The sequence below is a fragment of the Macrobrachium nipponense genome, chromosome 20 (assembly GCF_015104395.2).
Source record: "Macrobrachium nipponense isolate FS-2020 chromosome 20, ASM1510439v2, whole genome shotgun sequence".
NCBI lineage: Eukaryota > Metazoa > Arthropoda > Malacostraca > Decapoda > Palaemonidae > Macrobrachium > Macrobrachium nipponense.
Window position 1 is genome coordinate 63,691,096 of NC_061089.1, and position 144,179 is coordinate 63,835,274.

Here is a 144,179-nt window from a genome sequence, read left to right on the forward strand (position 1 = left end):
TTCCCGCCCGACTGGTATGCTAAAATGGACGAAATCCTCAATTAAGGGCTGACATCAAGGGTAGCAGCACGATTTGAAACTTACAGGTTACCCATAAGAAATAGTCCGCTTTCTATTATGCTCATTCATAGAAAACGATTAAATTCACCAGTATCGATGCTTTACTTACATATAACCATTATTATTATTATTATTATTATTATTATTATTATTATTATTATTATTATTATTATTATTATTATTATTATTATTATTATTATTATTATTATTATTATTATTGTTGTTGTTGTTGTTGTTGTTGTTGTTGTTATTGTTGTTGTTGTTGTTGTTGTTGGAAATTATGGAGGAGTCAAACTAAGACAGAGAGAAAGGATTAGATCAAACCTCTGGATCCTGGATCAAGCATAAACTAGGAGCTCCACTTGATGAGGAATATAGATTTAATTAAAGAAAAGAAAAATAGAATTTAACAAACTGGGTTTATGAAGCAACATAAAAGTCAACAGTGATTCTCGGCAGTTTTGTTTGAATTGTAGTTCCAGGAAACGATTGGTCCCCACCTCTTGCTTACCGCGAAAAAGGATCGTTAAATCTATCGGCAATAGTACTTCAGTCTCAAAGCCTGCAATCATCGACTGTTCCATAAAGAATCATGGAAAATAAGGTACAATGGAATACTGGAAGAGCTGGTGACTGGAATCCAGTGTTAAGGCATAGAATTACGAACATGTGCCTGATAATTTGTAAATCCTTCAGTTGACTCCCGAGCCCAAACATTTAGTGAATCAATTGTTGTTGAATTACTCACTGAAATAGACTAAAAAAAAATGCGGAGACATGATTATCACAAACCATGAATATCCTTCCACTGCGCTTTGTACAAAGTACTCATATTTAGACTTTGTTACTTTAGCCACGAGGATTTATGATAAACCACCCGGCCGATTTCGATAGCTATAATGTGTGGAAGCTTTGCCTATATTTTTATGTGTTACATAGTATGAAAAAAAATATTAGCATATTATTTTTATTCTAAAATTCTTTGGGTGCATTTAAAATCTTCAAATCTGGCAAGACGGGGAGAAAAGAAAAAGTAACTACCTATTATAGCAAACTAGCAAAAAACCTGATCCGTGTAATCAACGCAATATGACGCGTTTGCCCTACTTAACACTGATTGATTGATTCTATGGTACCCGGCGACGTAGTGTCCTTTCTGTCAAGTGGACTGCTATTAATAATGAAAGGTGTTCTGCAGATGTGGATGAAATATATAACAGGAGAACGAAAAACTACTAATAGCGTTTGGTCATTCCGGCTTTTCCCTGTTTAACACTGCCAGTCGCTTATTAACTAATATGGTTTCTTCATTTTTATAATAATATGATTGCTAACAGCAGAATTATTTACTAATCATTAACTAATATATTTATTGATACTGTTAAGATTCCCATGCTTCACCTTTGATTAGAGATATACTAGAAATCACTGAATGATCTGTCGTGCAATTCTGTTTTGCTCACCACTGTAAGATCTGCATAGAGAACATCTTTCTCTCTGTTATAATTGCATATCTGTGGAGTAAGGCTTGGCAATGCTGACAGGCAAGTAAAAATAAAGAGAGAGAGAGAGCGTTCGTAAATATTTATACGTTAAATGAGGCGTGAAAAATTTTCTAAGACCTTCAACAATAACTCAAGTGAAATGAAAGTCAAGTCTGTTTTGGTCTAAAGCCCCTTCCACACGAGGGGCAAATGCACGGCGGGCAGACACTGTTACCAATTTTGTGGGTGGATGGCGATCACGAGCGTGGTCCAAGTCATAGGTTCGCCTGCCTGTGCTTACTTTAGACTGTTTGATCTGGTAAATTCGAGTACCCATTGTGTGGAAGAGGCTTAAAGAGATTTGCTAAAGCATAGGAAACTGAAGAGAATTTGAAGGAAAGTAGAGGATCGCCTGTAATGTGCTAAGTTACTCAGATGACAGATCTGAGGTAGTTTGAGGGACTGGTGTCAAATATGACGAAAACTTTTGAAAGTCGATCTTAAACGCAAATAAAAATAAAATACATTTTTATCTCCAGATATTATTGATACACTCTTTACCTATTAAATGAGACTTAGTTTAGCTCTTTACTTACACATACTAAAATACCTTTTTTACTCATTTTTTTTTTCTTTTGTGTTGCATATTTTGCCTTCAGCAGTTAGCAGCATGATCTAGGTGGAAGTAGCGTCTTTCAATAAAATTTTCAGTTAGTTGAATGCGTTTTTGTAGTCCAAGTCAATATTTCAGCAACAGCTCCATGAGGAAAGGTTTATCAGTGAAAGTGGGATTTCTATCTATTTCCACTTATTCAGTGGATGATCTATTCATATGGCACAAGCCCACGGGGCAATGACTTGAAATTCAAGCTTCCAGAGAGTATGTTGGAACTATGAATGGAATTAGACAAAGCAAATTGGTCAACGTGTTACATATGAGTCATTTCTGTGTAAGAAGCGATAGCTAAAGGCTCTTATACACGATACTTGACCAAGCATTGTTTCGAAGCATGGTAACGAAGCTGTGCTTGGAAACTGCTTGTGTAGACAGAAACGCTGAACCACCTATTGACTTCCTGGGAGGCTACGAGTAAGCTGAAAATTTGCTTGCTTCGATACCATACCCCGACACTGATCGCCAAAACCACACTTGCCCATGTATCGTGTATAAGAACCCTAAGTTATCAAAATTTTCCGATTGTAATCATATAATTTAACAAGCAGTTAGTTATTTCATAAGGTAACCATTTTCTCTTATGACCTCCAGAAATTAATGTATGATAGACTGATGGGTTGATTTGAATTAGTCTGACGCACAACAGAAGATTTGCGATGCCTCAGATAAATATTTACCAAAAGTAATACTACAATGCTTCCTAAAAATAGGACATGAAACTGAAATTATTCTATTAATTTTTCTTCTTTTATTTTCTCCCTGAAACCGCCCTTGAAATATGATAAAAGCCATAAAAATGGGCAGTACCAGATACAGCGCAGGAGTAGTGGAATGGACGAAGGTAAAACTCCACAGCACAGACCAGAAAACAAGGAAACATATGACAATACACAAAGCACTACACCCAAGAGCAAAATTAGACTGACTATACATAACACGAAAGGAAGGAGGGAGAGGACTACTAGGCATAGAGCGTTGCGTCAACATCGAGAACAGAGCACAATTGAAAAGGTGAATTGAACAAGTTCCCGAAATCTTTCTGTACAGCTTTACCTTTAAATATATGTTCACATGTATAAGTGTGGATCTGCTTCTCTTTTTAAGACTCATGATACTATGAATATTTTTTTAACTAAACTAAAATAATAATAATAATAATAATAATAATAATAATAATAATAATAATAATAATAATAATAATAATAATAATAATAATAATAATAATAATAATTTTCAGGCCTGAAAATATATGGGGCAGAGGAAAACACCATCAGCTTCCTCAAAAATACAATGCGCAACTGGAATACAATACTTACAAGCTCTGGAATAAGATTAGCAGAGGTTAATATCAGGAGAGGGATCTTCCAGGGCGACTCACTGTCCCCACTACTCTTCGTAGTAGCCATGATTCCCATGACAAAAGTACTACAGAAGATGGATGCCGGGTACCAACTCAAGAAAAGAGGCAACAGAATCAACCATCTGATGTTCATGGACGACATCAAGCTGTATGGTAAGAGCATCAAGGAAATAGATACCCTAATCCAGACTGTAAGGATTGTATCTGGGGACATCAGGATGGAGTTTGGAATAGAAAAATGCGCCTTAGTCAACATTGAAAAGGCAAAGTAACGAGAACTGAAGGGATAAAGCTACCAGATGGGAGCAACATCAAACACATAGATGAGACAGGATACAAATACCTGGGAATAATGGAAGGAGGGATATAAAACACCAAGAGATGAAGGACACGATCAGGAAAGAATATATGCAGAGACTCAAGGCGATACTCAAGTCAAAACTCAACGCCGGAAATATGATAAAAGCCATAAACACATGGGCAGTGCCAGTAATCAGATACAGCGCAGGAATAGTGGAATGGACGAAGGCAGAACTCCGCAGCATAGATCAGAAAACCAGGAAACATATGACAATACACAAAGCACTACACCTAAGAGCAAATACGGACAGACTATACATAACACGAAAGGAAGGAGGGAGAGGACTACTAAGTATAGAGGACTGCGTCAACATTGAGAACAGAGCACTGGGCAATATCTGAAAACCAGTGAAGACGAGTGGCTAAAGAGTGCATGGGAAGAAGGACTAATAAAAGTAGACGAAGACCCAGAAATATACAGAGACAGGAGAAAGACAGACAGAACAGAGGACTGGCACAACAAACCAATGCACGGACAATACATGAGACAGACTAAAGAACTAGCCAGCGATGACAATTGGCAATGGCTACAGAGGGGAGAGCTAAAGAAGGAAACTGAAGGAATGATAACAGCGGCACAAGATCAGGCCCTAAGAACCAGATATGTTCAAAGAACGATAGACGGAAATAACATCTCTCCCATATGTAGGAAGTGCAATATGAAAAATGAAACCATAAACCACATAGCAAGTGAATGCTCGGCACTTGCACAGAACCAGTACAAAAAGAGGCATGATTCAGTGGCAAAAGCCCTCCACTGGAGCCTGTGCAAGAAACATCAGCTACCTTGCAGTAATAAGTGGTACGAGCACCAACCTGAGGGAGTGATAGAAAACGATCACGCAAAGATCCTCTGGGACTATGGTATCAGAACGGATAGGGTGATACGTGCACACAGACCAGACGTGACGTTGATTGACAAAGTCAAGAAGAAAGTATCACTCATTGGTGTCGCAATACCATGGGAAACCAGAGTTGAAGAGAAAGAGAGGGAAAAAATGGATAAGTATCAAGATCTGAAAATAGAAATAAGAAGGATATGGGATATGCCAGTGGAAATCTACCCATAATCATAGGAGCACTAGGCACGATCCCAAGATCCCTGAAAAGGAATCTAGAAAAACTAGAGGCTGAAGTAGCTCCAGGACACATGCAGAAGAGTGTGATCCTAGAAACGGCACACATAGTAAGAAAAGTGATGGACTCCTAAGGAGGCAGGATGCAACCCGGAACCCCACACTACAAATACCACCCAGTCGGATTGGAGGACTGTTATAGAGTAAAAAAAAAAATAATAATAATAATAATAATAATAATAGGAACTAAATTGACATGGTATGTCTATGATCCACAATTATATTTTGCTTTACTGATGTTACATGAGAATGAGGACACAGCAGCATTCCTTGTCAAACCTTCTTACAATTATTAATTAGGTTCTAAGTTCTCATGTCATGTATTGCTATTTAGATTCAAGGACACGACAAAAATATTAGCCAAGACCTTGGAATTTATCTAATCCCTCCCACTTATAGGATGGTTTGCCATTCTCTCTCTCTCTCTCTCCTCTCTCTCTCTCTCTCTCTCTCTCTCTCTATTAAAGACTAACATCACACAATATAGACATTCTAGCTACTTCGTCTAATTTTCAATTTTCTGTATACGGGAAGGAGTTAATGAGAATTTGCCTTCTCACCTGTTCAGTACCTGCGAACTAACAAAAAAGGGCATTGAATCCTACAGGACCACTTTCAGCTACAATAAAAAAAAGTTACAGACAGAACCTCTGTTGTTTTCAAGTGTTCGCCCTTCACTTAAATTCCCTTTTTGATGAGGTTCTTTGATAACCTTTAAGTAGAAATGGGTAGATTTTTGGTAGAGACGATATACATATTGAACAAAAATTCGAAAACAATAAGTACAACCATTAAACTTTAGTCTTTGTCAAGGTCACACGTTTTCTTCTCATGATACTTTAGTTTTATTATAAACAACATTAGTTTTTATTCTGGTTCACGAACAAAAACTCGAATGTCGTATGTTTATACTTCATTGTCGTGTTCGAGTTCTCTAGTGACTAAAAAAGGATGCATGTCCTATTAATTATGTTTTTAGGGATTTTAAAGTTCCCCATACTTACAATATTATATGCATACATTATTACATGCAAGCATATGTAAGCATGAATCTTCGTACATGGAGGGACAGTAGATGAACAATAAGGAAAACTTCAGTACGTGGAGAAACATGTTTTATTTGTATACAACGTATTCAGTTGTGAATTTGGTACAATACATAGCCTTACGATAATAAATGTATCGTCAAATATAGATCTCTAAATTTCACGAAATATTTAGGAAGTAGTAAAGCTTCATTAACTTCAAAGAGAGAGAGAGAGAGAGAGAGAGAGAGAGAGAGAGAGAGAGAGAGCTAAAATCTCAGAATCCCATATTTCACGGAGTTCGTAACCTTGATGGTTGCGACGCCAGATTTTAATTGCGTAATCTGTCAGATCCAAACTGCTCATTTTAATTGTTTAGACTACAAAAATCAGGCTTTATGTCATTTTGTTTTGTATCGAGTATATTTTAATTATTTAAGTGGCATATAGAGGTTTGCTCGTGGTTATTATACAGATGAAGTCATAAACCCTTCAGCTTCAGAGCCAGTACGAAAATGAAATTTTCTTTTCAAACATCTATGAATTTGTAGGATCTGTTGAGCAGTATAATTCTAATATAATATCTCTCTTATACTTTCTTAGATTTGATCTTGAGCACATGTACTGCATGAAATGTAAAGTATCATTTATTTTGTCGATCTGCGAAGGCATTTTATCAGTCACGCATTTTAATAAATTTTTAGCACCCAATGCATTGACTCACTAGGATGGTCGGCATGTGTTTGATCCCATGTTGAATTAAATAACATTAAAGGATTAACGTAATCCTTAAGAAATAGGGAAGGAAGGGGGTCCCAGAGAACATCTTTAAGGGAATCCTAAAGAAATTCTCTTAATTTGAGGGACAAGGGAAGAATGGGAAGTTGAAGCAGGTGACCCCCGCTGGGTTAGCAGGCTGGGCAGGTTGGGCGGGCACCCGGCAGGGATGGAATGGAAACGTGGGGCAGTCCGCTTGGGATACGCTGGCTGGTAGGGCTGGGTAGGCCCATGCCAATCCTACCAGAACCACCGCCAACACGAGATACGTGACCTGGTGATGGAAATTATAATGTGACAGAGATTGGGGAACTTTATTTGGAATCATTTCATTAGAATTAACATACTTACAACGGCAATAGATGTAGATATGCGGTAGACGATGCTGTCGCCTAGAATGCTTTGAAAATGAGAGGGAGTGGGGATGGAGATGAACAATGAAAGGTGCCGATATTCTATTAGATAGGCAATCTCTAATTAAATGCAACGATAGAATTATCAGTTACAGCTTAAAATAAATAAAAGGTAACAGTTCTGCAAATCCTTAAAGTAGCGGTAGCAGTGACAGAAAGAATCCAACTTACAATGGATCGCATGATTACCAGCCTCCTCGACCACCTCTGAGCCAAACTTGATCCGATTTCGGACTCGATGGCCCCTTTTATACGCCCGCCTATGCCATTGGCCATGGCCAGAATTAATATCCAAGTTAAACAAGTCCTCCTGAAGGTCGCACCAGTTGCCACAGTAAGAATTTAAGTTGTTTGTTCAAATGGTCTCCGCTTCCTTAATACGAAAATCCCAGAGTTGAATTAAGACAGAATGATTTTCAGAAAATCAAAAGGTCGAAGACAGAAAATTTTCAGAGATAGAAGGTAACTGAGCACTTAAGCCTGCTCTCCCGGATTTTACAATATGCAGCAATGACGTTCGCCCTAGCTGCATGTTTGTCCGTTTGCTAACAATAAGACCAACAAACAAAGATGATGGAGGTGAGAAAGAGCTCGATAGCAATTCGTTCCAACCAAGTCGTTGTAAATATCGTAAATACTATTGTAATGTTTTCTTTTTCCTCTAGTCGCTGAAACTTATTGTCGGCAACAAATTCCGTTTTACACATTTGGGGGATTATTGATACTACGTGTCTTAAAAATTTCAGCAAAATATCGCTGAGGCTGTGTTAATATATCTCATTTTTATCCGTATGGTTATTTGGTTCATAGTCATAACAATAAAATCAATGGTTGCAGGTCTACAATAATATAGCATGTGAGAGTTGAAGGTTTTTCATAAATATCAATACCTTTCGAACCTTTTGTTAGGTTCATCCTCAGTCAAACACAAGGTTCGAAAGCTATTAATATATAATATCAAAGACCATCAACTCTTACATTCTATATTATTGTGGAATTGCAACCATTATCATTAATTTCGACACGGAAAGCTGTGTCCAATAATATCAATAATAATAACGCATTTGTCCTCTATAAGCTTTTGCACATTTAATCTGAATTCTACCGGAAAATAATCTATCTTTTACGGAAAGAAGGGACCCCAAGAGCATTTTGGGAGTCCCAGACTCTTAACCCAATAGATCTGTATACAAGTTTTAGTTTACCTTGATCGAGACCTTGGAACAGAGGGTGAATAACGAGATGATAAAAGAAGGTCTGAGGCAAACTTGGCATAGGTGGAGACAGTAAATTTTGTCACCTTAGAGGCCATAATTCTATATGATTTACGTTTTAGAGATACTTCGTGCTCTTTTTAGTATGTCCTCAGTAGGGTCTCAAGGTTAAATTCATGCCTGGTGTCAAGATGCTATAGACCTCAAATTAAATTCAAGGACATGTAGAAGCTCCTTTAAAGGGTACTTGGAATTATATAGGAGTGATGAAATTGAAAAAAAAAAAAACCATAAGATTACTGAGTATAGCTTTTTTACTTTCAAGTATTTACATAATGTTGGACCCAGTCTGACCACCTTTACATCTTCTGAGAAAGGGCCACAGTTAGGGCTGAAAGAACTCGAGTTTTTAGTAAAATACTACGTAAATACTTGCAGGTAAACAAGTTATACTCAGTAATCTTGTGGGGTTTTTTTTCCATCTGCAGAAGAAAACTGGTAGACGTTTTTGTTTAGTTATGAAATTATTATAAGATTAACCTCCCGTTGGAACAACTTTGATTACTCTCTCTCTCTCTCTCTCTCTCTCTCTCTCTCTCTCTCTCTCTCTCTCTCTCTCAAACCTCAAATGCAATGTACTGAATTATCCTAACACCAGCAACATATATCTAGTTCCCGAATGTAGCAGAGTATTCGTTAACAATGGCATTTCTTAAATGTGTGTGTTTATATATATACATACATATATATATATATATATATATATATATATATATATATATATATATATATATATATATATCATATACATACATACGCACGCACACACACATATATATATATATGTGTGTGTGTGTGTGCGTATGTATGTATAGATATATTATATATTATATATATATATATATATATATATAAATATATAAATAAACACACACATTTAAGAAATGCCATTGTTAACGAATGCTCTGCTACATTCGGGAACTAGATATATGTTGCTGGTGTTAGGATAATTCAGTACATTACATTTGAGGTTTGAGAGAGAGAGAGAGAGAGGAGAGGAGAGAGGATTGATAGAGAGAGAGAGAGAGAGAGTAATCAAAGTTGCTCCAAAGGGAGGTAAATCTTATAATAGTAATCTTATAATATATATATATATATATATATATATATATATATATATATATATATATGAGTCATATCACATTACCGTGATTCATATACATACATCATTCTTATTGACTAAAAAATTCCCCTTCGGTTAACATATATGAAAATATATTAATTCCGAGGTAGAGAGAATTAGATATCAAGGGTATATTTGTAGCTTGATGTATATATATATATATATATATATATCTATATAATAGTAAATAAAATATGTATATATGTGTATATATATATAATATATATATATATATATATATATATTATATACTATATATATATTATTTATTTAGTATATATATAACGATGCATAAAACCTGTGGGGTCGCAGGCTAAATGGTAGATTATCGGGTCATTTATCTAAGCGGTTGAGAACCCTCTCAAAGATGATTCTTTGCATTCTCGTTGTGGTTTTAAGTTTGTTCTAAATTAACGTTTATTCATTTCTAAGTATCGGAAAGCTAGCTAAGGCTCTGACATTTTAATCCAGCATCATCTCCAAGAGCAGACCCATTGTGGAATTGCTTTGAAATTTAGCCAACATTAATATATATATGATCCACTTTCAACCCATACTCGGTTCAGGAAGTTAAATGATCAAAGGATACATTTATTTGTAGATTTCGCAATTCATCTACATTAATGACATCTTTGGACAATCGTTGCAGTTCCATGGGTGAGGAATTAATCGTCTAACATCCCAGTAAATGCAGTTCATTATAAAAACCTGTGAGGCATTGTAATGATGAACGCCTTGACCTTAAAGCAACACCAAATGCACTGCAAAAATTCTATCGGTGTTAAACCAGTTTTGATTATCTCTGGCAAGACGGAAGTACAAACGTTTGTACTTTCATTGTTAAGTAGTAGTAGTAGTGGTGGTAGTAGGGGTGGTGGTGGTATGAAATGCTAAGGAGAAAATATTGCACCTCACATCTGAGACTTTGCAGGATTTAACATCAACGGCCAATGAGAATTTTACGAAAACCTCGATCGATGCCCAAGCAAACTTTAATCCACAACAACCAAACACATTTGATTCAAATACAAAATACACATAAAAGGCAAAGTTGAGAAGGAAGCGACACCTACTAACAGGGTCGAGTTCTGCAGTTGCCTTGCATTGAGAATGAACAAAAACAGGCAATTGCCCTCAAGAATCGAGTAAACTATGCGTTACCTTTTTGCCAGAGCACTGCCAGACGCTCCCGTCATAATGCCTTTCTACTCATAAGATCAATGTCTTTTAAGATATCGCCCAAGATTGATTGAATTTCAATGGATTTAACGAAATGGGAAATGAAGTTCCCTGTCCTCATGAGGACTGGTGGAGATTTTGCAAATTGCTTCAATATTGATTATTGTGGTAATACCTATTCTTAAAGTTAATGAAGATTCATTTCCCTTGAAAAAGACAAGTGAATGTATAGAGTTTTAGTTGGTATCTATACAAGAATAAGCCTCCATTCACCAGTTTTGTCAAAGCGTAATTGCATCTAACGCATATCAAGCTTAGTCCACAGAAATAGCATATATGAATAGTAATAAGCACTTAATTATGGGGTGATTACTAATGGCTTGTCTCATGTTTCATAATCTGATCAAATAATTATAAATTTGGCCAAAAAAAAAATTCTCTCTCTCTCTCTCTCTCTCTCTCTCTGTGTGTGTGTGTGTGTGTGTGTGTGTGTGTGTGTGTGTCTAGTGATGATCTTTAAGTTATTCGGAAAAAGCGTGACTGATAACTTATAAATTATTAACTGAAAATTGAATCATTATCAGAAAGCTTCCAAAAAGTGGAGCAGAAACTCCTGTAATTATAAAGATAAAGAAATTGAGCATTTACAAGTGGTGGAATTTAATATTTATCACGATATGAATATGATATTATCTGTTTTAAAGTTCGAGGAATTGACGACCTTTGGCATTAACAATTCAGCCTCTAAATGGATTAGGAATTCCATCTCGAGTCCATAAGATATATCCGTATATCTTTTATTATTAGTTTTTCTTATTGGTTGTCATTACTATCAATACAAGTCATGCTTGCATGACTTAAATGCGAACATACATATAGCATTTAAGTAAACTTTAAGTATGTTAAAGCACGCGCATATGTAAATGAATATGTCAGTTGCTTTCTTGCTTCCACTTAGTAATTTAGACAAGAGCCGCCTTACGAATTTGATATATCTTTCTCCTCTCAGCGTTCGGCATTATCATCACGGAACTATATTCGAATGTAGATCATTAATTCAGTGTTTACTATTGGTATTTATGGCAACAGGCCAAAGATTATGGTCGTGTTTAACGATACAATATCTCATATAATTAGCGAACGTCAAACATCATTTTCGCACCTCACCGCTCCTGTCTCCCTCTACCCCAACCCATATCTTAACAAAATCAGAGTGAGAAGAAGAAGAAAAAAAATAAAGAATATAAGAAAAACTAGTCATGGCCACACCGCACCACACCGAGCCGTTGTAACGGTAAATGAAATATCTCCAGGGCTTCCATGCCCATGTAAGATCATGCTAATTAGATGATCCAATATTACGCCCGTTTCCCTTTCATATGGTGATGCGTAACATTTGTCACCTCAGAGAACTTGAGTATCGGCGTCTTTCCAGTTGTAGTCGACTGTATGATGCTCAATTTTCGTTAGTCGTTAATATTCTATTAGTTCTTTTTATTCATGAATGGACAGCAGCCGAAAACAGCAGCTGACGAATTACACTTACTACAACAATGATCTAGTGTTGAGCGCTGATTTCGTTACGTTTCTTATTCGTAAACCGTCTGCCTTTTATTTTATGTATCACTTAGGTATGTGCAAATAATCATGATTGTCATCACTGTTGGTGTTATTGTGTTTTTACTGAGCAAGAATAGCAAGTAAAGTTTTTTTTTTACTTACCCCTTCTGAATGTGTATATTTTGAATAACAATGACAACAACTATTATTATTATTATTATTATCATTCATTAGTATTATTCTTTTATGTATTTCAGTCATCCTATTTGGATGGATGGTTTTCATGGTGTGGGGTTCCCGGCTGCATCCTGCCTCCTTTGGAGCACATCACTTTTCTCACTAAGTGCGCTGTTTCTAGTAGCACACTCTTCTGCATGAGTCATGGAGCTACTTCAGCATCTAGTTTTTCCTGGATCCTTTTCAGGGATCTCGGGGTCGTGTCTAGTGTTCCTGTGATTATGGGTGCAAATTCTACTGGCATATTCCCAATATCCTTCTTCTTCTTCTTCTTCTTATTATTATTATTGTTATTATTAATTATTATTATTTTTCATTATTATTATTTATTATTAGTAGTAGTAGTAGTAATGTTGTTGTCGTTCTCGTTTTCATTATTTGTATACCAAGCATCCTCGGAATTAAATGGTACAAGTGTAAAGATAAAAAAAAAAAAAACAATAGAATAAGACTGACTGGACACGTTTTCTGAGAAGATAAGGACAAAAATGAGTATAAACAACCCACACACACTCTGACACCTGTTAAGTCACAGCAAAGGCCATTCCCAGGCTGAAACACACCAGTACACGCGAATCTTCCCGAGAATCTTCTACCCAGCTTGACCTAAAAAAAAAAGAAGCAAGAACGTTTTTTTCTGCCTGTGTATTTGTAAGAGCCGGTTCTGACAGTATATTTGTAATGACCACAATGAATCTTAAGTTCTCGATTTCTTCATATTCTTTATGATACCCTTGGCACTACACAACCTTGAATCCGAAAGTAGGATCGAATGAAGGAACTGTAGCACTCTCCATAATAATGAAGCTCTGTGGATCAAGAAGCATATAGTAACTGGTTACCGGCACTAAGAAAGATAAAGGAAGCTCGCCAGGGAAATGAGTATCGTTGAGAATGGCTTAAAAGAAATCAACCAGTTATGGAAAGGAACCGGAATTCTGCTGATATTCCTAATGATGAATAATTCTAACAACGGAAGAAAAGAAAATCTGGTCAGAATAACAACTGTGAATAATGTCTTTGCAATCAGGAGAGCATTACGCGACAGTATTTTTCAGGTGCTTGAGGGAAGCACGGGTTCTAGACGTTTGAGGGAAGTTGCCTTGGAGACAAGTAACGAGGAATTATCATCAGTAACTAGAATTCATCAGTGACGGTGTAATCAGCGCATGATAAAGAAACGTGACAATGTGCCAAGGTAACACTTTAGATTAAACCGGTCTTATGCCAGCACTTACCCTTGTCTGAAGGCGTTCGATGAGTTGTGTAAGATGTCGAAGGGAATATAAGGCAACTTTTAGCTTTCTTTTTGACAAGAAAAAGTAAGCTAGTACCACCGTGTTCCATTACACGCATAATATATTCCATGAACCAAACAAAAACTTCTTTCAGTTTTCTTCTGAAGATTGAAAAAGAAACCCACAAAATCACTGTGTAACATGTTTACTTCTAAGTATTTACATTTAATTTTACTTCACACTCGAGTACTTTCAGGCCGTATCTGTGGCCCATTTTCAAGAGATGTGTATGTTGTCAGCCTGGGTCAAGGTCCAGCAGTCTTCTGCCTTGACCCAGGCTGACAACCTGCACATCTCTTGAAAATGGGCCACAGATACGGCCTGAAAGTACTCGAGTGTGGAGTAAAATTAAATGTAAATACTTAGAAGTAAACACGTCACACAGTGATTTTGTGGGTTTCTTTTTCAATATATTCCATCTTAATGATCAAGAATCATGCTATCTAAAAGAAAATAATAATACTAAAGTGAAATATCAAAAGCATACAAAACACCAAATCAGACTGACGAAGGAACTGCGATTCCTCATACTTAATAAATTTGGAAGTTGAAATATTGGTTTTTCATCGTCTAAACTATGATACATAAAGTAACTATATAAAATTCCATATGTTCATTAGTTTGCCCATGTCTACATTAACGTTCATTGTTAACGGTACATTGGATCTAGGGCTCAAAATTAACCGGAAAATATAAAACCGGTTAATAATCGTCTGAAATTTTCATAACCGGTTATTAACCGATTGATAAAAAGCAAACCAAAACTGGTTAAAGGGCAAAGACAACGAAATAATATCCACCATGAAAAAATCCTAAACGAAAGAATAAACACATCTTTTGAGTCAATAATAACGAAAGAATGCATTATTTTCTTTTTCATTATTATTCTTTAATAATTATTATTTTCATCATTTTTCATAATCATTAGCATTAGCCAAAAATCTTACAAATAAAGCACGACTTGGAAGGACGTACTAAAACGTTAGTACTAATCAACTTGATGTCTGAAATGAACGATAACCGATTAACCGCTTAAAAAGGTCTAGTAATTGGTTGTGAAATTTGTTACCTATCAATAACCGGTTATTCTTGACCGATTTTGAACCCTAATTGGATCACGTTTGAAAGATCAAGGAAGACACAGGACTTGGCTGTTTGTTTCCTATACATATGGTGACCACAACGATAGGAAACATCTAGTCCGATGGAGTACATATACATCTAGAATTCAACATTTTTAGACAGCAGTAGGAAACAGAGAATGAAGGCTCCTGAAATTATTATAATTCCTGGTGATAGGAAAGAAAACTCTATTGAAAGTGAATCATCTCAACTTTATTAATATTCACTTACATTAACGTGGTTGTGAATAGTCATTATTCAGTACTTACCATACCAGCTAATTTACGGGCCTTTGTTTTTACTGTCAGCTGCTGAGACAAAATTCGTTTCACTGAGCAATTGTGATTAGGGGAGCTAATTAACGAACAAATGTCTATATCCATTTACTGCTATGTCACTAAGAACGTTTTTACTGACGCACCACTTTGACTTCAGCATTATGAATTTACCATTTCTGAAGAATTTGTCTTGCCTTTACTTAATGTATGCATAACAGTACTTTTCTAGTTTGTCCTTTATGTCATGTCATACTTTCATTCTGTCTTCAAACTATTCTTACAATAGGTAAAAAAATTTTCACCATCACAATAAGAAATTTAATCGTACATGATACACTTCGCAGTATCGGTCATAAACAAAGAAATATGTACAGAACTTCAGTAGCTACAATGTGATAATTAAATCTATGGTTATTCACCTGCTGTAATTTTCTATTTAGGTTAATGCCAGACATTTCATCACGATCATAATTGGATATTTACTGGAGTTGGGTAAAAAAAAATCGACCCTTAGTTATTATTGAAATTAATTCGAAATAATGTCAAAAAGTGGTTTTCTTTTTGTATGTACTCATCTTTGTTCAATTGATATAGCAGCGATACTTAACTTCTGAACCTTTTCTTCTTACGAAGTAAAACTTCTGATTTCATAACTCTCAATAACATTCAGAATTGCGTTTGTAAGCTAGAAAAATCTTTTAATTAGTGCATTTTATTTCATTTTGTTTTTTCAAAGATGAAAGATGTCCAAACTGCTTCAGTTCTGGTCGGAATACTCAGTTTATTATAAAATGGTTACACTTAGTAGCTTGTAGACAAACCACCGGCATAAATTTTCGTTTTTCTATTTACATGCATTAAAAACCCTACTACTTATGTAACAATCTCGTAAATGAAAACAACGTTAGGTAAAGACTTGTAAAAGCATGATGATGTTTCATTACGTATTTAAAGTTAATCATCACGTTTGACCTGCAAATGGTGCTATGAATATCTTCATGGCACTTGATGCGAGAAGGTCTCCGCAGCGCTGTCATGGGCCCAATTTTTCGCACACAGGTAAACTACCTTAATTGTGGTTCCGAATATCAACGTTTTGAACGTAAAGAACATCCTCTTTTTTCCTACTATTGCTCATTTGCCTATTTGTCGCCTCAATTTTCACATGGTTCCATTCAACAAGACACTTTTTTTTCACCACCATCTAATCTGGTTGAACTTCGATGTCATTTGCCATAGGAAGAAAGCAGCAATAATTGGTATCAACTAAATTACCAACTTACCTTATTTTCAAATCTCCTCCAGTTTAAGATCACAAAGCTTGTCCGCTCAGGAAACCAGCCACAGTAACATTTTATGATTTCTCCAAAATAATGAGAGTTATAGACAATATCAATATGATGAACGTCCAACGCAAGATAAATAAAAAAAACTGCAGCCTGTGTAATAGTGAAGCATTCATACGCAAGAGAAATGACAAAGTGTACAACCGGCGAATTACTGAAAAACTAAATATACTCACGTCAGTTGTTGGGAACACCTCCAGCTACTTCAGCCAACTGATGTGTAGTGATCTCAAGAGGGGATTTATGACTTATAGCCTCTGCGATGAGCCTTGAAAACCAGCACTAAACAGAGTTGCAGACAAGGTCATGTTGCCACACACCAATTTTGCCACATATTCTCACGCCTTGGCACGTGAACTCGGGCATGACAAGACTAATGGGTCCGAAGACTTTGACTTGTTAATGTGGTATAATTTAGCAAATGGGTGTTTGTTGATAAGCAGGCGTTACTGAGGAAACTGCCTGGAAGTTCTCTAGATATATATTGGATTCAGCACTCTCAAGGGAACTTCCGTGACCACTGGAATTGTAACGACAGTCACACATTTCATTGGTCCAAAAATTCTAAGATAAAAAGTCACAAGACCTCGCAATCATGTTACAGAAACTAGCAAGATACAGGTTTACTAATTTTCATATTCTATAAATATTAGTGATGCCAACAAGCGATCATATTTAAGGTCATCAACAAGTTGTCTTTTATACTTGTAAAAGTTCAATGAGTTTCAAGGGAGAAAAATTCAACATAGTAGATGGTTTACCTTCTTGCACATCTTAACACATTTTTAAGGGTTAAAAATAATCTAGGTTGATGGATGCTTTGCATTACAGGGGTTACAATTGGACTCTCGGGTGATGAAATAACATCTTGTTATGGTAACAATTAAAAAATATTTCTATTCACCAAAATAATATCTGATTCGTACAATAGGAAATTCAGTGTACTCTTATTGCCTATAGATCCTGTAAGTTTTGGATCTCTTAGAAATAAAAACTATTCCGTCTCTGATAGAAAGTCACATAAATCTTTAACAGCTTTTCTCTCTCTCTCACACACACAAACACACACGCATACACACACACATGATAAACACATAATTAAAGAAAGAGATAAACTACACGAGACTTCCCATTACAAACACAACAGCCCTGCTTCCCCGGGAGACCCAAAATTATAATTTCATAAACATATTAAGCAAGTTTTGTCATACTCCTCGTACTTCGCAATGCAGACTGGTAGATTGCCAGTAGTCTGTCCTTCAAACCTACAAAGAATCATTATTTTACGAAATATGGCAATGGTAATCATATTGAGTAATGGACAAAATATTCAGTAAAGACGACAAACAGACTTGTTGTCTACTGCAATTTCATTTGAGGGATCCACGGATTGCTCAATACGGTTAACATTTTTTTTATTTATTCTTTGCATAGTCTCTTGTAATTCATCCATTCTTCCAAGCCCATTCTTTGTGCATGAGTGATTTTCCCCTCCATAACAGCAGTTGTTCTGAGGTGTTGATGTCCTTCAGATCAGATGTCAAGTAGGTACATTCATACTTGAAACTCACGCTCATTACATATTCCGTTTGGTACTAAAGCAGTTTTACTTACCACGTCTTTCATGGCCTTACTTGGAATATGTTAATGTCTGAAATGATTCTATGGTGTGATAGTTCCACCCTCCCCAAAATGATAATGATATTTGGTAAATACATGTAACGGCAACGGTGTTAGTTACCAATACTATTTTCAATTACTGAAACCTCTCTCTCTCACGTATATATATATATATATATATATATATATATATGGTGTATGCATGTTTGTATGTATGTATGTACATATGTATGTATATACATGCGCATGCACACAAACACACACACACACACACATATATATATATATATATATATATATATATACTATATATAAATATATATATATATAACTATATATTACATGGATTTATAAACATGGAAAGGATAATCACGGATAAATGTGCTGACGCTGATCGTCACTGCGCAGCGCCATAGAAAAGGGTGGAGATAACGCTGAATGGAGCTATTAAAGCATAATCTTGGAGACGCTTTTTTCACTCTGTCGTCATTAATTTTCCACCGATTTTAATAAATATAGGCTCATTGAAAAGTTCTTGAAAATCCCTCTTAAATGCAAATAATTAAGCATGTAGAAAATACGACGCTGCAGTGCTTTAAGTAAAGATATTCAGATAGTATTTTACCTGGGTTCGCTTTTTTATTCTACGGTTCCAAATTTTTTAATATAAATTAAATATATTTATCATTGGTTAAAAGCTCATTTAATAGAAATAATCATGCATTCTATGTGCTGAACTGAGTGATTTCATGTCTTAACCATGGGGTTGTGTAATCAATTTTACCCTAAAGCTTGTTGAAACCCTTATATTTAATATCCTTCTTAGTATCAAAGTCTTTATACTCTACTTTGCTATTTAAGTATTATCTAAGTCTTATCACCTTGCTACTCTGTGTAACCTAGGGATTAACCTATCACCATGACACAATGGACTTAAATTGTAATTATATTGACCTATGCTTACTTATATCAGTCATTATTATAAAAAGAAACATACTTGTTGATGTAAGTAATTTATTTTTACAGATCACTTATTAATGTCAGATGTAACGAACCTAACTTCCTTCAGCAGGTTCTTAAATCAAGAAAAGGAAGGGACTGGAATGACTAGCAGAAATAGAGGCAACCCACGGAGGAGGGTGTTCAAAGAAACCGTACAAGTTACCTTAATACTAATTTATTTACAAAACGTAATTTACATTTATACAATTGAGTCAAGGTTTAGCAAATCGGCAATTAACATACATACAAAATTGAATGCAAATAATAAGCCAGTCAGATCAATTAATTCAAAATACAAGTGTAGCTAAATAGAGTTTTCTTTTTTGCTGGACTCTTCTGCTGCAAAATGCTTATTTCAGTTTTTTAACTATCAATATAGCCTGTATAATAATTTCAGGTAAATACAATATATTTAGTTGTTGTGTGCTTCTATGTATGTTTATTTAAAAAGGATTAATTACTTGGAAAAAGACATGATAATCTTTGCTTGTTTGCTTCATGGACTGATTTGTTGCCTAGATTATTATGATCAAATACCTTCAAATGATCAGGTAGCTGGAACAATGTTAGCACTGCACCCTCACGAAGTACTGAATGTTTCATGGTAGAGTTGGCCATTGACTTGGCAAAATGTACACTGCATACTCTAGTATGTTGACTTGAAAGTACTGTTCTCCTGCAGTCCCTAACCCACTGCTGGTAGAGCTTCTTTTGACTAGTTTTGTCAGGGAATCTAAAAAATGTCAATAACACAAATAAGTGTATGAACTTTTGAAGCTGGTAACTGTCTTAGCTAGTAATGATACGCAGGTGTCAGAGATAATCAACTAGGTATCCAATTTTAAGTGCAATCAACTGTATTACCAGCAATTCAGTAGCATGATCTGTGGTGACTGCAACTGTAGGTATGCTTACTGATTACAGCTGTAGGCATGACTTGTCACACAGTCTGTCACCTCAAGTCAGGATTTACTGTTAAGTGTAAAAGTACAACCGCCATTACAGCATGGCTCATGGGTGATATTGTGTTGTTTAGGCTACCTATGTTTACCATTGCCGATACTAGGCTACCTGTTTACCATTGGCGATACTGACTAAAAAGCATGTAAAAACTGAACTTACTTGTGAAAAGAGATGTCCCGTTGTTGACAGAATCTGTTTTTGTAGTTTGTGCAGTTAATGGCGAAGCAATGACTGCCTTTTTAGGTGTCATTACGTTTCTGCTTCACCTTCACTGGCGTCATAACGAAGCTCTCTCCACCCTTTGCAATGGCAGCATGCTTGCGCATCACAGTTCCGTGCATGTCCATTCAACGCTTATAGTTCCATGTACGTATATTTGACACACACACACACACACACACACACACACATATATATATATATATATAATATATATATATATATATATATATATATATATATATATATATAATATATATATATATTCATATATACATACATACATACATACACATTCATACACACACATATATATACATACATACTATTTGCTGTACCCATCCTTCAGACATGTTATCGAATGCACATTCACTTTTAATGAACTAGACGTACATTTTTCTCCAGCCAACGCTACTGCGTCACTGACCGGCTCAGTCAGGCACCGCCGGCCAACGGCAGGCGCATACATGTTGCGACAGGTTGCTCGGGAACCCCCCTTAAACGGCCCTCGATAAAACTCAGCCTGTAGTTAAACTCTGATATCGAAATTAAGTCTGCTAGTAGTCATTTATGTTAACTCATGGTACCAAATTTGAATGCAGCAGGCCCATCTTTGACCCTTTAGGCCTTAATTCCAAAGGGGGAGGAGCCTGCAAGTCCACTCCCTGCTATCAAGGTCAGGATAGGTATGCTACGACCCCCTTCTCCCTTGGTCGGTAAGTTAAAAGGGCGAAGGTCTCCTGCTCCTAATATTGTGGGAAACCATCGGGGCCCCATTCCCAGGGGGTTGTTGCCCCCTTACCACTGAGGATGCTTTATAGCCCCAGTATTGTGGGGAGCCGGTTTGTTCCTATAGAAACACTTCTACATAGATGTCAACTCTGAAAGTTGTAGAAAATGAGGGGGTATGAAAAAGAGGGAATATGACCACCTTAGAAACATCTCGCATCTCGAATTTTGACTAAAACCTTCCTTGGGGGGAGGGGAGTCTGTGGTCAAAATTTGGTAGCCCTAGTTGTCAACTCCGAAGGTTGTAAAAAATGAGGGGGTATGAAAGAGAGGGGTTATGATCCCCTTAGAAACGGCCCTCGTATTTCGAATTTTGACTAAAAACCTTCCTTGAGGGAAGGTGAGTCTATGGTAAAAATTTGGTAGCCCTAGCTTTCATTTTCATAGTAGGTAGTTCATACGTACACCAGCCGTTCCGTAGCGGACACAAAAAGCTCTTTATCTGCACACTGAGCAACTCCCTCCGTGCAGCAATCTCATACATATCGATATTTAGCGCCTTCGTTCTAACAAATCTTTACTAGGCAGCATAGCATCTTCGGTCTCCTTAGATTTCTGGAACCTTTCATTTAATTCAGCCTCGTCAGGAAACACCATAAAATTATGTGGTCCATCTTTGCACTTATGTTATCATACCATATAAAAGTTTTAACTCCGAAACATTCAAGTCCGTAATGCTGTGCATGCGCCAGCCAAATGCAAATTGGCTAATTCTTTGTCGCAAAGCAAAACAAATGTCACGTGACCGATTAATGGGCTGGTGAGTGAGCCATTCCTCGATGAGGTCCGTGTCTGGACACCAGAAAGAGAGCATGAATTAATCAAGTTATGAGGCAAAAAGCGAAACTAATGTTTTTGCACTAAGTAGCAACAAACTCAGATCTACATTCAATAAACCTTTCTGGAATGGATCTTGGCCGAGAACCCCACGGTTAAATGAATTTTTTTTTTTTTTTTTTTTTTTTTGCGTTATCCTAAACAAGAAGAGTCCTATAATTTTTCTATCAATTATAGGAGTTTTTCCGGTATAAATAACTCATCATGTAACAGTGCTAGTGATCGCTGGACTACCAATTAACAGGCATTAATGAATTATATGTTTTTTTACCTTTCCTGCTTTATCTGGTATTAAGCACGTTTTCCAGTTCATTACAAGTAACTATCTGGTTGCCTGATGAAGTACTATGCAATCACACACATACACGCACACACACATATATACATATATATATAATATATATATATATATATATATATATATATATATATATATATATATACATTCCACACACACACACACACACACACACACATATATATATATATATATATATATATATATATATATATATATATATATATATATTCATATATATATTCATATATATATATATATATATATATGTATATATATATGTATATATATATATATATATATATATATATATATCATACTATAATGGGCGTAATGTCTGTCTGTCTGTCTGTCATTCAATCACGGCCAAACGGCTGGTCAGATGGGCATGAAACTTGGCAGGGTTATGGTGGGAACCCCGAAGATGGTTTGTAATGGGGTTTCATCCAACCTACCCCCCTCCTTTGTAAGGGGTGGGGGTGAGAAGGGATTCCCTGAAATGGAGCTGTTTCTGGAAGTGAAACGAGGCTGGTTATTCCCGTAGACTTAGTTACTTTACGATTTTTCATACATAATTTCTGTACAACTTCCCCGGAGAAAGTCGCGAATATTTCAGCTCGGACACAATAGGAGATGAATATTATCATCAATATCCGCAAGATTTTTTGAATAACTTAAATCCATCAGGACTGCCAGTGCACAAAATAACGTTGAAGAAGTACTGCCCGGTAATGTTGCTTCGGAATTTCGATCCTACCAATGGACATAATAAAAAGGAAACTGACAAGTTCCTACTTTCTACTCTTTTTTGGAAGACACAGGATCATAAGAGCATTTATCAGTAGCCATAACGCACTGACATACAAGTTGCGTCTTTGCAGTAACATAATGAAAAGAAAGATACTTTATTATTAATATCACCGTGCAAAGTAATTGACAAAGAAACGGACCAATCAAGATCCCTGTTCCGTTAAATGAAAGTCACCGACAAGAGAGAGAGAGAGAGAGAGAGAGAGAGAGAGAGAGAGAAAATATCATTAAAAGTTGGGAAACAACAATGAATAAGAATTTCTCTGTGTTCAGTGATTGTCCCTTGAATTACATTACGAGAGAGAGAGAGAGAGAGAGAGAGAGAGAGAGAGACTATTCGTGTAATCGCCCTTATTTTAATATTGCTGAACAAATAGTACATATAAATTTTTCACTTCTGCACCCGTATTTTATCACCCATCGTAGATGGATAAGTTTGCTAGTATATATAATTTCAATTGAAGTCAATGGCATTGTTCACAGATGTTATCCTCTTATCTAGTCTTTGAATCGGTCTATACTTCTTTTGGTGTTCTGTCAAGCCTCTCAGGAATAATGAAAATTTATTTGAGATTCTTTACACTCACTTTTTCTTTTGTACTCAGCAGACCGATTCTCCACTTTTCAGCGGCATTATCAGGACTGGATTACAAACTGTCTTACAAGGTTTTTATTTCTGCATGTGGAAGTTTGGATTTTAAACTTGACATTATTAAGATGCTGAATTTATATTGGTCGATTGGTCTCTTCCTCTAGCTGGCGGTCCTGGGCAGCAGCATGGGCATTCCTGGTGCTCTGTAGGACGCTTCCTATACCGTAGCTTACAGCCAAGTGCGTTCTTCGGATTCTCACGGAGATCATGTGATTTCCTTGAGGAAGGGAGGATGAAGTCCGTGTTCTTCTGTATAACACAAGAGGCTGTTGATTTAGCCTCATATCTTCTGCTATTTGCAGTCTGTGGAACCAGGCTTCTCTTTGCACAATCTCTGCTTTCTGATACCTCTTATAGTGTCGGTTTACGGTCGAGGTCATCAACATAGTGTTGAGATATTGTCCCTTTGTATTACAAAGCTGCATATTACAGCCAGTATAAGGATGGTGTCAAGGCACACCTACGAATCCTGACGAGAGGATTTTCTTACATGTCTACTGCCGCCCGAACGTAGTCAGGACCCTTGGAATGCTAAATACCACGGTCCCCGCTGAGAAATGTGGGCGTCGACAATAAAGTATATAGTAAATTTAAATGGCAAGGCTTCAGCAATTACTCCATTTGTTTCACCACTACCACCCAGTCTGCATAGGTGATTGCAAACCTGCTGCAACCAAGAGGCAATTTTTCAACTCTTCACAGACTACCACAAGCGGAAACTAGAAGAATTATTGGAAAGCAAAGAGATCGCGCATAGAGAAGCCCAGTTCCACACCTTGCAAATAGCAGAAGCTGAGAGTATAAATTAAAAATGGCTTGCGTTAAATATACGGAGGAACACGACCTTCATCCTCACCTTCTTCAAGGAAATCACAAGACATCAATGAGACTCACCCGAAGGGAGACACGAGCGACAGAACACCCTTGGACATGACTACCGACAACGAAGCAAATCAAGACTGTCGGCCAGAGGCGGGAATCACGCCTTTGCCCACGCCCTTGGCTGCAAGCTGCGGCATATACATACATGCATACATACATACATACATGCATATACATATATATGTGCGTGTGGGTGTGTGTGTTTGTGCGTAAAAGTGCACGTATGCAAGTTAACAAAGGTTTACCCGAAATCCACTAAAATAATATTACTGGAGCATACAAACCTTAGTTTAAATGAAAATTGTGTAATTGTTACTTGGAATTATTTATATATATATATATATATATATATATATATATATATATATATGATATATATATATATATATATATATATATATATATATATATATATATATATATATAAAATAGTAATCAGACATAGAAGCAAATAAAAATAAAAATAAAAAAAGCCCATGAATAACATTCCAACGACAGCTTCACTTTCACAAGTCCTCTAATGTCAGAGTCGTCTAGGTCTCGGCATTTGACGTTGCCCAAGAGCCGCCGTCGTCATGGCTCCGTGATCACGGGGCATCCGAGATCATCCTCGGTGCCATCTTCTCCTATTTCGTCTATCTGTTATTCTTTTGAGCTCATCTGTTCCACTCTGGTGCGTTACTCGAGCGCGCGTCACGCTCAAATAGGTTCTTGCTCGTCTTTCGCTGTTTTTTTTTTCTTTCTTTTTTTCGGAAGTGGAGTTTATTGTTCGTAAGTTCGTCAATCCCTTCAGAAGGGTTAATGCCGTCAGTGCGCTTCACGCGGTGCACTTTTGGCCAAAGTACATACTTTGCTTTTGACATTACTTGAGGTTCTTTGCAGTGCAATTCCTTTCATTTATTTCACTGGCATCATCATCATCATGATCATCATCAGCCGTTGCTAGTCCACTGCAGGACAAAGGCCTCAGACTTGTCCTTCCACTCCCTTCTGTTAATGGTCTTTCTATGCCAGTCTATAGCCGCAAATTTTCTTAACTCGTTAATCCATCGTCTTCTCTTCCTTCCCCTGCTTCGTTTGCAATCCCTAGGGACCCATCCTGTTATTCTTTTTGTCCATCTATTATCTGACATTCTCATCATATGTCCTGCCCACTTCCATTTATTTTTCTTACTTGTTGTTAGAATATCCTCTACTTTAGTTTGCCCTCGTATCCATGTTGCTCTTTTACTGTACTTCCTTTCATATTCTCTCTCTTCCATCTTCTTTTCCCTCATCTCCCAATGATTCTTTCTTTGTGCAACTGCGACATTTTCCTCCTGTTGCACCTTGAAAACCTTTTTGCTCTCATTTTTCATAGAGCACTGAATAATTTTATAAGCTCCAGCGCTTGACTTTTGGTCTAAGCTTTTTATTCCATTTCACTGTTATTAAGTATCGCTTGTTTTATATTTTTTATTCGTATGTGCTTGTATGACTGTGTCTTCGGGTAGACAGAGAGATGTATAATTCATTCAAGAACGTAAGTAAACAAGCTGATGTTATTCACCACCAGTACATAATCAGTAGTGACTGATTCCAACAAATGTAAAAGCGATGTAATATTCGTATTGTCTCCTACATAACAGTTGTGAATTTTATATTTTGCCTATAAATAGTACTCATATTACTATCTAGTGCCCATCTACGTATAAATAAATGTTAATTAAATGAGCCATGGCCAACTGATATTGCAATGTAAATTTCGACTCTTTTTAATATATAGATTAGCAAAATATATGTCTGGAAAATGAGCGACACGTCATTTATCATTGATAAACAAAAACGGTCAATTATTTCCTATATGTGTAACTAATAAAACAACTCACTTTTATTTCATGACTGATTCAAAAAGCTAAATAAGAAGCAAATCACAACCTTCGTCTTGATAACATTAAAATGTTCACATTTTTTGTAATATTAACACAACACTAACTTTAATTTTTGTTTTTAGCTAGATACCAAAATAACCCATCTCGTACCCTTCTTTAAACGGGTTTACCCTTACATAACTGTGGATTATAGTATTCCTTCGTTAGCAAATCAGTATAAAAGTTGGCGTACTGATATCAGAAATATTCACTAAAGAATTCAAAACCGTATTGAACCGATAAAGTCACAAGTCACTAAATTATGAAGAAAATTGTCCTGTCAAAAAAAAAATTTTTTTCTCGTTTTTTATCTAATACACATTCAGTTCCGTGCCATTATACCCCCTGTTAGTGACCTACCAGAGACGATTCCCTACCAGATCCATTATTTATTACTTAGGTCAAAAGAATCACTGGAATTTAGTTCAGTTCGGGGGTCAAATTTGTCTGGTGTCTGGTGAAGGAAGGTGAGCATCGTTACCACAAATATCTATCTGTCTATATATATATATATTATATATATATATATATATATATATATATATATATATGCATTAAGCTACAAATGTCCTTTAATAGCTAATTCACATCTACCTCAGAATTAATATAGTTTTCATATAGGTTTTAACTGAAGGGGAATCTTTAGTTGATAATAATTTCGTCGGCTCCCCGGTGCCGACGAAATTATTATAAACTGAAAATTCCCCTTCAATTAACATATATGAGTATATATTAATTCTGAGGTAGAGCGAATTAGATATTAAAGGGCATTTGTAGCTTAATGCGTATATATAAAGCACGGTGATGTGGTCAGAGTCATATATATATATATATATATATATATATATATATATATATATATATATATATATATATATATTAACGGAAATTAAATTTCTTACATTTATTAGTATATGTATATATGTATTTATTGAAGTAAGGAGGACTTTTATCTATAACTATTAAAATAACTAGTTAAATACATTTGTATGCTTGGTACCATCTAAGTCCTGCTTGCTTATTACGAGCTAAGTAATTAGCTAACAACCCTTCTAATCACGCCATTTTTTCTTTACTTGGGAGGTTTGTGGATATACCCACTTCAGTCTTGCCCAGCAAACCATACCGTCAATAGCTTCACTGGCAGTATTTGGACACGAAGATTTTAGCAGCTAGATTTGTGCTACAAGATTATTATCTCTGCTGAATTTGTGCTGTGCTGCTATTTTATCGAACCATGGTTGAGTTACGTGATTTAAGCGTTTCCACATTTACGAAGTTATTCAACATGAACTAACTTCCTTTAATTTGGACTCTGGGCTTCCTTCGTATGAGACTTTAAACTTCGAGGGCATTCGACTCGTCTCGTCTCGTAGCTTGCATGGATAAAGGTGAGAACCAAGCATTGTTAGGGGTTTCTTGATGTCTAATGGTAATCATTATCCGTTGCCTTAAGCCTTCAAAGCACCAATATAATAATAAATTCCTTCCTCTCTGATATAGATATATATATTGTGTACTATTAAACTAATTTTGATATTAGCTCCTCATATTTATTTGTTATATTTGTACGGTACTTTCGCTTAGGTATATTTGGTGAAGCTAGGTCGTCCTGGGTTATCAGCCTACGTTCATCTTTCGTATTTATATTATTGGTAAGACTTTATATTAGATTTAATTCGAAGGATGAATGTTATAGTGAATGCATTCTATAAAATTATATTGTTAATATTTATAGCTTAATGATATTATTTTGATGTCGGAATGTATTTCATTTTCCAGGATATCATTTCTCCCTATGTTTAATTGAAGTGGCTTATTCCGATGGTAAATTCCCTTTTTCTTACATTGGCGAGCACTCCCAACATTATCGGTAATTGCTAATTAGGTTTATATAGATTATATATGCAATTTACGATTTATTGATATATACTTTTCTCAAATTAAATTTATATAATTTCCTTTCTTTTACCATATCTTTATATATTCCTTTTTGTTGTTTATACAAGTGAGGTTGGAAAAGCTGAAATTAGTTTGGAAATTACCCCTAGATATAACCTCCTTCAAGCAATCTGAATAGACAATTTACAGCATTTTTACTTCTCTTAAATGGGTATAATAAATTTGGTGAATTGTGTTGAAGAGTTTTCCTAACTACCATTGTAATCGTTCAAAGTTCAGCTTATATATATATATATATATATATATATATATATATATATATATATATATATATATATATATATAATATTAATTTTTCCAATTTAACTCACACAATCTACCGATACATAGTGAGCAGAATAGTATACTCAACGCAATTGTAAAATAACTTGGATGCAGAGTCTAATATCCTGTGTGGCTAGGAAAATATATATTTAATGAAATTACGAATACATTTTCGCAATAATGCACTTAGAAATAATAACCTAGAGACAAAAGAATAAAAGCTACTTCTTAAACTACATAAAGAAAAATAATAACAAAATAACATCTGCCTAAAATAGTTTTTTTTTTATTCCTTCAATGGCATTTAAACTCCCGCCAATCAACAGCCCCGTTACAGTGAACCGCATGCTTGATTTAAATGTCCTAATGGGGTTCAGAAGATTCAACTGTCCGCTGGCTCACGCAAATGAAGGTGGGGGTGAGGGGGATGATTTAAACCTCCTAGATTTAAACTTTACGTTCACCGGGAGGAATTTAAAGGTATTCATTCAAACTGAACTGAGCTTTTTTATTCAAAGGAGTTTAAAAGCTCTCCCCCTTTTTAAAACTAGAGGCGGTAGAGGGGAGGGGGAGAGATGAGTTTAGTGGGAGGGGAGGAGAGGGGGAGGGGGAGGGCAGGGGAGGGGAGAGGTAAGGGGAGGGGGATGGAAGCCCTAGAATCTTCCGGGGTTTCTACTGTGATTTCAAACACACAAACAAAACATAGTTTTAGTATTATATAGATACATACAGTCATAGATATATATATATATACATATATATATATATATATATATATATATATATATATATATATATATATAATGTATAATATATATATATATATATATATATATATATATATATATATATGTGTGTGTGTGTGTGTGTGTGTGTGTGTGTGTGTGTGTGTGTAAAGATGCTCCCCTCCCTTCACTAAATGAATTAGACTTGTTGGAGTTAATCATAAAGGTTATATATAAGAACATTAGCAATCAAAGCTTCTATATTAAACCTTTAGAAATTTCAATTTAGGAAGAAAGTATCAGAGGTGAAATAGAAAATAATAGCTGAAGAGGTCATGAAAAGGTAAAGTGAGAAAGAAATGATAACAGATAACAGGTGCCTTAAGCTTGTCAGACACAGAAACGACCCCGGAAGTGTCTGAGCAAATACTCGATACATTTCTTCTGGAAGAAGGTTTAAGAAGAGAGAGGTTGACCGATTTGAATTCCCCAACCTCAAGTACAGTGAAATCGATTGTATCAATAAATTGGATCACATTTAATTTAATTTGTCTCCTGCGATTAATTATTCGTATGTGAACGTTAACCAGTGCAAGGCTGCCCATGTTGAACAGAACTTAGATAATCTGTCCGGATAACTCCTTCAGTTTGAGACATTGAGTACATTCATATGCAGTCCAGTTAGTACGCCGTGCTCATTTATCATATTTTCATTTCTAAATCAATTATGGTTGAATAACGTATCAAGGTGAATGTACACAGAATCAAAATGGTAGCCCTTAGTAAGTTTATCGTATCAAACACTGTCTTTTGTATGAATTTCCTGTTATAAATTCTAAATTCCCGTCATGGGGAGGGAATAAATGCCTACTTATATAGGATATATATATATATATATATATATATATATATATCCTATATATATATATATATATTTATCCTATATATATGGATATATATATTATATAGTATATATATAGTATATATATTATATATAATATCATATATATATCCTATATAAGTAGGCATTTTATTCCCTATGACGGAATTTAGAATTTTATAACAGGAAATTCAATACAAAGACAGTGTTTGATACGATAAACTTACTAAGGGCTACCATTCTCCTTGATACGTTATTCAACCATAATTGATTTAGAAATGAAAATTATGATAAATGAGCACGGGGTACTAACTGGAGTGTATATGAATGTACTCAATGTACTCCCGTCATGGGGAATAAAAAATGCCTACTTATATAGGATATATATATATATATATATATATATATATATATATATATATATATATATATATATATATCCTATATAAGTAGGCATTTTATTCCCCATGACGGGAATTTAGAATTTATAACAGGAAATTCATACAAAAGACAGTGTTTGATACGATAAACTTACTAAGGGCTACCATTCTCCTTGATACGTTATTCAACCATAATTGATTTAGAAATGAAAATATGATAAATGAGCACGGGTACTAACTGGAGTGTATATGAATGTACTCAATGTCTCAAACTGAAGGAGTTATCCGGACAGATTACTAAGTTCTGTGCAATATGGGCAGCCAGGCGCTGCTTAACGTTCACATACGAATTACTAATCGCAGGAGACAAATGAAATTAAATGTGATCGAATTTAGTGATACAATCGATTTCACTGTACTTGAGGTTGGGGAACTCAAATCGGTCAACCTATATCTTCTTTTTAAACCTTATATATATATATATATATATATATAGATATATATATATATCTATATCTGTAACCAGGTGTATATTTATTATAATATCCACAATAACTTCTCGATTTCCTTTGCGTGTACATTTGTGTAACTCCAAAAACCTGCCCACTTTCATGTCATTCGCCTTTTTTGTTGACCACATCTAACAAAATGTCGTAGGCCAAGAACTCCAACTATGGCGACAGGAAGTCTTTTGGAGGAAGAAGGAAATTATCACATTCCAAAACTTTCATCTCATACCAGTCCACCTGCGGGCCATGTAACTGTGCGCTCACAGAATTCCGGATATGTCCTCGGCTGAATGCTTAAAAAATCTTAAAACTTCCTGAACCATTCTTGTTACAAGCTTGATTTTCAGTAACGCTAAAGTACCTCGTACACGGTAACCTCTGCTCATGCTTGCCTACTGAGGGTCCATTTAATTTTCTTCCCAGGTGTATTCAATTACATACCTACTTGGTATTCGGCAGAAATTTTTATCTGGGCAGAAAGTAAACCAGACTTCCATCTTCGTCATTCCACCAGTGTTAACACTCTAAGGGTTGAATTGCTGAATTAAAACTACAATTACAAAGCTGCTTTATATCTACAAATACAGTGTTATGCAAGCATGCACACAAGTTTGCTAAAACATGGAAACGTAGATCCAGTAGTCCTCTGTGACGTGCATCTGTATCAACATATATACCTACATGTGTATGACTTGAAATTAATATATACATGCATACATACATATATAAAATATATATATGTGTGTGTATATACAGAGAGAGAGAGAGAGAGAGAGAGAGAGAGAGAGAGAGAGAGAGAGAGAGAATACGAAAAGGTCACTAGACTAATTTGGCAGTTCTACTCCACGTCCACATCAGATTCAGATAACATGCAATAAAGTAAGACAAGTTTATTTACCTTGTCAAGTTTGCGAGCCAAAATAAATACCCAAAGTTTCATAATCTGTCCATCGTTCACCTCGTAAGTTTAAATAAGCCGGGTACAGTATGCCATATTCTTTGCAAAGAGAGAGAGAGAGAGAGAGAGAGAGAGATCGGCCCTATCTACTTCTCATATAACCAGATAATTGAATGAAGCATCCAAGAAGATTCTCAATTGAGCTACGCTTCATAAATGAAAATAGTTTAATACTTATAATTCTATGCTAATTTCGGTACTAAATGAATTAGAAGCGATGAACTCTTGAGAAAACTATGATTCTCTTTATATCACAAGTCGTAAACGAAAATAACTGGTTCTTTGTTTGCGATAGAGAAATTCTTTAACATTTATTGGATTGTTTGATAAAGGTAAGGAATTGTTCTTCTCTTAGTTCACTTAATTCATTCCAATTTAAAAGCATTCATGAATTAAAAACCAAGAGTAACGGTAAAAATGGTTTCCATATCTTAATCAATAATAAAAACAATTTTCTAAATATGTCTTAGTTACTCATACATCAACACTGTGAGGTGCAATTCTTATCAGGTACTATATTTTAAAGGTTGCATAACATACAGTAAAACACTGAATAAAGCCTTATATTGGTATTCGAGACTTGATCGTTAGAGTTGCTTTTACCTCTGATCTTCGTAAAACCTTATTCTTTTGTTTCTGATAAAATCTCCTGTACAAACCTTGTTACAGGCTTATTTGTTAGTAAGATCCAAATATATCGTAAATAGCATCATCTGAGCGTACCTGTCCACGGTGGGCTCGTTTCATTTTATTCTCAGACACATTCAATTACTTATTTACTTGGAATTCGGCAGAAATTTTGGTTCGAGTAGAAAATGAATTACCCCCTCATTTCGACATTCCAAAATTGTGAACGCTATGGGTAGAATTATTGCAAAGACAAAACCGTTTTTATATAAAAAAATCTATATTGTAACGGACTTGCCAACATGCACTCAGGTTTGCTTAAAGTGTAAACAAATATCAGTTAATTTTATGAGCTTATGTGCGTTCCAGAAAATGGTAAATCGATTATGTCCATCGGCTCTATAGTTAAAAAAAAAAAAAAAATGAAGCGCACCAAAAAAGGAACCCGTCAATGCCACTCAGATTCGCCGGCAGTCTTCTGAAAACTCCCCAGTGTCGTTTCTCATCCATACGTCCGCATGGGAATTCATCCAACGCCATCTTGAATTCAAGATGGCGTTGATTCATCCCGTAAGGTGCCTCATAGCCGTCATAGGAAGACCGTTTTTCATAGGACAAGAGACTACCTTAAGAGGACCACGCCCTAGATGGAAGGAACATCTCTCACCGAACAGACATCGAAGAAGACGGGGAAAAAAGTCTGATGGCTGGTCTCCTAAATGTCAAGGCTCATCCTAACACACTTCGCCCTCACCGTCTGTACCCTCCTTGTTTTTCGTTTGATACGATTCATGTAAGGGCGTGGCTACATCGCTTTGTGTAGTTGAACAATTCATAACATTAAACATACATACACACACACACACTGTACATATATGTACATATAAATAAATAAATATATATATATATATATGTGTGTATATATATTATATATATATTATATGCGTCCATGTATAGGCATACGTATATATGATTGTGTGTATGATTGTGTAAAACACATATAAGCTCGAGTGCAAAAACTCTATTAGTAGATTGTCTATTCATGAAACTCATAGTTTGCTAGGATGAATTCTTCAGTATTCACATTCATATTTACTTTTTCTAGAGACTTAACAGCTCCCATGTTCGTTATTGCTGTATTTCTTAACTTCTCATTCCTTACATTTGTAAATCATCATGTTTTTCTATTCATTTCCTGATTTGTGAATGGAAATGAGAAAAATTCCACATTTTACAATTAATTTAGGTAATAAATACTAAAAAACAAATAAAACAAGTTTATTCTAGTAATATTGTCAACATTGTAAACGCATTATTTACAAAATGCCAACTAGGCGATATCAGCTTAAACCTTGAACACCAGTACTCACAAACAAATTTTTATCAAATTTATTTTGTCACAAATGAAAACGTCTTGATATGTGTATAAATACTGTAATGGGCCTTTCTCACCAGAAATCCCACTGACGTTAAATAGATTGATTGTAGCTGGGTGAAGTTGGTTGGGGAATAACAGATGTCCGTTTTCCTTCTCGAGTCCCGCTAGAAGAAGAAAATTCCGTCTTGAAAGAGGTCTCGCTTTCCGAGCTGGTTGTCTTTGGAACAGTCTCTGGATGGAATACGTTTTCATTTTAAGGCTCTTAATCGCAGAATGGGTATTTGTCAGCACAGGCAGGGTCAACACCTGGTGGGAGTGGGTGGGCACTCTGAAATGGGAATTGTGGGCTGACGTGGGCGGGGAAAGCATGTGCTGCTTGGTTGGGAGCAAATGGGCTGACATGGGCAGCCAGCGTTGGGTGGTTAGGGCTGACGTGGGCGGGGAAGGCGTGGGCTGCCTGGTTAGGGGCGTGGGGGCTTACGTGGGCTGCTAAAGTTGGGTGGTTAGGGCTGACGTGGGCGGGGCCTGGATGCGCTGGACCAGGGTGTGCAGGACCAGGATGGGCTGGCCCTGGATGAGCCTGTGGGAAGGCCACTGCCGAAAGGGCCAGAGTGCTCAGTATTACCTGCGAAGAAAATTGAAAAATGTTAATTATTTATCTACAATTGCACCTACATACACATACACACATACATTATATATATATATATATATACACACACAATTCAAACATTCAAACTAGATAGCTCGCCGTCATAGACGAAGTCATCGCTAATTATAGGACCTAGATCTGCAAAGTTAACAGTTTGCGTAGAAGTACAGGGAACCAATAAGATGGTCTACAATCTTACCTGTCTGATCATCGTCAAAGATCTGATGCGGTCTTTTACTGCTTAGCCCTTATATACTTATACCACTGAATGAGGTTCAAGTTGCCAACGTTGACATTTTTACAACTCATTTTTCCATTTGTAAGAAGAAATCTCTACTCTAGCCTCTATTGCTCTTATGTCCACCAGGAACTGAATTCATCGTAACTTTAGATTGTACCTTTTTCTTCTTTTTTATTCATGTAACTTCCGACTGCGCCTGTCGTACTCCATAACGGATTTGATGACAAAGCACAATATATTACCGTTCTTGAACTAGATACAGTTGAAGACAAAGAGGTGTCGGGAAAAAATGAAGTAGTTTCTTATGGCCATTTCCCGTTAAGATCTACCGGGACAGGACGGTTCTTACGATCGGCTACAAGGTGAACGAATTATACACTGCCTTGAACCTCCGGGCTCAAATCTAGCGCTTCAGGAACACTTCTTGAGACATTTGAAAGCGAACCCATGAAGCTGCAAGTGTTCACTCTCAAGACAGTTTTCGATTTCATGTGCTTGAAACTACATTTTTCAAATGACTTGCTTACGCTGCCGTTGTGATTCAGACGAATTCGAGTTTTCATTCCCATTAGAGAATTTTCTATTGCATTTATGTATGTCATATTTCAACTACCTTATTTCAGTGGTCTGTGTTTCAAATGCTTCGTAATTTGATTCGTGTATCCGCGGTTTGAATGAAATGGGGTAGTTTTGTCATGACGCTCACATACTTTCCAGGGACAGCGCTGGAAGCTTCGTCATTTGCCGCCTCTGAAAAGATGGGCAAAAGATGGGCGCGACTTCTGAAATGGCAAAGGCCATATAATTCATCACCGTTGGTTCTTCATAAGGTAAAAAATTTTCCCGCTCTTAAGCCGTCACACTTGGCTGGCGATGTCTAGGGACGATCCCTAGACTAAAGACCAAAGGTTACACTTTAAAGATCAAGAGAAGAGAATCGCCTAAGGGCTGGTATAACCCGTTGCTGTGGATAATGAGAATAGGTGCTTTATGTAATCTTCAGTAGCTAACACACCAGGTTTTTCATTCATTGGCAGATCAAATAGCAGCCTGCTTACAAATACTCAAATTCTAGAGCATGCTATATAGTTTACAAAAATATATAAAATACAGTGGGGCAAAACAGTTTTTTTTTTTTTTATATTCTGTTACATATTTTGTGTGCTCCAGAAAATGATCAGCCATGTCAAGAAGAACGGACGTTTATATATATGTGTATATATATATATATATATATATATATATATATTATATATATATAGTATATATATATGTGTGTGTATATTTATATATATATATATATATATATATATATATATATATATATATATATATATGTATAGTATATATATTTATATCATACTTGTCGCTCAATAAGTAATCGATCCGCACACGCGCTTATACACACAATATCAGTATCCCTACTAGTGGTCATGCTGCTCGTCCCATCACTAATTTTACTCCTTTGGTACGCGACCATTCCTAGATCTTCCCAAGTGTTATAAAACAAGGCGTGATGCGACCTCCAGCTTACTCGGGACGCTTGCAAGTTTTCCCCCTCGCGCATAAGTTGTAATCATTATATTTCTATCTGAACGTGAAGTTGTCATCGTTATTGATACTTGTACTTAGTACTACTTATACTAACAACAAGAATCAAATAAAAAAAACACAAATTAATTACGTTCATAAGTTGAAACACAAAATAATCGAACAGAAACATAGTCTAAATTCAGTACACCAAATAAATCAAAGCGTGCTAAAAATCTACGGACAAGTAGAGCCTAACTTCACCAACGATAATTAAAATAGCTACGCTACATTTTGTTAGAAATCCTTTTCCTGAACTGCTTATCATGCACATTATTTATTTTTGACATTTTCATTCTTACAAATGAATCATACATATCCTATCCTAAAATTATGTATCTTCAACTCAATGCCAAACACCTTTTTCTGACCTTTTTATGCTCTGACATAGACCTTTCCTATCCTCCCAACAAGAACAACAATAATAACAAAGTAGTTTGTGGGTTTACTCCCTGAGTAAGCGAAAAACTAGTTATCCCTATCTTACGGTGCTGGATATTCGGTCCTTCTATCACAAAACATCTCCGCCCACCATTGCTCTCACTTTGGTCTCCCATTCTGGCAAAAGACAAAACCTACTCAAAATACGGATTCATCTCATCAGTAGTGTTAGCCTCTTTCCATTATTGTCTAAAGTCAACATATCCCTCTAACCCTTCTCACTTCATCAAACAGCCGAGGACACATAACACCGCAATACTACTTAGCTGCTTCACGACTTCACAGTCTAATACATGCTAAATATGGATAACAAAAACGTCTAAATATCCAACAAATTGCCACCTTTCCCATTACACAACCTCTGTAACTTCCATATCGCATCTCTCAGTTATTCCATAACCTTTTTTTCATATCTGATCTAGGTGCATAAAAAAAACTTCCTTTGATACCCTTCAAAATTTCAAGTTAAAGCCAGATTAAAAAGCCACGAACTAGAATGGGGCACTTGGTGTCTGAGCCCTTATAAGTCAGAAGACTTTTAGACTGACTCCAAATGAATGGCATTTGCTTCGAATCAAGGGCAAATTGACCGGAAAAATACCCACGAGCTCCCCAAGTCAGTCTGAACACGCTCCTCTTGTAATTTCAAATTATAGGCTTTGTTACAGTTACCTCCAGTTTAATCTATGTATGATATGCGCGTATCTATGCTCACATTCTCATAAGTTAATGCAAGGATACACTTAACAAACCCCCCCCCCTCTCTCCTCTCTCTCTGTCTCTCTCGTCTCTCTCCTCCTCGCGATCTCTATATTAGATCATATATAGATTATATATATATATAATATGTATCTATATATATATATATATATTATATGTATATATATATATATATATATATATATATATATATATATATATATATGTATAGAATTAATATAATATATATATAATTTTTATATATATATATAAATATTAGATATATTATTATAATATATATATACATACACATGAAGCATGGTACACACTATGCCATCATGTATCAGCTACGTGATGCAGTAGTGGTGTTGAAAAAAATTAATAGTGCCCAAACTGTACTGCAACACTGCTCACTTGTTCTCGCAGTTCAGCTTTCAACGGCAGGATGTCTGCCGATGATGTACCTTGCCAGGAGACTCTGCTGTGGGGTGTAGTTGCTCTGTGTGCTGCAAAAAAGGAACTTTTGAGGAAGAAACGTAGAACCTTGTGGTGTAAGCAATGGATGGATGTATGATATTTAGGGCCAAAGCCCAGGCACTGGGGCCAAGAAGGCCATTCAGCGCCGTAATGAAGGTTAAATAAGTTGAATTATGGTAAATGAATGAATGAATTAGTGAAAGAAATGATTCATAAAATTAGACGTGACTAATAAATAAATTAAAAATATGAATTTTAATGAATGGAGTAATATATATTAAAAATAGTTTAAGGTCTTTAAAAATCTGTATATGATTTATAAAAATTCATCTAAATATTATTAAAAATTTCTATACACTTTAAAAAGGAGATGAGAGCAGAAATGTCTGCTTCATCTCCCAAGATATTTGAGAGGGATTTACCCTGAAATATCTTTCCCTTTGGTTAAAATATCTGGGGCAAACCATCAGAATGTGCTCCACTATTTGTATCTCGTCACAGTAAGCACACAATGGTGGGCTGCTTGCTTCTAAAATAAACTGATGGGTTAAATAAGTATGCCCAATCCTTAACCTCGTTAAAATAACCTCTGCTCGTCTGTCAAGCTGGAATGACGAAGGCCACAGCTGTATATTTTTCCTAATACTTCTGTACTTACTGTTATTGGCAAGAATAGGAGAAGTCCACCTTTCTTGCCACTTACTTAATACGAAAGACCTAATAGGACCTTTTAGGTCTGTATGAGACACTTTCCTGAAGGTTGTTTCTGGCAGAGCGCTAGCAGCTTTTGCCTCCCTGTCTGCAGTCTCGTTTCCGTGAATCCCCACGTGAGAAGGGACCCAACAGAAAGAGACCGACTTATGCAGACAATATATACGAAAAAGTGACTCCTGAAGCTTTTGGATTAATGGATGAAAGCTATTAAATCTTTTGATAGCTTCTAAAGTGCTTTTAGAATCCGAGTATACGACAAAATTAGTGTCACTACTTTGAAGAACTAAGTCTAGGGCAGAGACTACGGCTGTTAATTCGGCAGTGAATATTGATGCAAAGTCAGGTAATTTAGCTGTATATGCTGTATCACCAAGGATAACAGCACACCCAACACCACTATCTGACTTTGATCCATCTGTATAAATCTTCACATAATTGGCATGGGTAACATCGTGCTCTAAGAATTTTCCCCTTATCTCTTCTTCAGTACAATCCTTCTTCTTAAATGATTTCTTGCATACTAATGCTTCAGGAATAAGCCATGGAGGATTTACAGGATGTTTTACTTCCAGGACTTTCTGGGATTTGAGATGGTTATCCCAAACATCCTCATTCAGTCGCATTTGGGATGGTTTAGAAGCTCTTGGTCCAGAGAAATTCCGCGAGTCTGTTTCCTTAAGTACTTCAAAGGAGGGATTTTTGGGAGCACTTTTCATTCTAGCCACGTATCGCAACCCTAGCTCTTGCCTTCTTAGATCTAGGGGAAGATAATCTGTCTACATATATGCTTTCAACAGGAGAAGTTCTAAAAGCCCCTGAGCATATTCTCAACCCCATGTTCTGTACAACATCCAATTCCTTTAGCTTGGTTTTACAAGCTGAGGGATAGATCTGACTGCCATAGTCTAGCTTGGAGCGACACAGCGAGTCATATAGCCTCAAAAGGGATTTTTTATCATTTTTTATCAGCCCCCCAACTAAAACCAGAAACAACCTTTAAAATATTCAAAGATTTTTTCACATTAATCTTTAGGGCATTTATGTGGCTGGCCCATGTTAGTTTGTGGTCAATAATCATCCCCAGAAATTTTACTTCACTTTCATAAGGAATGATATATCCTCTTAATTAAACTAAGTGTGGGAACTTCTTCCACACGCCGGCATCTGGTAAATCTTACGGCAACTGTTTTGGAAGAGGAGGATTTAAAACCATTCTCATCAGCCCACTTAGTAATTGCGTTAATAGACCTTTGCAGATGTTTACATACTGACAATGAATCATATCCTGTGCAGTATATTGCAAGGTCATCAACAAAAAGTGAGCATTTAACAGGAGACAAGATTTTTTCAACCACACTATTTATTGCCACTGAAAAGAGTGTTACACTTAAAACGCTTCCTTGGGGAACTCCTTCCTCCTGCACAAAAGGTTGGGAGAAAGAGTTTCCCACTTTTACCTTAAAAAATCTGTCCATTAAAAAGGAATATATAAATCTGATCATTCTTCCACATATGCCCATCTTGTGCAATTTTTTCATGATGCCAATTCTCCAGGCAGTGTCATATGCTTTTTCGAGGTCAAAAAATACTCCAATGGTCTGACATTGTTTGGCGAATCCTTGCTGGATTTGGTTGGTCAGCCTCAGCAACGGATCAAGGGTGGAGCGGTTTTCCTGAAACCAAATTGAAATGATGATATTAATCCTTTAGTTTCTAAGTGTCAAACTAGTCTAGTATTTATCATTTTCTCCATCAGCTTACACACACAGCTGGTTAGAGCTCTTGGTCTATAGCTAGTGGCTAGGGAACCATCTTTATTAGGCTTTTTTTTAATTGGAACAACTATGGATATTTTCCAGTCGTTGGGTAAAATTCCAGTTTCCCATATTTTTTTTATAATCATCAGTAAATATTTTTTGGCATCGTCTGGGAGGTGTTTAAGCATTTCATATATGATTGTATCCTCACCTGGAGTTGTGGATTCACTAGAGGAGAGCGCCTCCCGTAATTCTCTCAAGGAAAACCTGTAATTGTATGGTTCAGACTTTCCTGAATCGAATTCCAGAATCATTTCAGAATTCCTAATTTTTTTAAATTCTCGAGAATAATTCTTGGCGCTGGAAACTTCAGAAAAGTGTTTTCATAGCTCATTGGCAACTTCAGTGGGCTCTGTGATCAGGGTGTCATTTATTTTTAATGAGGGTAATGGGGACGCAACAAATTTCCCACTCAGTTTCCTTATTTTGCACCACACCACTTTCAGTGGAGTCTTTGAGTTTATTCCATTAATATAGTAGAGCCAACTTTCTCTTTTGGCTCTCTTATAAAAGCGGCGTTGCTTGGCTAAAGCACGTTTGTAGATTAATTTAGACTGAGGAGAACCACTAGTTTTGTAACGTCTGTAGCACTTCCTGGTAACTTTCCTCAGAATACCACAAGTCTTATTCCACCAGGGAACTGCAGGTCTACGAGGTTTGCCTTTTGTTTTGGGAATCGAGCCTTCAGCACTCTTCAGAGTAGATTCAATAAAGTAATCATAAGCATCTAGATGAGATTGAAATGACTCAAACTCCCTATCTAGTATGACGCCCTTACTGAATTTATCCCAATCTGCCTCCTTTACCTTCCACTTTGGTAAAACTTCAGATGGACCATTCACAGCATATTTTAAATGGATCGGGTAGTGATCGCTCCCATTTAAATTTTCGTTAACAGACCAACTAAAATTAAGGTGGATGCTTGTTGAAGAGATACTAAGGTCCAGGGCAGAGAAATGATGATCATGAATATTGTGGAAAGTCATTGACCCATTATTATATAGGATAACATCATTCCTATCAATAACGTCTTCAATTAATTTCCCTTTACTGTCTAGAAACCGACTTCCCCAAAGGGGGTTATGGGCATTAAAATCTCCTAGGAGAAGTAAAGGAGCTGGAAGTTGGTTAATTAAGGACTGAATATCTTCACTGTTTAAAACAAGATCTGGTGGGAGGTAAAAGGAGCAGACGGTTATCCTCTTTTCCAAGATGACTGAAATAGCAACAGCCTGTAGAGTTGTATTTAATTGTATTATGGAGTGCTGCAGAGCTTTATAAACAATAATTGCAGCACCTCCATGGGCCCGACCACCCCTTGGGGGAGAGGAGTTAAATATTGAATAATTTAGTCCAGGATTATAAGGAGAGTTGCCTAACATTGTCTCCTGCAGGCATATAATCCCTGGATTGAATTCATGAATTAAGACTTTAAGGTCTTCTGCACGGGCTCTGAGACCTTTACAGTTCCACTGAAGGATGTCAAACATGAATGTTAAGGTGGTAAAAAGTGCTACTTCCCACTCCTTTGAGGGGAAGTACTGTTCCTAGTGTGGAGAGGAAAGTTCTCCTTTATAAGTGACTGTTTCTTTAATCCCTTTTCATTTGAATTGGAATTTAGAGTTTTTGGCTGATCATATTTTTGGTATTGATTCTGATCAGAATTTCTACTGTGATTCTGCAAATCACACGGTTCATTTGTCTTAGGGCGACAAGACTGATCAGAACTCGTATGTTTTTTTGGGCTGAAACTGCTTTTGGAACCACCTTTCTAGGTGGAGAGATCTCTTCCAAAACACTGAACCCATTTGAGGTTTTTATTTTAAAGCCATCATTATTTGGGGATGTATTCCTTGTGCGCTTCTTGGTGGTTGTAATTATAGTTTTGCTTTCATTTTTGTTTGTGGCTGTGACAATTGATGGCTCTGAAGTAGCTCTATCTAATTGGGCTTGGTCCCTTGGTTTATTCTTGTTGGAAATGTTTTTGGAACCGCTTCCCGAATTGTTGATTGATTTTGGCTCCCTTTTTTGGGAGGAGAGCTTGCAACTATCACATTAGTGTAAGCAATGGCTTTCTCGGCGACCTCTGAAGGGAAGCTTCAGTGAAATATTTTTGGAGCTACAAGTCGAAAATCTAACAGACTGAAAATTACACAAGAATGCCAATCCTTGCATTTTATAAATTATTGGAAAAAAAATGAAACCATATATTTGTCAGCCGGATACCAGCTTTCGAGACAGCATATCACCAGGAGCTCGTTCTTGCAGCAGGAGGATCGCATGCAATTCTCCAATATTCAACCAGGATTTCAAAACAGAGCCTCGGTCTAATCATCCCCGAAACCTGTGAAGCCATCTATAATGTCCTTAGGGAGGACTATTTGAAAGTAAGGTTCAAACATAAGTACAAAGTACACAAATATTTTTTTATTACAGGAAACGCAGCTCATCAAAACACCATAACTTCGGAGTGTAAAGATCTTCCGTGCCAGCTCCAGACTTCTGTGATGCTTTGATTGCAGACATTTCCCTGCAGAATTGTGTCTTCAGGGTGTACAGCTTTTTAGTAATGTCTTCATTCTGCAATGTACAGTTAACAAAACTCGATAACTCTGATTTTATGGTTTCCAAGCTTGCACTCCTGATGTTTCTCATCTTGTAATGCTTGCATTTGATGTTCCAAACAGATGGATGTTCCTTCAGTAATTCAATAAAATGTAGTGTTAGTCCTTGTCCACTCAAGGGATTTGGCGGGTGGTGGTGAGCAGACGTCCTCCTTCTGAATGTTGGTGCATCACTGAACTGAGTAATGTAACGGCTCTGTCCCATCAAGACATTGGTGATGCGGCTTCGTGTTGAAAAAGTCGTTTTTCAATGCATCCATCTAACACTGCGAGCATCATGATGCATAGTGTGTACGGGGCTTAAGGGTGGGAGCTGGGACTCAGAGTACACAACATGAAGGAAGTACTAGGGAAAGGTATCTTCATCCCGTAACAGTTTATTTTATGCTAACAAACGTCGCATTTGCAAGACAAAATATAATTTGCAAACTTTAAAAGCTCAAATTAATTTATGATAATATGCAGTGGCAACAGCTCTTTATGAAGTGAAAACATTTAAAACTAAGCACCACATTCAGAGCCAAATATATTTATAAGTAAAAGGAGTTCACTAAAATCTTTAAACAATCTGCCTATATGAGAGCAACAGCAAGAAAAAAAAAACGTTATAAACAATCTTACAGAGGACGGTACAGTCTTTTGGATAATTGTGTATTCTAAGATCGTTAGGTCGTTGTTGGTCTACACTCGGCGTAAGATGGAAAAATCCTTCCTCTCAATATGTTTTAAATCATTTTAAATGACTGTGTATATTCGATTGCTCATATATATATATATATATATATATATATATATATATATATATCTATATATATATATATATATATATATATATATATATAATATATATATTATAATATAATATATATACTATATGATATATATATATATAATATATATATATATATATTATATGATATTATTTAATATATATAGATATATATATAAATATATATATATATATATATGTGTGTGTGTGTGTGTGTGTGTGTGTGTGTGTGTATACAGGGTGTTTCGAAATTAGGGCACTCCCCTCTACAATATAAACTAAAATTGATATGGACAAAAACAAAAGTAATTCAGAACAGGTATTTATTTAAGTTTCTCTCTGAGTATTTAATATTTTGTGTGGCCTCCATCTTCCTGTACCACAGTCTGCATTCTTGAGGGGTATGATTTCAGCAAATTGCAAAAAAACTTAGACTCAAACTCAATTTCCCTGAGCACCTCGTTCACCTCTCTTCGCAGATTGTCGAGGCTTGGTATACCATCCTAGTTCACTGTGGGCGCTTCAACAGGATCCTTTAAGATACTACCAATGTTTTCACACACATTAAGGTCAGGGGAGCTACCTGGAAATTCACTTGACGAGAAGAAATCGATACCACTGTTTCGAAGCAGCTCCTGTGTCTGGAGAGCCTTGAAACGTGATGCCTTATCATGCAAAAATGTGACTTTTTTCAACAGATAACACATTTTCAGGATTTTTACGAAAGGAAATACTCCACCAGTAAACACAGTTTCTCTGAAGTATTCGCCATTCCATGACTGTCATTTTTCTTTGATGATCCACACTGACCGTTTGGCTGTAAAACAGAGAAAAATTCCCAAACATTCTGGAAATTTCACAACTTGGCGATAGCGCACATCATTGCTGATATTGTCTAACTTTGTAGCCAAAATGATGTCCTTTTTATGATTTGGCTACCTGACTGTGTAAATGAAGAATTCATCTGATGCAGCAACATGGAGAAAGTCAGCTTCATCCCAATCTTTAAGAAATGAACCACAAAACCATGTACGGTCTTCTCTCTGTTGCTGAGTGATGTTGGGCTTGCTGATAACATGAAATGGCTTGATACCAAATTTTTTCAACTCACGATATACAACACTATAGGTAACTTCTCTTTTTTCCCCTTTTTGCTTCTAGTTCAAACGCCAATTTATGTAAAGACTTTCTTGGTCTACCACTGCCTCAGCTATGATGTCTTTTACCTCCTGAGAAAGGACTTCAGGCCTTCCAAGATTCTCACTCTTTTTGCAATGACAGTCATTTGGATTTTTGTTCCAGTTTCTTTTAACAAAGGATTAATTTCTTGTAATGTATTTAGCTATCCAGGAACGTGAAATGAAGGCTGCGCCAGCGTCCCTGGCCTCACTGAAGGTTATAGCCTGGATTCGGTCAATCCATCTGATTTCCTCCGAGTCGTTATTCATGGCTGTATCTAACTCCGTCACTCAGTCTGAAAATACAAGAAATGTAAAATGAAAAGTAGCTTAATAGAAACTTATGATAATGTACTTGGAGATAGGCTATAGCAGAAAACTTCATAACTTTCCATTTGTTCTGTGGAGGGGGCGCTCCAATTTCGAAACACCCGGTATATATACATGTGCGTAATTTTCCATCAAAATTTGCTCAAAAATAAAAAAGTATAATAAAGTTACGTATTTTACAAACAATTTAGTATCCAAAACAAAGTTTTTTTTTCCAGTTACAAAGGATTAATTCTTGACTACAGGAGAAATTGCTTGATGTTCCGGTAGAAAATGTCTTCCCCATCCTCTCTCTCTCTCTCTCTCTCTCCTCTCTCTCTCTCTCTCTCTCTCTCTCTCTCTCTCTCTCACAACGAAATTGTCAAGAAACACTGATATTCAATTTAGATGATGGCGAGATCCAGTGTCGACCGATTTCTTTTTCTAGCCAATGAAATGGGTTAGAGTACATGTAATATTAGTGCTGAATTTTGCAAGAAGGTTACTTATTGATGTGCATGTTAGTATACCTATACAAATTACATATGCATAAAAAACAATACTTTAATGTTTGTGGTTGTTTTAATTTATATAGGTTTTCAGAAAATATTGTTCTTTTATCTTTTGCAGCCGGTAACAAAACACGTAAGTGTTAGTTTTTAATTTTAGTCATTGAGAAAATTCATAATTTTTTAGTAACTTTTTTTAATAAAATATATAATTCATGTATGTAACCGGGGCTTAAAGGATGAGTTTGGAAATAGTTTAGAAAAAACTATTCGATAGTTTATACAACACAATAGAACGATTCCCATGTTTCCTTAACGTAGAATTGATATAGATAATGTGGGAAGTAAAATAGACCGAAAGGCGTTATCTTAAGGATCTTGATAAGATATAATCACAAACTTCGATTGTAGTTTTCTAAAATTAATAAAAAAAATTCAAAATAACTTGAAATTCGCTGAATTGTATCATCTTGGGCATTTCTTTCATATGATTCAGCTTTTGCCTTATCCGTTTTCACTTTCCTTTTCCGCTTTCAAATATTTCTTCCTTAGTCTTTTTCACTGGAACCAGTGTGTCAACAGAGGTGATTATATATCCCTGTATCCAATAACGAAGTTGTTTATTTTTTTATTATTAATTACTGGACACTATTGCATTAGTTAACTTCAATTGCTTCTCTGTATCTTTAGCTGTTTGCATGTCAGCCTGGGCCTGATGACTGACAATAAGTACCGTATTGAATTTTGGGAGAAATAAGAATGAAACTTCTGTGGTCTCCCAGTGCTCTTGCGGGATCATCACTATGTATCCTTTTGTTGTCAATTTCTATAAAGGCATTTTTGAAAGAGCCAATATAGAAAAGACAGAGGGTAAATCGCTCATATTATTCAGATGTAATACTGACATTTCTGTTCTAAGAGGTCCACAATAATAAAAAATGTTGCGAGTTCGTGTATAAATTAAATGCCCTTTACAAAGCTTTCGAACCCTTCCTTGGGTTCATCTTTTGGCCTGAAGATGAACCCAGGGAAGGGTTCGAAAGATTTGTAAAGGGCATTTAACTTATAAACGAACTCGCAACATTTTTTATTATTGTGGACCTCTTAGAACATTATATATAATCTCGCGATAGAGAGTTTTTCCCAACCAAAATGGCGTTTTTGTCGTTGACAGAATTGGACAGCAAGTGGAAGGCATGAAGCGTAATTTTGAAAATATTTGGTGTTTAATACTGAGACGAGTAAGGCTATTCCTTCTGTATACGCAAAAAACTAACCTCGTCTCATGCATGAATGATAACGGTAAATGCCCTGACATACAAAATAAAATGTGATGAGTGTTTATGAAAGAAAAGCTATTACCGATTGTTCTTTATGAGATGTTGTGGTCTATGAACTTCATAGGAAATCACAAGTTTTAGTAAACAAATGGACATTCACATACTGGCACATAAAGATGAGTTTTATTAAGTAAAAATGAGCCGGATAGCGTATGTCTCTCTACGAAACTGCACTAACATGATGTGTACATGAATGAGATTAAAAACATTATCTATAGAAAATTAAACCTGGTAATCTTACAAGAACAAAAAGACAAATTGCCTTATTAAAAAGAACGCAGGAGGGATTCTACAGTGTACTTATCTAACTAGGGACTGTAGGCTTTGTAATATTTCATGTATTGAAAATACCATTACAGCGCCGAAAATGCTGACCCTTAAAAGCACAGTAGCCGTCTGATGAGAGACTAGTTAGTAACACATTAATAACTGATAACCCTAATGATAAAAGCTTCCTTGAAGTAAAAGAAGGTTTACATAACTGGATAAATGGCCATCAGTGAAGGTATAGATTAATTCTTCCTTCTCTTGTGGATAAAGCAGATGGTTACTCACTATACCAGCAAGAGAGAGAGAGAGAGAGAGAGAGAGAGAGAGAGAGAGAGAGAGAGAGAGAGAGAATACAAGCAATTCACTTTTTTTTTTTTTTTACCTTCCTACCCTGGCCACACATATCATTTGAATGGAGTAAAATCTAGTAACCTTTGTTGAGATTCAAACTAAATGTCTGATAATTCTAGTTAAAATCGAACCCTATAGTTAAGCATGATCCCAGCTGGACTATTAAATGTAATTTCGGCATAGCTAACCACGATTACCTTTTTTTAATTAACGTAATTGCCCATGTAAAGCCATAATAGTCTGCATTATTAAGTAGGGCCTGACCCAGTTGATGTGGCCAATATTTGCCCACCTGTTGCTCTTGGGAGTCAGTTGACTAATTGCTGGCACTGCGACAGCTGTGGTGTTGAGTGTTTCTATGAGTCATTTCAACAACAAACAAGAGAAAAACTTGGGAAAATCTTTCTGAAATCTTTTCATGAACATTAATTCCATCAACACATGCTTAATAATTATTATTACACACTGGACCAAAGATATTGGTACAAAAAATTAGGTAAAGATTATTATGAATGTAAAATATCCATTCACTTATTAGTTTTGAACACTGCAATTTGTAATGCAAGAAACTAGATGTTTGCCTGCGCTGGAGTTTATAATTAGCCATGATAAGATTTTTTTTACTAAAATATTTTAAGGTTGCGAGTAATGATGAACGATGTTTGGGCTATCTTATCAATGACTGAAGCATTGTGAGAAAAGGAATTTAGAAGTTTTGATTACAATTTGATAATTCAGAAGACGACTTTCTCTCCCAACACTCACACTCATATACTTACTTTATAATTCATTACAAAGTACATAAGTATATTACTAAATATTTTTACCATAACTTCTAATATCTGTCGACGGTAGAAAGAGGATCAAAAATTAAAAAAGAAAAAAGTGAACTTGACATTTCGGATGATTTAGGCGATGACATTTTCGCTGAAATCGCGAATATAAATTTCTAAACCTTGCTCTGCTGAAAGTTAACTGTTACCAACAAAATTCGTAGCGGTGTATTTTAATAAAGGAAATTATGGAGCTTCAGAGAACAATTTTGTGACAATTTTAAGTCTTTAATTTTTAACAATAGTTTTTATAAGTATGAATTGGTAAACATTACTGGATGTGGACGAAATTCTTTTCCTTATGATGTCATGTTTGTGTTGGTAGCCCTGCAGTCACCCAAACAACAGCTGATCGGTAGTGGTACTACCAATGGGTAGACGTAATCACACACGTGGCTCGTAGAACATCTGACTATTAGCGATGCATCAGATTGTCTCTTTCAGCTACTGTAGGTGGCGTGCCTTTCGTGCATTTCGTGGTGCTTTATTCCGGGGTGCAATGGACAGTGCGTTTGCTAGTAAGGGCACTAGAGACCTAAAGCGATACTGTTGTCATCTGTCAGTTGATCAACAGTACGAGGTGAGTTGTCCGAGATTTTCAAATGAAAATTCCCATTTTCGGTATCTGTCAGCATGCCCAAGTCCTAGTATGGGTAGGATGTGGGCATTCAAGGCCACTTGAACTGCGTACCTTCTACCGAGAATTTTTCAATTTTTTTAAGCGCATGGCCCTCATAGCCTATAATAACTTAGTTTATGAATGAGAAGAGTATGTCATAGGTCTACCAACTACCTAGGAGGACAATTTGAGTTTTAGGTATTTCTAGAATTTATGCGGAGTTTGGTTAAACATGAAATATAGGCTAGCTAAGAACTTGGTTCCTAGGTTGATTTACCACTGTATGTCCTACAGTCCATTTTCATGGTTTTCAGCAGGTTAAGCTGTTTTACAATTTTCTGTTGTTCCCTAGCGACTACCTAGGTAGTATCTTCTTGATAACACACTATCAGGACGAGTTGTAGTATCCCTAGATATTAGGTTAGTGACCTTGGGTAATATTACACGAGTTTCTTAAATGTTGAATGAAATTGTTTTAGGCAGCCCGGCGGGCTAGCCCCTGCAGTCTCATTTTTGTACGTATAGGACTTCAGCTATACCTTGATGTTGGCCTAAGGGTCCTGCTAAATTGCAGAATTTAGGTAGTCAGTATAGAGCAAAATCAGCAGTGAGAGTTTGACTGTGAAGTGGGCTCCCATATAGTATATCTAGTATGTAACCATGTTATATAATTACTTTATCAAGTATTAGGTACTCCACTTTCAGAGACCAATCATCATTCAATAGCATATAGTATACCTATGTTGATATAATTTCTTGCGCAGTATACTGCATGAACCTTATATTTTTCAGTGGTTTATCAGATGTGTTTTTTTTTTTTTGCCTGTTTTTATCCAATAGAAATGTGTTACTTTAACTTTATTTCCATACCTAATAATGAGATTATAGAGAGCTCCAGTAAAAGAAATAGCATTTTGAATGAGGGAAAACCTAAAATGTATCAGTTGGTTGTGCTGGCAGAAATATTGCAAAATTGCAAAACCTGTCTCTCAAGGTTAGTTGTATATACTATGCAAAATTAACCTTGGTAGTCAAAAGATGTAATAAAGAATCATACTTAGACCAAAACTTGGTATTTCTACAGGAGCAGTCCGCACGGACTGCAAGGAACGTAACCGCGGATACGACATCCACTAGGGATTGGGGGCCGTCCAATGTATTTCTCTGTGTTTAGTACTGGCCCCTGGGGGGTTAATTACAGTCGTCCGAATAAATATTACTTAGAATTCTTGTTCAGTAGGTAAAACTGCATAGAAAAACAGCTACTGCCATAATCTAGGCTGCCGCGGAGAAGTACCCTAGATCTACCCAAAACTTGAAAATGCAGCAAGGGCAATGACAGGGTTGCATCCATACTCAACCTACTAAGGACAACGGGTCCTACCTGACCAAGGAGGGAAGGATTTGCTCCCTTTAACCTCCTCCACCCAACCTGTCTTGTAATCCATTAATTATAGAGTGGAATACATTGCGCAGATATCTATCAACCTAATTTAAGCAAATCTATGGCGCTGGGCACCTACCTATCTTTGGTGGGAAAAGGGGAGCGAACTCTAGCAGATCAGACTTTAAGCGCTGTAAATCATGCAGTGAAATATAGATAGTATTGCCTAACCTAGTATTGGGATCTAACTGGCATGGGTATTGAATCACCGGGAACCCAAATTAACTTTGGACATGCTTACTGTATTGTTAATGTAAAGTCGAAGGTTGTAGTTCACTAGCAGAAGGCTGTGTTTACTATAGTATATGAGTGTGAATATAGTTTGGTGGTTTTTGTAAGAATTGTGGCAGCCATTTGTCCCATTAACAGAAAAGGTCCTGAACTGTAGTTACAGAAAATAGTTTGCATGATGTTTAGCCCTACCAGAACCCTTGCTCAACATTTACAAGCTTTTGAGAGGTCAGGTATTAAATTGTGTTCCCTTTGTGTTTCAATTATTGAGGTAACTGAGTGTTTGTAGAGAAGTCAATATGCAGTTGAGAGTTGGGAAACTCATGAAGCCTTGCTACACTGATGCATAATTGTATACAATACAGGAAAATTGTGAACATTTTCATAATTCGACAGTTAGCACTTCAGTATTTGATTAGTGAAAAATTTTATACGTTGTTTTATACATTTTTTTTTATTATATTGTTGTGGCAAACGACTCCTCTCCCCTTCCCTCTCTTACTCCTGTGCTCATAATTATGATGTAGATAGATAAAAGTGGAAAGCCTCGGTTGGGAAAAACAAACTGTGAAATTCACTAATATGAAAAGTAGAATAGAATATGCAAAAACACAAGAGAAGCAGTTAAAAAATGCAAGGTTTGTGTAATGAGTAATCATCACCTAAAGGAAAAAATAAACTTGAAAATAACTATCTAAATCACTTAAAATAGCCTTGGATGACCTTGCTAGGCAATGAGAGCTTTATCTCCCAAGACCTCCCCCAATTAACCTTCATAAAAAAAATATGTTGTGTATATACAGGTATACATCCTACCTTTCCTAGGACCTGTGTTCCAAATAGCCAGCTATCATTATCAAATAGTTTGTAAGCTGCAGTTTTTTTATTTGCATTTTACCAATTTCATCATCAATATCATAAATTTGATATTAGGATATCCCTTAAGTTGTGCAGTATTTGAGTGAACTCCCATTACATTGAGGTTTTTGCCTGTGCCCCCTTTACATTGTCTTCCCTGACTGTCTTACATGTCTTTGACTTGTTATTTCCACATCTGCTGCTTTTCTGTCTAATTTACCCCTAGCCCTTTTCATTACTTGTCCAGATCATCTTAATCGTTGAAATTAATATCAGTTTAACAGCTGTTGTACGCTACAACTTTTTGCCACTACCTCATTTATAGTATGATCTTCTGGCCACAAGTCTTTTATCACGTCATTGCTCACGTTTGTTTCATATAGTAGCCTTATAAAACAATCATAAGCAGTTTCTTTTTCTACAGATAGGATTTTTGTTTATTTAACGGTAGCTGTGTAGTTTTCTTGGCTCAGCTGGTGTTTTTTTCATACTACTCTTCAGTCTAGTGTGTCCCCTAGTTGACAGACATTTTCTACTTGTTAATACCTGCCCAGCTACCACAACATGGTTCATTTCTTTGTTTTTGGAAAATCAATCTCTTACTTTATTTATTTGTCTTATCTTGAGTGTCTCTTGTGATACTTTTTACAGTCTTTACACAGTAATGTGTTACATGTTACACCTTTTCCTCAGCAGGAACTTCATTACTTCTTTTGCTGGTTTCCAATCACCTTAAGTGTTGTTTTGATTATGTTGATTTTTTATAATCTCATTTGGGCTTCTACATCTTCAGTATTTATCATCATGTGCATTTTCCTCAGACACTTTTTCCTTTAATCTATGTTTTGCTCATTCATTTTACAACATGCTCATAAATTCTTTCCCATGTCATTCATTTCGTAAACTGCTTGCAAGAATACCTTCTTAGCCAAAGTATCATGTGATTTTTATCAATGATTTTCGGGCCCATCTACGTAATTCCATCTTTCACATCTGTTGACAGACTACTATATCACCTTAACTCCATTAGCAGGCTCACTTTCTTATAGTACAGTTCATGACACTGCCACATTCTGCTATATCTTCATTTGTGAGATATGTGATTTGGTTGCACTCCAACTATGTTTCATATATATAGTATTTCATAGTCCCTTTTTCAAAATCTTTTGTTTCCTTGTTAAGTAACCATGTTTCATAGTATTTCATATTCCCTTTTTCAAAATCTGTTCTGTTTCCTTTTTAAGTAACTATGTTTCATAGTATTTCATATTCCCTTTTTCAAAATCTGTTCTGTTTCCTTTTTAAGTAACTATGTCTTTAGTGTATCAAAAAGCATAGGTCTTTTGCCGTTTGTAACTAGGATATATTCCTTCCATTTACCAGTACTCTTGCATCTTTTTCCTCTTCTTCCTTTTTGTTGCTCATCAGTTCTTTGTCTCTCTCTATTGGGTTGCCTTTTTATTGGAAATTCTCTCCCACATATGTTGAATGCATATAAACAGTGATATTAAGAAGCAGTTATTCTGATCAGAGGTTAGAAGATTTGGTAATATAATGTTAAGGGGCTTATTTTGTGGTGTTATACACTTATCTGCAGGTTGACGAAGAATGTCTGTATCTATCAACAATGAAAGTAAAAAATTTACATTGCAATGATGTTTTATCAATGGATATCTGGCTTAACTACACTAGCCATTGTTGTATCATAGTGTGTACTACATGATTGGGTATGAATATTTCATAAATCCTAGTAAATGTTTCAATTTGCTTGCTTTGTGTTCATGGGATAGATTTTGTGTATTTTTTTAAACTTAGCTGAGTTTAAATTTAATTTCATTCCTGTAAAAAATAAAAGCTAATATGTTGATCATATTGTATTCTTAATTTGATATGATGTCCCCACCATAGTCACGACAGGAGTAGCAAAAGTTGGAATGTGCAGTAGATGCAGGCACCTAAACTGTGAAGGTGTGAGAGAAATTTTGCCTTAGATGTTATGACTGAAAATTGAAAATAAGATTGATTTATCTTGTAACATAATCTTTAGGCTAATAACCACATTGTACTATGATGATTATCATATAACAAGGGAGTTTTTTCTTTTTTCTCCATTTGTGGAAATTGGGTTTTGCCAGATGCACTATTGGTTCATAGTTATCCTTTTAGGATTGGTCTTCCAGAACTCCACAAACTGCCAAAAGGTTGCTACATGGTTTTGGTTTATGGGTAATTTTTACCCCTTTTTCATGTTTGTCCTTATGCTGGGACTGACTTGAGTTTCTTATGCTGGATTTTTCTGTTTTCTGTCTTTTAAATTTGATTTGATTAGTACATATTTCTAGCATTTTGACATTTATATCTTAAATTTTATTCCTTAGTTTTTTTCTGAGTTGCTTTTACAATAAATTCTTACATAGGTATTTACTCATCACTGACATTCTTACTTCTTTGATAGGAAGCAGTGCAAGCCTTGAATGGCTTGCAGACAAATGCTGCTGTTTTACAACGTGTGCGAGAGCAGCGGGGGCGATCTTCTAACACCAACATTCCAGAAACTGAGGCCTTTTTACGCAGAGTTGGTGTATCTCTAGATGACTTGGATAAACTATCTGTAATTCATATAGCAGGTACTTGAGCTACAAGTTTCCTCTAGCTATAATTTAGCTATGCTGTGTTCACCTTCTGCTTACTGTGTCATCTTTTTTCTTGCTTTTTGTGTGTTCAACTTACCTATTTTGCACTTTTTCATGTGTTATTCTGATTTAGTTGTTAATTTTTCTCTCAGTAGTAAAATGAATGTGTAAGTATATTTTACTTTTATTTTTTGTTTTTTGTATGTCATTGTGTTCCAGTCTTTACCCTCTGTAGAAGGTATGATATGTGCATCACCATGATTCGGGATGTCAGCAACATTCTGCTCATAGAATAAGTATATTTGCATATTAAGTGCAAGTTGAGGGATGCAAGGGCAACAGTATAAGTCTCAGTATACTTCCATTGGCAGTGGAAGGATACCAGATCTTCAGATTCATTGTGAATCTGATTTTGTTGTTCTTGATGACTGACTCACATGTCTTGTTTCTGTACAGTCAAGTTTTTCATATTTATTTGCTGATCCACCCAAAGCATTCTTGGGCTCAGTTCTCTCGTAGGTTAATGTGAATGCCTTTTAGCTGGAAATGCTTTGTTAACTGAAGATGTTTGATTAGTTGGAGCCTGTGCCTAAGATGTGTTCCAGCTAGTTAAGGGTTTGTCAGTGACCATTTAAGTTCATATATCTAGATGTTTCTGGTACCTTTATTGGGTTCAGCATGGGCTATGACTGGATGAAGTCAAATCTGCAAGATACAAGAGGGGTGTAAACTATGTGGCACTTAAGTAAGAGATATTCTGGAAAGGTGATTTGCCCATTTTAGTCATAGTGAGGGTAAACTTTTGTCTATCTGTATAGTATTCTCACAGAGACTGGTGTTCATATTTAGATAGCGTGTATTAGTAGAATTAGTCTTTGCTTTCATTTATGGGAGTTTCTGCTGGGTTAATTAACTTTAGCATACTCGTTTTGTGATTTTATTAACATAATTCACTTACTTTCCAGGAACCAAGGGTAAAGGTTCAACTTGTGCCTTTATTGAGAGTATTTTACGAGAGCATGGGTACAGAACTGGATTCTATTCATCGCCACATCTTGTTGCAGTCAGAGAAAGAATACGGATAAATGGGCAGCCGATTCAAAAGGATAGTTTTACACAGCATTTTTGGGATGTTTATAATGCTCTCTCTGCAAGTAAGGTACAGTGCATGTATTTGTAAATAGGTTTATGGCATGTTTGCATCTACTATTTTGGTTCATTATGATAATGCATCTTTGAACTTTTTAACCCTCACTGTCAAAAGTATTTTTATAAAGATTACCTTGCAAGCTTCTTTAACATTGAAGGTGTACTTGGTTATCTATTAGTTCATTTAGGTTCCTTTCAGACAAAGCATTTCTGGACTGTGGAAATATCCACTGAAAGTGTGCATGGTAGCATATAATGATTTGTAAACATGAAGACTACAAAACAGTGACCATAGAAAATTGTCTTGTTTTGCAAAGCATCATTTTCAGAATGCTGTGCATTTGTAATGTAAGCTCCATTCAGATATTATGTTATGACCATCATAGGTAGACTGTTTTCTTGTGGTTAAGATATTGCATTGTGTGCAATGGTTTATTCATATTATAGTATGTGTTCATTGTAAACCATTGTACATTGCACACAGATTGCATTGGTATCCGTAAATCATATTTTGTGTACATTTTCTTGCTTGTGATATGTAGTTCAAGTCTGTAACCCAAATACCTTAGATCACTAATCAGTATGTACTAATCTGCATGTGTCCATACAAAGAAATACTTCTTTATTTTTCTTATTTTTCCTAAGTTTGAGTATATAAAATACTTTCTCAGTTGTGAACTCTTGCTAGGTGAGCTTCATGTTGAAGGGGCTATCATTTGTTTTCCATTTTTAGTTCTTTCATCATGTGTTAGTCATTGTAATGTAATTTTAGGAATAAAACCAGGGTTGCAAATCTACAGTTGCCAGAATGTGTGTAAGTTTTTTTTTTTTTTTTTTTTTTTTTTAAAGAGTAAGACTGCTACTGTTTTTCAAACGACCTTTGCCAGTTCTACCCATTGGGCTTACGTATTTAAAGGTATGCTGGTTTTGGTATCCATTTTATTGTATTCTGAGTTCTGATAACTATTTTATGCACATTTTTTAGAGAAACTTTTTTGTCATTTGTAGCTATCAAGGGTTTTTATATCACAGGATTACAGGTCATGCTTCATTTATAGGTGTATGTACATTACATTTTCTGTATAGAAGTGTACTGTAATGCGTCATGTACTTTGTTGTTACTGTCATGATACTCATTAGAAGAAGTGTACTGTAATGCGTCATGTACTTTGTTGTTACTGTCATGATACTCATTAGACTAATTATAGCCCTAAGGAGTGTCAAATAATTGGATGTGTTGTATATTGTAGATCAATCCATATCCCATGTTTGGCTTACCATTGCAAGCATATATGAACCTTATGCAGAGACAAGAAATTGGTAAAGACCCTTAAAATTAAGAAATTGGTAAAAATCCTTAAAATTCAAGAGTTATCACTACCATTTATAGCACTGCAGTGCAGATTCAATAAACATTTATCCCATATATTGTACAGCAACATAATTTGGCACAATTGTCATAATTAGTCGACTATTCGGTGATTATGTCAATTAAAGTATTAATCAAAAGTTCAGGGAATGGACAATGTAAACACAGAGGATGGAGTAAGTAATGCAGTGTGTAATTTCAGTGTCAATCTTTAGCTTTGGCTGTTGTGCTAAAAACTCGAGCTAGCCTTTCCAAGATACATTGCATTTCTTTTGAAAACACACTTTTAGTAATATACCCTTGAAATACAAAGAAGCACTTATGACTAAATATAGCTTATTTCAAGGAAGCAAGTAAGAACAAATATAGCTCGGTAACAATTTTCTTTTCAAGTACACTACAAAGTTATGTATAAACTGCATGGAGTGATGTGTATGGCATCGTGATGAGGCAATAAACAGAAAGGTGCAGCATATTAAACATATTTAGTAAATTGATAAACCTGAGGATCACATGAAAGAATTTTTGTACATGCCCTTTACCCTTAATGACTATGGTATGTTTAGTAAATTAATCAATAAATCTGAGAGTAACAAGAAAGATTTTTAGTGTTAAATGCCCATGGTAAATTCTTACATAAGACTATTATACCTCAAACTTTGGCTCAGTAATGTACTATACAGTAACATTATAAAGGTAGCATATGCAAGCATTTGTAGTGGAGATACTGATAGTGTCATGTGTTTATACCTTGCTCCATGATCTGGGAAAAATATTGATTTTAATCATCATACAGCGTAGTGTCTAGTGTACTAAACAGTAATCCAAATACTTTGCTCCATATCCCATTGGATTAAAATTGAGTAAGCATAACTAACCTACTGATATGTTAGTCATTGTGAAAATACTCTTGACATGACAAAGCTTTAGGTAGTAAGATTTTGGATAATAGAAGAGTTACTGGTTTTTATAAATATTGTTTTAATGTATGACACTTACCTGGCAGGTATATATATAGCTATATTCTCTGTTCCACCTGGCAGAAATTTCAAATCTCGCGGCAAACGCTAGTAACCTATTAGTAGTTCAGGATACCACCACCCCGTTACCGTGGCGCTAGCGCCAGGAACCGTTCCCACTAGGGCCAGATTTTTTCTGCCAGCCGAACCGGCAACATTGTTGGTGGTTCCCTGCTAGGATTTTCTTCTCGTTGCTGACTTTTCATGGATTTTTTGGTATCGTACTTGGAAACGTTAGCTTGGCATTCGCTTTGGATTGTTCTTGGAAGATGTCTGACACTGGTAGTATGTTAAGAGTTTGTGTGAAAGAGGGGTGTAAGGTAAGGTTGCCGAAGGCTTCGGTCGACCCTCATACCATTTGCAAGAAGTGTAGAGAGAATGTGTGTACTTGGGAGAGTAGGTGTGTTGAGTGTGAGAATTTGTCAGAGAAGGAGTGGAAGATATTTATGAAATATGTTGAAAGGCTTGAGAAAGAACGTGTAAGGAGATCTGTTTCTTGTAGTGAGAGGTCGAATACTTCTAGTAAAAGGAGTGAATGTGTTTCCTCTCCAGCTCCTTCTAACGTAGAGTTGGTAGTTCCTTCTCCCCAGGTATCTCCTGCGCCCGCTGCTGTATCGGAGGGGACGAACGATACACAGATTGTTAAGGTGTTCGCTGCCCTTGCGTCCATGGGAGACCAAATACAGCGCCTTACAGATAAAGTGAGTGCTTTTGATGTCAGTGAAAGTGTAGTGGAGAGGGCGTCTGATCGTCTCTCTCGTGCTCCTAGACCTAGACCTCTGTCAAGCTCCCAGACCCAAGGGAGAAGGCATGTCGACAGTCGAAGGGAGGCGAGAGAGGTTTTACCACGGTCAGGTGTCCCTTCGGACAGTCCTGTTGTAAGATCCCAAGCTGTTGCAGTTCGCCGCAGAAAAGGCGTAACTGGGAAGTGTGCGTCCTCTGATGGTTCGACATCAGAGCGCGAACATCGGCACTCGGTAGTGTCTCGCCCCCTCAAGAGGACGTTAAGGACAGCGGTTACTCAAGATAGACGTGCTCAAGATCGTGAAGCTTGGAGTAGCCTGGAGGTTTTGTCTTCCTCGGACGAGGACATGGTTCCGACCAAGAGGAAGAAAATTGTGCGATCGAAAGAAGACTCGGTACGGCCCGTACGTTCCTGGATTTCGTCAAGAGACTCCCCCCAGTCCTCTTGCTTTTCCTCTCCTCTTCTCTCTCCTTCGGGTAGAGTCCAAGATCGCTCTCCTTTGCGTCCTAGTCCTTCTCGTCTTCCTCCTCCTCCTACGGCTGTTCGTCAGGAAGATAGTATGAAGGATTTCTTAAGAGAAATGCAGTCTAAGCTTGCAGTTCTCGTCGATTCATGGGATGCTCCTTTGCAAGGACCTGCAAGGCGTAATGACGATTTCCTTCCCGTTAAGTCTTCCAAGAAGACGGAAGACAAGTGTTTGCGTGTCGAGGATTTAGGACGCACGGGCTCTACGAAGACGAGCGATCGCGTAGTGTTCCAGGACGCAGGAAGAAGAAGATTGTTTCGGAAGAAACAGGACGCAAACGTCAGGACGCGGAACCGCTGTTGGACGCAGGACGCAGGCGGCAGGAAGCGGACGTGTCTACGATGGACGCAGGACGCAAACGGCAGCACATCAATTCTTCTGTGGTTGTAGAACGCAGACGGCAGGACGCAGAGACTTCGTTGGTGACAGGACGCAGGCGGCAGGACGTTAATCCATCAGCAAAGCGTCACAACGATAGTGATCTGCAAGACATTTCTTCAGCAGAAGAAGAAGTGGACTTTGTTGAAGAGAAGAATGTCGAACCGTCTTCGGATTACAAGATCCTTACTTCACGTCTGCTGTCTATTTTCGAAGGGGAATTTCAGCCTACGGCGCCTTTATCTCCCCTGTCTCAGTTTTCTAAGACTAAGATTCCTAAGAAGTCCTCTTTTCTCAAGATGACTCTGTCGATTTCGGCCAAGAAGGCGCTACAATGAGTGAATAATTGGCTGAAGGACAAGAAAGAAGCGGGGAAATCCTCTTTCGCTTTTCCCCCAGCCATGTTAGCATCTAAGTCTGGGGTATGGTACACAACTGGAGAAAGTCTTGACATGGGAGTACCTGCCTCCTCCCAGAGGGACTTCTCCAGTATAGTGGACAGTTCACGCAGACAGGCGTTGCAATCTGCCAAGGTCTGGTGGACTTCGTCCGAGTTTGATCATCTTTTTAAGGGAATTTTTAGGACTTTCGAAGTCTTCAATTTTCTAGATTGGTCATTGGGAGCGTTGACGAATTCCTTAGAAGACGAAAATGAACAAGATATGGAAGTGGCTAAGAGCATTATGTCCTGCATGGACAAGGCTCTCAGAGATGGAGCAAATGAGCTGGCTTCATTGTTCGCAGCAGGAGTTTTGAAGAAGAGGTCGCTTTTGTGCTCATTCGCTTCTAAAGGCGTTTCCAACGCACAGAAATCAGAGTTGATGTTCTCTCCCCTTTCAAACCAGCTGTTTCCGTCAGAGGTTATTAAGGATATAGCTCTGGCGCTTTCTCAGAAGGCCACTCAAGATTTGCGCTCTTCATCGGTAAGGAAGTTTTTACCATCCAAGTTGGTGAAGAAAACTCCAAAAGAATTTAGCCCTCAAACAAGGCCTTCTCAACAGCCCTTTCGAGGCAGAACTTTTGCACGACCCGCCTTTAGAGGCAAGAGAGTACCAACGAAAAGGGGAGCCAAAGTCACCTCTAAACAATGAGAACTCAGTCCTCCAGACAGCAGTAGGAGCCAGACTTCAAGAATTTTGGGAAGTTTGACAGAACATGAAGGAAGATCCCTGGGCCGTCAACGTAGCTCGGGAAGGGTACAAAATTCCCTTCTTAAAGAAACCTCCTCTCGCAACATCTCCGAGAGCCCTGGGGGCAAATTACAACGATTTAGTGAAAAAAAAGGCTCTGTGGGAGCAAGTCTCTTCCATGCTAGAGAAAGGAGCCATAGAACCTGTTCTGGATCACGAATCTCCGGGATTTTACAACCGACTATTCCTGGTTGCGAAGTCCTCGGGAGGATGGAGACCAGTGCTGGACGTAAGTCAACTGAATGTTTTCGTGGAAAAGACCAAATTCACTATGGAGACGAACGATTCAGTACTGGCAGCAGTACGTCCAGGGGACTGGATGGTTACCCTGGACTTACAAGACGCATACTTCCATATTCCGATTCATCCAGGAAGCAGGAAGTATTTAAGGTTCGTGATTCAGAACAGGGTCTTTCAATTCAAGGCCCTGTGCTTCGGCCTTTGCACAGCCCCCCAAGTGTTCACGAGGATGATGTCCAATGTAGCAAGATGGCTGCATCTAAGAGGGATCAGTGTCATTTTATTTGGACGACTGGTTGATAAGATCCCAATCGAGAAGTCAATGTCTGGAGGACCTGAAACAAACGTTGGACTTAGCAAAAGACCTAGGTCTTGTGGTAAACCTGAAAAAGTCGCAGTTGAATCCCAAGCATCAGATAGTTTATTTGGGGATTCAGATATCGTCAGCGACTTTTCGGGTTTTTCCGTCCCCCGAAAGGCAAGCCCTATGCATTCGGAAGGTGCAGGACTTCCTAGAGAAAAACCGATGCTCAGCAAGAGAGTGGATGAGTCTACTGGGCGCACACTCTTCGCTAGAGAGGTTCATTTACTCTAGGAAAGGACTGCACCATGAGAACTCTACAGTTTTTTCCTGGAAAAGATTCATGGGTCCAAGAAAATCGCAACCGGATTCCTTCCAGTTTCTAATTCCTGCCAAAGTGAAGGAGGAATTAAGTTGGTGGCTAACCCCAGGCAGGTTAGCAGAAGGGATGTTGCTTCAACAGAAGAGCCCAGACCTCATCTTGTTTTCCGACGCGTCGGACGCAGGTTGGGGAGCGACATTAGGCCCTCAGGAGGTGTCGGGTCTTTGGAACGAGGAAGAAACAAGTTGGCACATAAACAGGAAGGAACTGATGGCGATTTTCTTGGCCTTGAAGCACTTCAGAGAGTTGATTCGAGACAAGACAGTGCAGATCAACTCGGACAACACCACAGCTCTCATTCTTTTCCCCTCTACATGCTGGCAAAGGAAGTTCTACTTTGGGCGGAAGAGGAAAATGTCGTTCGGCTCACCAGGTTCATCCAGGGGGAGAAGAATGTGGGAGCGGACCTGTTGAGCAGAAGAGGACAACTTCTACCGACAGAGTGGACGTTGCACCTGGAGGTATGTCAGAGCCTGTGGAAGTTGTGGGGCCGTCCGGTAGTAGATCTTTTTGCGACAGCCAGAACAAAAAGATTACCAACTTATTGCTCTCCGGTTCCAGATCAGGAAGCAGTGGCGGTCGACGCTTTCCTGATGGACTGGACAAACCTAGACGTTTACACTTTTCCTCCATTCAAAGTACTGGGGAAAGTTATGAAGAAATTCAGGGAGAGCCAAGGAACGAGGATGACCTTAATAGCTCCGTTTTGGCCGGCCCAAAGTTGGTTCACAGAGGTACTGGAATGGACAATAGATACACCAAGAACTCTTCCTCTAAGAGTAGATTTACTCAGACAACCCCACTTCGACAGATTTCACAAGAATACCCTCGCTCTGGGTCTGACTGCGTTCAGACTATCGAAAGTCTTGTCAGAGCGAGGGGATATTCTAGAGAGGTGGCCAGTGCAATGGCTAGAGCCAGAAGAACCTCCACAATCGCAGTATGTCAGTCGAAGTGGGAAAATTTCCGGAAGTGGTGTAGGAAGAGGAAAGTGTCTTCATCCAGTACCTCTGTGACCCAAATCGCAGACTTCCTTCTATACTTAAGGAAGGATTTAGGATTGTCAGTGTCTACAATCAAAGGTTATAAGAGTATGTTGACCTCAGTGTTTAGACAGAGATATTGATATCTCTAATAATTTGGACCTTAGAGATCTGATTAGGTCATTTGGTACTAAGAAACAGCCACAATGCAGGCCTCCTGCTTGGAACCTCGATGATGTCTTGAGGCATCTAACCTCTAGTAAATTCGAGCCCTTAGAGAAAGCCTCTCTGAGAGATATGTCTAAGAAGACTATCTTTTTAGTCGCTCTGGCAACGGCTAAAAGAGCTAGTGAGCTTCAGGCCATTTCAAAGAAAGTGGGATGGAGACATGGTAATGCAGTGTGTTCATTCCAGGAAGGTTTTTTGGCCAAGAATGAGAACCCTGCGAATCCTTGGCCAAGATCCTTTGATGTCTTGGGGTTATCTGAGTTAGTGGGACATGAGCAAGAAAGAGTTCTCTGCCCAGTGAGAGCATTAAGGTTCTACATTGAAAGAACAAGAGAGATCAGAGGGACTTCTGATGCTCTTTGGTGCTCAGTCAAAGACCCCAGTAGATCCATGACAAAGAACGCTCTAGCTTTTTTTATGAGAGAGTTAATTAGAGAAGCTCACATGTTGTGTCAAGAACAGAGCTTCGGTATCTTGAAAGTGAAGGCTCGTGAAGTCAGGGCAGTTGCGACTTCATTGGCGTTTAAAAAGAATTTAGCCCTCAAGGAAATTATTGAATCGACCTTTTGGAGAACGAATTCAATATTTGCGTCTCATTATCTGAGGGATATTCAGACAACCTTTGATAATTGTCAGACGCTAGGTCCATACGTGTCCTCGGGTACAGTATTGGGCAAAGGAGTTACCACCCCATAACCTTCTTTTAAGCTAGAATTTTATCAGGTGATGGTGTTGTGTTTATTGGTAGTCTGACAAAAGTGTGTTTACTTTTATCAGTCTGGTTTGGATTATATTGGTGTGGTGTGTGTGTGTAGTTCAGGTACTGATCTATTACTAAGCTTGAATGCCGTGGCATAAGAGGGCTGTAGGGTTCTGTCAACACATTGGTCACGCCCAGTTGTCAGTTCCAGTCTTAGCTTCTTCAACATACAGGACACTTCCTTGTTGAGAGCTCCTAAGGTTTAAGCAGACTGAGAGGCAGGACCTATGAAGTCAGCTACCTTAGCAGGTAAGGAACCTAGAGTTTTAATAATATTTTATACTCTAATAATGTTGCTGTCTTTGACCCACCTCCAAATGTGTCAATCAGCTATATATATACCTGCCAGGTAAGTGTCATACATTAAAATGAAGTTTTTATGTTAAAACAAAGTTTAATGTATACTTACCTGGCAGGTATATATATAGCTATATTCTCTGTTCCACCTGACAGAAATTTCAAATCTCGCGGCAAACGCTAGTAACCTATTAGTAGTTCAGGATACCACCACCCCGTTACCGTGGCGCTAGCGCCAGGAACCGTTCCCACTTGGGCCAGATTTTTCTCTGAACCGTCTCCTGAGGGGAGGAGGGTGGGCATTAAATTATATATACCTGCCAGGTAAGTATACATTAAACTTTGTTTTAACATAAACTTCATTTTATTGTTATGAATGTAGTTAGGAAATGTCTTTTAGCATTTATTGTTTGCTGCTTGTTCAGTATTGTCAAAAGAGACATTTTCTTTGTAGTACAGAATACAGCAATGAATTTTGATTATAGCAGTAAATAATCACCTACTTAACTAAACTGTGGTTTAGCATCGGAGTATTGTATTCGTATAACTATTGTTGTAGAAGATTAGCTATCCATAGAGGAGTAGAGCATTGTACATGTAGATATGAAAGTTGAGTGGTTGTTACCTCTCCTTGGAATACAAAACCTATATTTTACCATTTTTATTTCTTTATGTAGCACAATATTGTATACAAATATTGATTGGATAAAGTGTGCTCTTTATTTCATATTTATATTCCTAAAGATTTTCAGTTTAATGTATGACACTTACCTGGCAGGTATATATATAGCTATATTCTCTGTTCCACCTGGCAGAAATTTTCAAAACTCGCGGCAAACGCTAGTAACCTAATAGTAGTTCAGGCAACCACCACCCCGTTACCGTGGCGCTAGCGCTAGGAACCGTTCCCAATTGGGCCAGATTTTCTCTGCCAGCCGAACCGGCAACATTGTTGGTGGTTCCCTGCTAGGATTTTCATTCTCGTTGCTGACTTTTCATGGATTTTTGGTATTGTACTCGGAAACGTTAGCTTGGCATTCGCTTTGGATTGTTCTTTAAAGATGTCTGATTCTGGAAGTATGTTTAGAGTGTGTGTAAAAGAGGGGTGTAAGGTAAGATTGCCGAAAGCTTCGGTCGACCCTCATACCATTTGTAAGAAGTGTAGGGAGAATGTGTGTACTTGGGAGAATAGATGCATTGAATGTGAGAATCTATCAGAGAAGGAATGGAAGATATTTATGAAATATGTTGAGAGACTTGAGAAAGATCGTGTAAGGAGATCTGTTTCTCGTAGTGAGAAGTCAAATTCTTCTAGTAAAAGGAGTGAATGTATTTCCTCTCCAGCTCCTTCTAATGTAGAGTTGGTAGTTCCTTCTCCCCAGGTATCTCCTGCGCCCGCTGCTGTATCGGAGGAGGCGAACGATACAAATATTGTGAAGGTGTTCGCTGCCCTTGCTTCCATGGGCGACCAGATACAGCGACTTACAGATAGAGTTAGTGCTTTCGATGTCAGTGAAAGTGTAGTGGAGGGGGCGTCTGATCGTCTCTCTCGTGCTCCTAGACCTAGACCTCTGTCAAGCTCCCAGACCCAAGGGAGAAGGCATGTCGACAGTCGAAGGGAGGCGAGAGAGGTTTTGTCGCGGTCAGGCGTCCCTTCGAACAGTCCTGTTGCAAGTTCCCAGGCTGTTGCAGTTCGCCGCAGAAAAGGCGTAACTGGGAAGTGTGCGTCCTCGGAAGGTTCGACTTCCGAACGAGAACGTCGGTACGCAGTGGTGTCTCGCCCCCTCAAGAGGACTTTCAGGACATCAGCTGCTCTCGAGAGACATGCACAAGATCGGGAGACTTGGAGTAGTCCGGAGGTGTTGTCCTCCTCAGAAGACGGGGACGCAGTTCCGATCAAGAGGAAAAGGATTTTTCGTGCTAGAGAAGACTCAGGACGCACTGGCGCTATACGTCCTTCTCGGCCTGGTATGGCGATGGGAGAATCTCCTCCGTCTTCTTGTGTATCTTCCCCTCGTCTTTCTCCGTCGGGTAGAGTGCAAGATCGCTCTCCGTTAGGTCGCAGTCCCGCTCGTAATCCTCCTCGTGCGTCGTCTACCATTCAGGAGGATAGTACGAAGGGTTTCTTAAGGGAAATGCAGTCCAAGCTGGCAGTTCTGGTGAAGTCCTGGGATCCGCCTGAGCAAGCATCTTCGAGGCGTAAGGACGATTTCCTTCCCATTAAGTCTTCTAAAACGAAATACAAGGACGCGTTCGCTGAGGACTCAGGGCGCACTAGCGCTAGGAAGACAAGCGATCGCTTGGTTTTGCAGGACGCAGAACACAGGAAGAGAATGCTTTCGGAGGAAGCAGGACGCAAACATCAGGACGCGGAACTAATTGTGGACGCAGGACGCAGGCGCAGGAACGCAGGGCGACAGGAAGCAGGCGTCGCTACGATGGACGCAGGACGCAGGCGGCAGGACACCGAGAGGCGGCAGGACGCAGATTCTTCGGTAGCCGCAGGACGCAGGCGGCAGGACGCTATTCCGTCAACGATGCGTCAACACGACAATGAGTTCCAAGACATTTCTTCAGCAGAAGAAGAATTGGAATTGATTGAGGGAAAGAATACGGAACCTTCTTCAGATTATAAGGTTCTAACTTCACGTCTTATGGCTATTTTTGAGGGGGAATTTAAACCGACAGCTCCGTTATCCCCCTTATCACAGTTTTCCAAGACTAGGACTCCAAAGAAGTCCTCTTTCCTGAAGATGACGATGTCAATTTCGGCGAAGAAGGCCCTTCAACGGGTGAATGACTGGATGAAGGAGAAGAAAGAAGCGGGAAAATACTCTTTTCTGTTTCCACCAGCTAAGTTAGCTTCTAAATCAGGAGTATGGTACGCTACTGGAGAAAGTCTAGGCCTGGGAGTACCTGCCTCCTCCCAGCGGACTTCTCCAGTATGTAGACAGCTCACGCAGACAGGCGTTACAGTCTGCTAAGGTCTGGTGGACGTCTTCAGAATTTGACCATCTTTTTAAAGGGATTTTTAGGACTTTCGAAGTCTTCAATTTCCTGGATTGGTCTTTGGGAGCACTAGCGAACTCCCTAGAAGAAGAGGACTCGCAGGATTTAGAAACAGCTAAGAGCATTATGTCCTGCATGGACAAGGCTCTGAGAGACGGAACGAATGAACTGGCGTCGTTATTCACAGCAGGAGTACTTAAGAAGAGATCGCTGTTGTGTTCTTTCGCTTCTAAAGGAGTTTCGAACTCTCAGAAATCGGAGTTGCTGTTCTCTCCTCTTTCGAAACAGCTGTTTCCTTCAGAGGTGATTAGGGATATAGCTCTCTCCCTTTCTCAGAAGGCCACTCAAGATCTTCTCTCGTCTTCAGTTAAGAAGTTCTTACCAACCAAGTTGGTGAAGAAGACTCCAAAGGATACTAGGCCTTCGCAACAGCCCTTTCGAGGAAGAACATTCGCTCGACCCGCCTTTAGGGGTAAGAGAGTTCCCTCTAAAAGAGGAGCCAAGACCCCCTCTAAAGAATGAGAACTCAGTCCTCCAGACGACAGTGGGAGCCAGACTTCAAGGTTTCTGGGAAGTTTGGCAAGATATGAAGGCAGATCCCTGGGCTGTCAACGTAGCTCGGGAAGGGTACAAGATTCCTTTCTTGAAGAGACCTCCTCTCGCAACATCTCCGAGAGCCCTCGGGGCAAATTACAACGATTTAGTGAAGAAAGCGGCTCTGTGGGAGCAAGTAGCTTCCATGCTGGAGAAAGGAGCCATAGAGCCTGTTCTGGATCACGAATCTCCGGGATTTTACAACCGTCTGTTCCTGGTTGCAAAGTCCTCGGGAGGTTGGAGGCCAGTTCTGGACGTAAGTCAACTGAATCTTTTCGTAGAAAAGACCAAGTTCACCATGGAGACGAACGATTCAGTACTGGCAGCGGTACGTCCAGGGGACTGGATGGCGACCCTAGACTTACAAGACGCATACTTTCATATTCCGATTCATCCAGGAAGCAGGAAGTATCTAAGGTTTGTGATTCAGGACAGGGTCTTTCAGTTCAAGGCCCTATGCTTCGGCCTTTGCACAGCCCCTCAAGTTTTCACGAGGATGATGTCCAATGTGGCGAGATGGTTACATTTAAGAGGGATCAGAGTGTCTTTTTATCTGGACGACTGGTTGATAAGATCCCAATCAAGAAGTCAATGTCTGGAGGACTTGAGTCAAACATTGGACTTAGCAAAAGACCTAGGTCTGGTAGTAAATATGGGAAAGTCTCAATTAGATCCCCAACAACAGATAGTTTATTTGGGGATTCAGATATCGGCAGTGACTTTTCGGGCTTTTCCGTCCCCCGAAAGGCAAGCCCAATGCATTCGGAAGGTGCAGGACTTTCTAAAGAAGGACCGATGCTCAGCAAGAGAGTGGATGAGTCTACTGGGCACACACTCTTCGCTAGAGAGGTTCATTTCTTTAGGAAGACTGCACATGAGACCTCTACAGTTTTTCCTGAAGGATTCATGGCCAAGGAAATTACAACCGGATTCCTTCCAGTTTCTAATTCCAGCCGAAGTAAAGGAGGAATTAAAGTGGTGGCTAACTCCAGGCAGGTTAGCGAGAGGGATGTCGCTTCAGCAGAAGAACCCAGACCTCGTCTTATTTTCCGACGCGTCGGACGTGGGTTGGGGAGCGACATTAGGCCCTCAAGAGGTGTCGGGACTTTGGAGCAAGGAAGAGACAAAGTGGCACATAAACAGGAAGGAACTGATGGCAATTTTCTTGGCTTTGAAGCACTTCAGAGAGTTGATTCGAGACAAGACGGTGCAGGTCAACTCGGACAACACCACGGCTCTGGCATATATCCGAAACCAAGGAGGAACTCATTCCTTTCCCCTTTACAATCTGGCAAAGGAAGTTCTGCTTTGGGCAGAAGAGGAAAAGGTCGTGATACTCACCAGGTTTATACAAGGAGAGAAGAATGTGGGTGCGGACCTGTTGAGCAGAAGAGAACAAGTTCTCTCGACAGAGTGGACGTTGCACATGGAGGTTTGCCAGAGCCTGTGGAAGTTGTGGGGCCGTCCATTAGTAGATCTGTTTGCGACAGCCAGAACAAAAAGGTTACCAACCTATTGCTCTCCGATCCCAGACCAGGAAGCAGTGGCGGTCGACGCATTCCTGATGGATTGGTCAAACTTAGATCTGTACGCTTTTCCTCCGTTCAAGGTATTGGGGAAAGTGATGAAGAAGTTCAGGGAGAGCCAAGGAACGAGGATGACCTTAATAGCCCCGTTTTGGCCGGCCCAAAGTTGGTTCACAGAGGTACTGGAATGGACAGTGGATACGCCAAGGACTCTTCCTCTAAGAGTAGATTTACTCAGACAACCCCACTTCGACAGGTTTCACAAGAATACCCTCGCTCTGGGTCTGACTGCGTTCAGACTATCGAACGTCTGGTCAGAGCGAGGGGATATTCTAGAGAGGTGGCCAGTGCAGTGGCTAGCCGCAGAAGAACCTCCACAATCACAGTATATCAGTCGAAGTGGGACAATTTCCGGAAGTGGTGTAAGAACAGGAAAGTGTCTTCATCCAGTACCTCTGTGACCCAAATCGCAGATTTCCTTCTATACTTGAGGAAGGATTTACGCTTGTCAGTTTCGACAATCAAAGGTTATAAGAGTATGCTAACCTCAGTGTTTAGACACAGGGGCCTAGACATCTCGAATAACTTAGACCTTCGAGATCTGATTAGGTCATTTGGTACGAAGAAACAATCACAATGCAGGCCACCTGCTTGGAACCTTGATGTGGTCTTGAAGTATTTAACTTCTAGCAAATTCGAGCCTTTAGAAGAAGCCTCTCTGAGAGATCTTGCTAAGAAGACTATCTTTTTAGTAGCATTGGCAACTGCTAAAAGAGTTAGTGAGCTTCAGGCCATATCGAAGAAGGTGGGATGGAGACATGGCAACGCAGTGTGTTCATTCCAAGAAGGTTTCTTGGCTAAGAATGAGAATCCAGCTAATCCTTGGCCAAGATCCTTTGAAGTTTTGGGTTTGGCTGAGTTAGTGGGTCACGAGCAAGAAAGAGTTCTCTGCCCAGTGAGAGCCTTGCGGTGTTATACGGAAAGAACAAGAGGTATCAGAGGGAAGTCTGATGCTCTGTGGTGTTCAGTTAAAGACCCCAGTAGACCCATGACAAAGAACGCTCTAGCCTTCTTCATGAGAGAATTAATTAAAGAGGCTCATATGCTGTGTCAAGAGCAGAGCTTTGGTATTTTGAAAGTGAAGGCTCATGAAGTCAGAGCAGTGGCGACTTCATTAGCTTTTAAAAAGAATTTAGCCCTCAAGGAAATTATTGAATCCACATATTGGAGAACTAATTCAATATTTGCGTCTCATTATCTTAGGGATGTTCAGACACCTTTTGATAATTGTCAGACGCTAGGTCCATACGTGTCCTCTGGTACAGTATTGGGCAAAGGAGTTACTACCCCATAACCTTCTTTTAAGCTAGTTGATTTTATTAGGTGATGGTGTTTGTGTTTATTGGTCGTCTGAGAAAAGTGTGCGGTACTTTTCTCAGTCTTGTGAGTATTATACGGTGATGGTGTGTGTGTAGTTCAGGTAAATGATCTTTTACTAGCTTGAATGCCGTGGCATAAGAGGGCTGTACGGATCTGTCAACACATTGGTCACGTCCAGTTGTCAGTTCCAGTCTTAGCTTCTTCAACATACAGGACACTTCCTTGTTGAGAGCTACTAAGGTTTAAGCAGGCTTAGAGGCAGGACCTATGAAGTCAGCTACCTTAGCAGGTAAGGAACCTAGAGTTTTAATAATATTTTAATAATATTTTTATACTCTAAGAATGTTGCTGTCTTTGACCCACCTCCAAATGTGTCAATCAGCTATATATATACCTGCCAGGTAAGTGTCATACATTAAAATGAAGTTTTTATGATAAAACAAAGTTTAATGTATACTTACCTGGCAGGTATATATAATTTAATTCCCACCCGCCTCCCCTCAGGAGACAGGGTTCAGAGAAAATCTGGCCCAATTGGGAACGGTTCCTAGCGCTAGCGCCACGGTAACGGGGTGGTGGTTGCCTGAACTACTATTAGGTTACTAGCGTTTGCCGCGAGTTTTGAAAATTTCTGTCAGGTGGAACAGAGAATATAGCTATATATATACCTGCCAGGTAAGTATACATTAAACTTTGTTTTATCATAAAAACTTCATTTTACAGAAATTTTATATCTTAGAATGCTAGATCTTGACCAAATTAGCTTGCTAAATTGGGATTGGGAGGTCAAAGTATTCTTTTGTATAAAGTAACTTTTGGGATTTTTTGCATATCCTATAATAATCATTTTATATTCATTTGGGAATTAGGCATTTCCCTACATGGTATTGAAATATGCTCTATGCCCTAAGTGTCACTTAGTTATCTGATGTTTCAGTATTTTAATTCATTTGAGAATTATTTAGTGTCCTATATATATAGGCATCAGTATATATTACTGTAACTTTGTACTCAATATAATTTTATTACTTGTCTATAATATATTACTCTTAATAGAGGGTTTTCCACTTGGAAAAACAATGTTGCAGTCTTGTTTAAGGCCCTTGATGTAATGGGTCATTGAAATGAACAAGTAAGATAGAAAATAATTTTTTGGATTTTCATCGTAAAAATAAGTTTAAGGATTTGACACTTGGCCCATTTGTTTAAGCAGCTACACAACTGTCAAAGCTGAGGAGATATGTTTTATAAAATTAAGTCTGGTTATGATTTATAATGAGTTATCAAGATCAACACTGGTAAGGTATGCTTTTAAAAAATCCTTTCTCCAGGACAGGTGCTAGTTTTCTTTGTGCTCCAAAGAATATTCCACCAAGTCACCCCCCTCCCCTAGCAGCCATGAGCTCAAGTGTGATTGGTATTTTAATCTTTTTAGCATTAGAATGTAAAGTAGTTTGTCTTGCCAGAACTTAAAAGATGGTTTTATTTTCAGGAATCTGAGGATGATATGCCTGCATATTTCAAATTTTTAACAGTATTGGCCTTGAAAGTGTTTTTGAGAGAAGAAATTGATGTTGCTGTCATAGAAGTAGGCATTGGAGGAGAGTATGACTGCACTAATGTTATCAGGTAAAGTTGTAATAGAAAATTGCTTGCTGTATAAAAGGGTGTAAGAGTTTCATAGAAAATTCCATGCTTTATACAAGAGTGGTACTAAATTTGTGTTAGTGAAAATTTTTCTTGCATTTAGTGAGTCTGGTTATAATACTGAGTATATTAGGGTTTGTATAAGGTTTTCCTATTACAATAATAATCTTTGTTCTAACAGTAGTTCTGTTTGATAGATCTAGATGTAATTCTACAATATTTGAGGTTGTATTGTTTATTTTATGATTACTTGACTGGTGTCACAACATTTAACGGTTATTGAAGGACAGTCTCTCCTACATTCCTTTCCATAAAGGTGTTTTTCATATGAGATAATTGCATGCTTTTAATGTTTTGGGTTTCATACAGTATACAATCATACCTTGTACATTTGTGTTTCTAGTTATTTTATTGAATTGTACCTAGGTTATAATGTACTTTCTATTAATGCTAGTTATTTTTGAAGGATGAGTTGCTCATATTGGTCAGTCTTTTGAAGATGCTGGTGAATAATGTCCACCATACTGATGACCATTATCTCATGATTGGTAATGATTAGGTAGCATTGTTGAGATATAGCCATAGTCTGATGGCCTTCATAATGTAGAACTTTCCTGGGTAAGTAGTTTTATGGTAATAGGAAAAGTAATTTCTATATCCTCTTAAGTCATTGATAGACTCACCTACCGAGCTGTAACTGTGACTCAGTTTTCTTCATTATCGCTAGGCAAGCGTACGCAACAATATACAGTTCCATCAAAGCATCTGATATTTTGGGTAACACTTGTTAGTATGATTAACATAAAAGATGTGTACCAATCATTGAGCTACACTAAAGATGATGGTGGATGTCTCTTAAAGTAAAGCTTTTGAATAATGGTGTCATGGAAGTATTTTAATGATATTTTTAATAAGAGTGAATCATATTTACCACTTTCAGCAATTTTGATAGAAGATACGAGTTCTTAGGATGTTGTAGACATCCCCACAACAGAAAGTCAGCAGTAGTGAAATAAATAATTTAGCCTTATTAATGCTTTTAGGTGGTGGATGTCACCTTACAAACACTTGATATTCATCCAGAATCAATAGAACATCTGTTATAACATAGTATATGTAATTTTGGAAAGTGTTTTTTTTTAACCAAAGGTCTCATTTTGGTAATATGTAAAATTGCAATTTTATTTAACTTCCCTTTGCCCTTATTTCAGGAAACCTGTTGTTTGTGGCATAACAACACTTGACCTTGACCACACATCAATATTGGGAACAACTGTAGATTCCATAGCATGGCATAAATCTGGTATAATGAAGCCTAATATACCAACATTTACTGTTGACCAACAACCTGGATCTTCTCTTAGTGTTTTGATGGCAAGGGCCAAAGAGAAAAATGTAAGAATGTAGAGAAATTATTTTTTCCGTTGTATGAGAAGGTTAAAGTGAATTTGCTGCTATGAGGGCCACCTCTGTTTTGATTGTTTTGGGGGGAATGAGTTAGCTATACAGTAATTGGTAGTTTAATTTTTTGTAAAGATTATAATTAATTATATCTCGGTAATCGTGTATAATAAATTTTATTATTTAAAAGCTTTATGATTAGAGTAAATTTTAAACAAGGAGCAAGTTCAGTCCTGCTTTCTTCTGTCTAAAATTAGGTGTATCTGTTTTAGTTTTTTATTTTTTTATTGCGCATCACCTTTTCGTGTAACTTGTCTTTTCTGTAGGCTAATTTACATTTTGAATCCTCTTGGGTTTCTAGTCTGTTGACTTTGTCCACAAGGGTTTTCAGCTGAAGATTTAAAGAAAGAACTGTGGGAGATTCTGACAAAATGGACTTGAGAGATTTAAATCCAATATTTTTCATCAATTTTCTATTGAAATTTGGATATTTTTCATTGACATTCAATGAAAATTTTAGACATTCAAAAAACTCTATAGGTGGGAGTAGGTGTATAATGTAGAAACAAAAGAATAGTGTTTGGCAGTTCTTTCAGTTTGCTTTTATTCATGTTCTTGTCCCTTCTGCACAAGAATAACATGCATTGATGAAATGTTAAAGTAATGTTTTTAGTACTGGAAGGAGGAATTATGGACTATGATGAAGTGTTTTTATTCAGGATTTTTAATTGCATGTAATTGCCTGTTATTTACCATTGGTTAGTACTGTTAGTCTTATGATAATTACTTTGTTACAATGGACAGCTTGTAATCAGAATAGTATTAGAACCCTGTGTCCAGTGTGTATGTATATCCAATGTATGGGTATTATTGTACCATAAGGCAGCACTACCACCTCTATATTTTATTTTATACTGTATGTGGATGAGATGTATTAACCAGACAGTGAGAAAGTAATAACAATTTGTAACCATTTAGACCCAGTAAGCATGATTAATTTTTTTTCCAGCTATCGGTGTGGAACATGCAAATGGAGTTATGTTTGGAACAAGATCAAGCGATGTTTATTTTTTCAGTGCGCATTGTATTTGGTTCCACCTCTGGAGAGCTATGGATGGGGTGCTAGGCCATTGCAGCTGGGGCTAGCCGGAAGTGTACAGTACAGCAATGCTTCTTTGGCCCTTCAGCTGTCTCGCTATTGGATTGATTTCCAAAATAAAGGTAAAAAAGTTTTTGGTTCTCATTTTGTGTTGAGTTTTTAGACAAATTAATGCATTCAATTGTAACATATGTGAGTGACACTTATGGTAAAATTCATATCGTGGATTAGTATTTTTTGTTGGAATCAATTTGTATATTCAGTCTTCTGATAATTTTTCTCTCTTAATACACATTTGCTGTTTAACTCCATTAGTAATACTTTTCTGCAGTGGCATAGATGAGGGTTCATTGACTCTCAATAAATGGTCTTTGTTAGCAGATGACTGTTATTTATTTGTCTGGAAAGTAAGCATAAAGGTTTAGCAAGGAATACTATGCAAGTGCAGGTGTATAAAAACAGCTTGCAAAGTCTTGCCTATTATTTTCTTTGATATGCAGTTTAGTCTTATACAAGATTTTTAGATAAGTAATTTATAAAAGCTGATGAACAATATATACGGTATCAGCAGTTTTAGTCCATGAATTCACAAGTGTCTAGTGAAAACCTTCATTTAATGCTAATACGTAGCTTTTTACAAAGAAACTCCCTAGCATGAGCAAGAATTTTAAGTATTTATGCAATGAGCAGGTATTTTGACAACTGGATATTCTTTAAGGTGTATGTAAACCTTATATGAATTGTAAGCTGCTTTGTTTTTTGGCATTAATGCAACAGACTTAGTCATTAAGAAATCAGTGGAAGAAGGAAATGGACCAGAAATTGCTGCTTCATTTACTCTCAACGATGAAGAAGTGTGTGGTCTTCGCTCTGTCGTCTGGCCTGGGAGGTCACAGGTGTGTATGTGTATGTGGTTTGTTAGCTATGAAAAATACAAATTAATTAAAAATGTCATTTTAATCATACAGTGGCAAGGATTGTTGTTGAATTCATCAAGATAGTTTCTAATCTTACGTTACATTTAGGCTCAGTCTCTTGTTATTAGTTTATGGGAAGACATTAAGTTGTGAAAGTGTGAAAGACTGTATGCAACAGCCAATAGAAACCCATATTTTCTAGAATCTTGGTAATCACTAGGATGTATGTAGACTTTAATATATGTTCTCTTCATCATCCTTTTGGCTCTTAGTTGCATTTCTTTTTGTACCATGCTTTTGTTTCTTCACTTATTGGTCAGGTCAAGTTGATTGATGACTGTATATATCTGTGGCAGTTCTTGTCTCTCAAGTCAGTGACGGTGTTTGTTGTGAACATTATAGAATCAAATATTTATGCTTAGTGATGCAGTTAAGCTAATCAGTATTGATGAAGGGATGGAATTTTCAGCTGGCAGACTGACAGAAAAGTTATTTCTTAATGGTTCACATGTTTCCTGTAGGACTAAAGCATCTGTTTTTGTTTATTCTCATGATAAAAGTAAATTTTTGTCTTGGTGATTTGCATCCGTTTGATGTTTGTATTTATTTTATATTCAGTATTTGTGTACTCCAGATGTCTATAAAAAATATAACTTAAATCTAAATTTGGAGGAATTCAGTATTTTATAGCCTGAAACTTTGGACATGCAGTATAGCAAAATATTTTTATAGTACATATCTCATATTACTTCTAAATACTGCAGTACTGTACCTTCCATTTTGTCAATACCAGCAGCAATTATTGTCCTTGTATTTTCACATTAGTTTTAGAATAGTTTTGGTGAATTGGGTCAGGTAAAGTTTTTGCAATCCACAATAGTTGTTTTTCTGTTAATTATGGTATATAGAGGTTGAGCCAAAAAAGGATAATTTAAGAAAGATTTCCATAAGAGTAAAGGAAAAGAATGAAAGGTACAGCAACAAAAGAAGCAAAGCATTGATTAGTGTTGCATTCATAACCAAAGTTTTACCCATAGCTTTCCCTTAGAATTTGCTCTTGGAGAGTGGTAAATACAAAGAAGTTCAAATGGTAATAGAGATGAGAGTAAAATGAACAGATAAATGAGAAATATTAACAGATAAAGGTAAAAAGCAAAATGCAGAACAGGGTATATAAAGAGAATATCAAAGGAATTTTGGAATGTGCGTTTGAGGGTAAAATTCAGAATTTATGGTTATGTTGGGGAAAAATGGTTATTAAACGAGTCTCCATTTTAGGAAAATATTAATTTTTTGCACTGTGTATGGAAACTGATAATTGCTTGTCAAAAAGGATATGTAACATCTGTTAGTTAAGAACCAGTTTAGTTATCAGTAGCAGTATAAAAGTGAGAGAGCTTTGCTCTAAAGGGTTGTTGGTTTTTCCCTACTGATGCATTATATAGAATGGTATAAAAGTTGTTTTGTTTGATATTTTGAAAATATATTTTTGTTTTTTATCATACTTTTACATTTATTTGAAATGTTGTTATGTATTTGGGATTAATCTTACCTACTGCTAAAGTTAGCTTATATCTCCATGCCGATTAAAAAAAAATCGAATGGCTGCCCGGATGACTGTCTCGTTCACCTTTTCTCCACCAGGTCCAGGTGTGTTTCAAATGTACGTATTAGCTCTTGTCAGAATTCTTCGTGCTGCCATTGTGCTTGGGCGTTTGTTAGTATTCTTTGAAAGTTGGCTGTCTTGCACCTGTTTACTGTATTGTAATTTCATTTTCCTAGGATATCTTCCACCAGAAGCAAAACAATAACATCAGGCTGTATAGGAATGAGTTTGGTGTAAGCAGCATGTTGGGATTTTAAGTACCGTATATACTCGCATATTATGCGACTTTTGAAACCTAATTTTGGAGCTAATTTTAAAGGGGTCGCATCATACACGCGGTATAAAATTAGCGTACCGTCTATGCTTTCCCAAATCGGCAGATCGCGATAGTTACTACCGGAGGAAAACAGTAGATCTTTTAAAAAGTTATGCTTTACTTGTACTTCACTGTATCCAATAATATTGTATGCATTCTCATATTACTATTGTATTTTAAAATACAAAAGAGCGATCGTGCGCCATTTGCATTATTTTGGTTTATACAACATGTTTAACTGTTCTAGACTAACCATCTATAATTTCCAAATCAGTTGATTAAGGCACAACACCGAAGGATTTTTTACTTTTTGTTTTACTCAGTAAAAGAAACATTTGTTACTTGAACTATTATTTTCATTTTAGGATACGCAGGTAAGTGAAAATTTATTAAAGTAAAAAAAATGCATAAAATTAATAAACTAAAATCCTCCAAAGTCGCTCTCCGTGTCCGTATCATCAAATACTGCTCTGAATTCTTTGCCATCAAGGCAGTCATCATATTCGTCATCTTCCAGATCTTTGATCATTTCATCTTCATCTCCTGCATCTTCGTATAGGACATCGTCAATTCATATGGAAGGTATAGTCTTGTCACCGTGGCGAGCTCTCTGGCGTGGCTTTTAAAGATCTGCCCTTATGCTAATTTTACAAAAACAACAACTGCCCGTGTGTGACAGACCTTTGAATGTCCTTGAGACAAACCCTGAGGCTATAATTATAAGATTATAAGGGGTTTTCATTCCCAGGTACTTTAATCTCTTTCCTATTCGGCGCTGCTCTCTCTCTCTCTCTCTCTCTCTCTCTCTCTCTCTCTCTCTCTCTCTCTCTCTCTCTCTCTCTCTCCCCTAAATCTTACAGCTGTCTGAGCAAGAACTTTTTTTATGGGACAACATAGGCCCGCATTTCGCATTTTCCATACCTATTTATTTTGTATACGATTGCCCTTTCTCGGCTGTGAAGTTGATGTCTATCCATGGCTGTGAGATGACCAGGAATAACTTGTAAGTCGGTGTCAAAGTCACTCCACACTTCAGTCAGGCCAAAACTTTGCCATATCGCATTCAAGCAATATTCATCATTTGTTTCCTTATCTATTATTTTCTGAGAGAGAGAGAGATGAGGAGAGAGAGGAGAGAGAGAGAGTCTGTCTGTATACAATTGTTTATTTTTTATTTTTCCCTTTTCTCACTCGTCAAACTTACCGTTTATGCTTTATTTCATATTTCCTTGCTCACCAATTTATTCTATACCTACAATATTAAGAAATCAAGATATGTGTAGAAGGGAGAACTGCCTCCAGACTGTACAGTCAGTATGGATTTAAACGCACGTGGAACTGGTTGAAATATTCACAACAGCACCAAAATGAGATGCCCTGTTGATAGAAAATCTGACTCCGTTTCTTGTTATTGCATAAAAAAAAACTTTATCAATCGTGAACCTACGTAATTTATTTAGAATTCTGCGGAACGGAAAAGATAATATTTGATATCTGTAATGGGAGAAATGGTTTTATCTCTGTTGTTGTTATAAATTTGGCAGATATGCGATCAAACACGTGGGTGGACCAAAACAGCCCAGCCAGAGAGCTCCGCTCATTTTGTAAATACTATTGTTTGGCGTGCTAGGCTTACCCGATTCATTTGGGTGTGCGCTGCAGCTGCTGCTACTGCTACTCAAATAATCGCATTTTTCTTACTAATCCCAAGAGTTGACCATGGAAAATCCCAAGATTAACCAAAGAGAGAGAGAGAGAGAGAGAGAGAGAGAGAGAGAGAGAGAGAGAGAGAGAGAGAGAGAGATACACTAATAAAAACAAAAACTACGTACTGTATGCAAAGCACACGCATCATCGTTAGCTTCCCGTGTGTTACGTGTAAACATTCATTCTAAGAAATTCACAGAGTAGTATAACTAACACCTGATTGGCTGGTTGGTAGCCGTGGAGATCTGTTATCCAATGACTGCCCTCTGCTTTTGTTCTATTTATAGACATATGCCGTGGATGACACTAAGTTTGAACGTTACCATGTTCGTGATTTTCTGACTGCTGATGGCAAAAATTACTCAATAATTTTCTTTATATAATTATTTCTTCGTGAAAACAACAATATAATATGATCATTTTAACTTTAATGTATACGGATGTGAAAAATACCAGTGTGTCGTAGCGATGCGTCATCAATATAGTGGTATGAAAATACCACATGGTGTTGTAGCGATACGTAATCACAAAGTACAAATCCTTTTCCCGGACCATCCTCAGAATTTTACGACTCTTCAACTTCAAGATCGATATGGTGAAATATATTATATAGTCATACTTATTGTTGAAATTCACAAGTTGAACTGCAAAACATTATTAGATTTTGATTATTATGTACATATATTTTTTACGTTTTACGGAATGTTTGTTTTGAAAATAATAGCTATTAGTGAACATATGATATTAATTGTCCCACTATTTTATTATAGGTGATCTTAATTATCTCACATTCATGTAACAGTATTATATTAATATTTATTTAAATAAACTGTAATTAATAAATAACAATAATGAAAAACATAAAGGAAAAAAATGTTTTTGCTGCAGTAGTGATGTTTGTTTGATTATGCATCTGACCTCACATTTCCGAGATTGAAAAATTCCCAAAACCGAAACATCGGAATGTGTGTTCTGCACATTTTTTTAAACACGCACACAATGTCTACACATTTACTGATACCCGTTGGTGAAAGATTCAAATTACAGTATCTATTTCCTGAGAGAGAGAGAGAGAGAGAGAGAAGAGAGAGACGAGAGAGAGAGAGACGAGAGAGAGACGAGAGGATAGAGAGAGAGAGAGAGAGAGAGAATGATTTAGGACTCCAAGGCGTGTTATTTTTACAATTATTTTATTATCTTGGTATTCTTTTTTAATCTTGAAATCTTCTATTAAATTCTCGAGATTAGTAAGAAAATTACCGTAACTTCACTAGCAGCAGCACACATCTGAACGACTCTGCCATTAGCACGCTAAACCACCAACCTTATGAACTGACCTCGGAAAAGGAACTCGCATGATACATGAGATACATGACAAAACCAGTTTATTGGTGAAAATTTTGGGGTCGCATGATATGTGAGATCGCACGTTACTCGAGTATATACGGTAGATCAACATTCAGTTTGTACTGGCTGCAGGGGTAGTGTGTGTGATCTTGGAACTAGATGCGAGGAATTTAGGGGATTGGTCTGAGGACTATGCCTGAATATGTTAGATGTAGGAAAGAAGGGAAGCTGATTGATTGCAAAAGCAATTAGTTAGGTGAGGACTTAAACCTGTCTGTTCTATCCTACCTAGTGTCCCTTCATCTGCAGCCATCCCAACTCAGGCTAGGCATTTTGGTAGTGCTAGCATTGAGTATTCCTTTGTAGCTCTGCCTTCTGCTCCCCATCAGGTTCAGGGAAAGTGTATCAAGAAGTCCTTATTTTAAGTTCTAATACAAGTTGAATTAAGTTTGTAACAGGAAACATTCTGAATCCTTCCAAAGTGTGCCCTCTTTTTTGTTAGAAGTGAGGTGTTGGTGGCCTTGCCTGTATGTAGCCTGATCCTTGGGCTGCCTTGCGATAGTGTGACTTTGTGAAAGAGTCAGCTACCAGGGAATGGGATCAGTTCTAGGGGGCGATGTGGTTCTGTGCTCTCCAATATCTACTTGGTCCTTTTCTCAGTCTGAATCTCGTTTAATTGTTCACTGAAGGACAGTTTTGGTAAATGTTGATCATTGCTACGTATGCACATTTTGCCGTCATCAGCACCTAGTTTGAGATTGTTAGCGCACACAGGATTAATAATATGGATAGAGACAGTTTTATTGAGATGGTAATGTGTCTGTAGCGAGTTTTACTTATTCTAATATTATGTCAACTCGGTTGATGGTTTAATCAATCTCTCATGTTTTGTTTATTCTAAATTCTTGTCTGCTAGCCTATTCCTCTTTCTCAATCGAAATGCACTTGTTCGTTCTAGCATACTTTTTCTTCAGCTTTCGGCAAATCGCTTACTACTGCCTTGATTAATGTTTCCCTTTCCAATCTACAATGTTTTTAGTATCTTCGGTTCTTTCCAAGCTAGATGTTATTCTAGCATCATAGCTTTCTAACGTCGTGTCATATGGGAATGCTTTCAAGTATGTTAATTTGCCTTTGGATGAGGCGGGAGAGTTGTTGTAAATCCTCTCCCCCCTCCTCTCAAACTTTCCCATTTGCTTTTACTCCTCGTTTTTTTTCCCTCAGTTTACCCGTGAGGACGCAGCTGACTCCAAGAGTCGCTTAAGACTGTCTCCCTTTCATCGAGTTGTGGGTTCAATTCAGTACAGTACTCAACTGCTTTAGCTTCTTATCGCCAAGGGTAGCTTCCTGTTGCCAGATGTTGCCTCCTGTCGGCAACTGTCACTTCTGTCGCCTTCTGGCATAAGAAGAGTTGGAATTTGAGAAACTCCTTTGGTTTGATTGGCGTTTGTTGCAGCGTTACGCTTTGCTGTAGTATCCTCATTTAGTCAAGGAAAGATGCCACATAGAGTATATGTCTTGCTTGTCTTAGCTTATTTTGGTGCCCTGTTAGGTATGTTATGGCGCCATGAGACCTCTATGGCATGCCATAAGGCACCTTATGGCGTAACCGGGACTCGGCCTGTTATGGGCGCCATAAATCGCTGATTTTATGGAGCTAGATTAGCGCCATAAAACTGAATAACTATAACTGGGGACTGCCTGTATTTGGAGAAGAGAACCTAAGCTTTCTCCTTCAGATAGTGTGTGTTTCGTAACTTCTCATACTCAGTTGCACAAACCTCCCTTTAGGTCTGCCATGGCGTGTCTTCTTGTTTTTTATGAAGTTACAGAGAGCAGGAGACCGCCTCTTGCAAGACAGGTGCTTATTGGCGCTTAAACAGTCTTCAGTAGGAAGTTGTTTCTTTTTCTTTCCTGTGGAGAGACGAACTCAAGACAGACAGGTGCTTTGGACATGCTGAGTGGAGCCTCAGTATAGCTTGTTGAGTTATCTTTTACTCAGTACGTACGTTGTCTTTTCTTCGTGTCAACTTAGAGAAGTTTGTGAAGCCAGCTTTAAAGATTTTTGCTGCCAGCCCAAGTTTAGCTAAGAAGAGAGTTTAACTCATTTCTGAGTTACAGGCTAATGTTCCCATGCTTATACTAACTCAGTTTAGAAGAAGTGGAGCACATTTGCTTCTGTCAGAGGAAATTTATTGCAAGCACCTTTCTTTAAGCTGTTGTAAAGGGAATGCTATTTTATCTTGTTGCCTTAGATGTTAAGGCTATGTTTTTCAGAGAAACTTAATAATTCCAATGATCAGATCGGTTAAGCCTGGAAGAGGTAGGTATCCTTTCAGAAACCTACATCATCATTGTCAAAGGCTAATCCTAGAAGTGGCAAAGTTAACCTTTTGTGGTTTTAGGAAACCTAGATGACATTGTCAAAGGTTCAGCCTAGAACAGGCAAAGTTAATCTTTTGTTTTGTGGTTTTAGAAAACCCAGCTGTCTTGGTCAATAGTTAAACCTGGAGGAAGCAAAGTTAATTTTTTTTTTGTGGTTTTAGAAAACCTAGAATGTCTTTGTCGAAGGTTAAGCCTTGAAGAGGCAAAGTTAACCTTTTCTTGTGTTTTTAGGAACCTAGAACATCTTTTATCAAAGAACGCAAGTTCGTCTGTGACTTACTTGGTTAGGCTAGTGCATGAGAACTATTAGCTCCATACCTTCTACCTTTATGGGAGGTAAACATTCATTTGACGCTTCAGGATAGGTGTTTGAAAACTGTCAAGTCCTTAGTTCATTACTACTGGTAGCTGGTAGAGCTGGTAGTCTTTTCCTGAACTAAAGAAAGAGCAATCCTCTAGGCTCTTCTGTTTAAATCCTGGGTTTTACTATTTTGGGGATCATGAAGGTACAAATTTTGTATAGGAGGGTACCTTTATATTATAAAGGTATTTATTTTAAGTGACTGTCATTTTATAGGGCTTTTGGACCCATGCACAGTGGTCCCCACAACCCGCTTCTGTTTCATTCTAGCTGAATTGAAGTGGTTTTCTCCGCAAGGCTGCTCTTTGCTGCACATGTATGAGAGCCTTGCTCCCTGAATGATGGTGGTAGTAAAATTGAGAAAGGATTCCGGATCAGTTAAGAATGTATTGGGTTTCACGCAAGAAACCTTTAGCTCGATTGGCTGAGCAGTTTTTTGCCTTGCACTACCCACTGTCCTCCTCTTAATGTGGGAATCAGCTAACTTTAAGAGTAGGTAAGATTCATCCCAAGTAATACGTATCTTCATAATAAAATTTGTAATTTGGATACTTACCTACTGTTTAAGTAGACCCTACCCAGCCTCTCCCCAACTTAGCGGGCTGTCAAGGAGAGTTCTGACTGGAGCTAAAACATTTGAAACTCACCTGGTGGAGAACAGTTGAACTAGACAGTCATCTGGCAGCTATTCAATTTTTTGTTTGAATACCGACTCACCTAATCGGTGCATAAATATAGTAATCTAACTTTAACAGTAGGCAAGACTCAAAATAATAAATTTTATGAATATTTATATTTTCCTTACGTTATGGATAGGATCTTTCTGAAAGCAAAAGAATGACTCATTCACATTGAAGCAGATGGTTGATTGAGCTGTCAGTGTTACTGCCTTAGTGGTAAGTTCACCAGCTACCTCAGAGACACTGGCCTTTATAAATGATATGAATTATTTTGTCTATGCGATGATTGTTACTGTGGGATCATTATTATTGCTATTAATAATAAAGGATTTCTTTATCCAGACCTCTGAGCCATTGCTGTGGGATAATTGTTTGAGAAAATACTTTACTCGAAAGTATATCGTATATGTTTTTATAAGCAGAGCCATTTGACTTTTATAGTAGTACATGAAAATCTTTCAGAAATCTGTGCCTTTTACTTTCTTGCTTGTTTGGTATTCTGCTCTTTATGAGAGGACCAAGTGCTTTTGTTTAATATAAAGAGTATTATGTATATTTCAGATGAGTTTTCCTATTGGCTATAGAAACCTAAATACCTGGTAGGCTAGGAAATTATTTGAATTTTACATTTAGTTTTCTTTGCTGAGAGACCAGAGAGAGGTAGTTGATGATATTTATTGCTCTTATACTGTAATTTATAATTGATGGAGTCATTTTTAGGGTGCATCACTGTTTGCTATCCATGTCTTCTGTTTAGATGATACATCAGATGAGTTGAAGGGAGAATTTAATTTGTTTTGCTGTAATTTTCTTCTAAGTATATTGTAGGTACATTTTTTTAGAAGGTTTATAATTTTTCAGATGATGACATGTGACCATCTACAATTTTTCATTGATGGCGCTCACACAGTTGCAAGCATGCAGGCATGCATTGATTGGTTTACAAAGGCCTCACAGTTCTCTCTTCAACAAAAGTAAGAGCTTTTATGAGTATTGTACTAAAATTGAATTGGATATACTTGTGTAAACAAATGGATGGGCCATATGGCCCAGTACTGGGGCTGGGGAGACCACTCAGTGCTGTCATGGGAGGGAAGGCGAATGGATTTTTATTAAAAGAAATTTAAAAAGATTGCAAGATTTTCCCCTCATGCATAAGTTATAAAGATATTTCTAACTTTTAACGTAAATTAAAACGTGTTAAAATCTGCAGTCAAGTAGAGCCTTGCTTCACCAATGAAAATTAAAATAAATGTGCTATATATTTGTTAGAAATAATTTTTCAGTGCATACTGCTTAATATACACATTACGTATTTATATTTTACATTTTCATTCTAATAAATAAATCATAGATATCTTATCATAAAATTCTTGTATCTTTAACTCAATGTGAAACACCTTTTTCAAATCTCTTTAGGCTCTTCCATAAACCTTTCCTATCCCTTCCCCCACAACAATAACGTAGTTTGTAGGCTTACACCCTGAGTAAGAGAAAAGAGCAGTTTTGTCATTATTGTATGTACAGTTTTGCTGTGAAAGGAGGGGTATTCAGAACTGGGGAATACTAGATATTTAGTCTGCTAACTTTGTTAGTGAGATGATGAATGGAATTGGTGTTATTTTTCCCTGTACGTTTTTACTGAAATTGAAAGTTCTGCTGGACTGTATTAGAATGAGAACTTCTCTTTATATTATTATTTTTCTCTTTTATATTATTATTTTTAAGTTTCTTGTATTGAATGATTAATGAACTATCCAAATTTTTTGTATCCTTTTAGCTAGCTAGTTAGTTAGTCAGTATCCTACTCTGTTATATTGTTTTGGGAATTCAAGTAAGGTAGCTACAGTAAAGTCTATGATTTTTCAGTTATAGGCTTCAGGTAATCTTGAACAAGCATGTGAAAAGTTCCAATACAGGGAATCATAAATTTTATTCTGTTCTTTTGTAAAATAATGCTCGTGTCTTGTTTATTGATTAGTCGTTATGCATATAATAAGGAAAAACAAAAGATGTTGAAAAGTGTACCAGCCTATTTTCATTGTTGGTACAGGCAGTTATACCTTACTTTCTTACAGTGAAAATGTGTACCGTGTTCTCCTCTTCAACTCGACTGGTGATAGAGACCCAGAAACGCTGTTGCAGTTTTTGGCAATGTGTGACTTTGATCTTGCTGTTTTTACTACAAATCTGGCTACCATGTCTATGAGTGCTTCATCAGGTAAGTTTTAACTATCCTTGTTTAATATGCACGGTTCGTTGTTTGGCAAAGTGGTTTTTAGACCGCATGCCCTTGCTGTCAACCACAGTTATTGGCAGTGGGCCTCTCCTTTGACTAAAAAGTCCTCGTGCAAGGCAGCAGTTTCCACACTTATTAGCAGTGGGCCTAGCCTTTTACTACAAAGTAAGACTGCAAGGCAGCAGTTTCCACAGTTATTGGTGGTGGCCTTAGCCTTTTACTAAAAAGTAAGACTGCGAGGCAGCAGCTGTCCTTTTAGTTGCCTTGTACGGCATGGTGGATGCCATCTTCATAGTAAGACAGCTACAGGAAAAAAGGTTAGGAGAAAACTAGGAGCTTTATTGTGCATTTATAGACCTTGAGAAAGCATACAATAGAATCCCAAGAGAAGTGGTGTTTTGGTGTTTGAAAAGTTGGTTAGGCTGGTCGAGATGATACATCAAAGAAAGAGCACAAAAGTAATAATAGCAGTTGGCGAAACAGAAAACTTTGAAGTTAGTGTTGGATTACACCAGGAGTCAGCATTAAGGCCATTTTTGTGCAGGTCATGGATGTGTTGAGTGAAAAGATCAGGAATGAAGAGCTGTAAGAGTTGTTGTACGCTGATGATCTGGTGATTACTGCTGAAGATGAGGAGGACCTACAGAAAAGGGTTGGAGAATGGCAGGAGTCTTTAGAGAGAGGTGGCTTAAAGATGAATGGAAATAAAACTGAGGTTTTGGTGAGTAGTAGGGAAGATAGAGACCGAATAGTAATACAAGAAAGAAGAGGCTCTGTTACAAAACAGACGGAAAATTTTGAATACTTATGATCTACTTTAAGCCAAGAGGGAGGATGTGAGGCTTGAAGTTGACAGTAGGATAAAAGTGGCATGAGGCAAAGTGGAGAGATGTAGCTGGAGTAGTATAAGAAAATGCCAATCGAACTAAAAGTCAAGATCTTTAGGACAGTGATAAGACCAGTGTTAATCTATGGATCGGAAACATGGGCTCTAAGAAGAAAAGAGGAAGTAAAGCTTGAGAGAATATAGATGAGAATGCTGAGGTGGATAATGGGAATATCACTGCTTCAGAGGTTAGAAAAATATGAAATAAGAGCAAGCTTAGTAAAGATAACGGAGGTGATAAGAGTCACGATTGAGATGGTATGGGCATGTGTTCAGGATAGATGACAAGGAGGGAGTGAAGAGGGCTTGTAAAGAACCTAGAGGAAGAAGATCGAGAGGGAGACAGAATTAGATGGCGAGATAAAGTAAAGGAGGATATGGCATCAGGCAACCGACCCCTTAATGTAGGGATAACCGTGGAAAATATGAGTTTATGCACAAAGAATTTTTTTAAAAATGCCTATTTTATCAGTGTTGAAGTGACTGTCTTCAAACAAAGTGGGAACTATTTGAAGTTGAGGTGGGACCTTTCTTCATCATTCAGTTCATGATCTCACATGCTGAATATCTTCACTTACACTCGCCTTTTTTATGCGATAATAAGGTGTTGTGATTTCTCTTCATCTTATAATCACCTAAAACAAGGAGGTACTTTATCTTACAAGTATTATTCTTCGTAAGTACCAGTACCCTATCTTTGCTGATTTTCTATAAACACACACACAGGATGCTCTAGAAGGAAGATTCCCAGCCAGTTCATAAGCTTAATCTGAAATAACAAATAAACAGGCAAGCATGTTTTTTTTTTATATAGAAAAACAGTAGAAACTGTTGAACCAATGAAAGACACTTATAGTTTGGTCTAATAAAATAAACTGCAGGAGATATTTTAAAGTGAAGACAGCTTAAACTGTCACTTGCAACTCACAGTAAAATTTGGTATAGTGTTCTGTGATTCTTTTTTCATCACAGTAAGTTGATTATTGATCAGAAATGGATATCTGATGTACAGTATTTATGAATTACAGAATATGAAGAAAATTTGAGTATTGTGCAACAAGTTTTAAAATGACAAATTTTTTAATCAATTTGTGTTTTTCATTGCTAACAAACCTTCGGTCTTAACAATAGGATTAATCTTCTAGCACTAGCTGGAAACCAGTAAAAACAATCAAAGATCTTAAAAACAAAGAATCTGTGGCATCTGGCAACTCCTGCATATACGCAATGGAAGTATGGTCTTCGACCAAGCTGGTTGTTTATTGTAGCCTGCACTTTTTTCCTTTTATTCAGCCTAGAAGTTCAGTGGACATCAACATGTTAGACAAGCCTTCTTTGTTGCCGTGTTGAACTTCCTTGGGACAGATGCTGTTGCAGTATATACATCTGTAACTCTGCATCGACATCGCTTACGTTTTGGGTGATAGGCTAGTCCGTCTCCTAAGAGAGTGTTGCCCCTTCAGAGAGACAGGACCCCTTACTTTGCTTTCTAGTTTATTGTGATCTACTTTTATTCTTAAATTTAAATAGCATTAGTCATGATGTGCATGTTTATAAAACAAGTCATTATCATCATTATTATTATTATTAATAATTATTATTATTTTATTAGGGTATCTTAATGTTCATATTCATAGAAAAAGTCATCAGTATAATTTTTATTAATGTATTATTGTACGTTGATGAAATGGAATCACAGTCATACCTGTAGTGCTTGGGCTCGCCAAAGGATAGTTTTTAAATGGTAGGTGGGAATTGCCGAAAGGGACAGGTCTAGAAGTTGAACAGCTAAGAAAGGCTTCGAAAGGAATGAATTCAAAGGAAATGAAAGTGGAGTGAAAAATACAGCTTGGGCCCAAGGGAACTGAATGAATCTTAAGAATAATCTACAGTGGGCCATGTAAGGTACAGTTTGTGATAAATTAAATGTTATATAGTAATTACTTCTTAAGGGGGCCTGCCGGAACCCCTATATACAGTGGTATAGGGCGAAAAATGCATAGTCATGAAAAAATTCATGGAGCTTCATATGGCAATTGAGAATACGTATACGAAATATTTCGTCAAAATTCCTCTTACTTTCGTAGTTACAAGGTAATTAGTAAACATAACTCAATAAGCGTAAAACATTCATCCGTACAAGAAAATGCAATATTTCTTCTGTTATCGTAAATTTTGATAATTATTGGCAAAGGAATTGTGAGAAATGGCATCTGTAGAGATTCCGTGGCTCGCAGAAGCGAGTATCTGGTTCAACCATGAATCAGTGCGACCATAGACTTCAAGTAGATTACACGTTCGAGTTTCACCTCGTGACTTTCGCTTACTTTCACGTATGTTTATGTATGTTTCGGCAAGAAGTTCATCATGCCAATGAGGAAAAGACAAGGAAAACATCTCGCTAACATACAGACATAGAAAAATCGCTCAAGCATTATTACAGAATATCATAATATACGCGTAGTTAGTGAAGAGAGAGGGGAGGGTTGCTTAGTAACGCCCCCTTCTTGCCTGACAGCACACGTCACACTATGCCCAAGGCTACGATCTTTGAGCAAAGAGATCTTCATTTATGATAAATAACATAGTTTTGGTTTTTTAATACCCAAAATGGACTATGAAATTCATAATAATCATGATTTATTAAATTGTCTTTGTAAAAAGAGAGTACATCTTCGAGTTTCACCTCTGTCATTCTCTTGCATTTATGTTTGTTTATCTTTGTTTCGGCAAGAATGTCATCATGCCAAAGAGGAAAATACAAGGAAAACATCTCGCTAACATACAGAAGAAGAAAATTTGCTGTAATAAGCCGAGTTAGTGAAGGGGAGAGAGGGGGGATACGTAGGAAGGAGTGCCCCATCTTGCCTCAAGCAGTGCCCCAGGCTACGATATATGAGCAAAGTGATCATCATTTATGATTAAATTATGATAAATAAAATAGTTTTGGTTTATTAATACACAAAAAAGAAATATACATTGTTCCGATACGTAATACAAACCCTCGGTCCTTTAACAATAGGAAGGTAACTAGCGGCAGCTGGGACGGTCGTAAGCTTCGAACAAGGGGAGAACGGTAGTTAACTGCTTGTCCGATCGTGCGCGCGCCGCGCGCCCGGGCGGTGAAGAATCACTTTTGCTTTCGGCCGTGGTGTGACAGGACGTGTTCGTCATCGCTCTGCCCGTTATTTCGTCGTGTTGCTTTGGATGTTTACAATTTCTTCTGACTGGTTTGTTTGTGGTCTTGAATGAAATTGTAAGTACTCTTTTTTTATTCATTTTTCATTTTTGATTGGTGGGAAGTGAATTAATTAATCATGGATCAAGAAGAGCTTTCGCCGCGCCCACAGCTGCCCGTAGAGTGTGTCCCGGGCTGGAGGGGCGTAAATGCGGCGGATTCCGCTCTTACCCAGACATTGATCCTCATGAGTTATGTTATCGGTGTCGGGGGCGAGAATGCTCCCGAGCCGAACCATGTAATGTGTGTGTAAATTGGTCCGAGGCGCAGTGGGTGCTGTACGAGGGTAGGAAGAGGCGTAGGTCGACCAAGGAGTCGTCGGAAAGCTCTCCAGCGACTCCTTTGGTTACGGATACCTCGTCATCCTTCCTGCCTCCAGCTCAGCCCCCACGATTTGCGCCTTCCCCTGCGGGGGGGGGTTTCGGAGTCCTTTTCCTCACTCGATCCGTCGAGTGTGGAGGAGGGTGCCCGATACCCGGATGTTCAATTGTATTCGGGGTCTTCCGTCCGCTCTGGGTGGGGTTCGTCCTCCCCCAAGCGTGAGGGTGCCCCTCTAACTGACCCGACTGTTCCTCCTTCAGGTGTACCTTCTGTGAGTGACGACCTTGGACAGGTGTGGGCGTCGTTGGACTGCAGGGCGCCCCCAGTATCCAGGGCTTGATTCAACGGCTAGCGGGGTCGGCAGTTGTAACTCATGGTGTAGTCACAACAACGACCAATACTGTGTCCACACCAGCGTACGCCGCCCCTCCTCATGTGGTGTACACGCAACACATTGCGTCGGTGACTCCAACGGCATCAATTCAAAAACCGATCGCTGCCGTACCTAAGAGGGGCGTGCCGCCGCCACCTGGGTTCTATGTGCTGCCGACTCCCGACTTTCGCTGTCCCAAAAGTTCGCCCCTGGATCTACCGCCCGTCCCAATGATGAGTTTGGCTGAAATGGAGAGGTCTGTGACGCCGGACTATGCTGCCGTACCTGCCGTACCTGCAGCGAGTGTTGCTGGCCCAGCCCCTCGCGCCGCTCCTACGAAGCGCGCGGTGCGGGACGCTCATGCTGATGTTGCTGCTGGTGCTGGTCCTGCTGGTGCTGGTCCTATTGGTGCTGGTCCTGCTGCTGCTGGTCCTGCTGGTGCTTGGTCCTGCTGGTGCTGGTCCTGATGGTTGCTGGTCCTGCTGTTGATGTTCCTGCCGCTCCTGCCGTGCCTGCCCCTGCCCACGTCGCGTCTCGTCATGGAGGTGCTGCACCGGTCTCAGGTCTTTCCGGACAGGATCAGTCGGGGCGTGTTGCTTCGGCAATTGGCCCGACTTTTCCGTGGATGGAAGACCTGACGTCCGTCCTGAGAGAGCTGACGAAGAAGAGGAAGAAGAAGAGGAAGATGTCGTCGTCGTCTTCATCGTCTTCTTCGTCGTCTGTTGCCGCCTCTCCCCCTTCGACTTCCAAGGCTTCCAAGCCGAAGAAGAAGAAGGCTGCCTCCTCCCCCCCTAAGAAGGCTCCTGCGGGACCTTCGAAGGGCCCGTCTCGCTCTGGCGTGACGGGGGGGGGGGTGCTTCTGCTGGTCCTCCTGTTCCCTCTGGGAACAGGGCCCGTCTCCTCCTGTTGAGAAGAAGAAGAAGACGGGGACCAAGGATGTGCTGGCTACTGCTGGTACATCCGCGCCTGGTCTTGGTAGCACTGCTGCTAAGCCAGGTACCGGCTCGACTTCTCGTTCGCGAGAAGGTCCGAGTGTACGGTCTCTCGGGCGACCGTGCAGCTAAAGTCAAGAGCCTGAGCTTGCTCACCGTCATGACAGAGGCACGGAGCAGAAGACTGTCGAGAGTCGCGCAAGTGACTCTCGCCAGGCCAGCGGCCGCTCTCGTAGCGACCAGCCGGTACCTCGGGCGTTGACGTGACGGTCTCTGACCGGCCACGGGTTTGAGGCTGGGAAGAGGTCCCCTCGACCAACGGCACCAGTCGGTTTTGACGTGCCGTGAGGACGCTCACCGGTCTCACCGCGAAAGCGAGCTCTGCAGATCACCTGACCGCCGCTCCCACAGGGACCGGACGGAGACGGTGGCCAGCAGCAGCTCGTCTGACGCACGGGACCGGGGTCGACGTGCTCAGTCGAGCCGCTCGCCACAGGTGAGCGGCACGACCAGGCCTACAGATCGATCCCCACCGCGGGTTGGTGATCGGCTGCAGCCCCCCACTGTACGCTGGTCCTGCCAGCGAAACGGGGGGGGAGAGCGTCAGGTCTGTCTCTCCTATACCTTCAACTTCCTCGGGCTACACCGGGAAGAGCGAGGTACCTATGAGTGATCGTGAGAGTGCGCCGCTCACGATCCCGCCACGACACCGCACGAACCAGGCATGGTCTTAGGACCAGCCAGGTCGTACGCGCAAGTGGTTGGAGGCGACCGTCAGGGGTCTGTTGCTGTTCCTCCTTCTGAAGGAGGAGGGTCTCGAGAGCTGCTCCTGTTGGAGGGACTGGACGGTCCTACTCCTCAGGACGCTGTGACTCCTGAGATCCAGAGGAACTTTGCCCAGGTTATTGCGCTGATTCGTCAGCACAACGACCTGGGGGAAGGATCGCCGCTACCACCTTCTGAGCCCACGTCCCGGCTCGAGTCATTTTGGGGCCCGAAGAGGGAACCCAAATTGACGGTGGGACTGCCGCGATCTGAGCTTGCAGACTCAGTCCTTGACCAGGTGGAGAATTTCGTCTCAGGACGAGAGGACTCACTTAAGTCAGGACGGTCTTCCAAAGCTACTTCCTCCTCCTCTGCAGCGACAGCGGAAGTTCTACGTGCCATCAGTGGATCCAATACCGCCCAAACAGGTTAACCCGGAGCTAGCTAGGCTAACTCCAGGTGTGTCCCTGCAGCAGCTCCTGTCGGAGAACTTGTGGTTCTCGCAGCAGGAGGCACTGGGCCTGGAAAGCTACCGCTATGGCGGCGGTTTCCAGGCAGTCTCTTGGTTGGATCTGTGGTCCCTCACAGTATCCAAGGTCGCGGGCGGCCGACGCCGGGGGCGCTGCCCTCGAAGACGACCCCGACTTCAGGAGACTGTGCCAGTCTGGAGGTAGGGCCATCTCCTACCTCGCCCATCAGACGGCAAACCTGTGGGCCAACTTGGTTCTCCGTCGTAGGGACGCTGTCCTTACACGAGTATCCAGGGGGTTCCCCCGGGCGTGAGGCGGTAAATGGACTCCGTAACGGACCAATGAAGAGTTTCCTCCGCTCTCTTTCCCGGAGAGATGGTGGACGCTGCGGTGGAAAGACGGCGCACTGATGACAGTGACCGTCTGGTTCACCAGGCAGTTACGAAGGTTTTCTGGGCAACCTCGTACAACTGCGGCTAAGCCTAAGAGTTTAGCTAGCGCTTCCTCGGCTGCTAAGACGGCTGCTCCATCGAAGCCCCGAGGAAAGACTCTTCCTGCTTCAACTTCTGGTAAAGGAGGCCGTAACCAGCCCTCCTCCCAGCCCTCCTTTCCCCGAGGAGGTGCTGGGAAGAAGTCGAAGCGAGGTGGGAAACGCTAGGGACGGCGTTCCCCCTCACCAGCTGCCGGAAGTGGGGGGGTGCCTGGCGAGCCATTGGGCAACTTGGCAGCGCTACGGTGCCGAGACCTGGATAGTAGACGTCCTTCGGGAGGGATATCTACTACCCTTCGAATCTCGGCCACCCCTCACCTCCAACCCGGTCCATCTGCAGACATATGTTCTGGGATCCTCAAAGGACGACGCTCTTCGGCAGGAGATCAAGACCATGCTGACCAAACGAGCTGTAGAAGTCGTAGTGGATCGGTCACCGGGCTTTTACAGCCGCCTTTTCTTAGTGGAAAAGGCATCGGGGGGCTGGCGCCCGGTGATAGATCTCTCTCCCCTGAACCGATTTGTTCGCCAGACTCGGTTCAAGATGGAGACGGCACGTTCCGTGCTGGACTCCATCAGGGAGAACGACTTCATGCTTTCGGTGGACCTGAAGGATGCGTATTTTCAAATACCCATCCATCAGTCCTCAAGAAAGTACCTCCGCTTCATCTTCGACGGGACGGTGTACCAATTCAGGGCACTTTGCTTCTTCGGTCCTCTCAACCGCCCCACAGGTGTTCACGAGAGTGTTCACACTGGTGTCTGCTTGGGCCCATTCGCATGGGATAACGTCTTCTGAGGTATCTCGACGATTGGCTGGTTCCTGGCGAGCTCCCGCTCGCAGTTGCTGCAGGACAGGGATCGACTTCTAAAGTTTTGTCGCGATCTGGGGATCGTGATAAACTACGAAGAAGTCCGATCTCGAACCCCAAGCAGCAGAAGATGAAGTACCTGGGTATGCTGATCGATACGGTAGCAGCTCAAGTCCGCCCCGCAGACTTGAGGATCAGCAAATTCAGGGAGGCAGCCGGCCGGTTCCTGTCGGCAGGAAACAGGCAGCTCAGCAATGGCAAGTCGTGATCGGCCACCTGTCGTCACTCGAGAAGTTAGTTCCTCACGGACGTCTTCACCTGCGGTCTCTTCAGTGGAGACTAAGGGAGAGTTGGTCACAGGTAAAGGATCCACCTTACTTCCCCGTGTCCATCACGGAGAAGGTGAGGCAGGACCTAGCCTGGTGGCTCGACGACAGGAACCTCTTAAGAGGAGTGCCTCTACGCACTCCCCCCCCGGAGGGATGCTGCTGTTCTCAGACGCATCGACCGAGGGATGGGGCGCACACCTGGAGGAGTTGCTGGCTGCAGGTGTGTGGGACCATCACGACAAGCACCTTCACATCAATGTCCTAGAACTCAAGGCGGAGTTTTACGCTCTCCAAGAGTTCCAAGACCGCTTGATGGGACACTCGGTGGTGTTGATGTGCGACAACACCACAGTAGTGGCATACGTCAACAAGCAGGGGGGCCTAGTGTCTCTCCCGCTACACCAGTTGACTGTGCAGGTGCACGAGTGGGCCACGGCTCACTCGATAGAGCTGTCAGCACGCTACATTCCAGGCAAGAGGAATGTAGTAGCAGACAAGCTCAGCCGTCGGATCAGGTAATAGGGACCGAGTGGTCCCTACACCCAGAAGTGGCGGAAAGGCTCTTCAACCTGTGGGGGCGTCCGGTCATAGACCTGTTCGCCACCCGGCACAACAAAAAACTTCAAGTTTTTTGCTCAGCCGTGCCGGACCCATGGGCAGCTGCAGAGGACGCTCTCCAACACCCCTGGGACAACCTCTTCGTCTACGCCTTTCCTCCCTTTTTTGTCTGATTCGGAAAGTGATCAGCCGAGCGCTGGTCACTCCCAATCTTCAGGATGATCCTGGTGGCTCCCAAACGACCTCAAGCCGTTTGGTATCCGGACCTGCTGGCTCTTCTTGCAGAAGAACCGAGAGAGATGCCCCACTGGCACAACCTTCTAGCCCAGCCACACGTAGAGCGGTACCACCGAGCAGTCCAGTCCCTACAACTTCACGGCTGGCTGTTATCCACCATCTCTTGCGAACGAGAGGCTTTTCTCGCAGCGCAGCAACAGAGATGGCTGGACACGTCAGACAGTCCTCTGCAGCTGTGTACCAGGGGAAGTGGCCGTGTCTTCTGTGGTTGGTGTCGTAGACGGGGTCTATCTCCTCTCAGAGCCACTCTTCAGCAGGTAGCGGATTTCCTCGTGTTTCTTCGCCGAGAGAAGCTCCTCTCAGTACCCACAGTTAAAGGATATAGAGCTGCACTGGCACTCGTGCCTAAACTGAGGGGACTGGACATCTCTAACTCGTTCGAGATCTCCTTCCTGCTAATGAGGAGGCTTCGAAAACAGGTCTTTGCCCACCCCAGGGAAGCTCAGGCCCCCTGAGTGGGATGTGACTCTCGTCCTTAGGAGTTTGACTCGGAAAACCATTCGAGCCACTCCGAGAGTCGTCAGACAGGGATCTGACCCTCAAGACCCTCTTCTTGCTGGCCCTGGCATCGGCGAAGAGAGTAGGGGAACTTCATGGTCTGTCCTTCAATGTTAAACATTCCAGGGGCTGGGGATCTGTGACGCTCGATTTCGTCCCGAATTTCGTAGCTAAGACTCAGAATCCGTCGATCCCTGACGACAGGTTCGAGTCTTTCACAATCCCCTCCCTAATGGATTTCACCGACAACGATACGATGAGATGCTGCTTTGTCCTGTGAGGGCGCTACGGCGCTTATCTGAAGAAAACTTCGACCACCCTCAGGCCTGAGTGGTCGGACGCTCTCTTCGTTAGCACTGGGGTTACCAGAAAGAAGTATCCAAGAACACGCTTCTTTCTGGCTGCGTGAGGTGATCATGAGAGCGTACGAGGCTGATGGTAGTGACGACATCCGTACGCTCCGTACCGAGGAGCCCACGAAGTCAGAGGTATTGGACCCTCTTTGGCGTTCCGCAAGAACTTCTCCGTGGCGCAGGTCCTGAAGGCAGGTGTCTGGGGCCAACCAGACTACCTTCACGTCCTTCTACTTCGGGATATTGCCCACAAGTCCTTGGATACTTTTTCTTGGGACTGTGGTGGCTGCTCAACACGTTGTGTAAGCTTACCCAGCACCCGAGCAGGCAGAACAGCATCGATTCCTGGTGTGACTGTAGGAATGAATGGTTGAATGAGAGTGCGACTGGCTTCTCTTCCATCTTTCTCTCTCTCTACCTGTGGGCAGAGGTCACGGTCGTCACCATGCTGGAAAGGAATCCGATGCAGGTAAGCTACTCAACCGAGCCCCAATCTATCCCTTTAGTTAGGGATAGAAGCAAATATCATCACTCCCTCCAACAAGGGGGGAAGGAGTGGATGCCTACTTGAGACAAACCCATAACTTTATGTTGGCTCCTGTACAGGAACAAGTTCTTGCAATGCTGGTACGAAGAGATACGCTTGCCTCTCTCTTAGTACTTGGCTCAGAGGTCTGACCATTGATCCTGCGGTGCACACCCCGATCAATCGGATCAAGAGGTTTGAGTCCCTCCTCTTGCTCTTACACCAGTGGACGGTCACAGTTAGGTTGGACGAAACTACAGTCTGTTTACCAAAGACTAATTCCAACCACCAAAAGAGTGATTTCCTATTTGTTATGCTAGAACAATGGGACCGAAGAGGTATTGTGATTACGTTATCGGAACAATGAACAAATTAGCGAACAAGAATTGCATTTTTTTTCTAAATGAGGAATACTTTCGTTTTATTAACGAAAGAGATAGAAACTAGAGGTCTATTACAATATGGGCCTCTCATACCACACTGCCTCAACTTAGTCTGGTACAACTTTTTTTTTTTGCATGGGGACCAGCGACGCCTCTAAAGCAAAAGTGATTCTTCACGCCCGGGCCCGCGCGCGCGCTGCGCGCACGATCGGACAAGCAGTTAACTACCGTTCTCCCCTTGTTCGAAGCTTACGACCGTCCCAGCTGCCGCTAGTTACCTTCCTATTGTTAAAGGACCTCAGGTTTGTATAGTTAGGAAAAATGCAATTTTCGACAAATTGTCATTTCATAATAATCATTTGTTACATTCATAATAATCATTATTTATTAACATTGTCTTTATAGAAATACGAAGGAAAACTTTGAACGCCCGTATCTCAAAACTATACTTATTGACCTTCAAAGTCTATCTCCTCACTTAGTTTTAAAGCTATAACATTGGAATTTGGTATATAACTCAGAAAGACATTATAGAACAATCAAATAGAGCCCTTTTTTCCAATTTTTGTTTCGTCTTTTTTTTATACATTTTTTTCTCGTGATTTATAGGGTTTATTTTTTTACCATATTGAAAAATTCATATCTAGCAAACAAAAAAATGACTTTTAGAAAAAAACTCTCCATTTGATTGGAGGTCTACATTCAGGTCTATATATGGTAGTAATCCCAGGTCTTAATATTAAATATCCAAGGGAGGAGATAGAATTTGAAAGTGGTTATTATTTTCGGGATAAATCGCCCTGGCGTCACAAAACCGAAGGTCAGGGGCGAAAATCATAATCGGTTTGGAGATGTCCCAAGTCACCTTATTAAGTGGTATGAATGTCAAAGTCCTGTCGTTAAAAAACGGCATTAGCTGGCCGGCCCCCTTAAACAATGGCTTATGTTGATTTACTGTGTTACATATTACCTATTTTAGTTTGTATGGTGTTTTTACATTGCATGGAACCAGTGGTTATTCAGCAAAGGGACCAACAGCTTTATGTGACTTCCAAACCACTTCATGAGTGAACTTACTGATCACGCCACTGAGGTGCTTTATTTATATGTTTTGATCCATTCTGTTTTTCCTTGGGTTAGGTTAGCTCTTACCAACATCTTTTGTAAACTGAAATAATTCTACTTATAAAGATTGTCATTGAATGGCTTATAGTTGTTCCCTGTTACTGTAGCAGAAGTGTTATGATACTGTGCTGAATTCTGAGAAAAAGTAGTTTTTCTCTATGTTTAATAGACATTACCGTAAAATAATGTCCCTTTGACCCCTTAGCTGGAACCCCTTACATTCCTTTTACTATACCTCTTTCTTATTCTTTTTTCCATCTTACTTTCCACCCTCTCTTAATAGTTATTTCATATTGTTTCAACATTATTGTTTCACTTGAGACCTATGAATTCATAAGTCTGTTTTTGGCCCTTGGCCTAAATTTTATGTTCTAATTCCTGTCAGTAATTTGGCAAGGTTACTGTATCAAAAGGCCTTTTTAATTACTTACGCTTACCACCTCAGACAGTAGAGCCAATGAAATTGGATACTACCATGATGCTGTGATGTTTGATGGGGGCTCATTACCAGCCATTACAGGAATGTTTCCCCTGTGGTGTACCTCAAGTGTTCTGGCTGGTATTTTGCTTTGTCAAAATGAATCATTCCTTGAGTTCTGTGAGCTGTCCCTAGAAATCACCTTCATAAAATGATGGCTATTGAACAGACTTATTCATGATGGACTTGTTTTGCAAGACTCATGCTTTAGTAAAGTTTTATTACTGAACAGTTTTGCAATTTGTCCTGTGGATGTCTGTAGCAAACTTGGAACAGAACCTTTAACCGCTCCGTGATGGCTTGTCTTCACTGTATGTGACAATCAAAGCACATTATAGGAACATCTTTCACAACTTTGACCACAGGACTCTGCTTTCATGGTCAGTGTTCATAAAGCTTGAGATTCCACATTTCAATGGCTCATATTTTTTAACTAGGGTTTTGGAAATTCCTGTTTGCTTTGTTGCGTTTAATGTAAGGGATGCCATTCTGTGGGTGGTTTGTGAATAATTATACCTTTGTTATGTCTTGCATCCTTTTAAGCTAATAACTGGACATTTTTCAGATACACAAATAAGAGTAACTAATGCAAAGTTGGAGTGCAAGTAGTAGTATTCTTTTTATTCAGATCATGTTTTTCCAGAAGCTTCCTATCTGATGCTTGTAATAAGTTTCAGAGATGTTGGTAACTAATGCTATTATTGTATTCTAAAGATGATTTTTTATGTATTGTGATATATTTACCTTATATTTCAATTTCAGATCAGACCAACTACACAATATCAAAAGACCAAATGCATTTGAGATGTGAACGTCAAAGAAATTCTTGGATCAGACTTGTTAGAGAGTTTCGGAAAAACAAAGCCGTTTGTGAAACTCACGATGGTGCAACGTTTGAAAACACTCCAGTGAATCTAAAAGAATATTGTGGAGAGACAGATTTCAGTTATTCAGAGAGGCTTCCAGCTACTGATGTTCCCAGCATAATTTTTCCATGTATTATGGATGCTCTTTTATGGCTGTCATGTGGAAGGTGTCAGTCATTGCACGGTGAATTAGTGACACCACCAGCCTTCCCACCCCCAGAGCAGTTACGTGAGGCATCACAAGTACAGGTAATTTTAAATGGTGTAATTGCAGTTTTCATTTTCATACTTTCGTGAAATGCCTTTTTAGAAAAAAATTATTGGCTGATACAAACTCTTATGATATTAACCCCATAGACTGGGCAGATACCATTGATAATTGTGAATGTATCCAAACTTAAGTCATCAGAGCAGCTGTGGGGTTTGAAACATTAAGGGAATTTTGTCAGTCAATCTTTATTTTCAGTTTAGCCGTTATCAAATTTTCTTTGAAATACAGTTTGTTTTACAAATTATTGTGAAAGACAAGCACTTTTAAATTTACTTACTTCAGGGAGTCTTGACGTGTCATTACTGAGAAATACTGAAATTTGGAATTTTTTTTTTTTTTTCTTTTTTTTTTCTTTCTTTTCCATTTACACTTACCAGTATATAGTAGTAGTAATGCAGTTTATCTATCTACAACACCAAGGAGTTAATGTTGGCTCTCATCTACAAATTAGTGTGTGTACCATAGTGGGATGATGATATCTGGCAGCATAATGATCTTTCCTCTAGTCACCTAATGCTAACTGTTACTGTCAGCTGTATAGTAGAGGAAGCATTCCCTATAGACCAAGATCATCTTGGCTCCTGTGACCACCAACAGACAACGGTGGTTCTCAAGTGATTACGCACAAGACATTCTTTTCAAGGATACTAGGAGACTCCAGGACTAGCTGCTTTTGTAATGAATGCAGTATAGAAGAAGTCTTCATCTGTTCAAATTTTGTGAGGAAAGGATGTAGACGATATAGGTTATGATGTGGCTTCCTTCAATTTTTCAGTCTTCATTATCCAAAAGGAGAGACTGCCACTTGAGTTGAAGATGACTGGAGGAGAGACTCGGCCACTTGAGTTGAAGATAACTGGAGGACAGAGACTCGGCCACCAAGTTAAAGATGACTGGAGGAGACACTTGGCCTCCACTTGAAGATGACTAAAGCAACTTGCTGACACACTGCTTACAATAAACAGAATAAAGGGGGCACCCAGAGGATACATAAAATTAATGACTACTCTTTCCTTTTCTCTGGCTAGACCAGGAGCTGTAAAGATTTTGTAGAATGTATTTTCCTTTTCTCTGTCATAAAGTGCCACTCTATTTCTCTCTGAAGAACGTAAACTATAGAGGAAGGTTTCTCTCCTGAGAGTTGCTTCATAAGTGTCTCTTGTTGGACAAGAGGTTCTTGTTCCGTGATATGACCTGGGACTAAGGCAGGAGAGAGATGGATTTTCACTAAGCTGACTGAACAGCCGTGCGAACAGCTATGCGAAGACAGAGGAATGAGAACAATATGGACATGTTTGGACTGCTGAGCATCAGGAAGGAGATGAAAGAGTGATAATCCAAAGACTGCCTATGAATCTTCCTAGGGTAGGCTACAAAATCATTTTTCCTTCAGCGTCTGACAGGGATGGATGGTTTTCCTTCAACGTCTGACAGGGATGTATGGTATGGAAGATGAGGAAGGCAATCTACGACATCTCTTCTTTTAGATCAGTAGCTCAACATGGCTGTACTTCTTGAGAAACACAGCTTCAGCTTGGGCAAAGAGAGCCTGGACAAGAGTCAGAGGGAGTGCATGAAGGAAAATTCGTCGACTGACCCTGCGTGGAAGGAGACGGTGAGAGATAGGTGTTGGGAGAACCGTTGACAGATGGGATGATGTCACGTAGACCATAGCATTAGGAAGGTTTCTGTCCTGAGAGAGTTGCTTCATAAGTATTTTTTCAACTGATAAAGACCCTTCCTACGGACTTGTTGGACAAGAGGTTTTTGTTCTGTGATAAGATTGGGGACTGAAGCAGGAGAGAGACAGACATTCACTAAGCTGATGGAACAACCGTGCGAAGACGGAGGAAGGGCAACAATACGGACATGCTTGGAAGGCTGAGCATCGGGTGAAGGAGATGAAAAGTGATGGTTCAAAGACTGCTTGTGAATCTTCTTCCTAAGAAATCCTTTTTCCTTCATCTAACAGGAATGGACGGTACAGAAGATGAGGAAGGCAATCTACATCTCTTCTTAAAGATCAGTAGCTCAACATGGATGTACTTCTTGAGAATATCAGCTACAGCTCGGACAAAGAGCGCCTCAACACCTACTGTGGTAGTGACAATCGGTTACAAAACTTGCAAATGTTGTTTGAACATATGAAACAAAGAAAAGAACTAACAAAGAAAAGAACCAACTCCATGGATGTCATGTTTGACATCCTGGAAGTAACTTGCTCTTTTTATTCTGGTCCTGAGGTAAGACTGCAATTCTAGTGCAGTATAACCAATGTAAAGTAAGCAGTTCTTCCAATGAGAAACCTGCTACACAGATTTACACCATTCACACTTATTTGTGGATAAACTGGGGTATAGCCATTTCTTCCCCTCTAGTCAGTAAAGGATCTCAAAAGACTTCAATTTGAATTCCAAATCAGTCCTCACTGGTTCAAAAACCACTCCACTGGCTTCAAGAACAAAGGCTAACAATAGTGACTGTTCCTGAATAGCCAGAGGGAGCGCACGTAGGAGACTTCGTCGAATGACCTTCCAACCCTATCTGGAAGGAGACAGTGCAGAGAGAAGTGTTGGGAGAGCTGTTGACAGATGGGATGATGTCACATAGACCATAGCATTGGGAACAGCCCCAGGAAGAGCCATTGTACTTTGAGATGACATCACAAACAAATCTGGAAACTTTCATAGCAGAAGTTAGTGTGGTATGAGACAACGTGCAGCGTGACAAAAAGCCAGAGGGGCCTGGTACCATTGATATGCCTAACAATGCCCTAACATTTAAGACTTTTTTTCTGGGCATCTCCTCCTGAAAAAACTGTACTAGAGGAAGCTGCCTCCTCCCTTGCGGAAGATGAGGAAGGTGACCTATGACGTCACCTTTGTCAGACTTTTTCTGGGCATCTCCTGAAGAAAACTGTACTAGAGGGAGCTGCAGACCTCCCCCGCAGAAGACGGAGACAGCTATCTATGACATCTCTTCTTGAGATCAGAAGCTCAACCTGGCTGTGCTTCTTGAGGAATGTACCTTCAACTCTGGTAGAGAGAGCCAGAGGGAGCAGACATAGGGGACTTTGTCAATGGACCCTGCCTGGAAAGAGACGGCACAGAGTTAGGTGTTTGGGGACAGCTGTTGTAATGCGAGATGATGCCAATGAAACATAAGGTCTAGATCTCTGTCATGGTGGAAGTTGCTAGGGTAGGAGAAGACATGTAGTGAGACCAAAGGCCACAGAGGGTTACCCTCGGATAAGTATAGCAATGCCTAACACAGACATTTTCTGTCCTGCCCCTCAAGAAGAAACTGTAATAGAGGGAGCTGCCTCTCCCCTTGTGGGGGAGGAAGCATCTGGATGCAGAACATGGCTGCTAAGGACTGTTCAGACTTCAAATACCTGAAGGTCTTGGATCTTCTGAAGTTTTTCCTTTTTCCCAAGGCTGTAGTGTAGTAGTCTAATTAGTGACAACTTTTTCAGCATCCAGAGCATCCCTATCTTGGGTGTGCTCTTCCTCTCAAGCAGGAGAAGCCAGAAATCATGCTTTTCTTGTTACATAAGAAAACAAGGTTCATGTTTTCAACTTGGGCAAGGGGATATGATCAGAGGTACGGGTAGTAACTTGTCAAGGTCAATTGCAGACTACTTTCTAGAGCAGAGTTCTCTTGGCCTCTAATTTTGCATCTAGAAGAGAAATTGTTCTTGCACAGTCACTTCTATGATTAGGTCTCTTCAACTTCAGCTGTCAAAGTCTCGCTTGGTTGTACATTCTTTTCAAGTCATGAAGGACTTCAATTGGTGCAGTTAAGTACTTTTGTTCATGAGTGCATCCAGTCAAGGTTGGGGTGTGCATCATTTTGACGTACAGGGTAATATACGTTACTCGACATGGCTAGCAGCCTGGAGTTTAATATACATTGCTGCGATCTTTATTGTATATGCCTTCCCACTGTCCCACCTCATTATTAAAGTTTTATTCAAGCTCAGGATCTCCAAAACCACATGTTCACATTCTGTGACCACATCAAGTTTGATTTGTAAACCTACTTTGGGAGTAGCTTCTCAAGTGGCCACACTTACAGGTTTTCCTTAGTAACCTCAGATGTTTCATCTTCATGTCTTGAAATCATCAAGGAGGACTCAAAGATCAAGTCCTTCCTGAAGATACAGCTGCAATCATCACCTGATGCAATAAATTAAGTCCAGTAACCTTTACCAATCTGAGACAAGTAGATTCTGAAACTTGTGCAGTGTCAAGTTTCATCACCTGATGCAATAAATTAAGTCCAGTAACCTTTACCAATCTGAGACAAGTAGATTCTGAAACTTGTGCAGTGTCAAACCAATCAACATCATGAGTTCCAGCCACTTGAGTGTCCTTGTTAACCAAGGCAATAAAATGTATGTAGTCTCCTAAATCTTCATCTTGACTAATTCCACTAGTTTCTTTAAAATTCATTATATTAATAATTATGTATACTGTTCAAGCTTCAATATGTGGTTTTCTTACTTGTAATGCATGGAAACTCTTCCATGTTGTCACTATAGAATTCAGGTCAGTAGTAAACATGTTTGTCTTATACATTTTTCTCTTGCAGATTCTGGTAACTGGATCACTTCATCTTGTAGGAGGTTTACTTGGAGTTATAGACCCTGGTCTTTCCTGTGCCAATCATACCCGTACTTTTCAGAGTAAACAGCCTTCTCTTACTGACCTTGTCCGCAGCAGTTATTTTAAATCTTCTCCACTTGGTGCTCCTTAATGTGAACACACTGATGTTAATGTTTTCTAGTAAAGTTTGATAATTTATCCTGCTTTTCTCCTATAATATCCTGTTATATTACTATCCTGTAATATAAGTGAAATTTAAGTGAAATAAGTAAGCACAATGAAAAGACAAAAGGAATGAAAGGCTGAGCTTGGAGAAACTAATAGTTGCAAATGACAGGTTTGTTACAAATGTTACAAGAACAGAGAGGTTATTATAACAAAAAGGGATAAGTTAAAGGAAACAGACCTGAACTGCAGACTATAGATTGTGGTGCAGAGTTTGAATGAGGTCCCATGTAGTCATAATAGCCCTGGTGGCTTCTTGCAACATGGCAATAGAAGTGTCTGTCCAACATAATACCAACTCTTATGACCTGGCCTCTGAATAGAAGATTGTAAGTTTGATTAGACCAATGAATTATCATTAACCTTCACTGAGCAGGTCTGAAGGACATTAATCATTATATCCAACCAAGGTGGCTCAATAAAAAGTAACAGTGGCTGTATAAAATAAATGTCAGCAGAGTTTTTCCAAAAAATATCGGTATAATGAACATGTATTTGTACCTGCTTCAGCTGTCACTGTAACAATATCCAGGGTGTGTCAATGGCCATACCACAATGAAAACACTGCTGCTTGTCTGAATATCCAGGCTGTTGGTCATGAATATGCACAAAGTATTATGCAACTTTAATTATACATGAGCAAAATTAATCTTTCAAATTTTCTAGGGCTGCCTCCATAATGAACATTAGACTGATTTCCCCATTCTGCATTTATGTACATCAGCCCATGTCTGCCTACTCTTCTCCAAACTTCCAATGGCTCTGACCTAATTAACTAGATATGTAAACCTTTCTAGTCTAATACACAAAATTGCTTATAAACTGCCAAAATTATATGGAAAAATTAGCCAGTTTCATACAAACCAAAAGAGGTTGACTAAGAAAAGAAAGTTAAATACCGTATATTCCGACGTATAAGTCGACCCCCCAATTCTGAGTAAATTTTTATGATTTTAACTAATATCGGGTATATTAGTCGACCTATAAAATGTGAGGCCAACCGTACGCTCAAAATAAGCAGCAGGGTAAAACGTATCATATAAAATAACCTGAATGTTATTACGGTACATAAGTTGCTCTACTTACCAGATGAAATACTGGTAATATACTCGGTATATTAAAAAATCTGTGTAATATATAAAAGATGGATACTGGCAAATAGGATTAGAAATGATATAACGAAAGATACGTTACTCGTGTGTAATGTAAACAAACAAAGCGCTAACTAACGCTGCATAACAGCCTACGTATATATGTATGTACAAACTGCCACTCAAGTTAATTATTTGATTGGGTTGTTAAAAGGATTTTAAATACATTTACCATTAAATACAATATTTTATATGTGATAAATAAACGATTTCATATCAATATAAGGTTTTTGAACAATACCCGGAAATACAAAACTGTCAGAGTGAACGCATCCTTCTTAGTTACCCCGGGGTTTTTTACTTTACAAAATGGCTAAGCAATGTTTACACTTGCTGCGCGATTGGGGTTTCTTCAAGTTACTTTGTTTTTTTTTTCATTTTATTTAAAGTAATGGATGTTCTAATGTATTATTATTGTCGTATTACAGTGCGAAATGTTTTTAATACTGGTATTTACATACATAGTTACCTCAACAAGGCTGTCATTGTTATTAGCCAACTGTAAAGCCTGGATTCCTGTACCGATATGCCAAAATAATCAAGATTCACTTTTTGTTACCGTTAGATAAGTCGACCCCCTAATTTTGGCATGATTTTTTGGGGCTAAAGGGTCGACTTATACGCCGAAATATACGGTAATCAAATTTTTATGTATTGTACCTCCAACTACCATCCCATTTCATTTGCAAGAATGTACAAAAAAAATGAGTCATCCATCAGAGTAACAGTTCAAAGAAAGTTGTGCTTCCTTTTCTTAGGCTGCCTCCATAATGAACATTAGACTGATTTCCCCGTTCTGCTTTTCTGTACATCAGCCCATATCTGCCTACCCTAAGCAAAGAAAGTTAAGTAATCAAGTTTTTATGTATTGTACCTCCAACTACCATCCCATTTCATTTGCTAGAATGTACAATAAAAGAATGAATCATCCATCAGAGTAATATCTTAACAAAATCTGTTCTTCCTTTGCTTTTTCCCCAACAACAACATCATGTGTTGTCTGTATTGAGGGATAAAGTACTCCGTTAATACTGAAAGAGAAATTAAATTTTGGAAAAATTTCCAAGGGCACTTGGGCTACTACTAGAACCATTGTCAAACCATGATAATAAAGAATGGTTCCTTAAATTTAAAAACAGATTAGGACTGGAAAACATTTAGGACTTGTGGGATAAATTGCTATTAATAGATATATGGATAATCTTATACGAGAATGGATATCTCCTTAAAGTTTTCAACTTAAATGAAACAGGATTGTTCTGGAATCTGCCAAGTTGGACCTTTGGACAAACATGTAAGGCAGGCAAAGATTTCAAAGCATGGAAGAACACTCATGTTAGTGCTACCAGTCACATAAGACCAGGCATTGTGGACTGGGCAAACAATCCATGAGCCATAAAGAAGAGAGTCAAAATTCTGTTTCCTGTCACAGAAAAGGAAAGCATTGGTCACCGTTTCAGTCACTTATGGAGGTTGTGCCTTTTTTCCTTTTTGTCTTATGCATACCTGACATTGCACCTCACAATCCAGAACACGTAAAAAAAAAATAATATCTTTTGCAAATGGTAAATTAAGCCTGAAATGGTCAATATGTCTTTGTATTGGGAACATTGTAAATGACTTCAAAGGTTTCCATTCGATTAGTCAAATAAGAAATTCTTATGGTAACATGAATAGTTGGGAGAGAAGTATTTGTCAATATGACAGATGAAGACAAAACATACAAACTACGTGTCAAAAAGTTCTAAGGAATAATTAGAACTTACTAAATCATTGACACAGGAGGATGAAGCAAGAAATGAAAAACTCAAAAAATGAAGTGTGGATTGGAGATACTTAGTATTTAATGGCAATGCAACTTACTAAGGAATATATCTGGGCTGGAATGCCATGTCAACACTAAGTGTGGTAGTGACAATCAGTTACAAAAATTGCAAATGTCGTTTGAACATATGAAACAAAGAAAACAACTCGACACAATGTTTCCCATACAAAAACCAAAGAAAGAACTAACTCCATGGATGTCATGTTTGACATCCTGGAAGTAACTCGCTCTTTTTATTCTGGTCCTGAGGTAAGACTGCAAGTCTAGTGCTGTATAACCAATTTAAAGTAGCAGTTCTTCCAACGAGAAACCTGCTACACAGACTTACATAATTCACATTTATTTCTGGATAAACTGGGATATAGCCATTCCTTGCCCTCCAGTCAGTAAAGGACCTTGCCCTCCAGTCAGTAAAGGATCTCTAAAGATTGCAATTTTTGAATTCCAAATCAGTCCTCACTGGTTCCAAAACCACTCCACTGGCTTCAAGAACAAAGGCTAACAATAGTGACTGTTCCTGAATAGCCAGTATGATACTCTATGCTGGAGTATGAAAGGCCACTCTTACAGCCATGTATGTTCCTTACTCAAAAACACTTGCTGGTAAATCAGTATCCTTATAACATTTTATATGGCCTTTAAAGGAGGCGTTTGTTGACAAGAAACCAAATACCAGTGCAAACCCTATCTATAAAAAAAAATTCTTACAAGCATAAACACTTTGGGATTTAGATAAATAACCAAATGCATGTATGAATACGGAAAATAAAAATCATGATATACTATTCATGAGAATGGTTCAGTCAACGGTAAGAAACAATTGGTTTTCAAAATAGTTAGACCTAAGAATCTATAGCTAGAGAGGAGTCTAAACGGTTTTCAAATGTGGGTATTTGGACAGACATACAGCACTGTTAGAATTAGGATTTATCAGTACCACAATATCGTTTCACCTGGTTTTCCATAACTGATGGCTGCTTTGAATCAGGGTACTGTTCCTGTACCCTTATGCTAAATTTGATAATTTGTTTGACATTTCTGAATAATATTGCAAAATACATGCGTAACTCTTGTTAATCTGCTAGCATGCTGTCAATACATAATTTAAGAAAATAATTATTTTCTTATTGCAAGAAACAGCCAATTTTGGCTTTTACTGTGACTACACTGAAGAGCTCAGGTTATTTCGTGTTATCTAACCCGCCCGAGAAGAGCCTTTATTAGGGTCAGAGGTCTGGATAAACTACACTTTTATTATAACAATAATAATAATTTCTTGTTATCTGAGACTACTAACTGCCCTTATCCGGGCAGATGTATATGTAGTACTATCATATATCTTACCCCATGTAGATGAATCATGAAATGCTAAACAGCAGCTGAAATTTTATGTCATATAACTTTATGCTTCTTTCCATATTCATAAGATGAAGTAAAAAACTTGAAAAGTTGTCTGACATTCATCAGTGTCATTTTCCATTTCTATTTGTCCTGCTGGTTCATGTTGTTCCTCTGGGTCATCTACAAGATCCTCGATATCACTGTTTTGATCACCAGAATCCCCCGCAGCTGGAGGCAGTACCACGACTTTCAATATGTTATTGGAAGTCTCGGCCATATCTAGTGCATCTTGCATTGTAGTTACTTAGGTAACCATCCAATGTTCCCTAAATGGAACATAAATTTTGTTTTCATATTATCAACCACAAAATGACACAAAATTGTATAATGTGGCATGGCATGTTATTCTACACTATATGAAGTAGTTTTAGACAATGGTAAAGAAATATTACACTCATCACAGTAAGTACAAGACATTTATTCAGGGATGCGTAAAAAAGGATTTTTTTTTTAAATTTAAAAAATCTTTGTGAAAGGAATTATTTTAAATTAGAAGTTGTTAAATACTTTCTGGTAAAAAAAAAAACTTACTTTGACCAATGCCCCAGAAACAGAAAAAAATGTGATAATAAATTTCTTAATGGAATATAATGGTCAGAAAATCATGTTATAAATATACAAGGCCTTATGAACAATAACTAACTTTCGTCCAGCACTTGCTGAAACTTTCACTAGATGTTTCTAAAAAGAAGTAAGATGTGTGTCAAAACCTACATCCAGAATAATTCAGACTCATTCAGCAAAGACCTATCCACCTGAAGGGGAGGATGAGACAAATAAGCACTGTGGAGTTTCAGTTGTGATGGCAGCAAGGAATGGATAAAAACAAGGTAAAAAAGGAATTCAGTTCAAACCATGACCTCGGGAATAACAAGTATCATACTTTCACAAATATAGGCAACAAAATGTAGTTTTATTGTGCTGATTACAACTGCAATCTTGAGTAAGATCAATAAATGTTACATGTATACGCTAACATTGTTCAAATGAGAGCTGGGAAAGATGGTGGATTGTCTGTGGTTAGAACGGGAAGTCACGCGATTGCCGCCATATTGGATTTCAAAACTGCCTTGAAAACATATTTTACGAATAGCGTCACATGCTTATTTTAGTTCGTATGGGGCTTTCATATATCACATTATGTTGACGAAACTTCAATCTTTTGAATGGTATGCTTAAAGTTGTAATTGTATTCTTGTTTCACCGATTAAATATCTAGTGAATAAGTCCCAGCCAGCGTGATGACGGTGTTTGTTTGTTTGTATCATGTATGGTGTTTTTACGTTGCATGGAACCAGTGGTTATTCAGCAACGGGACCAACGGCTTTACGTGACTTCCGAACCACGTTGAGAGTGAACTTCTATCACCAGAAGTACACATCTCTCACTCCTCAATGGAATGGCCGAAAATCGAACCCGCAACCACCGAGGTAGTAAGCAAACACCATACCAACCACGCCACTGAGGCGCTCCGTGATGACCATGGATCGTCCGTGATTGTTTACCCTAATACCATACCAACCACGCCGCTGAGGCGCTTAAATTAAGGGAATATTTCACACTAATATCATACACTAGGGTAAGGTTCTGGTGCCCTAGGTGAGGTTTGGTGCAGGTGGTTGGGTAACTACCTTAACCTACGGCACAGTAGTTGAATAATGATAAGTTCATGAGGGTCTAAGCCTAGGTAAGAACAAAGAAGCCTAGGTAGGTAAGGCGGGAGCCAAGAGGTAAGTAAGGATGCAGCTCCTTAGTTAGGTTAGGTATTAGGACTCATGAACATACTATTTGAACAGGACTTCACACTGTGCCTTTAATGACAAAATGTTGCCACCAAAATATCTGCATATCCTAGTAAGTACATGAAATCTCAACCAGCTTTAGGAAATAACAATACAAAGTCAACAGAATAGTTACCTAATATTGGAGAAAACACCTGTATTAACTAGTATTGCCACCCTATGCAGACTTGGCAACAAGAAATATAAGGACAACGAACCAACACCGTATAAGTTAGGGTACTGTGAAACTGTAAATGTCTGGCGGTCCAGTGTTGTCATGCATGTAAGAGCGTTTTCCGGGGCTTTTCCCCTACTCCAGTGATAATTTTCCCCTACTTTCCCCTTAATCACCAAAATAATTGATAAATAAGAATGGAGTATATGACATTTTAGTTTCAATTCATATTGGAAAATTAATAAGCATTCCAAAATTTAGGTACAAAAAATGAACTCATTTGAAGACAGTATGTTTTAAATTTAATGCATTTATAGCAAATGGAAATGAATGGTAAATGATCTTATTACGATTCAACAATTATAGTCACAGAACTCTGTTTACTTTAGAGAAGAAAAAATAGATTTTACGAGAAAAATTATAAACATATATTGATTTTAAAATACATGTAAATAGATTACAGATTGTTTAACTGCAAAATTCATGGATTACTATTAATAATTAAAATCAATGAGAAAGGTTAAAGGGACTCAAGTAACCAATGAAAATACATTTCTAAGAGAAATTTTAATGCATTTATAGTAAAAGTAAATAAATACCAGATTATTTTATTCCAAAAAGCATTGGTGAAAAAATCCTTCAATTACTGAGAATTTAATTAAATTCACGCTATGTATATTTTTCAAAGTAGGTACCTTGACATTGCAGGGCAATTAAAAAATAAGATTTTCTATAATTACCAATGCAACAGCATTCAATTCTGGGATTATCCTACAGTCATCCCTCAGTTTATCAAACATAGTCATTAGCTTGTGGCAGGATCACAAGCTAGAAAAAAAACAAGTGGCAAAACCCTTCCCACATTAACCTAATCGATCCAGCTGCCAAACCCACCCTCACTCACACTTTCTTCTTTACACAACAAAATACAGCAGGACAATTGACCTACACCTATACAAAAACAAAACAAATAAACAAAACACATGTACTTACCAACTCCAGATATTCCAGGGCTATCCTGTGCTGTCCACCGGTCGAGGTCACAGATATATAAACAACCACAAGCCAAAACCAAGAGCCACAACCCAACAACAACAACAACCAAGGACCATAACTCAACACAACACTCAAGGACCACAACCCCACAACTCAACAACACAACAACAAACAAGGAACTCAACCACAACTCAACAACACAACAAACCAACAAGGAACACAACAACAACAACAACAACCAAAGAATGCAACCACAACAAAAGACCACTGCACAACCAATCACTAACACAAAGACAACAACACAAAACAAAAGGCAACACAGACAACCACTAACAACACCAAGAAATCTAACAACAACAAAGACAACAGCACAGGCCCAACAACTCTAAACAAACAACACCAACTCAACAATAACTAAAAACAAATCAACAAAACACAACTTATCTGACCAAAATGCCTTCAACACACTGCTGCTAACACTACTGGCTGTCACAGGCTCTAACCCAAGACTGACTGACTGAAAAAACCACTAAAAACACAGAACTCTAACAATCAACAGCACCAGCAGACAGCCCAGAACCCACCAACAACCAATTCAGTCATTAACTATCCATACAGCAATTACACACACTCTCTCTCTCACACACACACACACACACACACACACACAGACGTTGTCAAATGGAACTCCATAACTCCTCCATATGCTGATGAGTTCCGATCCCCCTGTCCGCAACCCCCCAAAAATTCTTTTTTACATCATTTGCAATGAGCCTTCGAAACTATCATGCTAGCCACCGCATAGTACCCATCCTAAAAGTTCAGCTCTCCTCTTCCCATTCCTTCCTTATCTTTGGGCACAATCACCTTTTTCAGTCACTTTAAGTATATCCCAAAGCAGTGTCTAAGAGATTCATAATAAAGCTCCTTTCACAATCCTTATCAAGAACTGCCTAGATTGAAGCTAAACTGAGATTCAAATCACAAGACCAAACCTGAAGTAGTACGATGTTCTTAGTATTAGCAAGCACGTATTGAGTTTTTATAATAGGTTACTATCATTGTTATACTGGACTGCCTAATGTTTCTAACCGATTCTATCTATATTGATAATATTTAATTTTTTTCTATCTAGAATATTGAAGTATATATATATATATATATATATATATATATATATATATATACATAAATATATATATATATATATATATATATATATATATAACTATATATATATATATATATATATATATATATATATATATATATATATATATATATATATAAGGGAAATAAGTGAAATTCCCCTACACAAAGGTCCTTTCCCTCGTAGGTTTCCCCTACCCCTGGCGGACACCAGATTTCCCCTAACGCATGGGACGTCCTTTTCGCCTGGCAACACTGGAAGCTTTTTGATGACAACTCATTACCCAAAGGTGTTGTGACACAGTAAAGGTAAATGACTACATAGAACGGTTGGTAATTCATTGTATAAATGTCTGGAAATAACCCATGCTCATTTTAATGTTCCTCCTCTGGAACATCAATCTGGAATATCAATCAATCATGAATTTAAGAAAACGCCAACAAGCAGTTCATAACACGGGTGCTCTTCCGTAATTATAACTATAGTATGCATTCATATATCCATTCATAATTTACTTATGTGCTCCAGGATTTAGATATATTAATAATTAACTACTACATATCTGGCAACTGGCTCCACATCAGTACCATCTGTGAGGAAAAGATACTGGAAAATTCTACCGAAAAATAGATAAGGCGCATCTTCCCAATTTTCCTATATAGGGGTATATACTCGTAAGTTATAACGAGACAGATGTCAGTACCTAATCGTGATGATATACAAAATGCGAATAATAACCGATGATTTCAGTTAATAAATTGAAATGCTAAGAATAAACATGAATTTCATTCACAGCTGGCTTTGGTAGTAATATTCACCTTATTAAATAAATATCATACTACAGTTTGAATACTTATACCCGACATTTGTTGAAGACATTCGTTAAAAGATAAGAAATTGTAAAGGCCAAAAATCAAGCGCCCCCAAAGTGAAAAATTTTATTGTACACAGAACGTGTAAAGGTAAGAATTTATATAAAAAACAAAATGCAAACAATGTCAAAACGTTAATTATCTGCACCAAAAATATAGGATTACATTACCAAAATGCGACGGGCAAGAACTTAAATTTTATAACTATCAATTATAAGTATGTCTGCAGTTTCAATATCCTGACAAGATAAAAGATATTTGATTAAGTGATGGGTTAATTAACTAAGCACTACGAAACTGAACACAGCTGTAGAAAACACATATTTCCTAAAGTAACAGTGCACCACTACAGGTAAAATCGTCTCGAAAAACACTTACTCAAACCATAATCATATGAGATCAATCCACTCATTAGATTCACTAAATCATGCACCAAGAAAAATACTTTGTATACCTGTATCCGTAAAAAGTAACAGCTTTTTCCCATTACAGATTACTTCATTGGGTCTTGAAATTCACTGGAAATAATAGTTTTTAAATTGTGAAGGATTATACAAGGTTCAGATGGTGTAGTATTTTTTATTAACATTGTTGCACCTATTGACACTTTCAGCTGAACGAAATCTCAAGCTATAGCTTATTATCATAACCAATTAGCATAAGCTATTAGGAGGCTAACAGTACTATACCTTAAGCCAGAAGGAAACGGATCACCAGTCAGGGTCGTATTTGCAGCAAACATATATTTCCTTGTCCTTCATAATAAAGAGCTATATCATCAAACATCATCGCTCTTTAATGACTAAATAAATAAAAGCATAAAGTTCACGAATACAGAGTTCGTTTATTAGGAAGTTTATATATACTTTTTTGTCGTTTTTAGCTTAAGAGAGTAATAACGGTTTTTGAAGACTAAATAGGAACTTCTGCATGAATTTTTCTCGTGGCTTTATGAGAGAGAGAGAGAATATTAGTGATATTTAAATGCGAATTTTACGTCTAGTTCACTTCCATGTAATAGTCAGGTCCTGGTAATAGGTAGAGATGCTGATACGCTCACACCCTCGCGCACATAAACACACGCGCACAGAACGCAGATGTTTAACGTGAGTTGTCGAAGTTTCCTTTGAAGAAGTCTTTGAAGTGAATTATCGAAGGAAGTTAAAGTTTCAAGGGGACAACCGGTCATCCTCCAGATAAACCGATCTCGAGTTTACTGTTATAATTTCTTGCGTCAACAAAAAATAATTAGATTATTAGGTATAATATCTCCACAAATGACGGGAATGTTTTGCGATAATGTTTAACATTCACTAGACGCTGGAAATGGTTGGAGATATTATTATAATCAACAGACAAATTTGTTGAGACCTGATAAAAGAAGAGACGCGTGATAATATTTACTCATGCAAAATATTAAGGTCACATGCATCTTTAATATGGATGATGGAAATAATACATTTTTAAAAATATAATATGTCAATTTGAGGTGACCGTGGGTAATATTAGGAATAATATGTGAGAGACTGCTGAAGAAAAAATGCAAAAATTTTGTCGAGCTTAGGACCCTAAAAATTTTCATGATATTCCTTATTCACCATCCTAAGCTTAAGGGTTCAGAAACTATAATGAAATCGAACACTGCTCCATAAAGAATGTAATAAATATTCAATTTATCCATCTGATGAAAGGGAAACTTTATGACGAAAACAATGAAAAATATTAAAGCTTTATAATTTTATCGGAAGAGGAGGGGAGGTGACCTCAGAAAGACTTTCTTACGACTACAGTCATAATTGTGGACATCAAAATTAAAGTTTCATGAAAAAAATAGTTATAATAACTTTTTATGTTCCAAGTTTGTGCATAAACAGGGAGTCTAATAAAGAAATTCTAGCTATGTATATATATATATATATATATATATATATATATATATTATATATATATATATAATATGTATATATATATATATACTATATATATATATTATACACACTTGCATATATATTTGTTACACACACACACACATATATTTATACATACATATATATATATATATATATATATATATATATACGTATATATATATATATATATATATATATATATATATATATATATATATATATATATATATATATATATATATATATATATATATATATATATATATATATATATATATCACATACACAATTGTTCTGTGCAATGGTACAATTACTAGAAGGACCTCATTAAGACTGGATGGTAACTAGCAGAGTTATTTATTAAAAAAAAGTTACAAGCTTTCAAGGACAACCAGTCTTCATTATTAAGTATGCAAGAAAAAATAAATAACTCAGGTCCTTCTGGTGATATATATATATATATATATATATATATATATATATATATATATATATATATATATATATATATATGTATATCCGAAGACCTTACTTGATAAATAAATCATTAGGGTTCCAAAAACATTTTGTTCGGAAGTTGCAGAAAACGTGTGGCAAAATTTTCATCAAATTTTTGCTATTTTCGCATTTCAAAAACAATATCTATTTTTTTTTTCATGCACAGGAAAGCACTAGATCAGCTTTTCACTTATTCAAACCAGTTGATGACCTGAAATAAATTAACCAGGAGGATATTTTTAACTTTTTGTTATTCAATTTTTTTGCCCCTTTTGTTGATAATTAGGGTTAGATATACTATATATGTATATATATATATATATATATATATATATATATATATATATATATATTATATATATTCATTATAAAGTCTGTCTTTATTTATATCTTTTCTAAAAGACGCGTGTATTTAATGGAAATATTTAAATGTCCCTTGCATATGCGCATTGTTTCATACTGTTCGCAACTCATAAATAAAACAGAGTAAAAAGAAAAAAAGTAATCCAAGACGAGATAAGACACATCAAGACAACGAAGAGTCTGAATATCACGACTCCATCTTCCTTTTTCTTCCACTTCCGCTTCTCGCTTCGTGGAAGACTTCTTAAATTGCTCTGATATTACTTAAAGCGAAACGTACCCACCACGTCCCGTCACGGGAAGAATATCACACATACACATTAGAGGGAATTGTTTTTTCTCTCCCAGGCAGTTTATTCTGAGATTTTCGCCCAAACAATTTCGTCAAGTCGTTTCAAGAATAAAATGGGGGGAAAAAAAAAATTCCATTCCATTTTTGTTGGGTCAAATCGGGAGCAGAGCAGTTCTCTCTCTCTCTCTCTCTCTCTCTCTCTCTCTCTCTTCTCTCTCTCTCTCTCTCTCTCTGTATATGTATATATAATTTATATATATATATATATATATAATATATATACACACACACACACACACACACACACATATATATATATATATATATATATATTATATATACACACACACACACACATATATATATATATACATATATGAGCAATAACATTACAATGACAATCATTGAAAGAGGGAAAGCGGTGGAAAAAGAAATAGCATTGGGTTTTGATAACTATTCTGCTCTCATTTGATAGACCTAAAGAGATCCACTAACTTTCCACAAAGTTATGGCGTTCCACTCATCAAGGAAGATTCTCTTCTGATTGATTTTTTTGTCTATGTCTCTTTTTCTCCTTTTGTTTGTTTTGTTTTGATGTCGAAACTTATTTCTAACAGATCTTGTTTCCACAGAGGTTTTTGTACGACATCCTTTACGTTTTTTGAGAAGTTAACAGAGTGTAGGTGTCCAAGATAAACTAGAATATTATGGTTTTAATTCAGACCCTAAGGTTTTCTCATTCAAAGAAATATGTTCCAAGTGTTAATGTACATAGAAAACAAATTCATTCCATCCGAATTCATTAAAAAAAATAATAGATTTAACAGGATAAAAAGAATTAGTCTTCCTCCGTATGCATTTGGTATACGTAGGCGAATTGTTATCGGAGTTTACGAAAAATCAATATCTTCCATAACAAATGATTAAAATACGTATTACTAAAAAATGAAGGTGCCGTTATAGTATGTGGCCTACCTTTTTTTATTCTGTTATAGTATGTGGCCTACCCAGTTTCAATGTGTCCTACCTCAGTAAGAGTTTATCTATAGATATAAGAAATAGGCAATTTACTGAAACTAAGTATTTTTCACATTTATTTAAAAAATGTATCTGCACTTTACATGGGAGCGATTCTAAAATGTGCTGAAATTCTAAAATAAATGCTAAAATTTTAAAAGAAATTTAATTCAGTTTTCAATAATTAAAAATGTCTATGATATCCTTAATCATTAAAAATTTCTCTGATATCCTCAAGAATGCATATAAATAAGCAGGGATCAGCTCCCTTTGAAATTCGCCAGCAGTATTCATCAAGATGGCCTTGGAAGTGATGAACTGGGACTCGACGCTTTTCCTTCATAATGCAGAATTTGCTTTTCAGCCAAAATCTCTCACTTATTTGAGTATGAGCACCAGTAGTTGAGTCAACGTCATGGTGGTGATGGTTAACAGTCTCATGTTCAAATCCTAAACGTGAAATTGTATTCTTCGTAAAAAAATACAAGTTGCTTTCCTTTTCCTAAAAAAGGAAGTAGGAGAACCATAATCAAGCACTTATTAAACCAGCAATTCCTTAACTACCTTTTCCTAAACATGCTAAAACAGCATCATTTAATTTTTACTAGCAGTACTGTATCTATCTACTGCCAGGCAGATATTAAACTTCCTTACAATATGCTTCTTAAGGTAGGCCACATATTATAACAGATATAATTTTGTAGGTCACATTCAAAAGGTAGGCCACATACTACGTATAACGGTACCAAAATAAAAGTATTATTCAATTTGCAAGCAAATGCAATTTTTGACGGCGAAAAAAAGAAAGAAAAAGAAAAAGAAACCGTTCTAAGAATTTTAGTCTCGGTCTGTTGGTTTTCGTGTCCATTGGAATAAGTCTCTCCGACGACAGGGACTGGATGAATTTCAGGGGAGGAATAAGAAACCGATAAAAAACAAGAGAGCGAGAGAAAAAAACGGGAGATTGATTTGGCCTCTTTTTATTCCCAAATTCGTTTCCCATTCTTTCTGTGGTTTCTAGGATTACCCCGTGATCGACTTGCCGTTCTTTAGTTTTTTTTCTCTCTCTCAATAATTAGTTTAAAGACTCAGTCAAATTTGATTGAGATGTTCCGTAATTCATGTGATTTTCAACAATTCGTTTGATGGACATTCTTATAAAATGTCCTTCAGTTTGAAATAGAAAAAATTTTCATTTACCAATAATTTTCCACTGGAAATAGTGGAGAAGTGATAGATTTATAATTCCACTGTACACGCCTTCCCTGCTATAAACACCAGTAAACCAGTATCTTAATTCATTTTGTTGAATACTCTCTTAGATGACTGCCTGTGCTCCGTCGACACGTCAGGGGAAATAAACCTAAGACAATTTAAATCTTTATATGTCCTTAGGAAACCTGATACACCAGCTACATGCTGTTGAGAAAAAGATAATAAAAAGAATTGAGAAGATTCTATATAAATTAAATGCCGTTGAAACAGCTATAATATCCATGTATTATTATTATTATTATTATTATTATTATTATTATTATTATTATTATCTAGTGATGTCGAATTGATAGTTGTTGTCATGTTTTTATCATAACACCGAAAATAAAATAGGTTTACGGTGAAAGAAAAAGCGGGGTCAAACAAAGGGAGTGTCTGATAACTGTATGGTGACAGCCATAAATCGCAGAACCAATCATTTTCACGTACAAATCAATGGGGGAAAAAATGAAATGATCTTCCTCAACTTTCTTCCACATCTTTTTGCTTCTGATTTGCCTTTTAGTCCTCCTTCTTTTGCTTCTGCTTCTTTTGCTCCTCCTAATCTTCTGTTATTCCATGATCCTTTACCTCGTCCTCTTCCTGCTCCCTTCTTTCGTGATCTTGCTTTTCCTCATTTTCTTCTTCCTCTTAGTTTTCCTCCACCTCCTCCTCCTCCTCCTCATCACCACCACCACCATCATCATCATCATCATCACCATCATCAACCGTTTTCTCTTCTTCTTAAAGTCAAATTAGAAATCAGATTTCGCTAACTGTATGTTTAACTTAAAATGGCACATTACTAGCCAGAGTATACGACCATGTTCACCAAACATGAATATGCAGCTTACAAATGTTACAGAAACTGCAGTGAAATATACATTCAAGTGAGATACGTTAAATATTTACAAACTATTACAGGTCTGAATATTCTCGTGCGGTATTTATTTACACACACATAGGAATGTAGGTACTACTTATATTCACATGTATATATTTACTAACAAGTTGAAGTGAAAAAAGTGAAAAAAAATATATATACGTGTGTGTATTTGTGTTGACTTATGCGTATTTATTAGCTTACTGTATACTATACAGATATTGCGGTTATAAATATTATGAGTGTTTTACCTTAAGTGATGTGGGGGTGGGGTGGTGGGTGTCTTAGTTTTCTAGTAAGTAGTAGCAGTTGCTTCACCGAAAACAAAACTATTTAGTGGGTAACTGTAATGAATCTTACTTGAGCTTCAAGGACTTATTTTACGTATTTTTGAAGTGCATTAGTTTCCCGATGGTTGAAGAGATCATGTAATAAGTTTTCAAAGTTGTCTATAAACATATAAAACCTTGTTATTTTGGCCATGATGGTCTTGTATGTGAATATTTACGTCTCATGTTGTATATTGTCCAAAAAATATAGAGTGAAAATTTACTTAATTGCCTTCAGCGCGCTCCTCCTTTTATATGGCCCCGTAAAAGCTTTTTACGAATTTACTCTGACTATTCGACTCAGCTCCGATTTATATCCCTCCACTGCCAATCCTAGGACTCATCTTTGTGGTTCCTAAACATCCATTCTTCAAGAGGCGTGTCTGTCGATTGCTATGGGAGTTAGGACGTAATCCTCCTCTTCTCTCTTGCTTTTGCTGGCTTCATTCTGTCCGAGGCTAGATAAAGATACTTTATTACAAGTTCCACTGACCTCAGACTTAATAACTGAGGTAAAACCAAGACCTTTTTCTGCTATAATTAAACCTGTCCATAAAAATAAATCTTCACGATAATTTCCCTCATGAGATCTTTTCCTTTATCTTCTTCTCCCTCTTCTTCTTAGACGATAAAAACTTGAAATATCGGCTCAGAAATTTACGACGTGATACCTCAGAGAAAATTTTTTTTTTTCTATTTCGCCATTGCTGGCCATCACGATTAATCACACAGGATGTTGCCTTTCTTTGAGGAAAGAAAGAAATAAGTGTCTTATACTTTCTTTCTATTTGTTTAAGAAAGTCTTCGATCACGTAGTAAAAGAAGTAAAAAGTCAATTGATTAATCTCCTGATAAAGGTATGTTAAGAAAATAGTAAAGTGTGCAAGTACACCACCGAAAAACAGAAAGACGAATGAAGTAACATATAATTTGAAAAACCAGTAAGCAATGAAAGTGTCCGGAGGAAGAAGGCAATTAAATTAAGACCAAGAAAGATACAATAATTTCAGGATTAATATATACTTCACTTACTTAAATAGAATTAAACATCCTTCATAACATCTGAACACTGGTAGTTTACAGACGAATTGTCACGTCAATATGACACCAAGCAGTTTAAACAAAGAGTTGTGTCAGTCTGTCTGCGTCTCATTTAGCAGTTTTCTCTGTAGCAATAAATTCAATTAGGGTGTGGAAGAGAGAGAGAGATCCCGAATACAAATGACACCTTCGCTTACAGCTGTGTTAACGTGAAGCCTTATAGAGAAATAAATAATTAAAAGCGACGAAATGAATTTAAAGCAGACAGAGAAATAATTCGAATCACTTATTTTGCTTGCGAAAAAATAAGAATTTTTTTTATAGATGCGATAGCAAGAGGGGAAGCAAATAAACAAATAAATAATATACATCTGAAACCTTTATTCCTCCGAGTAAGCATTGTTGCTATTCAGGAGGTCGTTGATTCTCGAAATAAAAGGGGCTTCTAATGAACCAGAAGAGAGAGAGAGAGAGAGAGAGAGAGAGAGAGAGAGAGAGAGGAGAGAGAGAGAGAAACTGTTTCACGTTACCAGACCGGAAAAGTTGTAACAGTAATTTTCATTGCGGAAAGCACTAGAACAATTTACCCCCCATAATTATCGGCTAAGCCTGAATAGGTTTCTTTATTTTTTATTTATTTTTTTGTAAATAGGAAAACTGAATCCGACATACCTAATTTGGCCGAGTTAATTTCCGTGCAGAGCGTTTTAAAGCGAAAACAACCTGAATGTCGTCGAGCATCAGACGTAATCAGAGGCTTCAAAACGATGCATTATGTATTCAGATTTGCAACATCAATTGCCTGCAGTTCATTTGCGTTATCTTTACGTTTTAGGGTAAAAATGAACGTTGCAGTGTGCAACATCCATTTATTTCTTTTTATGTCAAAGACGGGAATGATTTTATATAAATATATGATGACCTTTAGATTTTAAACACGCCATTATAAAGAATTTTACAATTATTGCTTTAGTTCGGAAACAAAGAGATCAACCGGAAGTACATTAACGAAAGCTATCGCTCCTGGCATAAACAGACATCAGGGACACCAATGTTTGCGAATGTCAAAATAAAATAGAGGTGAAATAGATTAGAATAAAATAGAACAGAATAAAATGAAGAGATTGGTATTTGGAAACGAAAGACTTTCGCCAAAAGAGCAGAAATTATAGACTAGGATTGTTAACTAAGTTTCCAAGTTGCCTTCGCAACAGTTTATGTCGTGGTAATTGATGTAATTCTGACAAGCTGAACAATAAAAGCATATCGTGAAGCACAAGACAAGGGCCTACAGCAATTACTAACAAGTTACCAGCAATAAAAGTATTTGGAACAAAAACCTGTTTATAATGAAAGGTTGACCTCTGGTAACTAGGTGAATATGAAAGGTCTGATTTCAGGAAACGAACACTTAGCGCATTAAAATTAAATCACGGTATATATACGTAACTGAGTAGTAAGACCATTAAGCATGTTTCCCGAAGTAAATTTTGATCTAAGAGATATTCATCAAATTCTAAAAGAAAATCATCTGAACAACAAGTATACATTTCTTTTGCTTTTACAAAACTCTGGGAAAGTTTTAATCGTCTGTAATAAGCGCATTCCACTGTGAATATTTGTATCATAGTAATAAAAAAGTCATTCTTTCATCTCAAATCTCCCTACCTTTTTCATAGTCGGGATTTAGTTTGTGGAAAAGTTATAAGATGTCAAGGAATAGTTTTCGCCAATCGAGTTCGAGATTTGTATCAACGAAAAGAAAACTTACTAGATGTAAATTATTCCCTAGGTAAAATGCATGCTATGGTAATGAGTATTTGTGATTTCATATGCATACACACAATCATATACACACACACAAACACACACACACACACACACACACACATACACATATATATATATATATATATATATATATATATATATATATATATTATATATGTATACATGCATGTATTAGCTGAATATTGATAGCTTTAAACTGGAGAATTACATAGTGCTAAAAAAAATTTCCTTGAGATCCAGAGATGGCGATAACGAGAAAGTAACAGAAAGTAACAGAAAGCCGGATATCAGGAGAGTCTTACTACCACTATATAGAAAAAAGCTCAAAATCAATGTAAATCTAAGTTCTTCTGTTAAAGTTGGATTAACAGAAGGAAGAAGTGGGCTCTCGAACATCAATGTTTTATCTCATGAAATTACAATCCTACAGTCCATTCGCCTTATGTCCCATGTTATGATTATTATTTTTTTTTTTTACATATATCTATGTTCAAGTTCCAGCCAATGATTAAATAGGTTAATGATAAGCATGGCCATGCCAATCATATCTATTTCTACCCGGCAAGGATTTCAATTTTCCTTCATTCAGAAAGCATTACTTTCTATTTCTGTCAAATTTTCAGTTTCCACATTCATGGGAGAACGTATTTTCGCTTTCAAAGTGCTTCCTTTTCAATCTTGTCATTGGGCCACCTGTCTAGATATTAGCATATCTGAAGCCATTCCCTCCTGAACAGATTCTCAAGTATAATTCCCCTTTCAACCGTTCGAATCGCTAATATGCGTTCATAAATAAGTTTCTGCTGACAGATATCAGCCAGGCTGTCTCCCCCATCCAGTTGCTTTGACCTAATCCGAAGTGTTACAGGGCATCGTCAGCCTTCCTCTCACTTTCTAATTCCAGCTCTCTGGAAGTTCATAGAACTTTCATTTGATTTCACAAATGGTTCATTCATACTGTGTAACTGCTACCACTACCTTTAATGCTACTGCCTCGGTTATTGGAGATAAGTATGTCTCAGTTTTACCATACCACTGAGCTGATTAAAAGCTCTCCTAGGGCTGGCCCGAAGGGTTCGATATTTTTACGTGGCTAGGAGCCAGTTGGTTACTTAGCAACGGGACCTACAGCTTATTGTGGGATCCGAACCACATCGAGAAATGAATTTCTATCACCAGAAATAAGTTCTTCTGATTCCTTGTTGGCAGAGCGGGGAATTTTGAACTCGCGACTACCGAATCGGCAGGCGAGCACATAAACCACTCGTCCAACGAGGAACTGGTTATTGGAGAAGAAAAGGTCACAACAAAAACAACAAGAATTGTTAAAACTGCTGCTTCTTTAAATGAGAGGTAACTTCTACTACAACCACTGCTTCTAATAGGAGAAGGCGAAGAAGGAGGAGGTTGCTCCTACTCCCCTTCCCCTTCCCCCGCGTCCTCCTGCTTCTACTACTTTTGTTACAACTGCTATTACTCCAGCTGCTGCTAGAACTATTCACTGCGTGTCTCCCCTTCTCCACTGGGAACACCTTCACCCGTAATAAAATCACCGAGATCCTTTCATCTCGGATTCACTTCGCCGGAGGATACGAGAAATCCGCCAACCAAGTCCAGCCTCGTATTTTCTGGCTTCCGATATAGTAACAGAGCGCACGCACGTCATACGTATCAAAACTCAGTGGTGTGTAAGGAGTAATGCGAACGTGTACAAATGTCTGATATATTTGTGTTCACGAAAGGTGAACATCAGGGATAATCATATTCGTTTGTTGATGTGTGTGTGTATATTTATATATAAATAGAGAACTTGGCATTTCTCTTTTTGTTTTTCATTTTCCTCCGTGGCATTACCTTTATTTATGCAATAGCATCACGTTTTATATATTTCATGATAAAGTTATTCTTGTATATATAAATATATATATATATATATATATATAGATTATATTATATATATATATATATATATATATATATATTATATATATATATATATATATAATATCTATATATATATATATATATATATATATATTATATTATATACGTGTGTGTGTGTGTGTGTGCGTACGTTAACAAGAATACAAATTCATACCTCAAAGCCGTGCATCATTCCTAAGTATGAAAATACAGAAACACTGGCAAACTGCATCTATGCACCCTCACCCACAATCCCGCCGGGAAGCATTACAATATAGGCTTTCCATTTAGAGCCTTGATCTTTTTCCCTTCCGCACCATTATAAATGAGAGCGTGGTAATCATTACGCGTATTATTTCCGTAATGTAATGTTATATTCATTTGATACAAGGAAAAATAACGAGTTTTAAAAGCGTTCGGGTTGAGTTGGGGGGGAGGGGGATAGGGTGTCCTAATAGCTGGGGAGTAATGCAGGAACTCGAATTAGCCTTAATTGCGTCGTTAATGTATTTTTCGGGTACGAAAGAATGTTAAGCTTATCCTCGTAAACTGGAATAATGTTTGTTAACAAACAGGATTTTTTTTACAAGAATATTAGAATCGTATCTAAGCTAATACATACATGTAAGATATATATATATATATATATAAATATATATATATATACATATATATAGTATATATATATATAATATAGAGAGAGAGCGAGAGAGAGAAGAAGGAGAGGAGAAGGAGGAGGAGAGAGAGAGAGAGAGAATTATACATTAAGCTTATTCAGAACTATACATTGCTGAATAAGCTATGTCACTGGTATATCTATCAAGAGAAACATGACCCAATGAAGTATTGTCTCCCTCAAAAGTTTTTTTGAAGAGCCGCAAGTTTGTACAAGTGGGCCTCATTCGCCTTGTAACCTCATGCACTACTTCCTTCCTAATAAATACGGCATCTGTGATGAAAAAAATAACTTCTGTAATCAGTTCATCTTTGTCTGAAAAATATTTTCGTATATAAGCATAATCTCACTTTTACACACACGTATGGCCGCCTAATTCAACATTAATTTTGCAGGTGAACGAGACTTCAAAGATTTCGCCGAAAGGAACTTCCTCACTTAAATAGGCAGATTAGTAAAGAAGCATAAAGGAACCAACAGACGAAAATAAAAAGTCACTACTTTATTTTTCCCATTTCATCTTACCCAAGTAACTCCTGGTGGAAAATGCGACGACTTATGCTGCGGCAATCAAAAAGAAGATACTCCCTATGGACATGCAAGAAAAAATCTTATCGTTTTTAATATTACTGGGCTGGGGAGGGGGGAGGGGGGCCAGGTTTATAGGGGAGGAATTCATGGGGAGGGGTAGGGGATTGTTAGTGAACACCGAGAAGGGAGAAAAGAATTCATATGGGTCAAGAGTAAGACAGGGCAAATCATTTTGTTCTTTTTCCATGATTACTTATAATGTTACTTTCATTTCAAATCTTCATGGGAATTTTGCAACGTCAACTCATATAAACCAGTCAGTGAGATACCGTGATACTGTTCGTCTTTAGCGCTTAGTGATTATTCATTTATTTCATAAGATACGTTCTAACAGATAAGGATTGCACAGGCCCTCAACAATATTGTCATTTTCATTATCTTTCGAGTCAACCCCGTAGGGAGGTAGTGCTATCAGTGGACCTCATGCAGTGCACTGTAAGCATTACTTAAGGTTCTTTGTAGCATCCCTTCGGCCCCTGGCTGCAACCACTTTCGTTCCTTTTACTGTACCTCCTTTCATATTCTCTTTCTTCCAACTTACTTTCCACCTCTCCTAACAATTGATTCATAGTGCAACTGAGAGGTTTTCCTTCTGTTACACCTTTCAAACCGTTTACTGTCAGTTTCCGTTTCAGCGCTGAATGACCTCATAGGTCCAAGTGCTTGGCCTTTGGCCTAAATTCTAAATTCAGTTCAATTCAATCCAAGGTTGTAAAAGATTATGATTATGTCGTGAAAACCCTTAAAATGTTTCGCTTTCGTTATTCAATCTTGACCCTTAAGGGTTACTGGACTGTGATTGATAACGGAAGACTATTATTAAATGGCTCAAATTCTTGTAGCGAATGGTCATTAAAATATCAGGTCTATGCACTGCTCTGAATTTTCATCTCTGCAGTGTTCCTTTGTAAGTCTCTCCAACTCCAGTTTCGTTTTGTTTGTCTATTGATTTAACGTCTTAATCATTTCCTATATGTCACCAGCTTTTGGTCTCAGTGGCACCGTATTGGCTAAATTCAGGTCTACAAACATTCAGTTATCGTTTTATTTTTCCATCGCTAGATGAATTAGAACAAAGAGTGACTCGACTGTTAAGTTACGTAATAAAAGAGAGCATGCTCCTGTATGCAAATCCATTCTGAAATTAAAGTAAAAACATCCCGACAAAGAATGATCTTTTTTCATGATAATACGTTACGCTGTAAATTCTTTCATCACCAAACGAAAAACAACAAATTTTCTTCTAGTTTTTCTTCATTACTTGAAACACGACGCAGGAAGACATTATGCTTTACGTTGTCTTCTGTGGAGTTTTAGTTTGGTACTTTGTCATTCAGATGTTAAAATTTTGCAGAGCCTAAGGAGCAGAACAGGGCCATACCCAATTTGGCTTTCAAGTGAAACCCACAGAGAGAGAGAGAGAGAGAGAGAGAGAGAGAGAGAGAGAGAGAGAGAAGCTATGCAAATGAAATCTTTTTAGGATGTAAGCTAAGGGATAAAAAAAGGGGCGTTAAGATCACCTGCTCCTGCTTCTGCTATGCTCATGTTATTTTACTATCTAGAGCGTTATGACAATGCCTAAATTTGTTCTCTCTCTCTCTTTCTCTCTTTTGTTCCGGATATCCTGTATACCTCTTTCTCGTGATGATTTATTTCTCATTCTTGAGCTGAAATCCCAACCTCTCTCTCTCTCTCCATTGTATTCAACCAATTGTCTTCCTTATCCTTATATAAGTACTGCTTATATCATCGATATCGATAGAGATGGGCAGCCTATATTCATTCATATAGTATTTATCAATCGCCTTCTCTATTGTTTGGAGAGATTCTGAATGAGCCCTGTAGTGTTGCCATTGCAAATAAGTTACGAAATTATCGCTGTATCAGGATTGTTCCTCACCACAATTTGAGTTTCGAGGTAAAAAGCAGAGCCAGAATTGATGAGGTGTATATCGTTACGACAATTTTTGAAATGCAATCAATCTGCCAGCAGACTTGTTGATTGTTTTCAAGCAAACTTCCAGCTGGTGACCTATTAGGATGCATGTGTTTTTTTTTTCCGTGTATTTAGCTACTTATATCTTCCTACCTTTTCTTCTAGTAGTTTATGTGAAATATTCCTTAAATTGTCTCAGTTATTTCAGTTATTATTGTAAAAAGAATACTATAATTTCAAAAGGTAAACAAACAAACAATTCGAGAAAGATTGAACCATTTTTTTCCCGCAAGATTGAATTCGTGGCAATATTCCCAAGGCTACCAGTGACATGTTGGAAGTCCGTGTCAGGGTTCCGTTTAACATCTTACCTAAACTGATTCTTTTCATTTCTATTCTTTGATTATCGTTCCTGCGCACATAGATTTAAACAAATAAGCAAAACGCACATAACTTAAGATTTATAAGCAAAACGTACACAGCTTTAGACAGATAAGCAAAATGCACACAACTTTAGACATATAAGCAAACGCACGCAGGTTTAGATAAATAAGCAAAGCGTCCACAGCTTTGGATATATAAGCAAAATACACACAGCTTCAAATCGATAAGCAAAACGCACACAACTTTAGACAGATAAGCAAAACGCACGGAGGTTTAGATAAGTAAGGAAAACGCACACAGCTTTAGTATTGCGTAGTAAATAAGTTTGTGAAGAAAATATGTCAAGGAACAGCTGCTTATGATGTACATACGTACATAATCGCATGCAAATGCACCTACTCATACCAAGAAAGAGAGAGAGAGAGAGAGAATGCCCCATATTCGCCTGTCAGAATATTGCTTTGATTTGCGGTTTTGCGTTTCCACTCCCAAAGGACAAAATCGACAACTTAGAGAGATTTATTCTCGACCTCTTCGGGAACTAAAAGTGGAAGCCTTTCATTGGAAGAAAAATATAGAGCATAAATGCTGCGAACACATGGAGGATACATGTTTTCAAAACATATCAGCTGAGGCCTGCAATGCAACAAATGATCATGTTTGGTTACTTGATAAAAAAGAAATTGTTGATTTTGTTAACTATAATTTTGGTCAAAGTCGAGAGCAAAATTATAATGCCAGGGTTTTGTATATAATGGCGTTTTTTGCGAGAATTTTCTCCATGACTTGCCTCTCCCTGGCCACCGTTGCCGTTTTTTTTTTTTTTTCAATTTTATTCATTTATTATTTTTGAGTAATTGTACACACGCGTCATTACTACAGCGACAATGACATAAACCTACGTCGGCAACTTATCATACCAAGAAGAAATTGAAGACAATTCAACGCCCGTAGGCGGAGAACGCATTTTGGCAAAATGCTAGATAATCGTTTGAAACACTTGTTAGTCGTTAAACTTGCATTTATAAAGCCTGTTTGTGAAGAGTGAGAGATGAAGGGAAAGGAAAATGTGCACATCACAAAAGATGCTTCCAGAGGCAAAGCTTTGCAACTACTACTACTATAACTAAGCATAAAAGGAGAACTATCAATGTATCCAGTTTAAAATCAGGTAACGTGAAACATCCTCCAACGGCGCCTGGTAAACAAACACTAGCCACACTTGAGTGAAACGCTGGCAGAGGCTACTTTCCCAAGGATCGTCTAATTGACAGTGATGTATAATAAGGAGGAACCTCTGGCGATGAAAAGTCGTTAAGAAATCCCTTCGAGGTCCCAAGTTTTGGGAGTAGCTCTTTTATTATGAAAGCAGTTACCGAGCTAAATAGGAATCTTATATTTTGAACTTGCATCATTAGAAAGGAAAACGAAGACAGATGGCTTATGAAATAGGTTTTTTAATCTTAGTTGAATTATCATGTTAATAAGCACCAGTATAATTTTTATTTCATATTACGGGAGATAATTGTAAAAGTAATGACAATTTGTGATGCCAACAATGGCGGAAATAGTGACAATTTATTATTATTGTTATCTTTATAACTAATAGCAGAAGTCAGAGTAAGACCATATTGCAAACGCACGATCTAAAAATTATATTTTTAATGCGAAATACCCTAATAGCGAATTTCATCTTCAACAAGAGCGTTCGGAGATTGCCTGCATCCGTCAAGGCTGAGAATTCGACCCGTAAAAGGTCCCTTCTGTCTTAGAGTTACGTTTCCCGTTTTTTCCAGAATCTATCCACCTGTTGCCAGTAACGAGACCCCATGTGCATAATCCTTTGTGTAAATTGATAAACAGACATACCAACAAACCGTTGCAAAACGTAGCTTCCTTTTTAGGGAATGATTAGGATAACTTACTTGGTAAAGTACAGAAAAAAGTGTGGCCATAGACGGGTCCGAAAACTTGGTCTTGGAAGAATTCCAAACTCCAGCGATCTCATGAAAACTTGATGCTTACAGTCAACCAGCGATGAAGATGAAGTTCGTAAATCCCAGTGGCAGAGTGGCTTAGTCACCGCAACGAAGTATGATTGACGTATGTCAAACTCAGTTACGAGAATCTAGCAACAGTTGTCGAAAGCTCTCCAATGAAGGCTTGGATGGTTAATAACTTACAGAAACTATTAGTTCCCGTGTCAATGCAGTTCAAACGTTATGTGCACAGTGTAAGGCGTTTGTAGATAACACAGCTGCTTTAATCTCTTTGGGACTGTAAGATATGAAAAAAATGTTAAGGTGAACTCTAACTGAATTAAAGAAATAACGCAACCTCTTACACAGAATAAGACTAGAGGACGAACAAACACTGCAAAGCTGAAAGTTCTGTGGTTTAGAACTGAATTATTTGAAGGTCATGTGAAGTTGGCTGACTTTTATGCTTACAATTACCGCCTCCACACATCTGAAAACAAAATTCTATACAAGAATTATATTAGATAAGTTATTCAGGTCTGAGGTTGGAGGAGCTGTACGTTAATGAAAAGCAGAATCGGCCACATCCAGGACTCACCCTTCAAAGAAAATATTCCATCAGCTTCCAAGGCCAAAAACATTCCCAACCTATCTTAATTCCTTTTTTGTTAAGCTTGGATAAGAAGTACTTTCTAAAGTAACACTAGATAAACCGTTTCGGAAAGAATGAAAGAAACCAAGATTCGTTTATTCTGGCCTGGGTATGTCTTCGCGAACACCATTAAGAAGAACATTGATCCAGAAAACATACTTCAGGAAAAAAAAACGAGAAGGAAAATGGTAACTGATACAGTTAAACAGTCTCTATAAATTAAAACACTGTGGATTCAGGCATTCATATTTACGCAAGGATAATCTCCTGTTTACACGAACGAACACACGTGCACACACATACACACATGTATTTACAGACCTGTATAGATAATACATACATACATAGCCTGCATACAAATATATAAGTAGATAGCTACAGGGAAAGGTGAAATGCAAAATAAATAAATAAATAAGGTGGAAAGAAGACAGCGGTTCAAGGAACACACGTTTACGAGTGCTCCTGTATTTCTCATTTTTGAGCTTATCCCCAGGGATTACACTCGATTTTCTTCTGATCAGCATGTGCATAACAGTGATGACTTAGTGCGGTGCTTTGCAGTGCCTTACGTGCTAAAACAGTGATGTAATTTAGGTAAATTGATACACTCCTAATTGAAGAAGAGTCTTGGCCGGTGAACGAATATGCCCTGAGGCGATTTGCCTCGGGGGTTTAGTGGCTATCGGCGTCCCTCCCTCTCTCCCGTCCACCCACCCTCCCTCTCTCCTCCCTCCCCCGGCTAAACATACTGCCAGTTAGCCCGCAAATAAAGCGGGTTCATTAATTAAGATGGGTTTTAATACAAATGCTCTCAGGAGAAAGGACTCCATAGGCCTGCATTTTACAGCACCTTATGCAACCATGGAAATGGTTGGTAATGTTTTATTCAGGGATATGAAATTAAAGATAGTGACATAAAAGGTGTTCAGAATATAAGTCGAAATAAGATTGTAGTAAAACTGATCTCAGCAGATATATTTACAGATGTTGTGAAGAATTTTGAGGATAAGGTTTATCAAGATAAATGATACAGATTCAGTGAAGGTTGTGAATTTAAGTTCGCAAGTGTCATTTGTATCAATAAGGAACGCACCTTTCGAGATGGACGATCAAAGTTTAATAATAGGGATATATTGAATAGGTATGGAAAGGTAGATCAGTTAAGGCATAACAAATACGCAGTTGACCTTTCGAAGGTTTACTCAGTGGCATTCGTACGGCAAAGATGAGGGTTAGAGAAAATATCCCTTCATCAATTTATATGGTGGCTACAATTTAACTTTTCTTTACAGTGGACAGAGAAGAACGTGTTATAAGTGTGGCAAAGAAAGGTCATTTAGTGAAGGACTGCAATATAAATCTAACTGAGAGAAATTACATTTTTAATGAAGGTGATATTCCTGAAATACAAAGAAATGAAAAGAATACATCCAATGTGAACAATAATGGAGGGGGCGAAGAGCATGAAGGCAGAGCAAAGTCGCAGATGAAAGAGAGAGAGAGAGGAACCAGTCGTAGGAAACGTTCATTCAGACTTACTAAGTGAGAAAGCACGAGAACGCCCACTGAGACAAGGACTGAAGATGGACAAATGAACGAAGTGGAACGCCTAAGGAAAGACAAGACGACGAAGCAGCTGAAGGTTATGGAAAACCCTGTATCACCTGACGAAGGACTCATTATTTCGACAATAGAAGCAGAAATCCACGCTGATGAGGCTGACATCGAAAAGGAAATGGACTTTCAATTAAGCCAAGTGCAAAATGAAGAGGAACCAATCAAAGAAGTGGAGAATGAAATTCAGGAACATGAAGCAAACGAAAGAAGTAACATTGAATATGACGAAGAACATACAATAGACAGTGTTTTAAATTTTGGAAACATGAGTGAAGACGGAATGTGGCAAGCTACAATGAGTGACGAACCAAGTAGGTACAGGCATTCGTCTGAGGTTAACCAAGGACAGTGGTGACTGTGCTCTCCGAGCCGAACATGGATGAAGGTAAATCAGTGCTCGATGAACCCAAAAGTAGTTCTGAAGATGAGACAAGTCAATTGCCTGTGATAAATAAACGTTTTAAATTAGATGAAAGATGAAAGAGATTCCTTCTTATATTTGGAGCCTTCACTTACCTAAATTTAGCAACTATTAAGTTAATGGTCTATGTATGGATCAGAAGCAGATTAAATTGATTGATTTTATGTATTTTTATCATTTGGATGTCATATTTGTGCAAGAACATAATGTCAAAGAAATATCGCAACTTGAGTATGTTGAAAAGCATTTGCGATATCATACTGAATCCAACTTTCTTGCTGAAGGGAGGCACAGCTATCCTTTTCAATAAAAAGTCAAGAGTGAAGGTTCTGAATCATGAGATGGATGTAAAGGGTCAAATAATCAGTGTAAAATGTTCCTATAAAGGAACAGATTTCCGATTAGTAAATGTATATGCCCCTTCTGGGACAAATAAGAAAAAGGAAAGGGAGGAATTGTTCTTAAATGTTATGCTGTATTACTTGAGAAACAATTTACGAAATGTGATCATAGGGGGCGATTGGAACAGTATAACAAGTAAGAGAGATTGTTCTAACTATGATAACCATATTAGTTCTGAAGCTCTTCAAAAGTTGAAAAATGATTTGCAGCTAAGATGTGTGGCTCTTAACAAATCGTTGATAGAGTATACGTATATAAGGCATAACTATGGGGCTCTAGGATTGATCGTATATATGTACGAGATCTGTGAGAAACAATGTAACTGAATCTGAAAAATATACCATGAGTTGGTCTGATCATCTGTTAGGGTTAAGATTAAGATGGACAATGATATTAGTATTGGCAAGGGATACTGGAAATTGAATACAAATATACTAAGTAACCTCTATAACAATGGAAAACTTTACTCATTTTTGGGGAATTTGAAAGGGAAAATAGGTGATTTACAATTTCATTCAATTTTAGATTGGTGGAATTATGCAAAGGGCGGGTCAACTTAGACTCTTTTTTCGTTAAAATCTCAAAAACTATTAATCAGGAGAGATTTGGGTTACTGAATTTGCTGAAAAACAGAATTAAGGAGAAAGTTATTGGATCCATTCTGCCAACTGCAATAGTTTTTTTAAAAAAATAGAGGAACTTAAAGAAAGAATATCTGATTGAAGATGAAATATGTGAAGGGGTTAAGATAAGAGCTAGAATTGATGAAAGAAAATGAATGGTGAAAAAATATCTACATATTTGATAGGAAAAGAAAAGAATGTGAAAACTAGTATCGTTAAACTTTGTGAAAAGGAGGGTGTATATGTATCAGATACAAAGTCTATACAAAGGAATATATTTGAGTTTATACAAATCTATACAAAGAAGAAGCTGTTGACTCTGAATTAAAATATAAATTTCTTGAAACTATGAACGCTGTCATAGATGACGACATGAATTTAACCCTGAAGGCTGAAGTAACAGAGAAAGGGTTTGGAAAGCTATATGTGGAATGCAAAATGGGAAATGCCCTGTATGGATGGATTAGCTATCGAATTCTACAAAACTATGTGGAGTATTATAAAAAAACGAATTTCTGAAAGTACTGAGATATACATTTACTAAATTTGAAATGTGGAAAGACTCAAATAAGGGAATTATTAAGCTTGTACCAAAGGGTGGAGATAAGTGTGATCTTAATAACTGGAGACCTAAATACCATGTTAAACGTAGATTACAAAATTATAGCAAAGGTTGTGGCAAACAGATTAAAGTCAATGCTTTCAACATTCGTATCAAAGCAACAGTTCTGTGCTGTCCCTGGAAGGTCAATAAATAATTGTAACACATTGTTAAGGGATATAATATACTACTTGAATAATGAGAACAAGCCAGCTGCCCTAATAAACCTAGATTTGGTACAAAGCATTCGACAGGATTAATCTGAACTTTCTTCTTTGAGATACTGTCCAAACTTGGATTTTCCTTAGATTTTGTAAACTTAATTAAAATGCTTTTATAAGGATGCCAAAAGTTGCATATCCACAAATGGCCATATATCCGATACATTCCTATTAAGAAAGTCTGTTCGAGTTCGACAGGGTTGCCCCATTATCAATGATTTTGTTTGTTATAGCTCAAGAACCATTGTACAGAATGCTGAAGCTGAAGTTGAAGGAATTTTCTCCAGACTTTCCAAAGGGTTGGGTTAAAAACTGTTGTTGTTGGCTTTGCTGATGATAGCACTATTATTGTAAATAAATTAAAAGGTATTAAGAAAGCTTCGCGGGTCATTAGTGAGTATGAAGAAGCAAGTGGAGCGAGACTTAACAAAAAGAAAACATACGTGGTGGGAATTGGATCATGGAAAGATAAAGTTGGACTGGCCAGAAACCGGGTATAGAAAGGAAAATGGACAGTTTTAAAATCCTAGGTATAATCCATAATAATGATTATGACAATCTGTACGGTTTGAACTGGGAAAACACCAAAGACAATATTTTGAAAATGTTAGGGCCACTTTATAAACGAAGACTAACTTTATTCCAAAAGAGTGTACTAGTGAATGTAACTTACTATCCAAGGCATGGTATATTTCCCAGGTGTATCCAGTTCCAGCTGATGTTGGTAGATGTATAGAAAAGTGTATTTTCAAATATTTGTGGAATGGGAATTATCAGCCCATCAAAAGGAAAACAATGTACCTCCTAAAGAGTCAAGGAGGATGTGGGATTGTAAATCTAAACTGTGAAGGCAAATTGCATGCTTTTTAGCAGCTTTTACAAATGTATTATTAACAGAGCAATAGGATGTGAAATCACTGCATATTATTGTAAGCTGAGACTTTCTTACCTTGTTGATTTTAACAGATTTAAGGAATCCACAATTTTTAACACTACATATTATGACAAATTAATAAAGATACTTCATTCTGTAATAAAGATAAAGACTATCCTTTTCTAAAATCGAAACATATTTATTGTTACATGATGAGTGCTGAATCAAATTCTACCAAAATATTGAAGAAAACTATCCGTTGTTTAACTGGAATGTTGTATGGGAAAATTTAATAACAAGTGGATTGATCCAATAAACAGGGAAAATATTGTTCAAGTATATCCATGAAGTCTTAGCTACAAAGGATAGGTTATTTATGATGAACATAACTGATAATTATCTGTGTAGTAATTGTGGAGAGGCTGAAACAATTATGCATTTAGTTTATTTTTGTAAATGAAGAGAACAGTTGTAAACTGGATGAAAAAGATATTGAGCCAGGTTTGTAAAATAATACTGTAAGTTTTCTAAAAGTTTTAAAACTAGATTTTCAAACATACTCAAAAAAAAAGATAAAAAATACAGCAATGATTTTAATAAGTGAATATATTACTGGAATTTGGTACATTCATAAAGTAATGCCCTTAACAGATGAGTTAAGTATGATTTCGTTCATAAGAAGTAGAATTTGCAAAACAAGATTTGTGTGTTGTTAAAAGCACTTGGGGATAAATGTAAAAAAATAAAAAAACTCTTACTTCCCAATATATCCATTCTTTTTTTTGGTAATTAATAATAATTTCATTTATGTAAATAAATTGTAATGTATATACATATTATAAATTGTAAGAAACTGTAAATGTATAATTTCTAAAGAAAATAAAAAAAAAAATGAAGGCTTGGATGGTTAATAACTTACAGAAACTATTAGCTCCCGTGTCAATGCAGTTCAAACGTTATGTGCACAGTGTAAGGCGTTTGTAGATAACACAGCTGCTTTAATCTCTTTGGGACTGTAAGATATGAAAAAAAATGTTAAGGTGAACTCTAACTGAATTAAAGAAATAACGCAACCTCTTACACAGAATAAGACTAGAGGACGAACAAACACTGCAAAGCTGAAAGTTCTGTGGTTTAGAGCTGAATTATTTGAAGGTCCATGTGAAGTTGGCTGACTTTTATGCTTACAATTACCGCCTCCACACATCTGAAAACAAAAATTCTATACAAGAATTATATTAGATAAGTTATCCAGGTCTGAGGTTGGAGGAGCTGCACGTTAATGAAAAGCAGAATCGGCCACATCCAGGACTCACCCTTCAAAGAAAATATTCCATCAGCTTCCAAGGCCAAAAACATTCCCAACCTATCTTAATTTCTTTTTTGTTAAGCTTGGATAAGAAGTACTTTCTAAAGTAACACTAGATAAACCGTTTCGGAAAGAATGAAAGAAACCAAGATTCGTTTATTCTGGCCTGGGTATGTCTTCGCGAACACCATTAAGAAGAAACATTGATCCAGAAAACATACTTCAGAAAAAAAACGAGAAGGAAAATTGGTAAACTGATACAGTTAAACAGTCTCTATAAATTAAAACACTGTGGATTCAGGCATTCATATTTACGCAAGGATAGTCTCCTGTTTACACGAACGCACACACGCGTGCACACACATACACACATGTATTTACAGACCTGTATAGATAATACATACATACATAGCCTGCATACAAATATTATAAGTAGATAGCTACAGGAAAGGTGAAATGCAAAATAAATAAATAAATAAGGTGGAAGAAGAGGCAGGTTCAAGGAACACACGTTTACGAGTGCTCTGTATTTCTCATTTTTGAGCTTATCCCAGGGATTTACACTCGATTTCTTCTGATCCAGCAGTGCATAACAGTGATGTGACTTTAGTGCGGTGCTTTGCAGTGCCTTACGTGCTAAAACAGTGATGTAATTTAGGTAAATTGATACACTCCTAATTGAAGAAGAGTCTGGCCGGTGAACGGAATATGCCCTGAGGCGATTTGCCTCGGGGGTTAGTGGCTATCGGCGTCCCTCCCTCTCTCCCGTCCACCCACCCTCCCCTCTCCTCCCTCCCCCGGCTAACAGTACTGCCAGTTAGCCCGCAAATAAAGCGGGTTCATTAATTAAGATGGGTTTAATACAAATGCTCTCAGGAGAAAGGACTCCATAGGCCTGCATTTTACAAGCACCTTATGCACCATGGAAATGGTTGGTAATGTTTTATTCAGGGATATGTAAATTAAAGATTAGTGACATAAAAGGTGTTCAGAATATAAGTCGAAATAAGATTGTAGTAAAACTGATCTCAGCAGATATATTTACAGATGTTGTGAAGAATTTTGAGGATAAGGTTATCAAGATAAATGATACAGATTCAGTGAAGGTTGTGAATTTAAGTTCGCAAGTGTCATTTGTATCAATAAGGAACGCACCTTTCGAGATGGACGATCAAGTAATAATAGATATATTGAATAGGTATGGAAAGGTAGATCAGTTAAGGCATAACAAATACGCAGTTGGACCTTTCGAAGGTTTTACTCAGTGGCATTCGTACGGCAAAGATGAGGGTTAGAGAAAAATATCCCTTCATCAATTATATTGGTGGCTACAATTTAACTTTCTTTACAGTGGACAGAGAAGAACGTGTTATAAGTGTGGCAAAGACGGTCATTTAGTGAAGGACTGCAATATAAATCTAAACTGAGAGAAATACATTTTTAATGAAGGTGATTTTCCTGAAGTACAAAGAAATGAAAAGAATACATCCAATGTGAACAATAATGGAGGGGGCGAAGAGCATGAAGGCAGAGCAAAGTCGCAGAATGAAAGAGAGAGAGAGAGGAACCAGTCGTAGGAAACGTTCATCAGACTTACTAAGTGATGAAAGCACGAGAACGCCCCCACTGAGACAAGGACTGAAGATGGACAAATGAACGAAGTGGAAACGCCTAAGGAAAGACAAGACGACGAAGCAGCTGAAGGGTTATGGAAAAACCCTGTATCACCTGACGAAGGACTCATTATTTCGACAATAGATGCAGAAATCCACGCTGATGAGGCTGACATCGAAAAGGAAATGGACTTTCAATTAAGCCAAGTACAAAATGAAGAGGAACCAATCAAAGAAGTGGAGAATGAAATTCAGGAACATGAAGCAAACGAAAGAAGTAACATTGAATATGACGAAGAACATACAATAGACAGTGTTTTAAATTTTGGAAACATGAGTGAAGACGGAATGTGGCAAGCTACAATGAGTGACGAACCAAGCAGGTACAGGCATTCGCCTGAGGTTAACCAAGGACAGTGGTGACTGTGCTCTCCGAGCCGAACATGGATGAAGGAATAAATCAGTGCTCGATGAACCCAAAAGTAGTTCTGAAGATGAGACAAGTCAATTGCCTGAATAAACGTTTAAATTAGATGAAAGATGAAGAGATTCCTTCTTATATTGGAGCCTTCACTTACCTAAATTTAGCAACTATTAATGTTAATGGTCTATGTATGGATCATAAGCAGATTAAATTGATTGATTTTATGTATTTTTCATTTCATTTGGATGTCATATTTGTGCAAGAACATAATGTCAAAGAAATATCGCAACTTGAGTATGTTGAAAAGCATTGCGATATCATACTGAATCCAACTTTCTTGCTGAAGGGAGGCACAGCTATCCTTTTCAATAAAAAGTCAAGAGTGAAGGTTCTGAATCATGAGATGGATGTAAAGGGTCAAATAATCAGTGTAAAATGTTCCTATAAAGGAACAGATTTCTGATTAGTAAATGTATATGCCCCTTCTGGGACAAATAAAAAAAAGGAAAGGGAGGAATTGTTCTTAAATGTAATGCTGTATTACTTGAGAAACAATTTACGAAATGTGATCATAGGGGGCGATTGGAACAGTATAACAAGTAAGAGAGATTGTTCTAACTATTGATAACCATATTAGTTCTGAAAGCTCTTCAAAAGTTGAAAAATGATTTGCAGCTAAGAGATGTGTGGCTCTTAACAAATCGTTTGATAGAGTATACGTATATAAGGCTATAACTATGGCTCTAGGATTGATCGTATATATGTACGAGATCTGAGAAACAATGTAACTGAATCTGAAAATATACCATTGAGTTGGTCTGATCATAATTCTGTTAGGGTTAAGATTAAGATGGACAATGATATTAGTATTGGCAAGGGATACTGGAAATTGAATACAAAATATACTAAGTAACTCTATAACAATGGAAAACTTTCTTACTCATTTTTGGGGGAATTTGAAAGGGAAAATAGGTGATTTACAATTTCATTCAATTTTAGATTGGTGGAATTATGCAAAGGGTCAACTTAGACTCTTTTTCGTTAAAATCTCAGAAACTATTAATCAGGAGAGATTTGGGTTACTGAATTTGCTGAAAACAGAATTAATTAAGGAGAAATGATTGGATCCATTCTGCCAACTGCAATAGTTTAAAAAAAAATAGAGGAACTTAAAGAAAGAAATAAATCTGATTGAAGATGAAATATGTGAAAGGGGTTAAGATAAGAGCTAGAATGATGAAAAGAATGAATGGTGAAAAAAATATCTACATATTTGATAGGAAAAGAAAAGAAGAAAAAAAAATGAAACTCAGTATGTTACTTTGTAAAAGAAAAGGAGGGTGTATATGTATCAGGATACAGTCTATACAAAGGAATATATTGAGTTTATACAAATCTCCTATACAAAGAAGAAGCTGGTTGACTCTGAATTAAAATATAAATTTCTGAAACTATGAACGCTGTCATAGATGACGACATGAATTTAACCCTGAAGGCTGAAGTAACAGAGAAAGAGGTTTGGAAAGCTATATGTGGAATGCAAAATGGGAAATGCCCTGGTATGGATGGATTAGCTATCGAATTCTACAAAACTATGTGGAGTATTATAAAAAAACGAATTTCTGAAAGTACTGAGATATACATTTACTAAATTTGAAATGTGGAAAGACTCAAATAAGGGAATTATTAGCTTGTACCAAAGGGTGGAGATAAGTGTTGATCTTAATACTGGAGACCTATAACCATGTTAAACGTTAGATTACAAAATTATAGCAAAGGTGTGGCAAACAGATTAAAGTCAATGCTTTCAACATTCGTATCAAAGCAAACAGTTCTGTGCTGTCCCTGGAAGGTCAATAAATAATTGTAACACATTGTTAAGGGGATATAATATACTACTTGAATAATGAGAACAAGCAGCTGCCCTAATAAACCTAGATTGGTACAAAGCATTCGACAGGATTAATCTGAACTTTCTCTTTGAGATACTGTCCAAACTTGGATTTCCTTAGATTTTGTAAACTTAATTAAAATGCTTTATAAGGATGCCAAAAGTTGCATATCCACAAATGGCCATATATCCGATACATTTCCTATAAGAAAGTCTGTTCGAGTTCGACAGGGTTGCCCATATCAATGATTTGATTTGTTATAGCTCAAGAACCATTGTACAGAATGCTGAAGCTGAAGTTGAAGGAATTTTCTCCAGACTTTCCAAATGGGTAAAAACTGTTGTTGTTGGCTTTGCTGATGATAGCACTATTATTGTAAATAAATTAAAAGGTATTAAGAAAGCTTCACGGGTCATTAGTGAGTATGAAGAAGCAAGTGGAGCGAGACTTATCAAAAAGAAAAACATACGTGGTGGGAATTGGATCATGGAAAGATAAAGTTGACTGGCCAGAAACCGGATAGAAAGGAAAATGGGACAGTTTTAAAATCCTAGGTATAATCCATAATAATGATTATGAACAATCTGTACGGTTGAACTGGGAAAACACCAAAGACAATATTTTGAAAATGTTAGGGCCGGCATTTATAAACGAAGACTAACTTTATTCCAAAAGAGTGTACTAGTGAATGTAACTGTACTATCCAAGGCATGGTATATTTCCCAGGTGGATCCAGTTCCAGTGATGTTGGTAGATGTATAGAAAAGTGTATTTTCAAATATTTGTGGAATGGGAATTATCAGCCCATCAAAAGGAAAAACAATTGTACCTCCTAAAGAGTCAAGGAGGATGTGGGATTGTTAAATCTAACTGTGAAGGCAAATTGCATGCTTTTTAGCAGCTTTTACAAATGTATTATAACAGAGCAATAGGATGTGAAATCACTGCATATTATTGTAAGCTGAGACTTTTCTTACCTTGTTGATTTTAACAGATTTAAGGAATCCACAAATTTTTAACACTACATATTATGACAAATTAATAAAGATACTTCATTCTGTAATAAAGATTAAAGACCTATCCTTTTCTAAAATCGAAACATATTTATTGTTACATGATGAGTGCGGAATCAATTCTACCAAATATTGAAGAAAAACTATCCGTTGTTTAACTGGAAGTTGTATGGGAAAATTTTAATAACAAGTGGATTGATCCAATAAACAGGGAAATATTGTTCAAGTATATCCATGAAGTCTTAGCTACAAAGGATAGGTTATTTAGATGAACATAACTGATAATTATCTGTGTAGTAATTGTGGAGAGGCTGAAACAATTATGCATTTAGTTTATTTTTGTAAATTGAAGAGAACAGTGTAAACTGGATGAAAAAGATATTGAGCCAGGTTTGTAAAATAAATACTGTAAGTTTCTAAAGGTTTTAAACTAGATTTTCAAACATACTCAAAAAAAGAGTAAAAATACAGCAATGATTTTAATAAGTGAATATATTACTGAATTTGGTACATTCATAAAGTAATGCCCATTAACAGATGAGTTAAGTATGATTTCGTTCATAAGAAGTAGAATTTGCAAAACAAGATTTGTTGTTAAAAGCACTTGGGGATAAATGTAAAAACAAAATCTTTATTCCCAATATGTCCATTCTTTTTTTGGTAGTTAATAATTTCATTTATGTAAATAAATTGTAATGTATATACATTATTATAAATTGTAAGAAACTGTAAATGTATAATTT

General features: G+C 37.8%; 3 protein-coding genes and 2 long non-coding RNA genes across 6 annotated transcripts in view; 1 reads left to right on the forward strand and 4 right to left on the reverse strand.

Annotated features, from left to right (window-relative positions):
- LOC135226672 (facilitated trehalose transporter Tret1-like) overlaps positions 1–16,976 on the reverse strand; it is a 90,716-nt gene extending 73,740 nt beyond the window's left edge. Inside the window, exon 1 of one of the 2 annotated variants that reach the window (XM_064266398.1) lies at positions 16,885–16,976. The gene's annotated coding sequence lies outside the window, so the exon portion shown is untranslated. The remainder of the gene's footprint in view (positions 1–16,884) is intronic. The other variant, XM_064266385.1, reaches the window with a different exon arrangement.
- LOC135226666 (uncharacterized) lies at positions 6,179–7,704 on the reverse strand. Its single transcript, XR_010317262.1, has 2 exons — positions 7,463–7,704; positions 6,179–7,152 (listed from the first exon to the last, which is right to left on the reverse strand). It is a non-coding gene; the product is annotated as an uncharacterized LOC135226666 (long non-coding RNA).
- A 17,283-nt stretch (positions 16,977–34,259) lies between the features above and the next one.
- Positions 34,260–35,360, reverse strand: LOC135221154 (uncharacterized). The gene is made up of 2 exons (XM_064258981.1): positions 35,225–35,360; positions 34,260–34,998 (listed from the first exon to the last, which is right to left on the reverse strand). The coding sequence occupies exons 1-2, from the start codon at positions 35,234–35,236 to the stop codon at positions 34,636–34,638; spliced, it is 375 nt and encodes a 124-aa protein (XP_064115051.1). The 5' UTR covers positions 35,237–35,360; the 3' UTR covers positions 34,260–34,635.
- Positions 35,361–49,532: 14,172 nt separating this feature from the next.
- LOC135226694 (folylpolyglutamate synthase, mitochondrial-like) lies at positions 49,533–105,529 on the forward strand. Its single transcript, XM_064266406.1, has 11 exons — positions 49,533–49,767; positions 54,795–54,966; positions 55,938–56,131; positions 72,541–72,677; positions 73,907–74,090; positions 75,173–75,317; positions 75,973–76,091; positions 85,376–85,488; positions 86,593–86,735; positions 100,350–100,702; positions 105,318–105,529. Exons 1-11 carry the CDS (start codon positions 49,609–49,611, stop codon positions 105,480–105,482), a joined length of 1,884 nt encoding a protein of 627 aa, XP_064122476.1. The 5' UTR covers positions 49,533–49,608; the 3' UTR covers positions 105,483–105,529.
- Positions 105,435–111,963, reverse strand: LOC135226704 (uncharacterized). The gene is made up of 4 exons (XR_010317263.1): positions 111,851–111,963; positions 106,058–106,144; positions 105,738–105,871; positions 105,435–105,568 (listed from the first exon to the last, which is right to left on the reverse strand). It is a non-coding gene; the product is annotated as an uncharacterized LOC135226704 (long non-coding RNA).
- Between the last annotated feature and the right edge of the window lie 32,216 nt (positions 111,964–144,179).

Excerpts from the sequence above, each read along its gene's own strand:
- LOC135226694 (XM_064266406.1), top strand. The coding sequence starts at position 49,609 with ATGCATCAGATTGTCTCTTTCAGCTACTGTAGGTGGCGTGCCTTTCGT. Across the intron at positions 54,967-55,937 it reads ATCTGTAATTCATATAGCAG|GAACCAAGGGTAAAGGTTCA; the intron begins GTACTTGAGCTA and ends CTTACTTTCCAG. Across the intron at positions 56,132-72,540 it reads ATGCTCTCTCTGCAAGTAAG|GAATCTGAGGATGATATGCC; the intron begins GTACAGTGCATG and ends TTTTATTTTCAG.